Source organism: Quercus robur, chromosome 3, assembly GCF_932294415.1.
Source record: "Quercus robur chromosome 3, dhQueRobu3.1, whole genome shotgun sequence".
NCBI classification, from domain to species: domain Eukaryota; kingdom Viridiplantae; phylum Streptophyta; class Magnoliopsida; order Fagales; family Fagaceae; genus Quercus; species Quercus robur.
Window position 1 is genome coordinate 60,046,977 of NC_065536.1, and position 144,179 is coordinate 60,191,155.

The window sequence follows — 144,179 nt, forward strand, 5'->3', positions numbered from 1 at the left end:
ATTAGAACAACCTCTGTGCACGTGCGTGATCAGAGGCTAGTATGTGCTTAATCTACTTTTATGATCTCTTTCTATTTTTTTGGTGTAGCCATTGCATAACTAATCGATAATGCATATCGTGAGGTAGGTTCCTTTCTGTTATCATTTCAATGATTGTAGTTTTTCTTCAAATATGCATATCAACATTCCAGTTGAAGGAAAAAATGAAAGAAAGCAAATGATCATTCAATATAAAAGTCATCACACATTCTGAATATGGTCATATTATCATAAAATTAAAACCATGTTTGTGGACCTTGAATCATGTTATATAATAATATACAAATACTTGAGAATCACATCAAAAAACTTTCAAGGTCCACAAAGTATGGAAGCTACAAATTAACCCTAAAACTCCTACGCTACAATCCCTACTTCCCCTGTCTGTTATGTATTGCCAAAGGCAATCATCAAGAGTCAGACGGTGGTGGAGGTGGAAAAGCACCGCTGTACTCTGAAAAATCTGCTCTCAACGCAGCAACCTCAGCAATAAGGCCATCTAAAAGCTGTCCATGAGCTGCTTGAGTCGTCATAATGGTCTCCATCATAGCACGAAGAGATAGGGGAGGAGGAACGGTGGGGTCTGCAGCTGTGCTGTGAGCATGTACCCCATCGTCACTAATGTCAGCAACGGTACCTGTAGGATCAACAGGACTCTGCTCAGCATGATCGCCTCCAGTGGTGGACTGTACTCGTGGCCTTTTTGATGACCCAACACTCGGTCCAACACTCCTCTTTTGTGCAGTCCGCTGTTTGAGAAAGGTGGCTCCTATAGGGGCTGTGATGTGGATCAACTCTAGGGAAGGAAAATTCTGTACCCCTACATAGCATAGAACCCTATAGATGAAAACTGGGAAGAATAGACCATGCTTCTTGCTCTTACTCCTATGCGCCCGAACAAGCGTTTCATAAAAAAGGGAAGCAAAACACATGGACGCATCAGTGACGAGGGCATACAAAAAGAAACACCTCTCTCTAGGAATAGTATGGACATGGGAGATGGGGAAGATGTTGTGACAAGCTATCCTAAATAAGATATAATTAAGCTCGGTTAAGTCACTCGAGTTAATTCTTGGCTCAAATCCCAATGTCATTGATTTTCCGCAAAGAAGAGTCATAACATCAGAGATTTCAGGACGGTTCGAGTATGAGTATGGATAAGTAGGTGTTCTAACACGAGGTACATCAAGAGCAATGGATATATCATTCTTAGTTATGACAAAGTATTGACCTCGAATCCAAGTAGCGAAATCATTATCAGAACGAATTTCGAGATTGGCATAGAACTCTCTAATCAGTGCAACTGGAGGGGGTTGTAAACCTTTACATAGAGACAACCAGTTCCTACACTGTAAATTCCTATGGACAGCAAGTGGTAATTCATCTAGATTGATTTCTCGTTCCGGCCAAATTGTCCAATACTGAATTACATTTTCAAACCTTTGCGCCTTCGTAAGATTATGAAACGTTGTTTCATCAAACACAATTGCGGGCTTAGATGAGGAGGCAGACACTCTTTTGGCAGGCTTAGATGAGGAGGCAGACACTCTTTTGGCAGGCTTAGATGAGGAGGCAGACACTCTTTTGGCTTTGGTTTTAATGGTTTTAGACTTCTTAGGAGCCATAACTAGGATGTACAAGTGGGAATGAAAGCACAACAGAAAACCAATATTTAGAACTGCGTTAGAGACACATAAACACAATGTACATATGCATGAGAAAAAGACTGCATGATATTGATGCACAATAAGCGTCAATGAATGAATGCATTGAAATGAAATATTTTCTGTACGTACATGAACATTGACCCATACAGTCAAGTTATTTGAGAATCATGCAAACCCACAGTGTAGGCCATTGTGCAACGGGTGTAAAACCAGTCACTACCATCCATCAATGTCTTACCATGTCGTCAATTTCAGGCAATTATACCCAATTCAACAAAACCCCAAATTCCACGAAGAACAAGATTGGCGAATGAACCAACATGCATACCAAGATGTGAAAATTTTGAATATAAACGATAGAGAACTGAATTGCCAACATGCATACACAGCAACCCATGAACCAGTTCAGATCAAATGAAGCAATACATGTGAAAATCCCGAAATTCCCAATATGAAGACATGAACTCTAATTTGTCATTTCTCACAAATCATGCGTTCTTTGCAATTAAAGTGTATAAAACGTGTGTACAACATCCATACAAAAAAACCCATTACCTATTTCATGTCAAAACACCAACACCCATGAAAATCCCCAAATTCCATATTAACACATGAACCCTAAATTGAATGGGCTTGTAGAAATCAGCTATGTTTATGTAATTAAAGGCTACAAATCGTATGAACAACATGCATATGTAAAAACCCATGACCCATTTCAGACCACAACACCCAAAATCATGAAAATCCCCACACTTGCATAGTTCGAAATTTCAGCTTTGACAGGGAGATTAATGCAGGATTTGAAATTAATTTCAATGGGAAGCAAGGGTAAAAGAGTCATACTACAGTTGAGGATCGATGTTTGGAACCCGGGAAGTCGCTTACGAGCTTGAGGAATCGAGAGCAATCGACTGCTGCTACCGTGGGAGTCCAGTGCGTCCACACAACATCAGCTTTCCTTTTTTTTCTTTTTATGAAACAACTGTTAACACTGAACTGTGTAAATGAGGAACGACATAACTCGATACTGATAACAGCGAGTAATGTAGTACTCGCTTAACAAATTACCGAGTTACATAATTTGGACCGATCGTCCACCAATCAACTAAGAATCGATTCTTACAGACAACTTTGGCTGGAGTTGTGATGGAACGCAGATCTGCTCGCTTTCCTGGAAAGCGAGTAATACAAATAACTCGATTTCTCGGAGATCGAGTAACGTGAAAACTATTTCACAGTCACCACTCAGTACTCGATGACTAAATTACCGAGTTAAATTTAAAATACTCGCTTTCACGGAGATCGAGTACTAACTGGTTATATTTTGTTAGACACCAGTTAGTACTCGATTATAGTATAATCGAGTTATATAATTTGGACCGATCGTCCACCAATCAAGTAAGCGTCGATTCTTACAGACAACTTTCCCTGGAGTTGTGATGGAACGCAGGTCTACTCGCTTTCCTTGAAAACGAGTAATATCTGGAACTCGATATCTAGGAAATCGAGTACAGTGAAAGCTATTTTCAACGTAGTACTCGATGACTAAATTACCGAGTTACCTGGTTATATTTTTTGTTCGACACCAGTAATACTCGATTGTAGTATAGTCGAGTTACTTCATTTGGACCGATCGTCCACCAATCAAGTAAGCGTCGATTCTTACAGACAACTTTGGCTGGAGTTGTGATTGACTGCGAGTAATACAATGTCCTCGATGACTACGGTATCGAGTTACAACAAAGTACTCGATAATATTATAATCGATTTATGGTTGAACTCGCTTAATATAAGATCGAGTAAAATGTTTTCCACTTTGTTTTCTTAGACTAGTACGTGGTACTCGAGTAGTTTATTACCGAGTTATTACTGTTAGTCGTTTTTAGTGAAATCGAGTTTTGCAGAACAACCTTCCACTACATATTACAACTCGGCCTGCATGTTTTTTCCTGTTGCAACTGAGTCAGTTTTTTACACCAGGTATGTTGTGTTTATTACAATGTTCATGAAGCAACAAGTGCATGGCATGCAACACACTCCTATATTGTTGCTTTTGAGATTTCCACTGCTATATAAATATGAATGCAACAAAGTTGGAGAAGTTGGAAATCATACTAAAACACCTTAGTGAAACCCCATTGCAATAACTTCGTTTTAAACTGAATTGTTTGCTTGACCGGCTTAGTAAAACCCCCACCAGTACATAACATTAAAGGCACTAACAACGTGCATGACTACATAAGTACAAACTTTAATATCAACTTCTAAGCTGTTAACATGACCAATATCATTTGTCTTATCATCATGGGGCTGTGTTCAACTGGTGACGTTCGGTTGCTTCCAATTAAAGAGGTAGGGATCATCCTCGCTGCGCAACGTCCAGCTTTGTTAGCACCCATCCACCTTGGCTGCCGTACCTACTGTAAATAGTTAAAAAATGCTATGTACACTGGACTTATATAAGTTATTAACACGCAACATAGGCAAAACAGGAAAAATTTACAACACTTACGACGAATAGTGTAACAAAAACAACTGAACAACCTCATTTGCCTATACATGCATGAACACCAGTGTTTGTTTCATGACTAGTCCAAATACTTACTATGGCAATAGAGAACAATATTCCAAGTTCTTAATAGTGGCAATTTATATATGACAAAAGTTGTAGGAGATATATGACCTTTACCTATGATGCAGCTCCACCGCTAGTTGACTCCACATTTCGAGTAGGACATGTTCTACGGTTGTGCCCCTCTTGGCCACACAACCCACATCTTGACTTGGGTCCATTCTCGATCCATAGGGAGGTCGGCAACTCCCTATCATTCTCGTCCATCTCATTGCGGATTCGTGTGGACTTTGGCCGACCTTTGTTCCGGATCAGGTGCGGATTGGGCATCACTACTCTAGTTTCTTCCGGATCCGGCCATGCTAATCTGTCTTTCAACGGTTGGAATACTGGTTCATAGCTATGGAACCTATGACTCACGCTATAGCAAGGATCAATAAACTGCTGCGCATCGTGCTTATACTTAGCACAAATTGCTATTACGTGTGAACACGGCATCTTGTATGCTTCCCATTTTCCACATGTGCATGTCATACCCCGAAGATCAACCCTGTGCGTGTGTTGTCCGCCCCCATTACTTAGAGGATTACCCGGTGTGTCAACCTGATATAACTGTGCTTGTGTGCACATCCGTGTCACCATATGGTCCTTTGCCTTCGCTTGGTTTTTTTCGAACCTGTCCATGGCATACTTGCACCATTCTTGACCCGCTTCCAATTGCTCTAGAGCGAGATTACGACGAGCGTCAAAGTAGGAGTTCACTTTGAAGAAGGTGTACCTCACCATTGCCGTGATTGGCAAGCTGCGTGCACCTTTCAGTACTCCATTAAAACACTCCGATAGGTTGGTTGTCATTGCTCCGTATCGACGCCCTCCGTCGTGTGCAAGTGTCCACTTTTCTTTGTTTTCATTTTCCAAGTACCTGTGTGCAGCCGGTTTGACATTGCGAATTAAATCCAGTGTGGCCTGAAACTTTCTAACTTGATTCGCGCTTGCGGCCCTCCATACCATGTTCTTCAACTCCGGAATTTTCCATTTTGTGTTCACATTGCTAACTACATGGCGGAGGCAATATCGGTGATGGGCCTGGGGAGGCTGCAACCAAGTCATCCTTGTGTCATCAAAGCAAGCTTTTATACCCGAATGTCGGTCAGAGATGATGCAAAGATTTGTCCGGTCCGTAACATATCGTTTCAGGCATGCCAAGAACCATCCCCATGTCTCCTTGCTCTCACTCTCAACAACGGCAAACGCCAGTGGATAAACCTCGTTGTTAGCATCCGTTGCCATTGCTATCAACAACTTCCCCTTGTACTTGCCATAGAGGTGCGTTGCATCGATGCTTATCACCGGCCTACAATACTTGAACCCTTCTATACACGGACCAAAAGCCCAAAAGGCACAGTTAAATGTGCAAGTTCCCGGCACACGACGGTGGTCGCACTTCAACTGTGTCACTGTGGTTGGATCTGCATCTTTTAACGCTGCCAGGAACCGAGGCAATTCTGCGTATGACTCATCGAAACCACCGTAGATGGCTGCAACGGCTTTCTGTTTTGCATCCCAAACCTTATAGTGAGACGCCCAATGGCCATGCTTCGCATGAAGAACGCTACGCAGGGTTGCTACTGTTCTTGAAATGTCTTCCCGTACGTATGACTCAAGTGTGATGGCAATGAAGTTCGAATCCATCATCCTTCCATCATATTCCACTTGGAGTGTCGAGCAAGTGTGGGGACCCTTACATGTTGTGATCATCCACAGCTTGTGCATTTTGCTGTAGATAGCTCGAATTGACCACAGACATGCATCGTGTACACACGTTACAACCAGTCTCTCCGGGTCTGACTTCATGTACTTAAATTTTTTATTCAGCCCAACGGAGAACATGGTTAGCGCGTGCTGAACCGCAGCTTTATTCTTGAATAGCATCCCCTTGCTCGGTTCGTCCCCCGGTTTCCAACTCAGCAGACCTGTTTCCAGGGAAGGTGATGGGTCATTAATGTCATCCCATGTGTTTGACGTGAACCATTCGGGGTTAGGGTTCGGATTATTTTCCGGTTGTAGTTCATCTAACAATTCTGGATTCTCTACCGGTCCATTGTTATCAATGAACTCCTCATACACATCTCGAGTCTCATCCATTTCGGTTGCCTCGTCCAAGTAGGTTTGGATATCTTCATTTCGGTGAGTATATCCTTCATCCTCATGGGTATGGATAGACCCTAACACTTCGGCGTCTTCAGTATTGTCCATAGCAACCCCATTCCATGGTTGACAGTTGTGGGGCAAAGATGTCTCGGGTGTAACTGACGGGTGCACAACGGTTACAGGAATTGATTCTTGCTCTCCAACTCTACTGCCATATTGCGAACCCCCGTCGACATTGAACCCAACAGTGTGGACAGTTACATACAAGTCAGAACCTATGAATTGCCCTGCCCGCTTTATCACTCCCCACATTATATTTGCATCATTGTCGCATTGTAACGGAATTGAATTGTAGAACACTTGGGTACCTACTAGTTGCTGCGGAGCCCGAAATACAATGGAGATGTCGTGGGTATCCTTGTCTAACCCCATAGTTGACATTATCTTCCGTTTAAGTTTTCTCGTGGGTATCCCACGTTTCACTTCAATAAGCGTTTGCTTTTGGTTCGGACCTCGGTATGATAGCCCGTGCAAGTCATTAATATATGCCTCCCCGTCGTAGTAAACATAGAAGTAATGTGGACTCATAACGGACCTAAACCACAAATAGTAATAATTGTATCATGCTGCGTAATATTTCCAAAGCATAGGCTAACTATACATGCCCTATGTACCTAAGCAAATTGTGCTGAACATGCTAAAAATTACTATTGAATAATTATATCGTCTACTCCATCAGAGTTCATTTCGATAATGAAAATGTTTGCACAATGTGGTCGGGTTTCATGCTGGCTATTGTTCAACAAATGAGAAGTCAAAAGCATTGCAAATAAGCAAGATAATTCATACCATGCAATATGGACCACATTATTATGGTCATATACCTCCCATTGAAGACCACAACATGAAACTAATTTATGTTCTCAAAAATTGTACCACATTATTATGTTCAAATACCCCCTATTGAAGACCCACAACATTCATATTATTTGTGTTCTCAAAAATTGTCAAGAACAGTATTATGTTCAGATGTCCCCATTCAAAAAATTGTCAAGAACAACATTGAAAAAATTCGTGTTGGTCTAAGGGAGATAATTCATAAGCATTGAAATAATTCCTAGCATGCAAAAGCATTGCAAATATCAGTTATATAATTCCTAGCATGCAACATGTACCACATTATTATGTTCAGATACTTAGCATTGAAGACCCACAACATTGAAATAATTTCTGTTATCAAATTTTGTACTACATAAGTTTGTTCAGATACCCCAATTCAACACCCACAACAGCAATAAAAAAATTTCTGTTGCTGTAAAGTGTTATATGAATTACTGACCTATCAACTGAGATGTTGACAGAACAATTTCTTGAAGTGCACTGGCAATGAATTAGCGTGCTTTGTGTAGATAGTTAATTGATGTAAGATGACAGACACCTCTCACTAGTTGGTTTGTACAATGGTTGCAAGCGCAGACCGGTCCACCTCCAGAGTTCAGAACGACTGTATCAACTATAATTGGTAAGTGGTCCCAGAAAGTTGGGCGGGTGGGGGTGTGTTATGATTGGACAATACTCGGCATTCCTGATATCGAGTTACATATTACTCGATTATACTGTAGACGAGTATTATGGAAACCGTGTACGTCATGAATGTAACTCGTTTCTGAAAAAATCGAGTTACCTGTAACTCGATTCTTCAGAAACCGAGTATTATTAAAACCTACAACTACCAGCAGAACGCGCATTGATTCTGAAATAGAGTTAAATAAAACTCGTTCCTGAGGAGACCGAGTATTATTTACTTCACCAAATTGGTCGTTAGGACAGTTGTTTATACTCGCCATTTAGAGAGGCGAGTTGCATGGTGTACTCGAAACTTGTACATTCGAGTACAACTGTTATTCCACTTTATATAAGATGACAGGTTCCTCTCCTGGTGGATTGGAACCTTGGCAGAGGAAAACATTCAGACAGGGAGAGAAGCCTCCTTCGCTTCTAGAGGTAACATGCCCACCTTCTTTGTACTTCTCATTAAATAATTTACTACTGTACAAACCAAATGCTGATGATGCAACTGTTTGTCAGATCTTTTAACAAGAAATGTCAACGTTGCTGCAGTCCACTGGCACCTATTGGTAGAGCAACATGGTACATTTTTATCTAATACCTCAGTTTCGAAACTTCGTAAGTTCTAACCCCAGCACAACAGATATGGTTTTAACATACAGTGTTGTTGTACGAACTCTTTTAGGGTGGCAGATACTATGTTGTTTTCGTTGGTCGTGCTCCTGGCATATACGACAATTGGGCAGAAGCAAGTAAACAAGTTCATAGATTCGCGAACGCTGAACACAAGTCATACAAGGATCGACGGGAAGCAGAATCTGCATACATGGAGTTCATGCAACGTAATGGTAGGAACGTGCAGTATGGTGCTTCCCAATCGTGGACATCTCCTACCATGTCGCCATCAAGTTCTGGAATGGCATCTCAAAGCGAAGGAACTAGCTATTGCGATGGAGACGTTAGGAACAGATTGTTGAGGTATCAGTTAAACGTTGCTATTGAGGAGCGTGACCATGCAAGGAGGATTGCAACCTTGAGTACTAACATGCTAAGTGAAGTGGTAGCCCATGTTATGGGGGATGACGAAGTTCATGATTCGGCACGACAAGGAAGCACGAAATGAAGGTGAAACTATGGCTCTTGCTTGTGGCATTTATGAATCTAGTAATACTAAATATATAAATATATGTGTTTTTATGACCCCTATGGCTCACAATTGTGCTGAACATGCTAAAGTGTTGTTGAATATCTTTGTTGTTTCCCTTTTCAACGTTTATTATGTACTTTGTCTTAGCCTGTTGGCCTGTAATTGCTTGTATTGTTGTTAACATTGGGTATGTTGTTTTGGTAACTGTACTTGGCTTTGGATAGCCAATAAGTATTTTATCTATATATTTTTTTGCGAAGGAAAAACAAAAAAAAACTTGTATATAATTAAGTTGCGAATATAACGAGCAATAGGTTCGTTGTCGTAACGCTAATGTAATATACCCCGTGTCGGTTATGATTACGAATCATGACATTGAGCCATATTGGAACATAAAATCCAGATATGCACACCACCTAGCAATGAAACATGTATGGGCATTTGCCAAACTGTTTCATTACGTAATATGCAGTTATTCGACCTTAACATATACAAATGTACATTTCCAAATAAATTTAAACATACTTGGGAACAAAAAGACCATTTCATTCCTTACTTCGACAGAATTGATCATTTGACTCTGCGTCAAAGAATGTTGACCATTTTTTGTAAGGACCTTTTGCAGATGAGACATGAGGATAAGGATAGACAAAGTCAAATAATTTTGTAACTGATAGACTGTAACTGTTTGATGATCATGAAACTGAATTTTATTTTCTCTGTTTTATATGAGGAGAGTTTAAACTTGTACGTAGGTAAGAAAGAGTGGATGACCTTTTTGAAGGTTTTTTTATTTATTGTTTTTATTTCTTAAATTTATTTGGATTTTATTTTCTTTTATTTCTTTTTTTTGTAATTGTTCAAAACATCATTGTTGTGATAATTGGATTGAGATAAGAATTGTGCTACGATAATTACAAAATTTTATTTGTCTTTAAATAAAGGTAATTGATTTTTATTTTTGTGATAATTAGACATGTATTTTTACCTTTCATTCAATAGTCAGAACTTAAATATAGACGTTAAGGACATTCACTTAATTAATAAATGGGGACTCGAAATAAGAGAAACCCCTAAACTATTTTAATACATAATCTTAAAAAAACATCAGGTTCAGTACAAAATGATAAAAACTCGACTAAATACTAAATTGTATAATATTTTATTCTCTGAGATTGCCCCTGATGTTCAGGGAAAGCGCTAAACAACTAATGAAAATTATGAAATACCCTTAATGTAATAAACTTATCTTTATCTCTAATTCATAAGAAATGGTTTAAACTCTTAAATTGATAAAAATTGAAAGCAAACAATGTAATGAAAAAAGTGAACTTCTATAAAAAAAAAAAAAAAACATATGTACCACGGTTATATTTTGAAAAAACAAAAAATAAATAAAAACTATCTCGGCCTGTTCTTTGTTGTTTCAAATTCAAAACATAATAATTCCACTACATATTACACTTAACACGTTTGAATTCCACTCCCACATTGTCAAATAACCTGTTATGTTGCCCATGTATGTACATTCAGAATTCAACCATAAATCAAGTAAAAAAAAGTCAAAATAACGACAAATGCAAATACTTCGGCAACTCTTCCACTAAAACAATTAATATTTCCAAAATGTTCCACAGTCCATACTAAGTAAACAACAATACCATGTCAAAGTTCCATAATAAATAACCAAGTATTCTCCTATTAGATGCCATTTTCAGTTCCATATGAAAAACTAAAACACATAACAGATTAAGATAATAAAAACCCAAAATGATTACATCGCAAATAGTAATAATTGTTCATGGCAAAATCCAGTGCCATATCAAAAAGCCTTCAGACATCACTAAGAGACTCGATTAGAAGAGCTGTCTTCCTTGTGCTCATCGTTATTGATCTCCATGCTCTTTTTATCTTCACTGACCTCTTCCAATTGTGGCTGTACAAGGTCTACATCAAATGAATTGAATGAAACATTAAAAACGTATAAACGATATAAATCTGAAATTTAAAATGTGTGCGTAATGAAGCAATGTAAGCAATGAATCAATTAAACAAATAAGTCATTTGCATAGTAGTAAGAAAAAACAATGACTGGTAAATTTTTTGTACTGTCTACTGTCTGCCAACAAAATCCAAAAACGATTCTAAAAAATATGGATGAATATAATTTGTATTACGTTGGTATCAACCATACCATCATGCATAATTTTTCATCAGATTATTCCATTTAAATTCTCGCCAAGATTGTGCACACTCTGCGCAGCATGTTCTATTTTCATAACTCAAATTTGTACTACATATAGCAACTTCAATGCCATTTCAACTTTTCTCTACACCACCTCATCATTAATATTTAAAGTAAACATTTTCGTACTTTATGGGAAATCCAGAACCTTTTGGACATATATATTATAATTTTTTTTTAAATCATAAACTTATTACTTTGGATAGCCAACATATAAATAAAAAATGCATTACCTGTAGAAACAGGAATGCTCAATGGCACTTCCAATTTCTTTCGACATAACTCCGAATGGCGCTTCAAATTATACTGAACAAATGCTCCGTCAGCAATAAATTTCTTTCCACACTGCTTACATTTGCATGAAGGCCGTTCTTTACCTTTTGTCGGAAGCATCTCAAAGTCACGCCAAACACCTGAAGTCCTCCTCTTGTAGACTTTGAGCTCAGTCTTTGCCTTCTTTGGCTCGGGAAGGTCAGACACTTCATTAAATTGGGCATCTAAGTCAGGCTGTTTTCCTTTTTTCGTCATGTCACTGCGAATCATCTGATCACTTTCCATCTAGACCAATTTAAAGAAAAATTATTGATAACAAATTCAGTAATTGTAAGAAAAAGTAAGGACTGACAAATTAATTTAAAATCAACAAAAGGAACAAACAATCTACTATTACTACTTAACAATTAGACACTAGTGGGTTAATTGGTCAAATTTGGACTAAATTTAACCCACGTATACCTCACCCTGAACTATTGTGCAAGCATAGACAAAGGCCACAGGCCCGAGCCCAGAACACTGGGACTAATACAATAAGTATGTAGACATACTAAAATTCATAATAAATTTTAGAATTGTATGACGTGGCATATTGTTCAATATGGATAATATAAGTATGTCAATATTAAACAACATGAGACTCAATAATAACCTACCAATTTAACACGTGTCAAAATTTGTACCTCTTTGTAACATTACTTTTGTAAGTATTGATATAACTTTAGCACCCTCTAAAGACAAAAAGGGTGAAATTTAGGGCTGTGATGTGTCTCTAGACTTTTCTTTTGTTTTACATCATATAATTTAACTGTTATGATCTATTCTAAATCGATTTACTTATTAAAAATGACAAAGTCTACTATAAGTACTAAAAAATGGACATGATGATGATTCACACAGTAAACGAAATCTACAATTTAATGAAGCAATTTCATTACTAACTAAACAAAATTGTATGTACATTATGATGGACACAAACGAACGGATGTATTCTCAAAATATTTTGTTTGAAGATGACAGATACAAAGAAATTTGAAAAGAAATCAGACAACAAGACCCAATTATTTTAAAATCAACAACACAAATCTATGGACATTACGATAATAATGAGTAACACAGCAAACGACATCTACTACACTTTAATGAATCAATTTCACTTCTAACTAAACAAAACAAAAATTATAATGGACATTCATCATCTAAAAAGGACATACCTTGCTGGACTGGATTCGGTGGTTCAAAGCTGAAGAAAAATAACCGGTTGGAATACCGGTTGTGAGGAGAAGATAAATCAGAGGGGTCGCCTACGGATTTGAGGGGAATAGCGACTTTGAGAGACATTTTCAGACTAGGGTTTTGGTTTTATACTGAAGAATTTTATCTGTACTGTACTGTGTACATCAAAGAGGGGCGATTGGAGTTTTGAGGAGATTCAGCGAAAATTACAGAGAGTAATGGTTGACGACGAAAACGAAGAGGCAGTCTTCAGATTCAAAATTTCAGAGAGGCGTGAGGGTTCGTTCAGTTTCTGGGGGAAAGGTACCTAGACACATAGAAATCAAATAAACCAGTACGGTACTCGATAATTCCATAAGCGAGTCCTAAGTACTCGTCATCTACAAAACCGAGTTACATGGAACTGACCGATCACACACCAATCCAACAGCAATCGAGTTGTACAGACAGGATTGGGTGGAGTGATGGAATTTCTTGGTTTAAAATTAGTACTCGCTTCCCAGGAACTCGAGTACTAAATTGCATTGTACGCAGGAATTTTAGGACACAATTACTCGGCTACAGCTTATTCGAGTAATATTACTCGAGAATATCATCAGCGAGTTATATGAAAACTGACCGATCACACACCAATCCAACAGCAATCGAGTTGTGCAGACAAGATTGGATGGACTGATGGAATTTCTTGGTTTTAACTTGGAACTCGCTTCCGTGAAAATCGAGTACTTCTTAGTATGGTGCGCAGGAATGTGATTACGAATTACTCGGCTTCATATTATTCGAGTAATAATACTCGATAAGTGTATCAGCGAGTTATATGGAAACTGACCGATCACACACCAGTCCAACAGCAATCGAGTTGTGCAGACAAGATTGAATGGACTGATGGAATTTCTTGGTTTTAAATTAGTACTCGATTCCGTGGAAATCGAGTACTGGGTAGTGTACTTAGCAGGAATTTTATTACGCTTTACTCGGCTACGTAATATTCGAGTAATATTACTCGGCAAGTGTATCAGCGAGTAATTCTGTAAGTATTACTATCCTGATTATTAGTAACATTATGATTACGAATATGTAATAATATTGAATATTGGGATTAAATGAACAAAACAATATAAAGATAGTAGTTCATTAGGGGGGGATAAATAGACCGAACTGGAATTTTACGACAAATATCTTCTCGATCTCTTTCCTATTTTTTACTTCGCCTTTTGTTTGTTGCCGTGCCCCAGAACGTTAGCTAAAATCTGTAATTTCAATATTACTTCTATACTTTATATAGTTTATATTTATATGATTTATCTATTTAGTTTTTATATATTACGCTCACCCCTTACATTATCTCGATACGCACATTTTTTGCGTAAGGGTTAAACTTAAAAAATAAATCACGCAAACTAGTCAATGATGACCCTCCATGGATTCACCTATATAAGCCACAGTTACAGTTGCAAAAATAAGAGCGTGAAAATTGGTTGTAAATAATCCAAGTAACATGACGGGTATAGGAACAATCCTCATGGGTACTAGAGAAACAAGAACAAGAACTAGTAATTCATCAGCTAACGTTGCATTCATCTTGAACAAATCCCAACTGTCTAAATTTACACTAGAGTCTTTTGCTTATAAAAGAGACCCACATAAAAGGAAAATTTCAACAAATGTAATGTATAAATTAAACTTCTTCAGTTGTGGGATCTCCATCCATCATCACTATATTGCATTCGTCTAATGCTGCCCTTGTTCAAATATGCAGATACATAGATACAAAAATCTAGAAATGAACTTTTCCATCGCACATGAAAATATCCACCCTTTGCAAATATAATTGGTATAATTGGTACCTAACTCAAAGCTGACTCAAATATTCATGTACATCATAAACATGCTTAAGTAGGTTCATTTACAAAATATGTTCCAAACGCTGTGTCTAACATATCCAAAAAATCAGCTGTTAACATATATGCCCTCCAAAAATCTGCTGTCATGTATGCTCTCCAAAAATCTGTCAGTCTTTTATGTCCAAAAAATGTTCTCAAAGTTTTATCCGCTAGCTGTTACACCAACAATAACACGTCTACCAACTCCTGTGCAAAAAACAAAGAAAAAAACAAATTGTGGTCAGGTTTCTTTTAATATCAATAGTAGGAACCACTGAAGCCTGCAAAAACTTCAATGCCAAATATGAATCAATAAATAAAAAACAAAAACCAACAACTAAATGACAATATAAGTTTAAACTATACAAAAATCCTTAACGTTTACGCACACCTAAGTCATGCCATATATCCCAACCAACTAATAATGAGGACATTTATTTTCTCTTTTTTTTTTTTTTTTGGTTGTGAATTGTAATTATCGAAATTGAACCTCAAAAACTAAAATAAATTAAAAATGTATCAACTATATTGGGCAAGGTTTTACCCCCATAAGCTCCACATCATCAACGGCTCAACGATCTTTTCGTTTCCTCACAATTGCCTTCGCCGGTCTTGTCTTACCTGAAATTCAAAGGGATCACACATTACTTCAATGCACACATTCCCTATGCTTAATTTAATTATCAGAAAATGTTTGATCTGAGTACGATCATCACTTAAAGCACACAACATCATATGCAAGTCCTGTGACATTCTATTAAGGTAAATGATAAACAGTTTACATAGCATGGAGGTGCACTGCCTAAATAATAAAATATAATGCAAACTAAGCAGAAGATTGTTAATCTGAACAATCTGATGAACATGTAGCAGTTAAGAAAGATGCCTTCCTAGCTATGCAAATAATTACTTTATCATTATGAAAATAGAAGACTATGACATATAATGACATAGTAATAATTCCTTTATGAGTTTTATATGTCTTTTATAATTATGCGCAGTCTATGGATAGCTTCCATGTTTCCATAAATCATGTTATTTACCGTCGCCGGTCCCACAACCAGGGGGATGTATGTCAGTGCGAAGTGATCTTCGCAACCCATGTACCGGCACTATATTCTCACCCTGTATCTGTTCGATTTGTGCAGCCGGTTCGTCAGGGTTAGGAAGTGAAGGGTCCTGGGTGGGCTCAGCTTGAACTACAGGTGGTGTCGGTCGGCCAGGGGTGGGTACAAATATACAGCCACCGTCGTGGGCAGAGTCGGCAAACAATGGGGGAGACAGCCGAGTGGGTGGTGGGGACCGAGGGCCAGCTTGGGCACAGGATGTGTGTTCTGCACTATTCTCATGGCCAGGGGGGTGGGATGGCTGGGCAGCAGCGTCAGACGTGCATCGCGATGACCCGACACCATCCATGTACATGCCCCAGTCGCCCTCCAACGCCTCATCATCTGCAGAAAAACAGTTGCATTTATTAAGATAACCACATTGAGTCATAAAATGTCTTACTATTTGCAGCGCAGATATGATTCAATGGCATTTGACCCTTTAAACTCGCTTAATTTGGGTGCATGAGACCTCTCATATACACACTCACATGCACACAACCAATCATACAAAATGAAGTCTCATGGTTGCTTGAATTTCCGGTCCAATGTTCTTACTCTGAATTCTGATTGAATGCTTTTCCATTTGCAATGGCAGTATCATATTTTGCCCCAAGCTAAAGAAAATGGGCAAATGCCCATTCCAAAAAAACAATTTAGCATTTTGCCGTCTTTCCCAAATTAATTAGGGAAATACCCCTCTTTTTAAACTCGATTTTCTCTAAAACAAAGTTAAGCCCTATAGTGACATTTGTAAGGATCCTATAGTGAGTTTTTAAGGAACTATAGTGGCATTTTATAATCCAATCTCCATAAAGTCGAGTTACATGCAAATTTTTTCTCTTTTTGTTACCTATAATTCAACTTCATGGAAATCGGATTACAAAACGCCACTATAGGTCCTTAAAACGTCACTATAAAATCCTAAAAAACGTCACTATAGAGCTTAACTTGATTTTCAAAAAATCGAATTTAATCAGAGGGGCATTTCCTAATTAATTTGGAAAATACGGTAAAATGCTAGATTGTTTTTTTGAAAGGGGCAAAAGCCAATTTTTTCATACAATAATTATTTCAACTTCAACAATAACATTTAAGAAATGAAGTTGGCGTTTTAGGATGGAAAAATTTTATAACTGAGACTGGAGAAATATTACTTCCACTATCAATTATTACAAAATGTTCATAAATATCAGTTTTCACAAAGACACTGTTTTTTTGTTTTTTCTTTATTTCAACACTCTGTATTCATTCAACTGAGAATGGAAGACAACAAAGTCCAAAAACAAAGGTAGAGCAGACCTGAAAACACATAGCAGTTACAAAGCTGATACAATAACAATAAAACATTGTTTCTAACAGAAGATTCAAAATGTGAAGTGTAACCAAGGGCGAAGTGAATACGGTGTAAACCCTATTGTAAAGTGTAAAGCCAACATCAGACAAGGGCCAAATGCGTAAGTAATCGCTTGACCCGCACCTAGTGCATGTCGTTCATAGAATCCAATAACTATTGTCTAGTGTAAACCTTCCCAATAAAACTAATACTCACGCCACCTAGACGAGTTACGTATAAACCTTGTTTTGTTGGTGAAATCTAATAAAACTTTGTTTTTAATTCATCAATGCTAATATATTAAATTAACTATAATAATAAAATTTATAAAACAAAACCTTTGAAATACAAAGTCCAGCTTTGTTTAGTTGAGCATGTACTATCATTGTTATTACTATTTTTTAAACTCTAATTTTATGAACGTCATAGTGTGATCACAACTTTGAATTTCCTCATATAATGCTAATTTTATGTTCATGGTCGCGTAGCAATATTTTTAAAAGGAATTACATTGGCATCCATAGTGCTCTGTGCTTTATACGATGAAAAAATGATTTTGCTGGACTTTTGTTTTCATACATAAGCATAATATATTAGCATTGATGTGTATATGTTAAAAGTGGATAATAGTATTGTGATTGTAGTTGATAAGGAATGAATGAAACAAGTTTGCATGTCTTACATTTCAATACATATATATATCGCTTGGAAGAAAAAAGTGCTTATTCCCATTGGTTAATTTTTATGATAATTGCAGAACATTGTAACGCTACTAATTATACCATAATTATGAGAAGGAAGTGAAAATTAACACTAAAAACATGTTACCAAACAATATATACTTTGCTACTATAATATGTCCTCTAAATAAATTACAACTGAAAGTAGTAGAAGTTCAAGTCAGTAAGAATTGAAGGTATTAGAGTTGGAAGTTACCCAAGACATCGTCATCCTCGTGACCACGTCCACGACCTCCACTGTATGCACGACCTCCACTGTGTCCACGCCCTCTAGACCCACGACCTCCCCCACCACGGCCTGTGGCCTGTGTGCTCGCCTCAGTCACCGTGGCACGCGCATTCTCCAATGCCGCTCGGCTCATCTCTCCGACAAGATCCAACGTCCTCTTCAGGTGGTTGTACACTGCGGAGTTTGGTTCGCATTGCAATAGTAATTCCACAGTGGACTCAACCTGCGAAATAAAGGAGTCCCATTAAAACTTCTTTCTTTAGTTTTGTGTTGTGCAACACTAGGCCTTTAAGTCCAAAGCACTAAATCTGTTTTATCTTTAATTTTTTTTTTAACAAATAATTTATATATATATAATTTTTATTGTCCCCCAAATAGGTTGTGGTTGAAATTATATACTATTAATATTTAATGAGACTAACACGAACCAAATTTGGGGTTATGCATACCCGTGAAAAAAGCATTGCGATCTATAAGATATTGAAAGAGCTAATCCTACTTGCAATTATCATGAGTACTAATTTGGACTGCAACTTTGATTCACTGTTATTTGACCAAATATAAGTGTAGTAAATTAACATGACCAAGTAACTTACCACTACACACTCTTGGTGTGATGGTCACTCCACAAATTTACTACACTTAAAGGTGAAAGGCAACCTTAAGGTGCCAAAAGAAGGGGGAAAAAAGATTCGGTTACTTTCTTCCTCTTCTCTCAAGAACTTTTTTAGGAAGCCCATTATGAAAAAAAAAAATCCTACAATTCTGTGTAATTCAATCAACTTTTGCAAGATATGGACTGGGTTTTCCGAGGAAAACACCAAGCTAGCTAGGGACGGTACTTTAAAGTATCCATAACTAATTGGTACTCATTACCGCATGTTCAAAAACAATTTGGCAAACCTAAAAATAAATAAATATACCCTAATGAATATGAAAATGTTCTCTAAAATGAAATGTTCTCTAAAATGAATATCAAAATATTGATCCAATGACTCCACTCATCAAAAAATTCTCATAATGCATGCAGCAACACACATATATTGTCAATCCATAAAAGAAGCATCGAATTGTTGCCTTACCATTATTTCCCAATACGCCGAGTCGCGTGTAATGTACCGTCTCGTCGTCTTTCGGTACGACTCCATGTAAGCAGCAAGGTATGTCGTGTCCCCATCCAATGCCGGTGCATCAGCAATATGTTCCTCTCTATGGGCCCATCGGTCAATGTAGACAGCATGCTCTTGCACCCAATCCTTATCTAGTTTACCTTGGAGGGAGATTTTGTGGAGATGAACGGACGTATCTACAATATCCGGTGGCACTTGCTTCATCCCGAACTGACGAAAGACACGTTCCGGATGATGATCCTCTACTATCCAAAAATAGATCAATGGCACATCGGCCCTCCATATTTGTCGGCCGGCAGTGCAATATGGGGGCAACAACTCTAGGACATCGCTGTAGGGCTCCCAGACAACCTGCATAAATGGTCAACAATAAGATGCCTGCCAACAATAAGAGAAGCTCAGAGTGCTACCAGTGTGGCAGCCACATAATAAAAAGCTATGATGCTTGAATCAGAAAATATGATCAAGGAGAGAATTACTTATTAATTATGGCTGTCACCTTATACCTATGTATGATTTGAGTTCTTTCTTAGATAGAGTTGTTATTTCATGTCATCGAAAACATTTTCTTATCTGTATACGTATTCCTTTATTGGCTCGAGCTATAACTTGCCATCAGTAATCTGTCTACAATTATAGCATGCATGCTTACTTTTTATGTATCATTGAATTTCCAATAATTTTATATTTATGGTCATGAATCATGAACTGCATGAATGTGGTTCCCCACTAATTATCTCTAACTTTGGCAAAGATTTGTTTGTCGGAAAAAGGGAAGGTGACTTGAGAAAATCCTGATATATAATTTACACTCTCAGACATTGATTCACAATCAAAATTAAACGTAATTCTACCATCAGGAGAATTTCTTATAGTGCTGGATTTATGAGTTAACATATTATTCTTTGCACTTCAATTAGAACAAACAGTATCACTCGACGATCATATGTGGACAACGTGAAGCACGATAGAACAAACAGTATCAATTGTGACATGAAGCGGTAGAATACCTGGTGTGCCCGTATACTCGACAGTGACGCACGATACGCAACTAGCACATGTGTCGCATGCTCTGTCGTGCTCTTCGGCCCCTTCCATCTAGTAAACATATAATTTCAAACAATGCTCATTAGTTATCATCCAAATAATAGATTCCAAATAATTATCATGCAAATATTCATGCCACTGTAGTACATTTTCAGTGTACTTGGGTTGCCTATTCTTTAATAAAAAGTTCTAAAGTTATATATCAAAAAAATAAAAAATAAAAAATATCATGCTAAATTTGGAACTTTTCTTCTCTAGAATGAAAGACAGAAAAAGAGTGGCTCCTTTATTACTACAAGCATGGTGTAATATCTTTTTTTCTTTTCAATCTTGGATTCCCATTGGGTGCACCTATAACTTACCAGTTTAAAAAAATAAAAATAAAAACAAGTCAAAATCAAATGAGGGACTTATTGTTTTGTAAGAAAGACTTATTGAAAGTCCCAGATTGAAATGAAAGGGGATACTATACTTCCTCCTCAATAAATACCTCTCCATCAAGAATTTCAAACATGAATACATTGTTTAGTTTTTGCAAGGGCCTAACATTGTTTAGTTTTTAATGTTGGGCTAGCTTATGTGTAAACCTAACATATGCATGATATTTATATATATATATATATATATATATATATATATATATATTAGATTGTTACTTATCAAAAAAATAATATACAAGGTTTTCTTTTGTAAGAGAATAAAAATATTTAGTAATTAAAAAAGGGGCCAAAACTAATCAAACTGCTCAAAACCAGGAAGCGGTTTGACTGGTTTTGAGCCCTTCCAATTTTTTCCTGGTTTTTTAATGTGGACCATACCAGTCTAGGTCCCAGTTCACTGGTCTGTAGTCCACTGGCCGCTCTGGTCTGCTTTAAAAATTTAAGGTCCTTCAACTTTGCATTGTTGGATAAGTGAATATGGTGCTTTACTCAGGGAAATGACCAATTGTGGAGATGCCTTCTGAGAATTAAATACGAGCAAGATTCCCAGTGGACTATAGACGGAGTAGAATTTCCACACGGAGTGGGACTGTGGAAAGGAATAAGAGCAGGTTTTGGGAGTCCTATAAATTTATTAGATTTCAAATTGGGGATGGCATGATGGTGAGGGTATATGGCCTGATGCATGGTGCGGGAACAAGTCTTTTAATTGGTTAGTTTACGTTAGTTTATGATCCTTTCCAAATTGCAGCTAACAAACATGCTAGGGTTACTGATTATTTGGATGTTAGGGGTAAAGTAGTGCATTAGTACCCTATCTATGTTAGGCAATTGCAGGATTGGGAATTATTGTCTCCCTGCCCTGTTTGATTTACTGTATTCTCAATGGGTTCAGCTTTGGACAGAAGACAGCATATTGGAAACTAGATAGAAATGGTGACTAACTCCATGTGAATGTATCTTCAATTTCTTGAATTTTCTTTACCCTTTTCGTTTGTAACATTTTGATTCGACAATGGAACCCCACAATCACAAAACCAACTTGTGATTAGGGAATATGGGTCGTTCACGGTGGTGGATAAAGTTGGGATTTCGATAATTTGGTTGGGGTTGGTCTGGTATTTGTCCTTCACCGGGTAGTAGAGCAATCATAGAAATTGTGGATCATTATAGAGAAATTGGAGAAATTGTCACATTGAATACTATTTTATATTATTTATTGACAAAATATAAATTCTCCAATGACATAACCGTACATAATTTCATTTAGTATAATTACTTTCTAGTAAGAGTTTTAGCATGATACCAAAATTTATTTCTCAAAAGAATGTAGTCAAAAAAATTTCTTTCGGCTGAATTCATTCTACCAAAGTTTAAAATCTATTTGCAGTTGTCTCCTCAAATGCTGCATTAGAAGCTACAAAAGGCAGATTGAACCTATGGCATTAGTAAGCATCTCATGACCATGGACCCTTTTAGGACAAGAGGCCAGTCCCTAAGCTAATAGAGGCAATTTTGATTTGAAACAGGCCTATAGCTTCATTAACATATCACAGTTACCATCAACCCAAAAAAAAAAAAAAATCAAAGTTACCAGAACTTCCATTACCTTCATAACCATTTACTTGGCAATGTATGCAACTACCAATCCACATAAAATGTTTATGCTACACATCAAAAGTGATACCAAATAATTCATGAGGTCTTTAACCTTTAGACTAAACAACAATGACATACGGCAGAAAAATATTCTACCACCCAATCTAGAGACTGAGATAAAGGAATGCCAAGAATAACAATCATCGATGGAAATGCTAAGAGGATTTAAATTAATTTCTAAGCTCTTACTAACCCACCGTGATGCATATTGGTTAGCCAAGTCCTACAATTAGTGCCAAGGAGCTCTTCACTCATGTACATCTCATATATCAATTTATGTATATTCTATGATGAATGATTTTTGAAAACCAAAAAACCAATACTTCATTTCTAAACACAATTATCAAAAATACATTAGATTGAAATTTGAAGGAGGAATATTAAACCCAAACCATCTGAGAAGTGAAAACCCAAGGTTATCTATGATATCCAACCATCATTATGGGTTTCCACCACTTATTTTACTAAAAATTAGAAAGATCTAGACATAGAGAGATTCTTGACTTAGGGATTTGTTGAAAGTATATGATTTAATCTCTTCTATCTTCTTCTGTATTAGAGGTGTGATATACATGTAATATATACTTATTTGTCTTACCATATAAAAATAGTTAAGCATAGGGTAAAGTTAAGTTATGGCCCTGATTCTATTTTTTATTTTTTTATAATTTCATAGTTGGAGTGGGGGATTTGAACCCTGGATGTCTACGTCGGAAACACTAGGAGGTGCCAATTAAACTACAAGGCTCTTGCCTAGGTTATGGCCCTAATTATCTTGCAAATTCAGAACTACTACCAGGCAGAAAAGGACATTGGCCAAAACAACTATGCTTTAGCATTGCCAATACATTTTAGCATTTCTAATATTAACTAAATGTAGTAAGATATTGGAATTTAAATTGGAATCAGACTAACCAAAATAATAATAATGCAAATATAATGATTGACATAAGGTGAAGAAATTTGTCTTTCGCAAAGTAGCATGCTTTAATCATAGAAGCAACATAGTCTTACAAATATACGTAGGCACCACAAATCATACCAAACATTTATTGAAAAAAAATAAGAGTACTTGACAATTGTATCAAACTACTCAAATAACATACCGATTGGCAAGGGGACCTGCCTCCACTGGCGGTAGTGGCAACCTCATAACAGGGCATATCAATGGGAACCTCGAATACGCCCACAGCTGCACCAACATCACTGCTCCACCAATCTGCTTCGCCTTCGACTCCGATGCCTTGCATAAGTGCCTGTACAACCAGGCTAATGCCCCACTACCCCAACTGTACCTCTTCGCGTTGCTGATTGGGTTTAGGAACTGTAGAGGCAGCACCGACACCCGGTCTGCTGACTTATCCATAAACAAAATCGTCCCCAACCGATCGAGTATGTGATAGCGCGCATGTTGCTGCACCACCTCATCAGTAGCATCCGCAGCTAGGGGCCCACTAAATAGTGCATCCAGCCACGTGAATCTGAGCCTCGCCCCAGCAAGGATAGAGGTGTTCTCATGGGGATGCGGTATCGGGTCTGGTGGACGATGACCCAATAACTCAAGACACAACGTAGGCCAATCCATCTTCACAGCCCCAGTAATTGGCAACCCATCAACAGGAACCCCTAGCATCACCTCAATATCTTGTAAGGTGATGCTCATCTCTCCATGCGGTAGGTGGAATGTGTGCGTCTCCGGACGCCAACGCTCAACTAGTGCTGTGATCAACGCATGATCCACTTCCAAGTTTGGGACCTTGAATAACCCTTCAAAACCCGCCTCAGTTATGTACCGAGCAATCCGTGGGTCAAGCCCATGCTCGGGTAACTTGCAACTTCGGCGTCTGCAGTTTAGCACGCCTGGCACTACCTGCACACGAAAGAGCATTGTCTTAGGATAGTGCACACGAAATAACTATAACAATGCTACATAATAATAATATGCAAGAAACAGTAGGCTAACTAGTTAGTCCCGAACATTTTGCAAAACGTTAGTTACAATGTTAATTGCTTATTCGCTCTACCTCAATAGCAGATAGGATCAAATTCAACATCAATGACATTGTTTAAAATTAGCACTAAGGTGATGGGCATCATGTTTTGAAATGAATGAACAAAGTGCCTCACTATGTCAAATGGAGTAGGGAATTAGGAATCAAGGTCGTTAGTTGTCTTATGTGTAGCCACGCGTAATTGTGTGTGCATGTTTGGAAAAAAGAATAGTAGCGGATTCAATTATTTATTGATTACTATAGCTTCTAAATGACATGTACTGACTTTGGACATGTACTGACTTTGAACATTTCTGCTCCACACAATGTTCTTGATTATTTATGCTTCATGCCATTTTCTCTTTGGATTAAATACAATTCTGCGTAAACCAAAACATTCTACCATGTCCAACGTCTATTTGCTAAGAATCAAAGAACCCTACAAAAATAAAATTAAATGATTTCGACATGTCCAAAGTTCAGTACAACTACACACCTGACCGGCTGGCGTCTCCCAAAGCAGCGTGGATCGATGAACCGGCTGCCGCGTCAACTGTGTACCAACCGTCGGTCCAGGATCCACATTTCCCACTTGCTGCATATCTGACACACATGCAATCATGTTAGACACGTAAACACAGACAAGTAAACACAGGCAAGTAATAGTGAAGAAAAGCTTGGCTTTTGCAAGTAAACACAGGCAAGTAATTGAATGTTCTACAACAAACTCACAGAAACAAATACAGAGAGACAGAGTGAAAGAGAGATTTCACAGAAAATTGAAAACATATAATTGCTAAACTGAATTATACATCATGCATCTATATACACTGATTTTCAATCGATTTAATCATATCAAGGAAGAGTTAAAGTAAAACACTAAAATATAAACAACCTAACGTTCATGGCTGCAAGGCATAAACATAAAAGACACATAGTTGCAAATTGTATAAGCAACCTAACCAACCAACCAATTTGAGATTCAATGTCTAAATCAAACAAAGTAAACCAACAAATGAACAAAGCATAATGCAAACCAAACAATCAATTAAGCACCACAAAAAACACCATTCTAGAACACTAAAACATAGCTCTAAAATTAAAAGGTACCCAATTACCAATTACCCCTAAACAAGCCCTGCCACCCATGAGTACTAGAATTTCCCTTCTTTAATCGAAGTGTAAACTTCCTTCCTTTTGCTTTTGCTTGTTCCCATACTTGACATCACACTCTAAAAGAAATTTTATTTAATAAAGCAAGAACTGAAAAGGGTTCATTGTAACTTAGTGGCTACTGAGGTGTGTTTTCAACAAAAAAAGGGGGAGACAAACATGGAAATAGGTAAAGGTTCCATTAGAGACTCTACTGCAATGGACATCTCACTCACAAGCACAGCTTTCGAGGCAACTAATAATAGTCAAATTAATATTGAGCTTTATTAAATGGATTAAACAACTGTGAGACCTATACCATCAAATGATGGTGTGTGCGTAGTTATGTGTCAAATGAACACTGAATTGGTGACCATAACAGTCCAAGACCTTTGCTTTCTTCTCTTTTGGGTTTTGTTCCTTCATTTGTTTTTATGAAGTCGATTATTTTTTCTCTTAGAAGTCAATTATATTTTTATTGGTCAAGTCTTGGTCGTAAATTAGGTTATTAGTAATTCATTTCTTTTCTTCAAATCAAGCAGATTTTTTAAAATCAATAGTTGGCTTTCCTAAGTCAACTAGAAATAGGGTCAAGGTAGTTAAAGGCGAAAGGCAACCTTAAGGTGCCAAGGTGCCAAGGCCTTATATGGCCCGATGCCCTAAGGTGTGAGGCGACAAGGCCTTTGGTGCAGCCAAGGCCAGCCCATTCCAGAAGACCTAGAATTTACCAAATAGTCTTCATTCTGGGAGAACTTAATTAAAAGCATTCCAACAGTGAAAAACATAAAACAAACAATCAAATAAGTGTCAAGTCAATTCAACTTTAGATCGACCAACGAAGGTCCCAACATAACTCTTCATCATCTAAAATTCCCAAATTAAAAGGTCTGCAATCAAATAACAGTACATTCAAGTTTAGACTAAGGAAGGTCCCGATAGAACTCTTCATCATCTGAAACATCCCAATAGACTAAGCCAATTACATTCCCATCACTGACTCATACGTTTTTAATTTCTTATCATTTTTCATCTTTGACTGTTCTCATCTGATTCACCCATGGTAATGCCTTCTAATTGTTTAATCAATTGGCTTATTCAATTGGTTAAAATAGAGCTCTCAATCTTGTGCTGTTACAAAAGACTTAACAACTAACTAGTTAAAAAAAAGGAAATTCAGCAACCTGTTACAAAAACTACAAAGCAGCATTTCACATTTACAAGCTTAGATGCTCCTGCATCAAAAACTGCTATCGATAATCTTATTGCAAAATGTTTACAGTTTACAAACAGACATGGAAATTTGTGACTCAGCTGGTTAAGTGGGGTCACATGTCAAGTGTGATGCACGCACGTGCGCCACATTTTTTGTTAATATAACACCAACACATACAGCAGGACATTGTAGCAAGGTTATAAAATTGGGGAGTCATTAACGAATTTCGAAAGCATGGAGGACATTGTAATCAGAGTAAAAGTTTAGGATCGAACAGTGTAATTTATCCTAACAAAAATTTTTCTTTTCACAGCTACTCAATCCCTACACTAGCATGGTGGTATTATCAAAGATTTTCCAGGATGGAATCATCAAGGCATCTCATTCTGATAAGAAATACCAGGATAGTGAGCCTACCATTGTTGTTGCTAATCCTTTCAATTCCGATGATGGGTACAGATGGCGTAAATATGGGCAGAAGGTGGTTAAGCTACTACAAATGTACATGTGTGGGTTGTAATGTCAGAAAATGGGTTGAGCAATCTCCTGCCAGAGAAATGCCTAAAATTAAGTACGAAGGCAAACATAATCATGAAATGCCTAACAAGCTTGCAAAAGAAATTAGTGATTCGCAATATCTGGCCGGAAATATGAACATTCTAAGTCACAATTGGAAACAAAAAGTGACTGTGAGGAGGAAGGTGTTGCAGAAACAAGAAGTTAATTCCGACACACAGAAATCAATACCCTAGGGAAATAAGTATAGTAGGCCAAACCACCAAAAAAATAAATAAATAAACAAAGCCCTAGGTCCTTCAGAAGCACCCTAGAGGATGTACTATTTCCATTCCCAAAAGCCACCACAAATCTCAATGCTCCCTAACCTAACCCAACCTATTATGAAAGGATTGGGTGACCCTAAAAGGCCACTAAGGCCACTAACTTCCCTTTTCAACCCCAAATGTAATAGATGATAATAATAATAATTCGATGTACTTAGTCAACAAACATAACCCACAGAAGCTGCTAATCTGACACAAGACAGGAGCTTGAACGGGCTTTAATACCAAATTTGATGTAGCCTTTTTAGGAATTTCAACACTAAACTAGATTCTTCATAACATATTGATTGTGTTGATGACTGTTTGGTATTTAAACAATAAAAAGAACATCAAATAAACAAAGATAAAACATTGGGCAATCACACGTAGGCTTTCCTAAGCACTCACATTTAGGTACGAGATAGCAATTGCGATTGAAAAAAGTTGGAATGTTCATTATATAGGCTACTTCTAAATCCTTTCTTACAAAGGCTACGAATACTAATAACCAAAAAAATAAAAAATAAAAAAAAGTACTTAAACTTCTAAGACAATTCTAGTCTCTTAAGACAATCAATTATGCATCTGTACACAAAATGTAAGTGACTTTCAACTGATGTGGTAAGTAAGTTTATATGTTCCCATATGATATTACAAGGATAATGACATGAAAAAAAAAAAATTACAAACCAAAACTTAGATGTTGAATAAAAACAATATGGCACAGTTACAGCCGTAAGCAGAGTAAATGGCAGCAAAGGTTTTAGGATGTCCATGGTCTGTGTGTAGATATATGCGTGCATATCCATTATACACACATTATATCTATTATAATAATAACTAAACAGAGTGGAAGCTTGTAAAAGCCAGTAAGTTTGAAGCTTGTAAAACCAATAACTTCTCAATTCAACATCATTCAGCATTGAATTAAAAAGAAATTTTCCCTAATTCAAAATCATGACATAACTTGTGACATACTTTCTGGAAAAAATAGAGATTGATTTGATACACTTTCAAACTATATGAATTACAAACCAATTTCCCCTAACAATGAACACCGTTGTCATGCTAACTGTATTTTACAGGAATTTCTGCCCTAGATGTGCGTCATAAAACACTTCAAAACCAAACCCACTTCAAAACCAAACCCAACAAAGCTAAAACAGCAACAATAATTATGAATACAGATACACAACAATCTAACAGCGAAAAACTTAGGAAGCCACACTCAAATCAGATTACATGCAAAGGGAAAAAAATTACAAATTTGAACTCAGCATTTACAAATTACCTTAATACGTTTGTAATCCTTTAACTCCGAAGACAGATTGGGTTGAGCTTCGGCTGTGGTGAGATTGAATAAGTGTGGGTATGGGTATGGGTATGGGTATGGGTATGGGTATGGGTTTCGATTCAACTTCGGAAAGGGTCTACTGAACGGTTTGGTTTGGGTGCGGGTAGAAACAGGAGAATCTGACGGTGGCCACTGACGGTGGCTACTGAACAGACTGGCGGTGGCTTAGAATCGGACTGAGGAAGGGAGAGAGACTGTAGACTGCAGAGGAAGGAAGCCAAACAGTTTTAGAGACGTTACATTTAAAAACTGGTTCATATTACGCACATAACTCAATTTCCAAATTAACGAGTTCCAAACAGTAACGCGGGAATATTTTATTGCCCAAAAGCCAAGGTGGAACACCAGCGTGGCAAGAACCTGCCCTCAACTCGGTTTCTCAATAATCGAGTTACTTAAGTAACTCGCTGTTATGGATATCGAGTACCCAAACAGGGGCACGCCCCTATATAGTTTCGAAACAGGGGCATTATGCCAAATATGTTTCCCAGAAAGGGCAAAGGGCCAGAATCCTCCCGCTTTACACCCAGAAACTTTTCTATCCTTAGGCCTGTTAAGAGCCCAATCTATTTTGGTGTCATTCATTTGTAAACTCAAAGCGAAACATATAGCCCAACTTCTTCATAGGTGATTAAGATTAAGCCCATCCCACTTGTAAAATTGAATTATTAAAAAAAAAAAAAATTACAATAATTTTGAAATTATACTTAGGTTGATATTTATGTACTCCAATTTAATTTAGAACTAAAATGGAACTTTGACGATTTTATATAATTATCCTAAAAGATTTTAACCAAATATTGTCTTGAATGGGAGTTATTCTTTTCTTTTGGGTGTTTAATTTGATTTTTGAAAATTCTCTTAGAATTTCGTCATGTTCAAGAAAATTACTTAACACAGCAATTTTTTGTGCTTTGCCTTCTTCTGATATTTTCCATTGCTTTAGCAAATGCAAGGCATCTCCTTGAAGTGTAGTTGTAACATAATCAAGAAAATTTTCTTTTGTCCAGGTAGTTTTTTTTTTTTTTTTTTTTTTGAGAAAGGTCCAGGTAGTTTTATAGTTGGTCATCAATAGCTTTTATTCGATCTTTAAAAGATATATAACATACCGTATATTTGTTAGATCAAGGTAATAGAAGAAATGCCTTAAAAAAAAAAAAAAAAAAAAAGCATAAGTACCACTTAGCAAAATAAGATTGGAAAGAATCTTAAGGAATTTTTGGTGGCAAGAAGGCGAGATCTCCAATGAGTGGCCAAATGCGAAATTCCAATTAGTAGCATTCTCATTATTATTCGTGGATTTAAATGAGAACTTCCAACCAAAATTTTTTTTTTTTTTAATGAATAAAAAAATGCTCATATGATGCAATATCATTGTCCTGATCCACTTGAACCCGAATTCTATGACGTGGAACCACCAAAGTTGCTTGGAGGTATCTATGTGGGTATAGCATTTTAAACTGAAGCGTCACTACTTGAACCACAACCCTCGAACCAACATTTATTTTTGTCAATCACTTCATTAGTAGTTTTCATTTTTAACTGTGTTTCTTGAACGTGCGAACCAAGTCTTTTCATATTTTGTTTTTTTCCTTCTTCTTTATACTTTAAATTTATTTATTTACTGTCAAAATCTCTTATATAACTCAATTGGTTGATTACTCGTAATATTTTCAACAAAATATCGTGTGTTAAATTCTCATTTCCCCATTATAACTATCAAATTATCAAAAAAAATAAACATATATTTTTTTTATAAAAAAGTTTATTTATTTGCTAATACTGACATCTTTGGTGGTATTTGATATCTATAATTTAAATCTCACCTTCTCCATTCCCTACTATCTATATATTAAAAAAAATTATTTATTTACTTATATTTTTTATAATAGGATAGAATTTACTTGCTTAAATTGGAGATAGCAATTAAGCAAAGAGCCATTAAAACTTTAATTGTCAAGAGTCTTGTCATTCAATGGTAGAATATGATATTTTGAATGAAGACATGTAAGATTCAAATCCTCTCCACCCCCACATGAAAATATATATAAAAAATAAATAAAACTTTAATTACTTGAGTATTGATTTGATATAAATTATTTTCATGTGTAGAATGTAGTTACAGTTCCTTAGAAATACATTTACACTTTATTAGTGGTTTTCATTTTAAATACATTTCTTGAACGTGCCAATCAACTCTTTTAGAGTCTTGTTTTTTCCTTCTTTATACTTTTCAATTTATTTATTTTTTATAAAAAAATTATTTATTTATTAATAGTGACATCTTTTATAGTGAGCATATGTGGTTTGAATTAGGTCTTTCATGGCCAGGTTCAGGCAGGTCCAAGTGGGGCATGTGTTTAGAGAGGCGAATAAATGCACTGACTTTTTGGCTAAGAGGGGTTGTTCCATGATGGAGGATTTTGTTGAGTTTGATACCTCACCCTCTGATGACTTAAAACTTTTGCTTGATGCTGATATGAATGGCCTGTATTGTTATAGGCGTGTAGCCAATACTTTGGCCTCTGTGGCTAGTTTGTAGTTGTTGTTTGTTGTTTAATATATGCACCTGTTTAACCCCAAAAAAAAAAAAAAAATGTGGTTTGAATCCCTACCTTTCTCTTTCTTGAGTTTCCTTACCATCTATCTATAAAAAAATTATTTATTTAAATTGAAGAGAGCAATTCAGCAAAGGACCCATTAAAACTTTAATTGTCAAGAATCTTATCATTTAATGGTACAATATTATATTTTCAATGAAAACATGTAAGATTTAATCCCTATCCCCTTCACTTGAAAATGTATACAAAAAATTAAGACTTTAATTACTTGAGTATTAATCTATATATCTATATATATATATATATATATAATAATAGGTGAAACTGAGAGAAACTCAAATTAGAATTCCAAATTAAAGTTTCAATTTTGCGTCATGTGTCCTAAATTATTTATTCTTAAAGAGTTTTATTTCTTAATTTTAGAGTCAAATGTGATACCACATCATAAATATTCATTCAAGTGAGTTATCAAGTACAAAAACTAAAGAGTCTAGAATAAATGAATGGTTAAAAAAAAAGTGTTTCATAATAATAATAATAACATGGACAATTTACATTTTATACCTAATAATATCCTTACAAATTTTTTTTAAAGAGTTAACAAAATATAAAAATGACTATCAATAGTATCTATACTACTATTTAAGGGGCTTCCCCAGTTTGGACTGGATTTTTTTTTGTCCAAAATACCCCTATTTCCCTAAGTTTAAGTAGAGACAGAACTAAAGGACAGCAAAGTAAAAATATGTTGGAAAGTTTAGAACCCAGTTGATAGAATTAACAAGTTTTAAACCTAAGTTGTTAATTAGATTTATTGTGAATAAAACTTGTAAAAACAAACAAACATCAATATCATGTCAAAATTTTGCAGCGGAAAAATAAATAAGACAAGATATGATGACCTAGAAAAACCAATGAAACAAACTAGTTTCACAGTAAAAAACCTGGGAGGAAACCTTCCCAAAAAGCAATCCACTATAGAAAAGAGAAGTTTTAGATCTAGTACAAAACCTTTGTCTCTAGACTTTACAGTCCCCGTAGATGAACTTACAGCAGAAACCTTCTACTACTTCAGAACCTCTGAACTCTTCAATATATGAACGCCACCCTTTTTGCACATATCCTAGTACGTGACTGACCAATGATGCATGGCTCCTAGTACGTGACTCACTCACCAACTTGAAGAAGATTGTTGGCTGCAAAGTTCTTCACTTTCACAACAATGAAAATCAAGAAGCACTTGGTTACAAAACCCTAAGGCGCAAAGACACAGTAGCTTCTTTCAAAGAAAATAAGGCATCGGTCACTTTTTGCATATGTTCTTTTTGTATTCTCTTATGTAACGGCCTCTAAAACAAGCCTTATATATGTCTAGGGTTGTGAGAAAAGAAACCCTACATAAATACAAAAGCTTGGACCGAAAATCAAATCTGGAAATCTGAATTCCTGTAACTTCGATAGATACCTCGATAGCTATCTATCGAACCTCATTAAACCTCGATAGATACCTAGATAGCTATCTGTCGAGCTATTTGTCCAGTTTTAATGAACAACTTTTCTTTACTTGTTTCTTAGTCCAATCTTCATGACTTTAATACTAGATTTGAATAACATGTTTCTTGAAGTATTAAACACATCCTAGATCTATCCAAATACAAGTAAAGTGTGGTTTGTCAAAAGATTAGCCAATTACACAAAATATGTCCTTAACAATCTCCCCCTTTGGCAATCCGTGACAAAACCACAACAAACAAATGAATATATGAGAGAAGTTATAAATCACTCAACTCATATTCACTTGTTGAATACAACTCATATTTTGTTTAATGAACAACTTTTCTTCACCTGTTTCTTAGTCCAATCTTCATGGCTTTAATACTAGATTTGAATAACATGTTTCTTGAAGTATTAAACACATCCTAGATCTATCCAAATACAAGTAAAGTGTGTTTTGTCAAAGGATTAGCCAATTACACAAAATATGTCCTTAACAATCTCCCCCTTTGGCAATCCGTGACAAAACCACAACAAACAAATGAACATATGAGAGAAGTTATAAATCACTCAACTCATATTCACTTGTTGAATACAACTCATATTTTGTTTAATGAACAACTTTTCTTCACTTGTTTCTTGGTCCAATCTTCATGGCTTTAATACTAGATTTGAATAACATGTTTCTTGAAGTATTAAACACATCCTAGATCTATCCAAATACAAGTAAAGTGTGTTTTGTCAAAGGATTAGCCAATTACACAAAATATGTCCTTAACAATCTCCCCCTTTGGCAATCCGTGACAAAACCACAACAAACAAATGAACATATGAGAGAAGTTATAAATCACTCAACTCATATTCACTTGTTGAATACAATAAAATCTATTCTAATACAAACTCTTGAAAAATTTTGCAAGAAGAGAGTTTATGGCAAGTAGACTTTAATAACTTGTATTTCTGAAACACTTTAAACAAAACTCATCAAGGCATTTTTGTGTGAAACAGAAATAATAGATTGCATACAGGAATAAAAAACATGTGCATAAAGAGAGAAAAGAAATAACACATGTAAGGGTAGATGAAAAAGGCATACATCATCATAAATATATCAAAGATAAGCACAATGTATGTAAATATGGTCACAAGACCGGTGTATGCGAAGGAGGAGATAAGCACTCCCCCTAACAAGATGAAACACATCTCCTCCTTATAGAGGCATGTATTTCTCCGCCTATCACGTAGAATCTTAAAAAAAGAAACCACAAAGTCTCCACAATTTCTCCCCCTTTTTGTCATGATTGACAAGGGTACAAGAAGTTAGAAAGCTTCACCCGAAAGACATAAAGATGATCAAGGATGATCAAGGGGGCACAAAGAATCCATAAAAATGCATGAATGTAATGAAACAAGATGATATGGATGACAAGATAAAAGAAAGATGCAAAACATGTGAAAAACAATGCATACAAGAGGATCTCGATTGATCGAAAGGTGTCGAGAAGCTATCGAGCAGATAGGAGATTTCTCGATTGATCCACCTAATTGTCGAGAGGTGTCGAGATTGCAATAAAAATCAGCTTAAGAGCTCGACAGACAGCCAGGGGTCAAGGAGGTGTCAAGATTGCTTAAATACAGTTTTTCAAGAAGAGAAAAACACAGATAAGAATGCAATCAAGCATGCAACTCAACCAAGGATCCAATCAACATTTTAAGTTCTCAAAATCATCTCTTAACAACAATTTTAAGCACATAGATCCCAAAAACACACACACACACACACACACAACAAGTCTAACCAATTTTATATTTTAAAAACAAATTAAGATAGTTTAGTAAGCATATATTAATACATGTAAAACCTTGTGATGGCCAAATCACATTGTACCTGCACATGTATCAAGGGTAGCAAAGAATATTTTGTGTTGTTTGTAAAAAACATCACAAGATTGTATAAGTGTATACATGTTATGATGATTTGAGATATGAGAAAATCACTTTAACTCACACACAATCATAATTGTTTGATGGGGACTATCACCTTTAAGGTATCTCATATAACTCCCATATCTCTTAGAATACACAATTGCAATCATATTTAAAGCATTTTTGATCTTCTTGCTTTTCATTTTCTTTGCATATTTTTATTTAAGCAAATCATGCATAGGCATACAAAAGAGAAAAAAGAAATACTCAATGATGGTAAGCATTTTACATTCCAATTTTGCTATGTTGAAGCACACAAATGTCATTGACACTGCACATTTGTTATGCCGAAGCATATAGGTGTCATATTATGATTGACGGGCAGCAGTGATGAGGTGGTTATTTATACCTTTCTTTTAGGATTTTCTAGTCCTTCCCATTAAAAAGAGTGATACGAGTGTTAAGTACAAGAGATTATTTAATCTTACTTATCACAAACACGAGCTACAAAGCTCACTTGCTTAGTTATGCATAAAGATTCTCATCTAAACTACAAGAGATACAAAGTTTAGAAAACTTTATTTCAATAGCCATCCAAAGTACACAAGTACCAATGTACACAAACACACACTATTTTTGTATTTTATTTTATTTTATTTTATTTTTTTAAAAAACAAACAAAATAAAGACTAAACAATCAAACAAAAACAGACAAACAACATGAAAGCATGAAAGAAAGATGCATGTGCATGAAGGCATGATAGAAGGGTGCAAATGCATGAAAGCATGATTCCAAAAATAGATAAGAAATCAAGCAAAAAGAGTCCTACTTTAGATAGAAAGAATTAAAGCAGAGGACAAACAGAAAAGACAATTAAGTCTTAGGCTCATTTTTCACCCACACAGCATGAGTCTTTGGCCGTGAAGATAAAAAGGCACATGTCCTAGTATGTCTACTAAAGGACATAGAAGAATTAAAATTCTCCTGAAATTGAGTTAAAAAGCTCAAGACTTTTAATAACTCTCCAAACAAAGGTGTAGGTCCTTGAGAGGAAACCTGTGACTGTTTGAACAATTGCTTATAAGGATACAACTTAAAGCAATTAGGACGAATTGTGTCCAAAAACACCACAATGATGACAAACATTAGATCTAACAAAGGATTTAAAATTAGTAAAATCAGTTATGGATTTCATACCTTTATTACCTTTCTCAAATTGTGGCCCAAAAACAGTCCTTGATCCAGAAACCGTGGAAGAGGAGGGGCCGGAGGAAACAACATATCCTAAGCCAATTTGGTCAGAACTAGGCTTTTGAGCACTCAATAACTCATCAAGCTTTGCACTAGACATCCTTTCTATTTGAGTTCTAGCTTGACTAAGCTCAACCTCGAGATTCTTGACCTTCTCTTCTAATGAGGTGTTCTCCATAACAAGAACTCAATACCTCATTAAGCTTTGCACTAGACATCCTTTCTATTTGAGTTCTAGCTTGACTAAGCTCAACCTCGAGATTCTTGAGCTTCTCTTCTAATGAGGTGTTCTCCATAACAAGAGTCTCAACTAACCTTGTAGTCTCATCTTGTTTGATTAACAGATCAACTTTTTCAGTTTTTACCTCATTAAGCTCTTTTCTACAAAGATGAGAAGTCTTCTTAGATTTTATAAATTCAGTGCATAACTTATCATAGGCTTCCTAAAGGGTTAACTTCTGGGATACTTTATCATCAGAAGAATCCTCACTGTCACTAGCACTCTCCACAATCACCTTATTGGTTGTGGCAGCAAAGACCATAACGTGACTACATTCATCCATATACTCATCAGAAGAGTCATTCTCAGTATCACTCCAAGTAGTAACCAACCATTTATCTTTTGACTCCTTGGTCTTTTCCTTCATAAGGTAGTTTGAGCACTCTATCCTCATATAACCAAAACCTTTGCACTTATGGCATTGGATGAGGGGTTTCTCATTCTTGCCCTTCCTTGAGGATTTAGATTTCCTAGGAGGTTTACCCTTATCCTTTTTCCTAAATTGAAGAAGCTTGATAATCTCATCAATTATGAAGGTTAGATCCTCATCCTCATCATCATCTTCATCTTCATCTTTACTTTCATCTTCATCTTCAGAGTCCTCAATCTCTTCGTCTATACCCTTAAGAGCCAAGTTTTTACTCTTTCCACCTTTTCCCATTGAGCCTAATCCCATCTCATAGGTTTGAAGGTTCCCTACAAGCTTACTCAAAGGAATTTGATCAATATCCTTCACTTCTTCAATGGCAGTAATCTTGGCATGGAATCTTTCAGGAAGGGACCTAAGGATTTTCCTAACAATTTTTGATTCCACAATAGATTTTCCAAGATTGAAGGCAAAATTCACAATATCCATGAGTTTAGCATAGAACTCATCAAAGGTCTCATCCTCCTCCATCCTTATTTCTTCAAAATTACTAGTGAGTCTTTGAAACTTCACAGTCTTTACTGCCTTAGTACCTTCATAGGTGGTCTCAAGAATGGTCTATGCTTCCTTGGCAATTTCCGTGGATGATATTTTCTTGAATTCCTCATTGGTTACCCCACAAAACAAAGCATTCAAGGCCCTACTATTGAAATTTGCTGCTAAAATTGTTGCATCATCCCAATCCACTGGTGCTTCCTTTGGCTTAATCCAGCCAACTTCAACAACTTGCCATACTTGTTCACCTAAAGCCTGCAAAAAAACTTTCATACGAACTTTCCAGTACACATAATTAGTTCCATCAAATAAATGAGGAATCAAAAGAGATTGTCTACGATCCATGACAACAGGGGTCAAGGATCATACTCAGGAAATTAATCCAATTAGAGTGAACTTGCTCTGATACCACTTGTTGGAAAATTTAAACCCCAATTGATAAAATTAACAAGTTTTAAACCCAAGTTGTTAATTAGATTTATTATGAATAAAACTTGTAAAAACAAACAAACATTAATATCATGTCAAAACTCTGCAACGGAAAAATAAATAAGACAAGATATGATGACCTAGGAAAACCAATGAAATAAACTAGTTTCACGGTAAAAAACCTGGGGGGAAACCTTCCCAAAAAGCAATCCACTATAGAAAAGAGAAGTTTTAGATCTAGTACAAAACCTTTGTCCCTAGACTCTACAGTCCCCGTAGATGAACTTACATCAGAAACCTTCTACTGTTTCAAAACCTCTAAACTCTTCAATATATGAACGCCACCCTTTTTGCATGGATCCCAGTACGTAACTAACCAATGATGCATGGCTCCTAGTACGTGACTCACTCACCAACTTGAAGAAGATTGTTGGCTGCAAAGTTCTTCACTTTATCAACAATAAAGATCAAAAAGCACTTGGTTACAAAACCCTAAGGCGCAAAGACGCAGTAGCTTCTTTCAGAGAGAATAAGGCATCGGTCACTTTTTGCATATGTTCTCCTTATATTCTCTTATGTGATGGCCTCTAAAACAAGCCTTATATATGTCTAGGGTTATGAGAAAAGAAACCTTACACAAATACAAAAGCTTGGGCCGAAAATCAAATCTGGAAATCTGAATTCCCGTAACCTCGATAGATACCTCCATAGCTATCTGTCGAGCCTCATTAAACCTCAATAGATACCTAGATAGCTATCTGTCGAGTAGGTGTCAAGCTATCTGTCCGCAGGTGTCGAGCTATCTGTCTAGCTTTAATAAACAGTTTTTCTTCACTTGTTTCTTGGTCCAATCTTCATAGCTTTAATACTAGACTTGAACAACATGTTTCTTGAAGTATTAAACACATCCTAGATCTACCCAAATACAAGTAAAGTGCGTTTTGTCAAAGGACTAGCCAATTACACAAAATATGTCCTTAACAAAATACATCTTCAACTCCCACAAAAACATTGCCTACAAAATTGAATTACTCTCCCACTAACCTACTTATTCAGAAACAAACTTCACGTTTAAACTTTTCTCTTTCTTTATTTTTTTAATCGGCCAAAAATATTAAAATTATAATTGATGCAAATTATTAAATTTTATCCAAAAAAATAGAAGAGTCTCTGAGCACGCACGCGTGCTTAAAGGCTAGTTTAAATTATATATATAGGAATTATATTATGCATCTTATTATATATCTTTAAGTGTATTCATGCATATACATGAGGTTATAAGCTAGTTTGATATAACACATTCTCATGCGTAAAATGTAGTTACAATCACTTTGAAAACATAATATTGAACTTCTTTTTCCTTTTTTTTTTTCTTGAAAAAAAATATTGTTTGCACTGAATTAGTTAATCCAGTTGTAAGTTTGAATTTAATTAAGAATTTTATTAAGAAGTAAAAAGCCCGACTGAAAGCTGAGATTTTTGAAAAGATATCTAATATGCCTAGAAAGAAGTGATACTTTTTTAAAAGCTTATTCTTTAGATAATAAACTGATTTTAATTGCATTTTTAAGTCACACTAAAGCTGAATCACCTCATGAAATTTTGGAATTAGAGGCCAAAGTTAAAATTTTTAATAGGTTGCTGCGTAATTGTTGTTCATGAAGAAACTAGCGGTGCACAATTTTTTTTTTTTTTTTAAGCTACTCCAATTTTTAAATTTTCATTACAAAAATACAGGGAAAAAATAATCTTCAACAAATAAATAGTTAAATAATAAATACACCATTACTAAAACACCAACCTATGTAAGGTTGTAAACGAGCTGAGCTTTGTCGAGTAGTGAATGTTCAAATCTAACTGTCTTACAGTCAATTTTGTATGACATTGAATCTCACTTGACTTAGTTTCCTTTCGCAGCCCTTGAACCCTTTCGTTTGAACTTAAACTTCATTGACTTGGTGCAATTACAATTGAAATAAAATCGAATTACATTAAAAAAAATTACAATTACAATAGAAACATATGGCAAGAAATTTTGCCAACATTACGGATGTGCTTTAATAAATTAGCTTGACCTCGTTTCATGCTTCTGAATTGAGCTTATTGAAATTGCAGTTTCGCACTTTCAATTTACTACACTTTTTCTCCAATGGTTATCATCGCAAACGATAACATTAAACATGTACTTTCCTCTTTTGAAACTTACAGATATATATAATTTTTGTTTATTTTCATATACTTTATCAAACATATCACCATAATTTGAAGTTTTGAACCTTGATACAAAAATAACAATCATTTCTCTCTGGCAATTAATGAAAATTAGTTAATCCATCACTTTTGCAACTTTCTTCTACATTCTTTTTTATTTTATAGTTTATGTTGATATAATTTAGCAAACATATATTACCATGCATATATAATTTAGCATCCCATTACTTTGTTGGCCTTGAGCAAAGGTTTCTCAACCACAGTTCCATCTTTACCAGCAAGTGCCCTGTACTTATCTTTCCTAGTGAAGCTTGTGCACTCATAGGAAAGAGTTGCAGCAATAACTCTTTGCATATAATTTGCAACCTCATGGCTAGACTTCCCAGCACTGCACGTTAGCTCAAGTGGCAACTTGTTCAAAAAAGTTACTTCATAAGCTGGGCTAGGGTTCATGAAGAAATAAAACGGGTCCATTCCTTTCCAACCTCTAGCTGTGTTTCCATGAAACATACTCATCCGATTCACCATGGCTACCGGCACGAGTTGGTCTGTTAATTCAGCAAACAAAGCCGAAAACCTCAAAAGAAATGGTTCCCTACAAGTTGTACCTTCAGGGCATATTGCTAAGTCACCTTCTTCTAATAGTTTCTTGATCATGGATGCATCTTTGGCCCGGTCACGATTAAGGCGGATGGTCTTGATGGGTGAGATGATTTCAGAGAGGCGGGAGATAGAGTAGGTCACGGCAGGGATGGCACGACCAAGAGCGATGGAGAGGAAAATAGGGTCAAGTAGGGTTCTATGGGAGCAAACAAAGAGGACACCAGATTGGCCTATAGATTTTTTGGCCTGAGGAGGAGGGGTGCCTTTGATGGTGACACGAACGCCTAGTGCCATCATAGCATGGTAGACTAGAGGCATGGGGAGGAGAGCACCGGCAGCGATTCGAAGACAGGCTAAGAGGAAGCCTATAGGGATCCAGAGAATGGTGAGAAGTGCTATGAGAGGTGTTGGCTTCTGAACAAGGCGGCCATCGTGGAAGATAATTGGCTTGGGGAGTTTGTCCATTGTCACAGGTTTTACTTCTGGCTGTGGTGGCACAATAAAAGCCTCCTACACGTGTTTTGCATCCAGTTAATAATCGAATTTTAGTAAAATTATAGCACTACAAATTCTAATTGGTTCTTTTTCCAATACAAAATATGGGAGGATACCCATATACAGGGGTGTTGCTATGTGTAAATGATTTTTTTTAAATATATATATAAATAATTATTTTAATATTTTCAAAATTTAGTCTACAAAAATAAGAGTTGGCTCCTCCAAATATTTGATTTAGTCTAATGATACTCTTAAAAAAATTGGTCTAATAATTATAGAGACATAATATTATTTTTCGCAATTCTATTTTTTATTGTAAAATATGTTTTTATATCTGTTAAATATTTAATAAAATTTGGCACCAAACATGTTTGAATCTATATCTTTTTCAACCAATTATGTGGCAATTAACAAGTCATTGACTCATTAAAAAAATAATGTCACTAAACTACACATGAAATGTCTCTTTAGTTACCACGTAATGGGTTAGAGCAAGATAGTTTCAAACATGTTTGAAGCCTAACTTATTCTTCCAAGTTTTGTATCATTCATGTTTTTGAAAATTTCATTGATTCAATTAAAAGATTTTTTACGTACTTTAGTATAAAATTTGATAATTTGTATTGAAAATGAAATTTTTTAAGAATTTCTCTATAAAAATTAGTAAAAATGAATTTTATTTTATGAAAGATCCCCACCAAACATAATTTTGATTGAAATTACTAAGCTCTTTTTTTTTTTTCTTTTTTTTTTCTTTTTTTTTTTTTTTTTTTTTTTTTTTTTTTTTTTTTTATGTTGGGTGTGTGTATATATATATAACTTATCAAATAAAAGTGTGTATATAATAATAAAACGTGTGTATATGTGTTTATGGGGGTTGTCTTAATAAATATATTAGAGCTGCAACTTGGCCCCCCAAATAAAATTTTTTGGCTCCGCCCTTGCCCATATGGATAGTAAAAAATATGAGAGGATACCAAAACTTGCTTCATACTTCTTTTGTTTTCCACTTGTAAAAAAAGTGGTTGTCAATAAGTGCTTGATTTTGAAAATATAATTGCAAATAACAATTGATTGAATTTGGTTTTGAAGTGAGGAAAAAGATAACGGATACCTAGTTTAAGAGATACTTTTAGAAATTTTTTATGAAAAAAGAAAGAAACAGTTGATTTTTTTGAAACTTTTTTATATTTTCTATAAAAGTAATATCAAAACTTTTATAAAATTATCTATTATCAAATGTTCTAAACACATTCATTAACATGATCCTTGAAATAATTAGATTTGCGAATAAAAATTGATTGAGTTTGGTTTTGAAATAATTAGAAATGCAAACCTTGCACAGTGACATAAAGGGAGTATCAGTGTCTCTATCACCAAGACCAATATCTGGCTGAGTTTCCCCGAAGGCCTTTTCAAGAGCATCAGCCTTGTTCTTCCCAACAAGTATCCCTGGCTTACAAACCAACCCAGTTGCTCTGCCCTTATAATTTGCTATCTTAGTACCCAAAACCAAATCAGCTCCCAACACATCTTTCAAAAACGCTTCCACCATAATTGTTGGATTTGCAGTCAGCACACACCTTTTCCCACATGCAGAGAACACACGCCAAGTCTCTGGGTGAAGATCACTCGAATAAAACTTTGGGAGTACAGCTCGAGCCACCGACTCAATATCTGAGACTCTCATACCAGAAAATGTTGCAAAGACCAGAACTTGGATCCCTGCAGATTCTGAGACAAAGTAATAGAGAAGTCCAGCTAGTGGGGTTGCAAGGAGCAAGAAAAGGAGCCTCAGAATCCCACCAACCTCAAAGGCCACAAGTGCAAAGTAAGGGAAAGAGCTACGGCCTCTAAGTAAGGTTCCATCCATGTCAGCAACCACTGCGTGTTGTTCTCGGCCTATTGATGTGCATTTGTCCACAGTTGGGAAGGTTGTTTTGGCCATGGTTTGGTTTAGAAGCTATAGGAAATTAAGCCTATTAACTTCTAAAAGAGCTAGCTAATTGAAATTTCTTGTCTATGCTTTTTTTGGCTATATATAGAATTTAGAATAAGAAAGAGAAAACCAGTTTGTATCAACTGTTGAGTTTGTGTAAGCTTTTTTGGCTATATATAGAATTTAGAATGAGGAAGATAAAACCAGTTTGTATTAACTGTTGAGTTTGCGTAAAGGGACAAAATGTTTGGTCTATGAAGGGTTTTTTTTATTTTTTATTTTTTTATTTAATGTCTGTGAAGGGTTGATGCACAGCTTATCGTATATATCGTATGAAAACAATTGATGTGGCCCAATGAAGTACAAATCAAAATTTAATTAGGCGGACAACCACCATCTACTATTCATTTAACATACATATAGTGTGTGTTTGTATTCAGCTTCTACGTTTGGAGCTGCGTTTTGTATTCCGCAAATGTTGACTTTCTGCAGTGAACAGTGTAAATATACACTGTTCACGGACCCACAAATTTCATTTTTTATCAAATTTTTCATTAAAAATGGGTCCCACAGCACTATTCACACATTTAAAAATTATTTTGCTACAGTGTTTTCAGTTTTCAGTTTTCAGTTTCAGCAAAATAAGTTCTATCCAAACACACCCATAATTGATGTGGTGCACGTTTTTTTTTTTTTTTTTTTTTTTTTTTGAGAATCAGATGTGGTGCACATAGTTGAATAGTGTCGATTAAATTGGTATTGTTTAGGGTATGTTTGGATACTGCTTATTGTTGAAAACTAAAAACATTGTAGCAAAATAATTTTTAAATGTGTGAATAGTGTCGTGGGACCTAGTTTTAATTTAAAATTTCCTGAATTTCGTACTTGTGGATCTCATGAATAGTGCACGGGCAGAAAAAATGTCAAACACTCATCTTTTATCATTTTAGCAACATCCAAACTCACACTTAGTCCGATGCTTCTCGTTTAGTAGAGTTTTGAGAAAGTTCTCTTGAGTATGATCTCCCATGTGAAACAATGCCAGTTCTTCTACAATCACACATTTTGTCAAAATGGGATGAGAAGTACAACTGTGATCGGTGAATTATCTATTTCACATAAACTCATAACTTTTTTTTCTACTATTCATACAAGAGATGTAGCTCAACAATTATGTCCATAGACTCTCCTCCCTTTTTTTAGGAGAAGAAATTTCAAATTGTTTAATTTTAGCAACAATTTCTATGATGATACAATTTTCTACAACTTGATAAATCATCACTTTTACATAAATCTTTTTTTTCCCATCTTTCACAGCACACATGTTAGAGTTGTGGCAAAAGTTTTGCCCCACATACTTACTCTTTGAGCAATACTAAACACATTAACTTATTTTATACTTTATTAAGGTGATAAATTGTTATTAGTAATGAGAAGCCACTAACTTTCACATAAACTCACTATTTTTTCTATACCACTCATAGTCGCACATGTTAAGGTTGTGGCAAAATTTGTGTCAATAAACTTTCTCTTTGGGTAATGCTAGAGACAACTTATTCAATAACTTATTAAAGTGATAAAGTGTTAGAAAATTGGTGATTCCTAAAGAGGACGGATGAGAAGTGTATGGAAATAGATGAGAATTGTAAGTGAATTGACTTAATTCGAGTTAGTCACTATTCATAGAGAAATATTAAAAGAGAAAGGAAATGCACTAAATAAGGAATTAGTTTTTCTTCAAGATATCTTAAATGATGGTTACAAGTACTATTTATAGAATTCAATGGTCACACATGACTTGATCCTTTTGGCTTACTAATTAACACTCACCAATTAACCCATATGATTATATTGTTACATGTGCTAACTCTAACAAACTCTATCATATCCTATTACTTGTAACTATGGTTTTAAAAACCGGAACGGATAAAGAACCGGAAAAGAGACTAATTATCGGTTTTATGGTTCGACTAGGGTCGGACCAATGGTCGAACCAATGATGTCATAATTAATATAATTTAAATATTTAAATAATTTTTATATGAATTTTGAATTTCAATAAATTATTTTAAGAAAATATAAAATATAGATTTTTTTTTTCTTTTTTTGCATACTACCTTTTTTTTCTAGTCAGTAATTATTGACAAAAAAAGAATAATCTACTATTAAGGTTTCATATATTTATTTTTATAAATAATAGTCTAGCTTTAGCTATTTATCTATTTAAAAAAAAAAAAAAAAAAAAAAAAAACCCCAAAGTCAAGTGATTAGGCAACTCACTGACTTACCAATTATTATGACCAATCCACTTTCCCACCATCTCACTCCCAACCACACATGTATACCCTTTGTAGGGACACAATTTGCAGTCTAAGCCCAAAATGTATGGATCTTGGCTCAATATGCCCAATACAATAAATTTGTAGAGAATGGGTCAAAGAATTAGGACCTAATGAATTTAACAACGGCTAGTAAGGATTTGAAAGGTGATCTAGCAAGAACAAAGAAAATAAAGTTTAAACACTTCACTGTCCGAGGAGATCGCACTTATATAAATTTATCACAATGGGGTTCAAGAACAATTTAGATTGCTACAGTATTCTCTCTCTTTTTTCCTCTCCTTCACTCATGGAGGATCTCTAACATAGCTCCCTTCGGACTATCTTGATCCTACACTTGTTGATCATTTGAGCCCTTACTTGAGTACCTGTCCCATCAGACACCCTCTTTGGTTTTTTGTGAGTTGTGGTAACCAAGGCAGCACTGTTCAGAGGTCTTCTCTACATAAATGCGGCCAGAAAAGTAGCTGCAGTGCATTTAATGTGGTGGTAACAGCTTTTCCTTGGATATTTTTGGGTTTCCTTCCTTCTCGTATGTTCATGAGACACGTCCCTATCATTGGAGCTTCCTGAAGGGTCATTATAATTGCTGGAATAGATATTTAAGCTACATTCATCATATCCGAGGAGGAGTTCCTCCTTGGATCACCTTCCATTCATTCTTTACTCATGAGACTTCAAATTGGATCCCTTAATAATTATTTGTTCCTCTTCGGACCACTCAACGTTTTCGGAAAAAGTCCAAGGCCCAATATACGATCTTGGGCCCTTATCCCTATAATAGCCCCTCAAAATTCCGGTTTTTCCCTCTTATCCAAGGAGAAAAAGTGGGATTTTGATTTTTTAGAGATAAGACTAACTGATTCCTTGATTCACACGTGTGGGAGTGTGGTTTTACGCGCCTCATAATTGCTTCTGGCGCTTCGTAGCCCACGAGGTATCATTAATTGCTCCAGGCGGCGTTATGTTCCCCACATCCAAAGGTGAGGCGCCAATCCTACAGCTAATATTTTTCCAAGAATTTTGAGTGGGAGTATTCCCACTCATTTTCTCCCTCTATATAAAGCATACGGGGAAATCATTTCCCCATTTCACAAATCTTCAAGCTTTACAGAGACGTCTAATATTCAAATTCTCAAAACTTTCCAAGTCACCAGACTTTTCTCGCCTGTTCTTCAAGAAATCTTTTGAAAACCTTTCTAAAGGTATCAGGGATTAGCACATGCTTTAGTTCCCGTAAGTTTATATTCTTTTAAACATTTCTTTTTCTACTTGGCCAATCTCCTCAGCCTTCCAGTTCTTATTTCTTCACTTACAAATTCCAGTAGCTTTTTCTTAGGTTGTCTAAATGGGTAGATTCGTGAGCCTAGTAGACTCCCCTGCCAAAATAGAAGCCTTTAAAGATAAGTACCATATACCCCAGGAAGTTGGCCTACGATATTGTTCCCCAGAACAAATCGTGTCACATAGAAGGGAAGGGGAGGTCATCATCCCCATTATAGCTTTCATAGAGGGAGGGATGACTCTTCCCATGGGTAGGATAACACGGGACTACCTCCTCAACCATAGGTTATGCCCCCACCAATGTACACCTAATATGTTTAGGATCCTAGGCTGTGTCAATGCTCTTAACGAGCATCTCCAATTAGGACTTACCTGGCACAATGTGGTCCATCTATACGAATGCCATTCACAAGCCGACGGAGGGTTTTACCTCAAGTCCAGGTTGCCCATCGTCAGGCTCATCTCGTGTCTCCCCAAATCTAACAAGGGGATGAAAAATGATTACCTCATCGCTTCGAGGGCGTGGCATGATGGTCTTCATTGCCCAGTCCGAGAGGGAGTGCAGGTGGGATACCTTAGAGTTAGGTTTCTTGGTAAAAGACTTAGATTCTCTAACCCTAACGATCTCATTATCTCTCTGTTATTCTGCTGTCTTTTGATGAAAGAATTCGATTTTCTAATTGTGTTTTACTTCTCGGCTATGTTTGCAGATAAGAATCAAGTTGCTCCTCGGCTATGTTTGTAGATAAGAATCAAGTTACTCCTCGGCTCAACTTTACCAACGTTGCGGCTCTAAACTATCTGCTCAGATCGGAAATATTTGTAAGCGAGGACAGACAGCTGCGAGCCGTCCACTTGATTTTGGAATTTGAGCCTATATCGAGGATATTCCAAGAGATCGGACACGCCATTAGAGCAGGTGACCCACGATTGGTCAGGATAGATGTATCAAAACCGGATTTCCTTGCTCAGGACGACCTTCCCCCAGTCATACTATCGATCCAGCAGAATCCTCCACTGTTCGCAATACCACTCCAGTAGGTTCCGCCCCAAGCAGCTGTAGTAGAAGAAGAGATAGCATCCTCCTGTTTATCTCTTGAAGAAGAGATAGAAAAATTCCATTTCGAAAAGGAAGGAGCGTAAGAAAGGCCTGTGCAGCTCTCAAATTCTGAAACCGAGTCCGACAGATTTTCTACAGCTCATCCTCCGAAAATAGTCGTTGCCCAAGTCACCACTAGCTTAGAGGAAGAGGAAGAAGGCATGGACTTGAAGCAGAGGACTAGCTTAAGGGGTTTAATGGCAAATAGGAACAAGGGGTCAACTTTGAAAGAAGTCCCCAAGACCCAAGTTCCTCCCAACCTCCCTCCTCCCTCGCTTCCTACTGACCTCGAACTACATGCTAACTCGAATCTGAGGAAGAAGAGGTCAGTTGAGGACCTAGAGGAAGGTGAGGTTGCCCCTAAAAAGGGGGCTAAATAGCAAAAGAAAGCTAAAAACCCCCAGGACAAAAGAGCTAAGTCCGTGGAAAGCCGGGACGAGGTCGAAGTGCGCCGAGTGTCGCAAACCTAGGCCCCTCGATTGGAGATGGAAGGTGCTCCCATCCCTTGGGATGCCACTATGTAAGAGTCTTAGAGGAGGCATGCCACCTATCTTGCCGAGGCTTTGGAGGCTTTGGAGCAACCTTTCCTTCTCCCCCGAGACATGGAGGGTCTCAGGTGTACCAGGCAACCGGACCTGTTTATGTCATTGAAGAGGGACCTCGCAATGGTAAGCCAATCAACATCTCTTTTTGCTAAATACTAAGGTACATGTTCATTCATATATGTATTTATTTTTATAACCCTTTGCCACTTTTATGCAGGTTACCCAGCCAATTTATGTGGCCGAGGAGTGGGTTAGGAACACCCGTGACAAGGTTAAGGTTGAGGCCCACTCCCACCTTGAAGCTGAGAAGGCTTTTGGAGCCGTTAAACAAGAACAGAAGGAATTTTCTGAAAGGCTTAAAGAAGTTATCCAAGCTTGCCAGAGTGTCGAGGCGGCTCTAAAGACCACGGAAAGGCAGGCCGAGGACATGCGCCAAAAACTGCACATAACAGAGATAAACTTGGCCATCGAAAAACAATCTGTTTTGGATCTTAAGGAGGAGCTGCAGAAAGCCAAGGATGCAGCCCGGGTGGCCAAGGAAGCAGTTGAGGTCGCGGTGAAGGCATCCTACGAACGTGGTGTGCAGGACACAGAGACTCGGCTAGCAGAGGAGGTGGTCGTAGTATGCAGGGACTATTGCCCCGAGTCGTGGGGAATAGTGATGGACCGGGCAGGAGTCCCTGCAGACTCCGAGCTGAGGAGGGCCGAGAATATCTTCTTCCCAGAGGATATTCGAGAAATTCCAGAGTCGGTCTCTCCTCCCGAGCAGCTACTTACTAGCCAAGCTCCTATTCCTGATGCTGAAGTTTCTAAAGGAGCTAGAATGGGTAAGGGGGCTCAATCACCAATGAAGGCCAAGCCCTCTGAGGATGCCCTCACTATCAGGGATGTGGTCTCCTAGGCCAAGGATGCAAAGACTAAGTCTAAAACTGGTGATGTCCACTCCGAGGCTACTGATCCTAAGAAAGACCTTCCCCAAGCCAAGGCCTAGAATCCTAGATATAGGATTTTCTTTTGTAGTTTTTTTTTTTTTTTTTTTTTTGTAACTTTTTGTGATGGTGCTTTCTCTCAGACAGTGTACTCCCTCTTTTTTTTAATGAAATTTTTATTTCTTTTTATCTCTCGTACCTTTACTTTTATGCGCTTTGAAGCTTATGACTGTCATGAACTGTTGCTGCTCTAACTTTAATAAAAACTAGAAACAATTATGTATCAGTAACAAAGAGATTTACTCCATACTTGCATTGTGAAATGACCCTTCTGCAATGAAGGCTGAATCTAATAAGGATAAGTAACGGACTTTGAAAGAAAAATGGAAGGGAGAGATATTCTCGATTCTGTCCAACACTTGTATAAATAATTAAGGTCATTAACTTACTCAAAGCCACCAATTCGAGGAGTTGGTTACAATCTTGGATCAACTTAAACACTCAAATAGATGTCGTAGTGTGTTAATTTCCCCAAAGCATCTGGTCTGAGGACCCAGACATGACTAAGGTTCTGTTTATACACTTATAAAGATGTCATAGTGTGTTAATTTCCCCAAAGCATCTGGTCCGAGGACCTAGGCATGACTAAAGTTCTGTTTAAACACTTATAAAGATGTCATAGTATGTTAATTTCCCCAAAACATCTGGTCCGAAGATCCATGCATGACTAAGGTTCTGTTTAACATTTATAAAGATTGAATAATGGGAAGTATAATGCCCTTAATAAATGAACATATTGACAAAAGAGACTTTCATTAATAATAGTATCTTTTCAGGTTGTTTACATTCCACAGGCGTGGTATTACATGTTCATCCAAGTCTTCAAGAAAGTATGCTTCTACACCAGCCACTGAAGTGATGCGATATGGTCCTTCCCAATTGGGCCCTAGCTTTCCCCACGCTGGGTTCTTCGCAATACCCAGAACTTTTCTCAACACCAAGTCACCAAGCACCAATCGTCTTAGCTTTACGTTGACATCATACCCTTGCTTGAGTTTGTGTTGGTAGTATGCCAATTGAACCTTAGCACTTTCTCTTCTTTCTTCAATAAAGTTTAGGCTCTTTTCCAACAACTCGTTGTTACTGCTCAGATTGAATGAGCTGGTCCTTAATGTTGGGAAGCCAGTTTCTAAAGGAATTACAGCCTTAGCCACATAAGTCAATGAAAAGGGGGTCTCTCCTGTTAATCTGCGAGGTGTAGTTCTATACATCTAGAGGACTTGTGACAGCTCTTCTACCCATCTTCCTTTCGCGTCCTCCAACCTCTTTTTGAGTCTATTAACGATGACCTTGTTGACCGCCTCGGCCTGTCCATTTCCTTGGGGATAAGTTGGGGTAGAATATCTATTCATAATTCCCAATTCACAGCAGTATCTCTTGAAGGACTTACTATCAAACTGAAGGCCATTGTCCAAGATAAAGGTGTGAGGGACCCCAAACCGAGTGACCCTAAACTGAGTGACAATGTTTTTCCAAACAAACTTCTTGGCACCCACATTTCTGATGTTCGCTAAGGGCTCAGCTTCAACCCACTTTGTAAAATAGTCAATACCGACCAGTAGATACCTCTTGTTCCTAGCTGCCTTGGGAAAAGGGCCAACTATATCTAAGCCCCATTAAGTAAATGGCCAAGGGCTGGATAGGGGGTTAAGGACTCCTCCTGGCTGATGTATATTTGGTGCAAATCTTTGGCATTGATCACACTTCTTCACATATTCTTGCGCTTCTTTCTACATATTTGGCCACTAGCCTTGGGTGATAGCTCTGTGAGACAAAGATCTGCCTCCTTTGTGGCTTCCGTAAATCCTTTCATGTAGCTTCTCAAGGAGTAGCTCTGACGCCTCAGGGTGAATGCAAAGTAGATATGGCCCAAAATAAGAGTGCTTGTACAATTTTTGGTCCTCGGATAGCCAGAAACGAGGCGCCTTTCTCCTTACCTTATTAGCTTCTGATTTGTCTTCCGACAAGATGTCCTCTCTTAGGAATAGTACTATTGGATCCATCCAGCTAGGCCCTACTCTGACTTGGTGAACATGGACCACCTTTCCCTTTACCTCTGTGGGTTTGCACAAGTCTTCTATAAGGATAACCCGAGGTAAGTTCTGCCCCGAGGAGGTTGCAAGCGTGGCTAGGGAATCGGCGTGTGTGTTTCCACTCCTAGGGATGTGCAGTAGGTTGAATGATTCAAATCTTGATTGCAAATGCCTAACTTGACTTAAGTACCCTTGCATTCTCTCGTTTCTTGCCTCTAATTTGCCCTTCACCTGGCCGACGACCAGTCTTGAGTTCGAGAACATCTTTACTGCCTTTCCTCCCATTTTTTGAACCATGGACATTCCTTCCAGCAAAGCTTCATATTCAACTTCATTATTTGTGGCTGAGAAACCCAATCTTAATGATTTCTTGATGGTGAGCTTATCAGGTGAGATCAGAACTAGCCCCACTCCGGAGCCTCTTTGATTTGCAGCACCATTCACATATACCTTCCACAATAAAGGCTCTTGTAGGGAGATTGTGCCAACTGATTTTTCATCCATGCTCCGCGTTGCTGCCTCTTCTTCTAATAGGGGTTCAGCGAACTCGGCCACTAGGTCGGCGAGGACTTGGCCCTTGACAAAGGTACGAGGCATGTACTTGATGTCAAAAGCCCCTAAAATTATGCCTCATTTAGCAATCCTTCCCGTGTAGTCGACACTTCGAAGGATAGCCCTGAGTGGAAGCTGAGTCAGGACGACAACAGTATGTGCTCAAAAGTAATGGGGAAGCTTTTGTGTACCATGCACTACTGCCAAGACGGCTTTCTCCAGTGGTAGATAACAAATCTCTGCCTCATGTAGTGACTTGCTCACATAGTAGATTAACCGTTGTATGCCATTGTCAACTCATATCAACACCAAACTCACCACATAAGGGGCCACAGCAATATAAGCAAATAAAACCTTATCCATCTCAGGACTAGACATGACAGGTGGATGAAAGAGATATTCCTTAAGCTGCTGGAAAGCCAAAGCACACTCCTTGGTCCACTCAAATCCTTTCCATTTATTCATTAACAGGAAGAAGGGTTTGCATCTATTTGTTGACCGAGAGATAAACCGGTTCAAGGCAACAGTCATTCCAGTTAGCTTCTAAACTTCTTTGGGATTCCGAGGTGGTTGTAGATTTTTTATCGCCTTAACCTGGTCGAGATTAACCTCGATTCCCCGGTGAGTCACCATATAGCCTAGAAAATTGCATGATCCCACACTAAAAGAGCACTTGGAAGCGTTAAGGCGTAGTTTGTGTTTCCTCAGAATTTCAAAAATGTTTCCGAGGCCTCCTACATGCTCAGGCACCACTTTGCTCTTTACCACCATGTCGTCTATATAGACCTAAATATTCTTGCCCAACTGTGGTTCAAACATCTTAGTCATCATCCTTTGATAGGTGGATCCCGTATTTTTCAAGCCAAAGGGCATCACCTTGTAATGGTAATTTCCAGTGGGAGTGACAAAAACTGTTTTCTTTTGATCATCTAGGGCTAGTGGTATTTAATGGTATCCTTAAAAGGTATCTAAAAAGCTCATCCGAGAATGGCCTACAGTGGCATTTACCAATTGGTCTATTTGAGGCATGGGGAAGGGATCTTTTGGGTAAGCCTTATTTAAATACGTGAAATCCACACATACTCGCCATTTCCCATTCTTCTTCTTCACTACCATAGTGTTAGCCAGCCACTCAGGGAAAAAAACTTCCTTGATAGCCCCTACCTGTTTAAGCTTTGTCACCTCATCTTTGACAGCATCAGAATGGTCTCTAGATAAGGGTCGAGGAGGTTGTTTTTTGGGGGTAACAGTTTGATTGACATTCAAATGGTGGCAAATGAAGTTTGGGTCCACCCCCGGAGTTTCGTAAGCACTCCACGCAGATACATCAACGTTTTTTCTAAGGAACTCAATTAGCTCTTCCCTCTCCTGGGGAGGCAGCTAGGAACCGACCTGAAAGAACTTCTTTGGATCATCGCCAACAACAACCTTTTCTACATCTTCACACTATGCTTCCTCGGTTGATCCATTATCAGGCAATATCGGAGTTTTGATTGTTATATGCCCCTTTCAGCAGAGGCCGAGGACTCGACTTTAGGCGGATGTAGGATGGCAGCTACCATGCATTGCCTAGTCATAGACTGACTCCCCACAATCTCTTTAACATGGCCTTCCGACGGATATTTTACCTTCTGGTGTAGGGTAGAAGAGACGGCTCCTAAAGCATGAAGCCAAGGTCTAGCCACAATAGCTATGTAAGGTGAATAAGCATCCACCACAATGAAATCCACCTCCACCATGTCCGAATAGGTCTGTATGGGTAGTCTAATCTGACCTCTTGGAGTAACAGTCTTCCCCTCGAAACTTACTATAGGGGAATTATAGGCCGTTAGGTCCTCGAGTTTCAAATTCAGCCCATTGTACAGGTCGGGGTATATTATCTCAACAGCACTGCCCTAGTCTACCAGCATTCTCTTCACATCATACCCCCTATCCTGAGTGTGACCACCAAAACATCGTCATGGGGTTGGATGGTTCCGATCTTATCCTCGTTCGAGAAGCCCAGGACTAGTGGGATCTCTATTCTGGCTCTTTTTGGCTCCGAATTGTTGTCCTCGGTGGATAGCCGAGTCACAGACATCACTCTAAAGGGACAAGAATCGGTCCTACCAGGAGCAGCAAAGATGACATTGATCGTTCCTAGATGAGGCCTTGAAGAAGCATCTTTTCGGGGATCCGAACCTGTCTGCTCCACTTGGCCACTGGAATAGTGGAGCAGCCACTTCAACTTCCCTTCTCAGACTAACTGGTTCAGATGGTCCCATAAATTCTTGCAATCTTCCGTAGTGTGTCCCTGGTCCTAATGGTATTGGCAATAAAGGTTTTGGTTGCATCTCATGGTGTTTCCAGCCATCTTGTTCGGCCATTTGAAGAATGACTCGTTCTTAATCTTCTCCAAAACCTGATGCACTGGTTCTCGGAATACTACATTAACTGACTGAGTGTTGGCAAACCCTGACTGTCCAGCAAAATCTCTCCGAGGTTGGTTATTACTATATCGGTTCGATCTGAAATCCCTCATCTCCTGAGGGATAGCCTTAACCTTTCCTTTACTCAGTTGCTGGTCTTCCTCAACCCTTTTATACTTGTTAATCCGGTTTATGAGTTGGTGCAGGCTGGTGACAGGTTTTCCTATTAGGGACTTCCTTAAATCATGCTCGGTTAGGAGTCCACTCTTGAAAGTACTGATGGCGACGTCATCAAAGTTACAATCTATTTCATTGTACATCTCCCAGTATCTGTCCGAGTATATTTTCAAGGTCTCCCCTGATCGCATGGACAAAGACAGTAGGGAGTCTAAGGGCCGAGGGACCCTGGTAAATGTAATAAAATGAGAGCCAAATGCCCGAGTGAGCTCCTTGAAGAAATCTATGTAATCTGCCCTTAGGCCGTCGAACCATCTCATTGCCACAGGTCCTAAACTGGATAGGAACACCTTACATATCAAGGCCTCATCCTTAGAATGGATAGCCATTCTCTTACTGAAATGGCTCACATGCTCCACCAGGTCCGTTTGCCCATTGTAGATGGTGAATGTTGGCTGATGAAAATGCCGAGGAAGAGTTGCCCCTTCAATCCTATGCGTGAAGGGTGACTTGGAAATCTGGTTCAAAGCTTTGCACATAGCCTCGTTTCCCAGCCCTCTGTGAGTTGGGCTTTTGCATCTGCGTTCACGGTGGTGCTCTTCTTCATATGAGAAAGATTCACCAGGAGGAGTCCTTGACCTACGTCGATAACTACTATCCTTTTCATTGTCAGAAGAGGAATCAGATAGGGAGGGAGTTCATCTTCGATGTGCATGGTGTAACTTCCTCTTTAGATGGTCGATCTCCTTTTGCATGGCTTTATTATGTTGCTCTTGAGAGACGTGACTCCCAACTCGAGAGTGGCTTTTGCTTATGTGCATAGTACGCACGCTGCCCTCTTGATCTCTCCTACGCTTAAGGTTGGCGAACAGATTTTCATGTTGAGATGCTATGGATTCTGCCTGATGTGGACCTGAACCTACCATAGTTGACCGTTGTTTTCACCATCACACAAGTTTTTCCCCATAAATAGCGCCAATTGTAGGGACACAATTTGCAGCCCAAACCCAAAATGTATGGATCTTGGCCTAATGAGCCAAATACAATAAATTTGTAGAGAATGGGTCGAAGAACTAAGACCTAATGAATTTATCAACGGCTAATAGGAATTTGAAAGGTGATCGAGCAAGAACAAAGAAAATAAAGTTGAAACACTTCACTATCTAAGGAGGTCACATTTATATAAATTGATCATGATGGGGTTCAAGAAAAATTTAGATTGCTACAGCGTTCTCTCTCTCTTTATTCCTCTCCTTCACTCATGAAGGATCTCTAACATTATATAGCTCCCTTCAGACCATCTTGATCCTATACTTATTGATCATTTGAGCCCTTACTTGAGTACCTGTCCCATCAGACACCATTTTTGGCTTTCTGTGAGTTGTGGTAGCCAAGGCAGCATTGTTCAGAGGTCTTCTCCACATGCGGCTAGAAAAGTAGCTACAGTGCATTTAATGTGGTAGTAGCAGCTTTTCCTTGGATATTTTTGGGTTTCCTTCCTTCTCGTATGTTCATGAGGCAGGTCCCTATTAGGGATGGCAATTTTTACCCGACCCGCGGGTATCTGGCCCGGCCCGACTCTAATGGGCCGGGTTTTACCCAGTTCGATTAGGAATAGGGTCGGGTATGGGTTTTTAAAAAAAACCCGAAGCGGGTCCAGGTTTTATCAAAAAATTCGAGACCCAACCCGAAACCCGACCCAGATAAAAACCCGATACCCTGAAATTACAAAAATACCCTATATATATACCTATAATCTAACCCTAATCCCTCATTTCTTCAACAACAACTCAGAACTCACGCCGCCTCACACTCACAATCTCTTTAGCTTAGTCTCGCCATTCTCACTCACCTCTCTATCGCTGTAGCTCACCACCGGTCCCTCTCTTCGCCGTCCCAAGCTCACTCACTCACTCTCAATCTCACCGCCGGCCCAATTGTCCAACCTCTCACAGTCGCCGTAGCTCTCACCGCCGGTCCCTCTCATCGCCGTCCCAAGCTCTCACCGTTGGTCTCTATCTATTTTGTTCTTTACTTTTCTTCAAAAAATTTTTTTTTTTTTTTGATATTGATGTACTCGGTCTGTTCTATTCTGTAGCTAAATCAAACATTTTTGTGTATATATATAAATGATAAAAGAAGAGTTGAATGTGGTTGTAGTGGATTTGTGTTTTTGTGGTTGTTTTGAATGGTGGGTGTGATTTGTGTTTTTGTTCAAGTTTGTTCCTTTTTGGATTAGCTGGTTTAGCTTAGGAGCTGAAGAGCTCAGTGAAAGAAGCTCATGGTTTTCCCATTTTGTTTACTTTAGAGTTTCAATAAATGGATCTACTTTGTATGTGAGGTTCGCAGTTTTGAAATTTGGATTTCATTGTTCTTGTTACAGTCTCAAGCCAAAGTATCTGAGAGGGGTTTTGTGAGTTCTTTGCATTTCAAATTTTTTTTTTTTTTTGGTTGGATCATGATTTGGGCTGCGGTTTGGGCCCAAATCTAGTTGGGCTAAACGAGGCCTGCGAGGCCCAACGGGGTGAGTCTGGGCCTCGAGAAAAAACCCGTTTAATAAACGAGCCGGGTTCAGGCCGCGGGTCTTGTGCCGCGGGTCAGGTCCGGGTATGAAAAAACCCGACCCGAACCCGACCAGTTGCCATTCCTAGTCCCTATCATTGGAGCTTCTTGAAGGGTTATTCTAATTGCTGGAATAGATATCTGAGCTACATTCATCATATCCGAGGAGGAGTTCCTCCTCGGACCACCTTCCATTCGTTCTTTACTCATGAGACTTCAAATTAGAACCCCTAATAATTATTTGTTCCTCTTCGGACCACTCAACATCTTCGAAAAAAGCCCAAGACCCAATATACGATCCTAGGCCCTTATCCCTACACCCTTCCTTAATAATTTTTTTTTTTTTTAAATTTCCCCTCATAAATCTAGCACCCCACATGGTTTACTATCAAAAACTTTTATTTTTTTCAGTTCTTAGTGTTTTGTCCACCAGTACCTCCATCTTTCTCTCTCTCTCTCTCTCTCTCTCTCTCTCTCTCTATATGGAAGTTAGATCTTCATCAGATCCTCTCATTCCCTGTCTCATCGAAGAGCTGTGGATACCTCATACCAATCCAAGAGGTTGGTTTCAACACCAAACATGAGCATTTAGTAATTTTCTCACTCTCTCAAGCCTAGTAGATCTGAGAAAAAAGAAGATTTTTTTAGCAAAAAATCTGTCCTTACCCACTTAGACCAACAGATCTGAGAAAAAAATAAGATTTTTCTGCAAAATAAAGCTCCATTTCAAGTCTCTTTCATCAATTTTGCAAAACCAGTTCAACCATTCCGGTTTCTGGTTTTTCCAGTTGAACCGACGGTTACCGATTAAATACGATTTTTCTTACATTTTCAGTTTTTAAGCATAGCCAAACCGGATTACTGTCCGGTTCCCGATTGAACTGGTTGAACCGGCTGGTTCGGTCCGGTTTTTAAACCTATACTTGTAACTAATTAATTGAAAGGATAGGTTTATAAAAAGTATTAGGATATTAGGATATTACAATAAATATCACCACGCACCCTTGGCGTGATGGTCACTCCACAAATATAAGTGTTTGTAGGGGGTGGGAGGTAAAGGCCGAGGTTCAAGTATTTAGGAGGGAGTTTCACACACATATACATTTAGGCTAGAGTATAATTTCTATCTTATATCAAAAGGGAAAAAAATTATATATATATATATATTACAATAAACTAGTCACTAACCCGTCCTATTGGGTATGAAGGTTTAACATTCAATATTTAAAGAAAAAATTATTCAATATTTCTAATTAATCGTGATGAACCACAACAATAGTAAATATGTTAACCCATCCAACAACAAAAATACAACTCATAAGCTTAAATTATATCCAAACACAAAAAAAAAAAAAAGGGTCTCATATTAATACAAAGAGAGAAACAAAACAAAAGGCTAAACGTAAATTAAAATTATAAAACATTAATAGTGGTCGTTGTAAACCACAAAACATATGTCGGCCTGTTTGGTTAGTTAGTTTGAGTGTTTTTGATATACGTGTGGATAAAAAAGTGTGTTGAAATATGTGAAAAGTTGTTTAAAATGTGGAAATTGTTGTTTGAGTTAGCTAACCAAACGGCCCTTAAAATCACTACTATAAAAAGAACTGTCAAAAGAGATAGCACTATTAATAAAATAAACAATCAATACTTAATATAAAATAATATAAATAATAAAATAAACAATCAATACTAAATATAAAATAATATAAATGATAAAATATATAATGCAAGCGCACGAAGTTAACACTTGATGGATGTGGCAGAGGCATATAAACTTGAATTTGAAAGCTTCACAGGCTTGATCAAGCAGAGGCACACAAAACAAAATAAGGTTGAGAAGACAAAAGAACGAAAGGAAAAAGAAACAAAGCAAAAAGAAAGGAGTCTTGGCAAAGAAGATGAAGAAGATGGGGGTGACAGCAGCTATCTGGTATCGACTTCCGTTTTTCTCTATGGGTTTTTTTGTGTGGATAATATTTAAATAATCTGAGTTTTGGATTTTGGGGGAAGGAGATTGTAGCGTGAGAATGTCAAAAGAATAATTCAAATGTTAAAATATTGATGTTTGTATTGCTTTTATAGTGTTCTTGATGGGTGGTCTGAGGAAGGAGATTGATTCTGAGAAAGAAGATGTCTGTTGGTGGGTTTTCAAATGCGATACGATGCGATGATGCTTTGCTATTGGCTTGCCGTGGGTTTGATTTACGAGGAGCTAGGAGGAGCTGGAAGAGAAGGCATAATATCGTGAAAGGTAAAGGTAGAGTCGGGTTTTAAAAAATTCAATTATTATTTTTTTTTAATATTGTGCTAACGTGGAAAATTGTGGGAGTTTCAGAGGCTTCAGTTTTATATATATATTGATAAGGGATTCTAATTATACATTACTAGTAGTAGTGGGGAGCCACTAAGGCTCTGCTTAGGAGGAGGGAATAGAATGGAATGGAATGGAATGAAAAGAATATTTTTAGAATATTCTTCCCTCCCTCTTGCTTGGGAGTTTTAACGGAGGGAATAGACTTTCCATTCCCTTGTTTGCGAGTTTAGGTGGGAGGGAATGGAATGGTTAAGAGGGAATACTCATTCCCTCCTAAGCCCTCAAAATTTCAAATTTTTGTTCCCCCCAAATTGGGAGGAATAGGAGGGAATGGATTTAGGTTTAATGAAATTTTTTATTGAAATTCCTAAATTACCCCTTGAATCTTAGCCCTCTGTATTCTCAACCAAACTAGCTGTACCAATATTTTTGCTCTCTTTGTTGCTCCTTTCTCACACTGCTGCTAATCACAACCAGCCATACCAATATTTTTACTATCTCTTTACCGCTCCTTTCTCACGCTGCTACTAATCCCAACTGTGAGTTTTTCAATTGTTTTGATTTCATTGATTTATTTACTATTAAAAAGTTTTTCAATTGTTTTGCTTTCATTGTTTCAATTGTTTTGTTTTGTTTTTTTTTTTCCTTTCATTCCCCTGTATTCGGTATGCTGGAATAGGGTACATATTTTGTAAGTTACGTGAAACAACCATGTGATATGACTAGATTGTTATCATCTTCGTGAAAGCTTCAAACTGATCTCTAAGCAAATGAGTGGGTGAAACTATGTCCCTTACAAAATATTGGGAGAGGGGGGGGGGGGGGGGGTTAGAGATTTTACCAAGCTCTACTTTAGAGCACCCACAATATGAAGCTTTGTTTTATTTCATTATGGCTTTTGAATATGAAGCTTTTCGCATGTTAATCTGTTAATTAGTCAAGCATGACTTCTAGTTGTAGTGGTGGCTTGCCGAACACCTGTTTGAACATGTTTAAATTGCTTATTTGCTTATTGGCCTGAGAATTTAGTCATACCAGTTGTTTCTGAGCCCCTTGTTTGGTATCTTCATTGTTGGTCCCCAATGTGACCTTCAGGTATTTAAAACCTGATAAAAATAAATAAAAGCAAAATCCAAAGTCTTGTCATCCCCTTTTTGTCTTTTTATTTTGGTCTCTTGAGAAAGAAAGACATGTCTTGAACCAAAGGATTTAAGTGGCAGAATTCAAAGTGTTGAAATGGCTTGAATTTTAAATGCTATCTTGCATGAATTGTGAAAGAAAATGGCAAGGAACAACATCGACTTGAACTATATTCATGCATAGCCGAAATGTTTGACTGCATAGGCAATAAATGGAAGCATGACTATGTTAGAAAGTATGGCTTGATCAACAAAATCAAAGATATGCAATTCAGCATGTAAGCTTGCATGAAGAAACACAACACTCATGCATTAAATGTTACATGGATTGCTTGGCCACTATTGTTGACTTCCTTAACAATAGAAGTCTCTCATGTGCTGAAATTTCTAATATTTCGGCTGAACATCTAGCTATAAATAGACGTGAGGAAGAGATAGTTCCCGCATGAGACAGAAAGATAGAAAAGAACTTCTTCTATGTGTGCACCAAAGTTAGGAAGTTGATGTGTCTTGCAATTTGTCTAAATACAATAGGGTGTTCTCTATTTTTTTGCTCCATTACGTGTGCTTTAATTCCTATCATTGTCTTTTGTGTTAATGAATGCTAATGTTTATAGTTTAACAGTTTTATTTTTAAATTAGTTGTAACACATTCATAATTAGCTAGACTAATAACGTAAATATTTTTTTAGAACATGTGCCCATAATTTTTTAAGTTGGACTGACAACATAACTATTTTTTTACATAGATGGATTTGAATGATGAGGTACTTAAGACCATAATTTTTTCGGACTTTATGCGAAAACTAGCCTTGGTTCATGCTGCATGCCATTATTTGTGTTACATTATCCATCAAAGGCAACGACTAAAAAGAAGACGTGTTACCCACATTCCTACACAATCAACCATAGAAAAACAAAAAGTTCGTGATGAAATAATGTCTTGACTTAGGAATAGTGAAAAATGCTATGATGTAATACGCATGGGTCCACAAGCTTTTCAAGGTTTGTGAGACATTTTGCGGAGAGATGGTGATCTTCAAGACACATAGCATGCCACGGTTGAAGAGCAAGTCGGCAAGTTTCTTCACATGCTAGCACATAATCAAATGCATCGTACAATGTCCTTTTTTTGTCGTTCCCGTGAGATCATTAGTCGCCATTTTCATAACGTGTTAAGATCAATAATTATGTTAGAGGATCAATTCTTTCGACAACCTGATGGAACCCAAGTGCCACTTGAAATACTACAAAGTAGTAGGTTCAACCCATATTTTAAGATAAATATGTCATGCATATAATTTATATTTGATAGAAGTTTAGTACAAATATATTTTAAGGTAAATGTTTTTGAGAGATAATGTTAATCTTAGGATTGTATTGGGGCACTTGATGGAACACATGTTCGTGTCAAAGTGTCTAATGAGGATGCACCAAGATATCGGGGTAGGAAGGGTTACACAACACAAAATGTGTTGGCAACATGCCCATTTGATTTAAAATTCACATATGTATTACCAGGTTGGGAAGGAACTGCTTCAGATTCAAGAATAATAAAGAATGCTTTGACTAGAAACGATAACTTGAAAATCCCACAAGGTAAATTTAATTCAAATACATATTAGGGTGTATTCTTTATAATTAAAAAATTTGTAGTATATAATTAATGGTTGTTATTGTTTATTAGGTAAATATTATCTTGTTGATGCGGGATACATGAATAGAAGTCGTCTGATTGCACCTTATAGGGGAGTGCGTTATCATTTAAAAGAGTACTCTGTTTGTCCCTCTGAAAATGCTAAAGAATTGTTTTATTTGCAACATGCATCATTGCGCACTGCTATTGAAAGAGCATTTTGTGTACTTAAAAAGAGATTTCCTATCATAGCAAGTACTATGAAGCCTAATTATTGTGTTGACACATAAAATGAAATCATTTTATCATGTTGCATACTTCATAATTATTTAATGGGTGTCGATCCTGATGAAAGTCTTATTGCTGAAGTTGATGAAGAGGTTTTGTATTCTCATCGTGAACGTGTGGCTCCTACTTCAAGAGAAGATGATGAGGATGCTAGGCAAGGAGATATTATAAGAGATTCTATAGCATTAGCCATGTGGCAAAACTATATCCAAATGTGATAGTTTTTGGGTTTATTGTTGTCATGTCGTTTAAGACTATGCTATGTTTCAATTACTTAGACCTAAATGCTATGCAAATTTCTCTTTTCATTTTGATATTTCTCTCTATCTTTTGATAATTAATATTAATATTTACACAATATTTTATATGTGTTTTTTGTCCTATTAATTATAGCATGGGTAAGATATCAAAGAAGAATGGTGGAGATCCAAGCAAAGAAGTACAATGGAGTAGTGTTATGGATGATGCTTTAGTGGATACTTTTTTATATTAGGTGATCATAGGTGGTTGAGTTAATGAAACTTTTACCTCTAAAGCATATGATAACATAGTGAAAGAGTTGGTTGAAAAATTTGACATGGAGATTAACAAGGATAAGGTGAAAAATCGACAGAAGACACTGAAGAAGAATTTTCATGAATGCTATGACATATTTAAAGATGGATTGAGTGGTTTTGGATGAAATGATTCTTTAAATATGTGGACAACTGAACCAGAAGTTTGGGGGCCACTTATAGCGGTAAATTACCATTTTTTTTAGTTTAATTTTGTATTACATAATTATATCTGTTGTTTAACCATTTGTCTTGGTTTGTAATAGTCTAAACCTGCAGCCGAGAAGTGGATGACAACACCTATACCCAACTACTCTAAGATGGCACAACTTTGGGCTAAAGATAGAGCAAAAGGTGATCATGCTAAAACTGCAAAGGAGAAACGTGCTAGGTATGCGGCATTTACCACTGTTGATGAAATTGATAATTTGATATCTCAAAATGAAGTTTCTTTGGAGAACTTTGAAGTGGAAGATGATCAGAGGTCACCAGAAATTAATGTTGCACGTTCTCGAGTGTCATCACAAGATGCAATGTCTTCTAAAAGCAAGAAAAGACGACTGACAGAAGATGATAAACTCGGGAATGTAATTTCCCAGTCATTTGATAATGTATCAAAGGCAATTGATAGGGCGACTAAGGTTATGGCAAAGTGCTTTTCAAAGTCATATGGAGCAGAAGTTCACGCAGCTTTGGGCATATTGGACTTAGATCCAATATCAAAGACTGAGGCCTACATATTTTTGATGGAAAATCCAACATATAAGGAGATGTTCTTTGGTTGCCCAGATTATGAGTGCAAATGTGTCTTATTGACACTAATGTCTAGGTCTAAAAATTAAAAAAGTGTGGGATTTTTTGGCCAATCTTAGTTTTGGAATGGATTATGTTATTTTCTTTTGTTTTAGCAAGACTCATTACTGGAGGTTTTTTTTTTTTTTTTTTTTTTAAGATATTTGTTTGCATTGTTAGACAATATTTATTTTGTTAAGAATAAAAATGTGATGCGTGAATTGCTTTACAACATAGAAATATACATAACTTGTTTTTTAGCTACAATAAATTTTCTTTTTTCCTTAAACTAGAATTATTTTAGTTTTATATCAGGAAATTGATATGTTAATAGTTCTATCACCTTTGGTCTTAGCGTGATGCAATCTATTCACCTTGAAAAACTATATTGTAATTCAATAATCTAACACAGATCCAATTGTGGCTAACTAGTTTCACATCATCCACTAAATACTAAACATTTCAAAGTAATTATAAGTTCTCATTGATTATTTTTATGTTTTTTAAAATGAGGGGTATAATAGTAATGTTATTATAAACTGATTCCATTCCATTTCTTCCAATGTCACTTCCAAATGGGGTTACTTACTTTCCATTCCATTCCTTTCCATTCCTTTATTTTATAACATCCAAACACGAATTTTAAATTCCATTCCATTCCTTTTTACTTTCCATTCCATTCCATTCAATTCCATTCCATTCCTTTATAAACTCCCCAGCGGAAACTAAAGGGAGAGTGAGGACTAAAGCTAATGAATTTTTTATAAATATTATATTTACATGCTTAATTGTATTTATATATTAGATGGTCCTTTCAAAATTGATTTTTATATATTGATGTTTACGTAAAGATATATTTTAGTATTTGGAACTCACAGTCTTCCAAATTAACAATGTAAACTTTCTTTTATAATGGTTCATAACTCACAATCTTATTCCAATTCTTAACTTTTCAACCAATTAAAAAATTACAATAAAATAAGACTAAAATAGCCTAATTCCTTATGAGTTAACCAAAAAATCGAATATATCCACATTTATGCTTTGGTGATTAAGGCTGGATATTTCATTTTTTGTTTTACATTTTCTTTTGAACATATATTGGTAAATAGTGTAATATTTTTCTTAATCTTAGCACATATTTATTAACTTTGATAGACACTTTTTGTTTAATTTTTTAAATGCTAGCATGTTTAAAATGTTTAATTATAACTTATTTACACTACTATATATATATATATATTTTTGTCTATGGGTGTCCAAAGCTATTCTAGATCCATTATATGGTTATTCCTCCAATCACTTGTGTATAATCCTCCTGCACAAGACGTTGGTTAGAATTTTTTATTATTATTATTTATTTATATATAGAACTCAGCCAGTTATTATTAGAGTAACCTATCTTATTTTTTCTATAAGATCATCTCTAATACAATTTTTATTTTGAAACAACAGAACACATCATATATATATATATATATATATATATATATATGTTATGCCAAATGTTCTATGGATACAGACTAAAAGTCTATTATAAAAAATTATAAACTTAAATCTCAAATACCAACCAATGTTTCCTTTTTATAAAATAAATAAATAAATAAATAACTCACATTTTGACTTCTACTCCAACTAAAAATTTATTATCAATATTTTAAGAACAACTAATTAGTAACTTAATTTTATACATTTAAACTTGAACAAAATTAAATTATATTCAAACTAAAAGTCTATTATCAATATTTTAAGAACAACTAATTAGTAAATTAATTAATTAATTAATTATATATATAATTGATTGGAAGATGGTAGAGGTTACTAAATATATATATATATATATATTTGTACATTTATATATATATATAATGATTTTCAATAATACATTGAACTTTAAGGCTCTATCGATCACATATATTTAAATGGAAAACTCTTGAATTTAATAGTTAAAAACTATCCAAAATAATAATTGAAATCATGTTTAAGTAGAAACCTCAATTCAATAATTAAGAACAATCTAAATTATTAAACATTTAAAAATTTGAAGTAGAGAGACTTACATGAGAATTTAATTTTTGTCCTTAAAAGTATGGAAGAAGATACTAAAACTGAGTGAGTTTCACCTTACCAAGTTTAAATTTAAACTTAAAGTTTAAGTCATGTGCATTGCATGCTATATATGTGTGTGTATATACATGAAAAATTATCTGAATTAAACATTTATTATAGAAAAGAGGTGGTGTAGCCTTACCCATGTCTAGCTAATTCTTATTATAATTCATTTGTTTTGCGGGGAGAGAGAGAAATGCTTCTTTTGGAAAAAGAAAAAAAAGTCAGCGTATAATATATAATAGCTAAGATATTAATCTTTGGAAGTGATATCTCATACAGATTGGTATTTCAATTGTGAGTTTTGGTAGTTAGAAGTTAGCGCATAGTAGTTAATAATTAGATAATTACTTTGAAATTTTTTTAAACCAATCCCTTAAAAAAGTTTTAGTAGAGTTTAAATGACGTTAATAAGTTATCTCTCTATTCTTTTCTTTTTTTTTTTCTTTTTTAAATCATGTTAATAAAAAGTTACTGATAAAAATATTATTAGTAAAAATTTCTTAGACTTATCTATTTAGCTTTGTTGCCAAATTTATATAAACTCTTTTATTTTATTTTTTTTCTTTTTTTTTTTCTAAAGAATATAACACAACCAAAAACCTATAAACAACAATTTACATTCAATGTAAAGAATATAATTAAACTTATTCATAATTCAAAATTAAGAAATTAACACAAATTATAAATTAAGATATAAATTTAGAAAAAGAACAAATAATAAACCTGTTTGTTTTCTCTATCTCTTTGAGAAATGAAAGTGTGAGTATGTAACAAAAACCTAAACCAATTATTGTAGAAGAGAATAAATGAGTACAAAAGTTCAATATTATGAATTGGGTTAAAACGTATGTGAGAAGTTTTTATTAATTTTTTTGAAGTTAAAGAAAAATAGCTTAAACAAAATGAAAAAATGATAATGAAGAAAGAAAGCATACCTGTCATAAGATTTAGGCATTCACATATTGGAATAAACTTCACTTCAAAAATGATATATATATATATATATATATAGAGAGAGAGAGAGAGAGAGAGAGAGAGAGAGAGAGAGAGAGAGAGAGAGAGAGAGAGAGAGAGATTCATTTGATATAGAATTTAAATCCAATTGGAATTAAGATTTCTAATCAATTTGTTTGTTGCTATCTCATAAATCCCATAAAAAGTGGAATAAAAAAAAAGCTAAAAAAGGCTAAATCATTGCTCAAGAAAAACACAAATAAATCGTAATAAATTTTAACTAAATTGATAACAAACTTTTATATTAATTTTTTTTATTCAAACCGTAACATAAGCACTAGAAATTATCAAAAGCTTTAGAAACACATTTGACAACATGTTAAGAAACAATTAACTTGCAAAAATCCGACCCAGATGTCATAATATATGAAGTGTCGTGATATGGCAAAATATTCAACAGTTTCCATTCAATTTAGTCCATACTCCATATGCATTTTTACTAATTAAGAGAGAGAGAGAGAGAGAGAGAGAGAGAGAGAGAGAGAGAGAGAGAGAGAGAGAGAGAGAGAGAGAGAGAGAGAGAGAAGGCACCGCCGGAAGGAAGAGGAAGGTGTCGCCGTTCTCACGTTAGAGAATTTGGATTTTCGGGAGATGTGTTTTAGATTGGGTTTGCCTTGTTTAATGAGATAAGAGAACTTTATTATCAAACTAAAAAAATTTTGATTTGGGTTTTTTTCAAAAACATTGATAGGTGGTACAGCAGTTTTTTTTTTTTAAAAAAAAATTTGACGTTACAGTACATCTATTTGTTGACGTGGCAATAAATTTTTATTTTTTATTTTTTTTATATAAGCTGTTTGAAACGTCAGACTTTTCCATCTAATAGATAACGGTATGAACTAAATTGTATGATATTGAAAGGTTAAGGACCAACTTGACACAATTGAAAGGTTATGGACTAAATTAAAACATAGTGTAAAGAACAGAAACCATTTATCTAATTTACCCATTTTAATGATTCAGTTGATTAATGTAGGACGAAGATTAAGCATAAAATAGACAAGAAGAGATATTTCTTTGCATGATAATTGACACCTTGATTGGTACTTTCTATCTGCAATTTAGGCATCAAGCTTAAGTCCAAATTCATGGATTAGTACACGAAGAAAGATAAGAAAGTGAGAGTATTTTAATGATTCAGTTGATTAACGTAGGACGAAGATTAAGCATAAAATAGACAAGAAGAGATTTTTCTTTGCATGATAATTGACACCTTGATTGGTACTTTCTATCTGAAATTTAGGCATCAAGTTTAAGTCCAAATTCATGGATCAGTACACGAAGAAAGATAAGAAAATGAGAGTCCAGAACATGTGTTCTAAAATGATGCTCAAGATAGACTACTTTCTTTTTAGGACAATAAATTTTTTTTTTTTTTGATAAATTTTTAGTACAATAATTGTTTGCTCAAAAATGACTTACCTTCTCCTTTTGGATTGGTTCCTTTCAAATTCGTGCGACCATACCCTCTCTATTACTGTCACTTTGTGTGATTATGGGAGGTGTTATGGTGGTTTGTGTAAATCGATGGCGTATTTGATTTTGACCCCAAAAAAATTGAGTTGGCCCCAAAATCCTTGGCATCCTAAACCAAAAACAAAAAAAAAAAAAAAGCTCAAATAACCATAGCCCAACAACAAAATTTAAACAATCGGCATATATAAGCCCAAACATTTGCCAAAAAATTACCAAACCCATCAGATTCACTTAGTCAAAATCGTTCCCAAAAAATTCCAAAAAAAAAAACCCACTAAGTTAGAGCTGGTTTGGTCAATTTAGAAAGCAAATAAAGTAACTAAAGTAGAGTTAATTAGTCTAGAATATTTAAATAGAGTTAATTAGTTACTGGTTGCTAATGGTTGATTGAATATTCATTTTTTATTGCTTTTATGTTTTATCTAATGATTTCTAATTTGCTGAATTTTTAATAAAGTTAATTAGTTGAACATTTGTCTCTTTTTTTATAAAAAAATTGAGCATTTGTATTTAGTTTAGCATCTTTATATTAAATAGATTGTTAGATATAAATAATTAATTTAGTAATAATTTTCTTCTATTCCTTTTCACCTAGCAACCATAATTAATCTAAGTAACAATAAACGAATTGTAATGTATTAAGAAACAATCATTTTATGTCTTTTCATTTGTTCATAATTTTCTAATACTAAATAAAGAGTCTTTTGGATAAATATTGTCTAAATGCAAATTTATTTGTAATATATGTATTGTTCAAAATTATTGAGCTGGATGAGGAGAGAGGTGAATTTCGACAATAGAATTACTGAAATTGTGAGAAAAAGTAAAAGAGAGGAGAGAGAAATGATGTGACCAAAGAGAGGAGAGATAAAAAGTAATTTCGACAATACCATTGCTGAAATATCTGCTACCCAATTTTTGTGCCTATGCTCGACTACCAAGCTGACTGATATTGATCGAAATAGGAGGAGAGGGAAGAGGAAAAAAAAAAAAAAAAGTTGAATTGTGGCAATCTCATTGCCGAAATACGAGAGAGGAGAGAGAAATAAAAAGTTGAATTGTGGCAATACCATTGCCACAAATTACCAATTTGTTTTCTCTCTCCTCCAATTTCTACAACTCAATTGACACTATTGTAATTTTTCCTCTCTCCTATTCTGGCAACTTATTGCTACGGCCCACAATTACTATTTTTTTCTCACACTTATGCAATTTTTTTATTATTATTATAACTTTTAATATGCTCAGTGTTTATATTGACAGTAAGAAACACTTATTTAATAATAGAACACTCCTAATATACATAATTTTATTGTCGCCTACAAATCCTCCAAAATGTCTAATTCCTCCTCAACTTGTTCTTTTCCTTTAAATCCCATACTATCTATTTCTTAACAAAAAATATTATTAAAAAAAAAAATCTCATACTATCTATGCACTAATGTCAATTTTTTTTTTCCCTCTCTTTTAAATTGGCAAGACCAATGCCGATATTTTTATCTTCTAATCCATCATCTTTCACATAAGGAATAAGAATATTTGTAACTTTGCATTTTACCATTTTTTTTTTCATTTACCTCTATGTTAAAGTGATATCCATGTAATCTATGCATAGGTTCTATGATTTTTTTTTTTTTTTTAAGACAACCTATTCATAGAATGCTTTATAGGTTAACTGCAATTAAGTTGCCGAAATAGAAGGAAAGAGTAAACAAAATGGTAATTGTGGCAACGAGATTGCCACAATTCAAATTTTTTCTTCTCTCCTCTCCTTCTATTTCAACAATGAGATTGTCACAATTCAATCTCTCCTCTTATTTCGGCAATGGTATTGTCACAATTCAAATTTTTTTCTCTCTCTCTCTCCTCTTATTTCGGCAATGAGATTGCCACAATTTAACTTTTTTCTCTCTCCTCTCTCTTCCTATTTTGGTCAATTGAGCATAGGCACAAAAATTAGGCAGCAGATATTTCAGCAATGGTATTGCTGAAACTACCTTTTCTCTCTCCTCTCTTTTATTTTTAGAAACTTCTATCTCTTCTCTTTGGTCACATCATTTCTCTTTTCTCTCTCTTATTTTTTTCTCACAATTTCAATAATACCATTGTCGAAATTCACTTCTTTCCTCACTCAGCTAAATAACTTTGAACAGTTATATCACAAGTAAACTCACACTTAGAAAAAATCTAGCCAAAAGAATCACTAAATAAATGTTATTTTGGATTTTTATGAATTTCTTTTGTTCATACTCCCCCTCTCAATCGAAGGAAGTCAATAATGGGCCGAGCCTAATCCATCGTCTTGTTGAGAAGTTTCATTGTTTTTCGCTCATATCTCTACGCTGAGCAAAACCTCTTGTTCCCTACTAGGACCCATTTTACTTGGTTTGCTCAGTTTCTGTAATAATCGACGAGGCCAAGCATTCTATTTAGGTTGGATAAACTCTTTTGCCATGAAAGTTAGTCGCATGAGTTTATTATCTGCCTTCTGATTTTGATATATGGGGATTAACTCTACTTTGACTTCTACAAACACCTTCATCTGCCTTGAGAATTGAGATTGAGATGACCCTGAGATTTTTCTTCAAGTTCTCCCTTTTCCTCGTACTACTCTATTTTCCAACTTGACCATCTATAGCTTATGAATCACTAAAAATCAGTAGCTGCTTTACGGGCCAAAATGGCCCATTAGCATTAATTTTTGAAATATTTAGCAACAGAGCACTGTTTCGGAAATAATTAGAGAAATACCACTTTTTCTGGTACTCGAGCTTGGTGAGCTCGAGTACCATGTTTTTTTAATCCACTGTCGCCCCATATTCAAGGATCCCTATAGTGGCGTTTTTAAGCCCTATAGTGACGTTTTCGGGCCCTATAGCGGCGTTTTCCTGCAAATTTTTTTATAAGTCCCCATAACAGGTTCAAGGGGCCCTATAGTGGCGTTTTTAGGCCCTATAGTGACGTTTTTGGGCCCTATAGCGGCGTTTTCCTGCAAAATTTTTTTGTAAGTCCCCATAACAGGTTCATGGGGCCCTATAGTGGCGTTTTTAAGCCCTATAGTGACGTTTTCGGGCCCTATAGCGGCGTTTTTTTTTTTGAGAAGATGTTTGACCAATGAAAATATGGTACTCGAGCTCACCAAGCTCGAGTACCAGAAAAAGTGGTATTTCCCTAACTATTTCCGAAACAGTGCTCTGTTGCTAAATATTTCAAAAATTAATGCTAATGGGCCATTTTGGCCTGCTTTACGCCCAGAAACTTTTCTATCCTTAGGCCTGTTAAGAGCCCAATCTATTTTGGTGTCAATTCATTTGTAAACTCAAAGCGAAACACATAGCCCAACTTCTTCATAGGTGATTAAGATTAAGCCCATCCCACTTGTAAAATTGAACTATTAAAAAAAAAATTACAATAATTTTGAAATTATACTTAGGTTGATATTTATGCACTCCAATTTAATTTAGAACTAAAATGGAACTTTGAGGATGTTATATAATTATCCCAAAAGATTTTAACCAGATATTGTCTTTGAATGGGAGCTATCCTTTTCTTTTGGGTGTTTAATTTGATATTTGAAAATTCTCTTAGAATTTCGTCATGTTCAAGAAAATTACTTAACAAAGCAATTTTTTGTGCTTTGCCTTCTTCTGATATTTTCCATTGCTTTAGCAAATGCAAGGCATCTCCTTGAAGTGTAGTTGTAACATAATCAAGAAAATTTTCTTTTGTCCAGGTAGTTTTTTTTTTTTTTTTTTCTTCTTTTGGAGAAAGGTCCAGGTAGTTTTATAGTTGGTCATCAATAGCTTTTATTCGATCTTTATTTTTTTTTGAGAAACAAAACTGGAATTTCATTAAGAAAATCAACCAAGATCGGCTAATAATACATGATAGAGGTGTGGAGGAACATCCTCCATCCACACCTTTAAACCTGCAACATGTCGTGCATGTTTTGCAAGGTTGTGAGCAACAAAATTGCCAAGTCTACGAATATGGGAAAATGAAATACAACTGACATCTGTTGAGGTTTTGGCTGCAGCTAGGATGTGACCAAAGGGTGCAAGGAAGTTTTCCTCATTCTTTAGTGCCTTAATAATCAATTTTGAGTCACCTTCCAACACGTAACTAGAGAAGCCAAGTTCTGCAGCAAAATAGATGGCTTTTGTCGCTGCCATCGCTTCAACCAGGTCCGATGAGTAAGGGAGATGAATCTGCTCAGATAGGGAAGCCATTACCTGTCCAAAACCATCCCGAATAATGATTCCAAGACCAGCCTTATTGATGTCTTTGAAAGTTGCTCCGTCGAAGTTAATTTTCACGCATCCATCAGGTGGGGGATGCCAAGCAACTCTAGTTGGTGTTGGGGAGTTCATCTGAGTTCTTTGCACTCTGTTTTCCTTTGTGTAAGCCAGCAAACATTGTTGAGCAGTTTGAAGTACCTGGGATATGGGATAATCCTTGTTCAACCTTAGCTGGTTTCTGCGATACCATATGTTCCACATGATGGTCACCAGTAAATCCACCTTGCTGCCTGCATTGGAGACATAAAGAAGCAGGTCCTTTATATTTGCAAATGAGTGAGTTTGACGACATGCAGAGTCAGGTACAGCGTCCCAAATTGGAGATAGTTTTGAGCACTCCCAGACTGCGTGTAGCACTGATTCTTCAGCTTGTCCACATTGTTCGCAGATGTCATCATTCAAAATCTTTCTCTTTTTCAGGTTTTTCTTTACTGGGATTGCATCTTTGCTTAACCTCCACACAAAATTTTTAATTTTGTTTGGGACCTCAAGACTCCATATTAGCTTCCATAGTTCACTGTTATGGTCTGAAGGGGTAGTTAATTGATTGTGGAGCTCACCTTTGGCTAAGAATTTATATCCAGATTTCATAGTGTAAGAACCCGAAGCATTGAAAGGCCATGTGATTGTATCCGTAACAGGGGTAGTGCATAAGGGAATACTCTTTATCAAGTTTACCTCCTGGTTGTTGAACAAACCTTGAATGAGATTATCATCCCAACTGTGTGTCTCCGGCTCTATGAGATCTTTTACCTTGATATCTTCAAATCCTTCAACAATGTGTGATTGTATCCGTGGGTGCTCCAATGATGGCAGCCATGCATCAAGCCACACACTAATGGACTCCCCACTTCCTACTCTCCATCTAGCACCTTTCAACAAAACATCCCGCCCTTTTAGGATACTTTGCCAAGCATAAGATCCTGAATGAGAATTTGAGGCCTCCAAAATCGAGCAATCCGGGAAGAATTTGGATTTGAATACCCTATAAAATAAGGAATTCTGATTGTGCAAAAGCCTCCATGCTTGTTTTGCAAGTAGTGCATCATTGAATAGGGCCAAGTCTTTGAATCCCATACCCCCTTCAGATTTTGGGAGGCAAAGAGTTTCCCATTTGACCCAATGAATCTTCCTCCTGTCTCCTTTCTGACCCCACCAAAACTTTCTTATTAGGCTTTCAATTTCTGCACATAGACCCAAAGGGAGTTTAAAACAGTTCATGGTGTAGCTTGGAATTGCTTGAACCACGGCCTTAATTAGGATTTCCCTTCCTGCTTGTGATAAGAGCTTCTCTTTCCACCCTTGAATTTTCCTCCATACTCTTTCTTTAATGTAGTTAAAGCTGGCCTTTTTATTTTTCCCAACAAGAGATGGAAGACCAAGGTACTTCTCATATTGTCTTATTTCCTCCACTCCCAATGCAAGCTTAATGTGGTTCCTTGTGTCCTCATCAGTGGATTTGCTGAAGAATATAGTAGTCTTATTTCTATTAATCTGTTGACCCGAACACCTGCCATAAGTATCAAGAATTTCAAGGATTTTTTGACATTCTTGAATTGTGGACCTGCAAAACAGGAGGCTATCATCTGCAAAAAAGAGGTGGGTTAGGCGAGGACTATTTCTAGATAAAGAATAGCCTCTAATATCACCATGTGCAGCTACTTGACTGATTAGGCCATGAAAACCTTCCGTGCATAATAGGAATAGGAATGGGGAGATGGGATCTCCTTGTCTGATGCCTCTTGATGGATGGATTAAACCTTTGGGTTCCCCATTAACCAGAATGGAGTAGGATACAGTGGTAACACATAACATGAGAAGTTTAATCTATTTATCATTAAATCCCAATTTTTTCATGACCGCTTCAAGGTAAGGCCATTCCACCCTATCATAGGCCTTGCTCATGTCAAGTTTGATTGCCATGAAGCCATCTTTCCCTGTGTGTTTTTGCATGCTATGTAGGGATTCAAATGCTACCAAGATATTATCAGAAATAAGACGGCTTTTGGTGAAGGCACTTTGGTGTTCAGTGATAATTTTTGGTAGAATGCTTTTAAGCCTATTTGCTAAGACTTTTGAAAAAATCTTGTACAAGACATTACAAAGGCTAATAGGCCTAAAATCAGAAGCATGCTCGGGATTTTTTTTCTTTGGGATGAGAGTTATAAAAGTGTGGTTTAGGTGCTCAGGTAGAGATGTAGAATTAAGAAAAGTAAGAACAGAATCAATTACATCATCACCAATCAAAGTCCAGTAATGCTGAAAAAATAAAGGAGGCATACCATCTGGACCTGGTGCTTTTAGTGGGGCCATCTGCTTTATAGCTTGTTGTACTTCCCAAGCCTGGAATTCCCGAGAGAGTTGTTCATTCATCTCTCCAGTGATCACTTGATTGATTGAGTTTGTGGCTGCTGCACATGGTGTCAAGTTTGCCGAGGTATATAGCTCCTTGAAATAGGTGGTTAAGGCCTCAGTGACTTGTTCCATATCCGAACTCCACTCCCCATTAGCTTTACGGATCTTTAGGATTGAGTTCTTCCTCTTCCTTTGGGTGGCACGGCAGTGGAAGAATTTTGAGTTCTTGTCTCCATTGGCTGCCCACAACGTATAACACACCGTATATTTATTAGATCAAGGTAATGGAAGAAAGCATTCTCAAAAAAAAAAAAAAAAAAAGGTAATGTAAGAAATGCCTTTTTTTTTTTTTTTTTTTTTTTTTTAAGCAGCATAAGTACCACCTAGCAAAATAAGATTGGAAAGAATCTATTAAATTTTTGGTGGCAAGAAGGCGAGATCTCCAATGAGTGGCCAATGCTAAATTCCAATTAGTAGCATTCTGATTATTATTCGTGGATTTAAATAAGAACTTCCAACCAATATATATATATATATATATATATATATATACTTTATGAATAAAAAAAATGCTCATACAATGCAGTATTATTGTCTTGATCCACTTGAACCCGAATTCTATGACATGAAACCACCAAAGTTGCTTGGGGCTATCTATGTAGGCATAGCATTTTAAACTAAAGAGCCACTACTCGAACCACAACCCCTGAACCAATATTCATTTTTGTCAATCACTTTATTAGTGGTTTTCATTTTTAAATGTGTTTCTTGAACGTGCGAACCAGGTCTTTTCATATTTTGTTTTTTTCCTTCTTCTCTATACTTCAAATTTATTTATTTACTGACAAAATCTCTTATATAACTCAATTGGTTGATTGCTTGTAATATTTTCAACATATATAACTATCGTGTGTTAAATTCTCATTTCCCCATTATAACTATCAAATTATAAAAAAATAAACATATATTTTTTTATAAAAAATTTATATATTTGATAATAGTGACATCTTTGGTGGTATTTGATATCTATAATTTAAATCTCACCTTCTCCATTCCCTACTATCTATATATTAAAAAATTTATTTATTTACTTATATATATATTTTATAATAGGATAGAATTTACTTGCTTAAATTGGAGATAGCAACTAAGCAAAGAGCCATTAAAACTTTAATTGTCAAGAGTCTTGTCATTCAATGGTATAATATGATATTTTGAATGAAGACATGAAAGATTCAAATCCTCTCCATCCTCACATGAAAATATATATAAAAAAATAAATAAAACTTTAATTACTTGAGTATTGATTTGATATAAATTATTTTCATGTGTAGGATGTAGTTACAGTTCCTTAGAAATACATTTACACTTTATTAGTGGTTTTCATTTTAAATATGTCTCTTGAATGTGTCAATCAATTCTTTTAGGATCTATTTGAATACCACTTATTGCTGAAAATTGAAAACTAAAAACTGAAAACACTGTAGCAAAATAATTTTTAAATATGTGAATAGTGCCGTAGGACCCAATTTAAAAAAAAAAAATTACTGAAATCCGTATTTGCGGGTTCCATAAACAGTGCATGGGACCTACACAAAATGCCAAATGCCTGCTTCAACACAAACGCTGGCGTATCCAAACACTCACTTAGTGTTTTGTTTTTTCCTTCTTTATACTTTTAAATTTATTTATTTATTAATAGTGACATCTTTTATACTGAGCATATGTGGTTTGAATCTCCACCTTTCTCTTTCTTGAGTTTCCTTACTAACAATCTATAAAAAAATTATTTATTTAAATTGAAGAGAGCAATTCAGCAAAAGACCCATTAAAACTTTAATCGTCAAGAATCTTATCATTTAATGGTACAATATTATATTTTCAATGAAAACATGTAAGATTCAAATCCTTGTCCCCTTCACTTGAAAATGTATACAAAAAATTAAGACTTTAATTACTTTAGTATTAATTTCTTTTTTAGCTTTGCTTGAGTATTAATTTGGTATAATACATTCTCATGCGTAAAATGTAGTTACAATTCCTTTGAAAAGATAATATTGAACTTCTTTTTCTTTTTCTTTTCTTAGAAATTTTTTTCTTTTTTTTTTTTTTTGAGAAAGTAGAAAAAAATATTGTTTGTACTGTATTATTTCATCCAGTTATAAGTTTGAATTTCATTAAGAATTTTATTAAGAAGTAAAAAGCCCTACCGGAAGCTGAGACTTTTTTAAAGATATCTAATATGCCTAGAAAGAAGTGATACTTTTTAAAAAGCTTATTATTTTAGATAATAAACTGATTTTAATTGCATTTTTAAGTCACACTAAAGCTGAATCACCTCAAGAAATTTTGGAATTAGAGGCCAAAGTTAAAATTTTTAATTGGTTGCTACGTAATTGTTGTTCATGAAGAAACTAGTGGTGCACAATTTTTTTTTTTAAAGCTACTCCAATTATTAAATTTTCATTACAAAAATACAGGGAAAAATAATCTTCAACAAATAAATAGTTAAATAATAAATACACCATTACTAAAACACCAACCTAAGACCCCCATCTTCTTCAAAGTCCCCACACATATTCAAATCATGCGTCCAATATTTAAACCCAAAATCTTAACCAACCAAATTCATGGTGTAAAGCATCCCTATTTAATATATGTTTTTAAAAGCCTAAAACAAATTCTTTATCATAAACAAATCTTAAACATGATTCTCAAAAAAAAAATCTTAAACACATCTCTCTCAGAGGCAGAAAAAGAAAGAATGAAAAGTTGACTAAGAGCAAGAATGAGCTGTGCTGTGTGTGCGCTCCACGACCACCTGTCCCTCTTTTAGAGCATCTCTCCAAATTTTTGCCAGTTTGGAGAGTGTATATTGTATTTTACCTTTTGCTATTTATTTTTTTAAAATACACTTTTCATATCATTTAAATATTATTTTATCATTCATTCATTATTCTTTTTTTATCATATTTATTCTTCCTATATTCATTCCCAACAATTATATTTTTCAATGAAAAATGTTATATTCATAATATTTTTCGCAATACTTTCACAAGAATCACATCAAAATCTTATGTAGAAAGTTATTACTATTTCTAATTTGAACCTACCACTGAAATTATTTTTTTACTCATCAATATTAGCTAATAACAATCTATTACTTAAAATTTATTATGAAAATATTGTGGTAGCATTTCTTAATTGTCTTTTCTTATTTTTTATATTATTTTTCCAAACTTAATTACATCCATATGTTTCTTTCTTTTTTTTTTTTTTTTCTTTTTTCTCTTGGTTTTTTCTCCACCACACACTTATCCCACTCCCATCTCTATCTACCCTTCTTTTTCTTTTTCTAGTTCATTCCGGATCTCTCTTTCACTTTCTCCAACTCTCTCATTCTTTCTCTAGCTCTCTCTACACTCTCTACAGTGATAAGAAACAGAGATTTTTGAGTGAAAAGATCAAGAATAGTTCTATTGTTATCGTTGTGATTATTGAGTGAAAATTAAATATTTTAATTAGTTGTGATTATTAAGACTGAGGGTGCGTTTGTTTCGGTAGTAAGTTTTCGGAAAATATTTTACACCACTGGGCGTGTTTGGGTTGTCCCGGAAAATTCAGTCAAATGGAAAATGATTTCCGTTGACTATAAATCATGCCCCAAAACCCTGTAAAATATTTTACACTTGTATTTTACCTTCAATTGATTTCCACCCCAGGAAAATAGAAGAGAGAGAGAAACAACAAGAGCTCCGATCGCACATCCAAGCACCGGCGAGTCGTACCCCAGCACCGGCGAGATCGTTGAACCCCAGCTGTTAGGAACAGAGAGCTTGGATAGTTGAATTCGAGGACAACTTATGCCTCCAAGAACAGAGAAGAGAGAAGAATAGAGAATTAGAGAGAGAGAGAAAACATAGAATTGAAGAATTGGGAATTTGGAAATGATTTTTGATACATGCTTCCTCTTTTCCAAGATTCTAATACTCTCTCAAGCCTCACTCTCTAACTGCCTAACGGCCAAGCCAGCTGTTAACCAGCTGCCAATATGCCAACAACTAACTATTATTTAACTAACTCTTATTTGGTAACATCACTAGTGGCAGCACCATCATCAGCTGCTCCTGCATGCCTCATCAGCTGCTCCTGCATGCCTCATCAGCAACTTGTACACGCCCCACACCAGCACCCCATATGCAGCATCACACGCCCCCCCTCATGCAGCAGCCTACACATAGCTAATGCAGCAGCATACACATAGCTAACATCACCACACACCTCACCTACTCAGTAACATACTAACACATACTAACATATAGTAACATACTAACACATACTAACATATTCTAACAATACCCTCCCCTTCAAAGCACCTTGCCCACAAGGTGGGGAAACTTCTGTTGCAGCACAAAAAGATTCTCCCAAGTAGCATCATCCTTGCTTTCATCTTGCCACTGTACCAACACCTGGGTGATAGTTCTACTCCTCAACTGATGTGACCTGGTAGCTAAAATAGCCACTGGTTCAGGGTTAGGAATCTGATCCACATTCACAGCAGGTAAAGCAGACCTTGGAACTACCTGAGCACCCAACTTAGCCTTGAGGTTAGACACATGAAACACAGGATGAATTTGAGAACCTGCAGGCAGTTCCAGCTTGTAAGACACCTCTCCCACCTTCTGCACAACTTGGTAGGGTCCATAAAAACGAAGAGCCAGCTTGCCAAACTTCTTGGACTGAACTGAGGATTGCTTGTAAGGTTGCAGTCTAAGATACACCCAATCCCCCACCATAAAAGACCTATCCACCCGTTTCTTGTCAGCAAACCATTTCATCCTCTCTTGTGCAGCAGTCAAATTGTGTTTGAGTAATGAGAAGAGTTGTTGTCTATCCTGCAGAATTGAATCAACAACTGCCACTCTTGTAGTGCCTGGAACATAATCCACAAGCTTGGGAGGAGGATATCCATAGAGAGCTTCAAATGGAGTAAGCTTAAGAGAAGAATGGAAATTAGTGTTGAACCAAAACTCTGCCAAGGGAAGCCAGTTCACCCAGGCTTGAGGTCTGTCAGCAACAAAGGCCCTCAAATAATGTTCCAAACTTTTGTTCACAACTTCAGTCTGGCCATCAGTTTGTGGGTGATAAGAAGATGACATAGCCAAGCTTATCCCTTGTAGCTTCATCAATTCAGACCAGAATTTAGAGGTGAATACTGGGTCTCTATCACTCACAATGGTAGAAGGCAGCCTATGTAGCTTAAAAACAGACTGCATGAAGAGCTGAGCCACCTTAGCAGCAGTGTAGGGATGAGCCAAGGGAATGAAGTGAACATATTTAGTGAATCTGTCCACAACAACAAACACCACTGACTTCTGTTGAGATTTAGGCAGGCCCTCCACAAAGTCCATGCTAATGTCAAGCCAAGGCCTATTTGGAATGACCAAGGGCTGCAACAAGCCAGCAGGGAAGCAAGTCTCAGTCTTCAACCTTTGACATACATCACATTCCTTGACCAGAGTCTTCAAGTCCCTGCCCATACCAGACCAATAAAAGTCTTTCTTGAGTCTATGGAAGGACTTCAAATATCCAGAATGACCCCCTAAAGGGCTCTCATGGACTTGCTGCAAGGCAAGGGTCTTCAAGGTCTGATTGGAACTTCCCAAGTATAGTCTACCCTTATAAAACAACAATCCATTACAAAATGTAAACCCCACTGGAACATTCTGCCCTGATTCAATAGCCTGAATAGTCTGCTGGATAGCTGGATCAGCAGCATAGCTTGCTTTAAGATCATCAAGCCAATTAGGAGTAGGGAATGAGATAATGCATAGAGTACCCACTCCACTGCAGTTAGCATCATCATTCCCAGTCATTTCTCTTCTTGACAGTGCATCAGCAACTAGATTTTCCTTACCATGCTTATATTCAACTATAAAGGCATAGCCAAGTAATTTGGTGATCCATTTTTGCTGTGCAGGGGTACCAATCTTCTGCTCCAACAAATATTTCAGACTTTGATGGTCTGTCTTGATTACAAAGGGTCTTCCAAGGAGGTAAGGTCTCCACTTCTTCACAGCCACTACTAAAGCCAACAATTCTTTTTCATAAGTGGAAAGGGCAAGTGCCTTCCCCTTCAAAGCTTGGCTGTGGAAAGCAATGGGCCTTTGGTTTTGCATTAAGACAGCTCCAATTCCCAACCCTGAAGCATCACATTCCACAACAAATGGTTTAGTGGAATCGGGCAAAGCTAGCACAGGTGGGCTAGACATAGCATCCTTGAGCATTTGGAAGGCATGTGAAGCTGCAGGGGACCAGATGAAGGAGTCTTTCCTTAACAAAGTAGTTAAAGGAGCTGCAATCAAGCCATACCCTTTCACAAACTTCCTATAGTATCCAGTCAAGCCCAAAAAACCCCTCAAGGCCTTCACATTATGAGTAGGCCATTGCTGCATAGCAGCAGTTTTCCTTGGGTCTGTTTTCACCCCTTCACCAAAGATTAGATGTCCTAAATACTCTACCTCCTTACATGCAAACACACACTTTGATTGTTTTGCATACAATTGGTGATTCACCAATGTTTCCAACACCAATTTAAGGTGACTAACATGAGCAGCCAAATCCTTACTATACACAAGTATGTCATCAAAAAACACCAAGACAAATTTCCTTAAGTAAGGTTTAAAAACTGAATTCATAAGTGACTGGAAAGTTGAGGGTGCATTGGTTAAACCAAATGGCATCACTAAGAACTCATAGTGACCCTCATGAGTTCTAAAAGCAGTCTTAGGAATGTCTTCCTCCTTCATTCTAATATGATGATATCCAGATCTCAAATCCAATTTAGAAAAAACAGTAGCACCAAATAGTTCATCTAGCAGTTCATCAATAACAGGTATGGGATACTTATCTTTAATAGTTTCTTGATTCAAGGCTCTATAATCAATACACATCCTCCAAGAGCCATCAGCCTTCCTAACTAAAAGAACAGGTGAAGCAAATGGACTGCTACTATTTCTAATGAACCCCACAGACAACAACTCCTTAACAATGTTCTCAATTTCATTTTTTTGATAGTAAGGATACCTGTAAGGCCTCTGAGATACAGCTTGAGTCCCTTCCTTCAAAGTGATATGATGTTCATGATCCCTTAAAGGAGGCAGGCCTTCTGGAGTAGCAAAAACAGTCTTATAATCCAGCAACAAGGCTGCAATAGCTTCAAGAATTTGACCTTCTGCGGACATCAATTTAGGCTGCAACTGGACTGAAATCTGGAGAATCAGCCCCTTCTTCACAGATTGTTTCAAGAAGTCATCACCCTCTTGCAATTGAGAATCAGTGGCACTCTTCAATCCTTGTAATTGAATTTGCTTGTAGCCATAAGTAAAACTCATTATGAGCAACTTGAAATCCCACTGAATTACTCCCAAGGTTCCCAACCAGTGAGTGCCCAAAACTAAGTCACATCCCCCCATTGGTAGCACATGTAAGTGTACTACAAATTCCACCCCTTGCATCAAGATAGGCACTGCCTTACAAACACCCTGAGTTTTAATAACATCCCCATTAGCAACCTTTACTTCCAGAATTTGAGAAGTGTCTACATGGATATGTAATTGTGAAACCAGCACAGCATCAATAAAATTGTGGGTGCTCCCTGAATCAATTAGAATCACAAAAGACCTTTGATTAATCTTTCCCATGACTCTCATCGTACCTGAAGTAGGAGTGCCACTCAATGCATATAAAGTAATCTCTGCATCTTCTTGATCTTGCCAAGCCTGTCCACTCTGATCTGTACATCCATTTTCCTCCAATTTAGTCAGATGCACCACATAATTTGCATTCTCCTGAGTCAGTTCTACATGATCTAACAGAAATAACGTAGCACTCTTGCACTTGTGGCCAGGGGTCCATTTTTCATCACAATTATAACACAACCCCTTCTTCTTCCTTTCTTCCATTTGAGCAGGTGAAATCCTCTTAATAGGTAGCCTTGGCTTTGGCTCCAACAGAGTAGGAGCTTTTGGAGGAGCTCCCAAAATAGAAGGCTTCCCTTGATCTCCATGAAATCTGGAAAACTTCTTGCAACTCCAATTATATTCTTCCTGAATCTTTGCCAATCCAAAAGCCTCATTCAGAGATTTAGGACTAAGCATTCTTACTGGAAGCCTTATCTCATCTCTTAACCCACTTAAAAAACAGCTTAACTTGTGAGCAGCAGATAATCCCTTAATCCTGTTGGATAACACCTCAAATTGGGCTTTATATAATGACACTGAAGCAGTTTGTCTCAGCCTAGTAAGCGTTTCCATAGGATCATCATAAGTCGTAGTACCAAATCTGATATGCAATGCTTGAACCAATGACTCCTAATCAACAACGAGACCTACTTCTTCACTATCTTGAAACTAGACCAGAGCCTCAGCTTCCATATGAAACGAAGCTAGCATCACCTTCTCTGCAACTGGTGTATTGTAATACTTGAAATATTGGTTGGCCCTGTAGACCCAACCTGCAGGATCTTCTCCAAAAAACCTTGGAAATTCCAATCTCACAGAACGAGACATCACCATTGTTGATGAATTCACATTCCTAGGTTCACCATATGTTGGAGACTGAGGCAATCCTCCTTGATCAGAGCCATTACGCCTCTGCACCAGAATTGCGAGTTGTTGATTCATTTCGTTCATAGTGCGTGTATGCACTTCTTGGATAGTACGCATTTCTTGAATTTCTTTACCATGATGATCACTTGCAGTTCTTAATGAAGCCAGAGCCTCTTGAGTCGCAGCGGTAGTTGATCGTGTCTCAGCCATGACCGAGGAAAGTCTTGCTCTGATACCAAATGTTAGGAACAGAGAGCTTGGATAGTTGAATTCGAGGACAACTTATGCCTCCAAGAACAGAGAAGAGAGAAGAACAGAGAATTAGAGAGAGAGAGAAAACATAGAATTGAAGAATTGGGAATTTGGAAATGATTTCTGATACATGCTTCCTCTTTTCCAGGATTCTAATACTCTCTCAAGCCTCACTCTCTAACTGCCTAACGGCCAAGCCAGCTGTTAACCAGCTGCCAATATGCCAACAACTAACTATTATTTAACTAACTCTTATTTGGTAACATCACTAGTGGCAGCACCATCATCAGCTGCTCCTGCATGCCTCATCAGCAGCTCCTGCATGCCTCATCAGCAACTTGTACACGCCCCACACCAGCACCCCATATGCAGCATCACACGCCCCCCCTCATGCAGCAGCCTACACATAGCTAATGCAGCAGCATACACATAGCTAACATCACCACACACCTCACCTACTCAGTAACATACTAACACATACTAACATATAGTAACATACTAACACATACTAACATATTCTAACACCAGCACCACCTAGATCGTCACCACCTAAGACCGATCCACCCAAAACCGATCTCGTTCTCGACCCAAAGCTCATCGGCGCCACCGTTCTCGCCGTCGTTCTTGACTGCCAATCTATCTCTCTTTCCCTCGATCGCCGGATTTGATGAATTTTTTTTGTTGGGTTTTGTTTCTTTTGTGTTTATCTATTGATAAATGATATTATATATTTGTTTGGAAGCTGAGAAAATGTGAGCAACAAGTAAAAAATGTGTTTTCTATAGTATTTTCAAGAAGACAACTAAACACTAGAAAATATTTTTCAAATCATTTTTTGAAATGCAACCAAACACTTGAAAATATTTTCATTTCCCGAAAATATTTTCACTTGAAAATATTTTACACCCGGAAAATATTTTACACTGAAACAAACGCAGCCTGAATTAATTCTTTTGCTTATGAACAGGTCTCTCTCTTTTCTCTTTTTTTTTTTTTTTTTCCTGATTTCATTTGGTTTATGAGAAAAATTATTTTCATGTTTGGATTGTATTTTGCGTTTTGTAGCCGTTGAGATAAAGAAGAGAGAAAGAGAGTGAGGAAGAAAGAGAAAGGGAGGAAAGAGAAAAAAGTAATTTTTTATTCAACCAGGTAATATTTTAAGTGAGGATATTGTTTAGAGAAGCTACAGTGATTGCTACCGTGCTCTCCATGTCTGAGAGCTACTGTAGCAAATCTATAAAAGAATTTGGAGATGGAAAGGCTGTTGGAGGTGTTTTTTGGGGTGAACAGTGGCTTTTCTCTCCAAAATTTAGAGATAGCTAGCCTGCTGTGATGCTCTTATTTTCTTATGATATGAAATATTCAATTCCATTGAATCCAAAAAAAAAAAAAAAGATATATTCAATTCCATTTCTCGATGTGACTTGTGCAATCTGTGTGGGACTGTTTCTAGTTTTAGTTATGTAAATAAATTTTAGTTCGTTGTGATGTGCTCTTAATATAATGTACATTATAATAATGTGACATTAAGATTTTTAGTTTATTTTTTTTTAACATTATTATAATTTAAAATTATAAAATATATCACAACATCTAAATCTTATCACTCTCCTAAATAATGTAATGTTGTATTCTTATATTAAGATTACAATAACGTAATAGTATGACGTAATGTAACATCACGGCAAGCCAAACACCCCCATAAGAATTTTTTTTTTTTTTTTTTTTTTTGAGGGGGACCCTCATAAGGTTTTGTTCTAAAATGTTTTCTGCAAATATTTTTCAGAGAAGTTAATTATTTTTAGTATCTGATTATGTATTTTGAAAATATTTTCATGTATTAGATTAGGGGTGAAAATACTGTAAAAATGATGTTGGATTACATATGTTTTTAAGGTTCACAATTTTACACGTCAATATATATATATATATATATATATACACACTAGCCTCATCACACACACTTTACGCGTGCAATGAGACTCTAAGAATTGTAGGTTTTTTTTTTTTTTTTTAATAGGAACTTGGGGTAGTTTATTTTTTATTTTTAGAACATGGTGAAGTTTTTTTATAGGAACATGGGGGTATAGTTTTGGTTGTGTACATGGGGTAGTGGGAAGCTTTATAGAACATGGGGTAGTTTTATAAATATGGGTAGTTTTTTTTTATCAATTTACGATTTAACCTCATTTTTATGCTTTAGGAATAAGGATATGTTAATTAAATTAGAGGTATTTTTGAAGTAAAAAAGATAATAACTAACTTTCTAAATCCTCTTAATATATAGAAGATATATATTATATAAAAATAAAAAAACTATTAATAATTATCATAATTACATATTTAATAGTTTTATATAAAAATAAAATCATAATAATACCTATTAATAACTATTATAATTATTTAATTTCATATTTAATATTGGACATACAACACAATCAAAATAGATAAAATAAAATAAAAACCTATTAATAATTACCATAATTATATATTTAATATTTTTATTTAAAAATAAAATCATAATAAATACCTATTAATAACTATCATAATTATCAAATTTCATATTTAATATTGGACATACAACACAATCAAAATAGAGTAATGTTACAGGTACAAACTATTTTATAAATTATTTTACAAACAGTTGATGTGATGGATGGTTATTTGTAAGTAAAAATGTGATGTTAGCGGTAGGCTCAATTGAACACTAGTAAGAATTCTCCACATAAATATTTTGTAAAAATGTTGTAAAATAATTTGTGTATATAGCATTACTTATCAAAATAAATATCTCATAATACTATCTTAATTATCAAATTTTATATTTATATACAAAGTAAAAGAGAGAGAGAGACATTTTTTTTAAAGATGAAATTATATATCATTACTTTTGCTAGTAGGTTTGCTGACTAGTATATCTATATTTTTAAATTAAGTATCCATTCGGCATAGCTTACTTTTATTGATTTATTTCAATAATCGAACAAATAACAGCTGCAACTAAAAAGGAATTAAATTTAACCAAATAGACAAAAATGGTTGGAAAATAAACTAAACTAAACTAGTAAGTACCTAAGAAGTGGTGTTAGAAAAACAACCTTCTTCACAATTTAAATTAACATCATTTTGCCTAAATTCAATATCAATACAACTTTTATTATATACTAATCTAGGGAAAAATAATAATACTAATCTCATGAGATGATCTTACGAGACATCTCTCCATATGTTGTGAAAGAGATGTATTATGAGATATATTCTCCTAAAGTTTATTTGGGTATTTACAGCTTTCATTAGTTTATTTGCATAATATTTATTAAATATATAATTTTTGATAAGTTTTATGTTAGCATGTAATAAAAAAATCTAAAAATTAACTTATTTCTTAAAAAAAAAAAAAAAAAAAAAAACACCTACTCCATGTTTAAAAAATAAAATAAACAAATAGTTCAAAGATGACACAAAAATTGGACATAGCTTTGATCCGTAATCTCTGCACTGGACCCTGATACGATGTTGTCACATGTTAAACGCCTATCTTGAATTCTCTTAACACGCAGTCGTTCCACTGTATGGTCTTTGACCGTTTGCTTCTGCTTCAGAACCTCTGCTCTTTACTTCTTTTATTTCCCTTTATGATAAGTAATTTTAAAATTTGAGTTCAAAAAATAAAATAAAAAAAACAATTCCAATCAAAACTGTTTTGCAAAAACAAAACTCTCTTTCCCTTTCTTTTATTAAGTTACTTTCTTCATTTCGTTACAGCTAAACCCTGTCTTCCAATTCCTTCAAATCCAAACCAAAACCATTGATTCATTGTATGAACAAAAACTGGGACTTTGATACTTTTTTGGGTTTTGGGTTTTTTGTTTTTTGAGCGACAATGAAGCGAGCAAAGCTAGAGACTTTGGTATCGCCGAGTCGACTCAGATTGCTTCAACTTTTGATGGTACACTACTCCTTCAGCTTCACAGCTTATAAGGCAACAAGTGGGGGTAGTTGTCTTCGATGTGGGATACTGCTCCAAAAATTGCATAAGGCCAAAGGCCAAAAAGCATGTCATAGAGTACATACCCACAACAACTATTAATAATATATTATATTTAATTTTATTCATTTATGTATAAATTACTTGATTTTCTTGTTAAATATAATATATTAATAGTTTTATATATATAAATTTCAAATACACTACACTATTAAAAAATATATAAAAGGTATAATTGTGTATAATTATACAACTATATAAACGTGTTTGGTCAGTATAATTGTGTATTAAAATAAAATATTTGGTGATCAATGTAACTTAACTTTCTATTGATTTATGTTTACGAATATAGGGTGAGTTTGGTTCAGTTTTTTGAAACAGGACTTTTTTCAAAAAATGGAGTTTTTAAAAAGTGCATAATGAAAAAGTACTTTTTAAAAAAACAGAGTGTTTGGTAAAAGTTGTTAAAAAGTGCTTTTTGAAAAAGTTGAGTGTTTGGCTAGCACTTATAAAAGTGGCGATTTGAGTGGTAAATTACCAAAAAGGATAATGTATATGTAAAGTATTGTGAAAATACTTTCTAATTTTTTTTTTATAAAACTTTCTAAATTTTTTTTAAAAAGAACTTTCAAAGTTTCTAAAAAAATTATTTTTTTCTCACCAATATTAACTAATAATAACCTATCACTTAAGATTTATTATGAAAATATTGTGATTGCATTTCTAAAATTTAATTTCTCATTCTTTATTTTATTTTTCCCTTATTTCTTTACTTTTTTTTTTTCATCCATATTTCCTTCTTTTTTTTTTCTTTTTTTTTTTTCCCTCTTTTTTTCTCATCCACACACGTACCCTTCTAATTATTTTTATTTTTTCCCTTTCTTTCCCCTTTTTCCCTACCCGGATGCTCTAGAACATTCCACTTTTCTTTTTTTTTTCTTTTTTCCTTCTTTCCCTTTTTCCCTTACCACTTCTTCCTCCAAAACGTTCCCCTTTCTTCTTCTTTTTTTCTTTTTTTTTCCTTCTTTCCCCTTTTTCCCTACGACCTCCAGAACGTTCCCACTTTTCTTTTTCTTTCTTTCTTTTTTTTTCTTTTTTTGACAGTTCGAAAGCTACAAGGAAGAGAGAAGATCCCTTAAGTCTCTGCCACCACTGGGTTTGTATTTGATTTTGATTTTGGGTTTGGGTTATGGGTTTTAATTGATGGTTTAATTTTGAGTTGATTTTCTGTGGATTTTGGGTTTGATTTTGAGTTGATTTTGAGTTGGGTTTGGGATGGGTTTTCCAATGGGGTTTGAGTTGATTTTAAGTTATTTTGTGTTGATTTTGAGTTATTTTTGGTTTGGTTTTGTTGATTTTGTGTTTGGATTATCAAATGTTGAAATGAGTTTTGTTGATTTTATTGATTGTGGTGGTAGACCGGTGATAGTTGGGTGGTGCTATGTTTGTAGCAGCACGGTGAGGGCAGAGCAGAGAGAGGAGATGAGAGGAATGAGGAACAGGCGTGAGAACTGAAAACTGATGAAGGGTACTTTGGTAATTGCCCAAAGAGTCCAACGGATAGTTGAGCAACGCGCATGGACGTTTTCTAAAATGGACCTTTGAGCTCCTTTTCCACCCTGCGCGTTCTCTTCACAAACCCAAAATGCAACTTTTTCCAAAAAGTTGCGTTTTGGTCTCAGCCAAACGGGCTTTGGACACTAGTTTTTTTCAAAATGGGTTTTTTGGGCTAGGAAAGTGGAAACAAACGGGCACATACTGTTGTACATTGTTAATATAAAATTGTATGTGTGGCAAAAACAAAAGAACGTCTAATTCTTCCATCAAAAAAGAAAAGAAAAGAACGTCTAATTCGATGGTGAATACTTAAAATATTAATTTAATATAAAATTATTAAATAATGAAATATAATTTTATTCTAGAAAAGAAAATATGATTTTAAAAGAATATTTTAATAAATTACACCCATTTGGATTGTCAAAAACATGAGAGGATAAAAAATTTGGCTTCAAACTCTCTTTTTTTTCTTTGTTTGTTTTCCTCTTTGTGGGTAAAAAGTGTTTGATTTCAAACTATTAATGCAAAAACCAATTGTTTGATTTTACTGAACAAAAATTAATTGTTACTGAATAAAATCTATTGCACGTAATTTCACCTATACACGTTTAGACATATGGTTTTTATTGAAGCGAGTAGTAGCTATTCAGTATAATGTATCTCATAATTACAATCAATCATTTGTTTCAAGGAAGGGAAGATCCTTTGATTCCATAAATGAGTTTTTATTTTTATTTGTGGCTGTACCTAAATAATGCATTTAAGTTGCCTTCGTACTTTTAGTGGGGATCAAGCCAATTCATAGTTCTTAATTTAAGGTTTTGTTCATTTGGATTAAATTAAATTCCTTCATTAATTTTTTTTTGGTACACTACTAAGAACTTTTAATTAAATGATGAACATTGAAGTCAAGTACTTGGTATTTGACTAAGCTTTGACTTAATTTTATTTTTGAGTGAGATAATCTATTTAATCTCAAGGATGAGTTAAGGACCCATGTCTTTTTGCAGAAATCAAGCCTTTTTTTTTCCTTTTTTGTTGAGAAACTAGATGTCCAAAAAAAAAAATTATTTCCATTATTTGCTTCTTTGTAGAAACTATAACAAATAATGATATTTTGATTTTTAGGAATTGGAGTTCCCAAAATTAATTGAGGAATTGAAATTCCTTTGAAACAATTCTTTTTATGATCATTTTTTAAATTGGGGTATTGGAAATTTCTTTCAAAAAAATTCCATGATTTTTTATTTTTATTTTTTTTTAGAATTAGAAACTACAAATTTGATTGAGGAATTAGAAATTCCTTTGAAATAAATTTCATGATCATTTTTTTTTTTTTTTTGGAATCAAGGATTCCATTGAATTGTTTAATTGGTGGGATTAGGGACTATATTGAATTAAATTTTTTGAACGGTTGGATTCAATGACTACATTTAATTGATTTGAGAAATTGTTTGTCAGAAATTTAGTAGATTTTTTATTTGGTACTTTTGAATTAGGATCCATATATTTTTTGGGGTAGTTAGAGATTCCAAATTTCATGTAAGTAGTTAGGAACTCCTTGTGAAATCCGATCCTTTTTGTTTTAGGAAATAAAATTTCATTTTCAAAAAAAGAAGAGAAAGAACAAGAAGACTAATTACTTTGGTAACACCCATATCATATCATATCATATACTATATGATAAAAGTTGGGCTTAAAAGCCATGGTTGTGTCAAGTGACTACTCTCACTAATTAGTAAATTAAATTTATATTATTTGTTAGGATATATTTCCTCAAATTAAGAGATAATATTTAACAACTATTTAATTTAGGTAAAACTTTATGATTTAAATTTCAACAAATTTAAATTTTACTTAAACTAAAAATATATTATAAAAAATTCTAAACTTTAATCCCAAACAACAATCCGCATTTTCTTTCTTTAAAAAAAAAAAAAAAAAAAAAAAAAAAAAAAAAGAACTCACTAAAACTCACGCTTTGTTATCAATATTTTAAGAACAACTAATTCATAAATTAATTTTATACATTTTAACTTTAAAAAACTTAAATTCTATTCAAACTAAAAGTCTATTATCAAAACTTTCTAAACTTAAATATTTCAAGCTAAAAGTCTTTTATAAAAGTTCTAAACTTAAATCCCATACAACAACCCACAGTTTATTTCTTAAAAAAAAAAAAAAAAAAAAAAAAAAAAAAAAAAAAAAAAAAACACACACACACACACACACATTTTGACATATACTTCAACTAAAAGTCTATTATTAATATTTTAAGAACAACTAATTAATACATTAATTTTATATTATTTTTATAATATATTTCCTTAAATTAATGAATAACATATAACAACTGTTTAATTTAAATAAAACTAAAAATTTATCATCAAAATTTTCTAAACTTAAATCCCACACAACTCACGTTTTTGTTATTATTTTTTTCTTCAAGTTGTATCTTATTAAATTAATATTTTATTAGGATATTAAGCTACAAAACTCTGACTAAATGATAAGATATAACAATAATTTAATTTAAATTAAACTTTATCATCTAAGTTTTTGATATGATCTCTCTTAACCAATAAAGTCTCCCTATAATTAAATCCCATATAATACACTTCACATTGTTGTATAATTTTTTTTACTTTTTTTTTTCCCAAAATACAACTTATGCTTAAGTTTTAATCTAATAAATTCATTTTATTTATAGTTCTTTACTAATTTGTGTGTAAGATATTATGTCAAATGAAGTTAATTTATTATAAAGCAAAACAATGGACACTCATCTAAGTTCTTGGTTCTCTTATGTAAGTTTTAAAATTTTTTGTATATTCTCAATTTTTGATGTTGTCCAAGTCTGCTTTGTGATTGAAAGAACAGTGGAAACTATAGCAACAACCCACCTGCTATTTCCTTCAATTGAGCAACTAAATCTTTGCGATTTAGGCACCGCTATTTGTTGAAATATTTGTTAGGTAACCCAAAATTGTGATTTCAATAGAGATTTCACAGAGTCAGAAGAACCAAAAATCAAACCCAAAATAAAGATACCTATGTTTATGAGAGAGAGAGAGAGATTAGATCAAAGACATTCTTTGATATCTTATTACACATCAACAGTACCATTCACATGCAAGAAAAAGGAAAAAAGAAAAACAAAGATTGTTAAAATGGAGGAAGAGAAAATGTAGATTTAGTGAGAGAGATAAACAGAGAAGAAGAAAAGAGGGTGTAGGGGGTAGGTAGGGTATAAGAGATATTAATGGATTGTCACGTTTTGATTTCTCATTTGACCACCACTGTGTTTTTTTTTTTTTTTTTTTTTTTTTTTTTTTAATTTTATGAAGACTACGCGGGCATGTCGTGGCCTTAGCCACATGTCCATGCTGGGCTGCCATGGCCTAGGCAGCTTGCACACTGAGCTCTCATGGGCATACCAACATGCCCAAAAAAGGTTATTTAAACATGCCAGTGTGCCCACAAGCATGTTCACGAGTGCGCCACATTGCCTTACCAAGTTGCAACGCCCATGACCTATTCTCAAACTTTAAATAGGTATGATGGCGAAGCTGCTTTGTTGAGCCACACCAAGGAATAGAGAGCTCCAAATGAGCATTTACATCAATCAATGCAAAATAGAGAAATTTATCAATTTTACATATTCAACTCTCAAAATCACCCACATAATTAGTCAAGCTAAAAATGAGTAAATTTGCAAAGTTACTACAAATAATTGTGTAAATTTAATTCACACAGTTACACTGATACTATTTACTTTGCATATCGTTTTTTATTCTTTCTTTTTTTATGTATTTCGAAACTGAAGGAAGAGAATGGATGATAGTTATTATGTTTAAAGAAAGAGAAACAATTTTAAAAAATCGAGAAAATTTGATATTTTAATGTAATTTAGTGTAAAATAGATAATTTAATTTAAGGTGTTTGGAAAAGTATGTAAAATTGAAAAACTAGGCTTTAACGCTAAAATAGACAAAAAATTTTACATGAGCTAATGTGAATGCTCTAAACTTATATAAATGCATTAAAAAAAATGCATTGCCATCCAATTGAGTATATATGTATAGATCACAAAATTTAAAAATTTTCTTTTAATTAATAGTTTTTTTAGATAGTTTTAATTAATGGTTAAAGGTGTTGTATATATGTTTTTATTTTATTTTTAAATTATAGTATAGGAAAGCGCTACTCTCTCACAATTTTTGTGACTTGCTCTGTTGTTGATCGTTGCCGAAGCTCTTTGAAATTTTGCTGAAGCTTGCTTTAAACTGTTTTGTCTTCGACTTGCTGAGACCACTCTTAAACTTGCTAAAGCCCTTTTCTTTGTTCTGATCACTTTAATTTATAGACATTTGGGACAATCATTCACGTTTTCACTTTTGATATTTATTAATTATTTATTTTTTATTTTTATCATTTTGTGATGTGTTGCAGCCAACCAGTAGCCACATTGATGTCATCTTTTTTCTTCTTTAATTCGAGTAACTGATGTGTGTGGCAGGAGGCATTTTTTACTCAGCCACACGTCCCACTATTTTCCTTGATAAAACCTGGGAAGCACGGACGCAGCGCCAGAAGAGCTGCACCCGCGTTCGACACGACCCGACGCGGCGACGCGCGAGGGACGCTATTGCCCGTGCATCGGTGCCACGTCGGGCTGCATCCTGCCATGTGTTTTCTTTTCTTTTTTTCCACGACTCACGCCGACGCGGCTCAGACTCGCGCTGAATCGGGCTGATTCACGCCGAATCAGTCCGTATCGAATCGTATCGGCTGGCGACCGAAACGGTCGAAACTGGCCGAAAAAGGCCGAAATAGGTCTTGAATCTTGCCGGAATAGCCGATGATCATACAGGAATCTCATTTTTTATAGATGATCATGATTGACTTGCTCGGTTGCTCCTTATTTGGTTGCCAAGAAAACTAGGGAAACGATAAGGAAATAAGAGAAATGAATTTTATTTTAATTAATTCAATTAATTAGCAGTTTTTAGGTGCAGTTGAGTATAATTACATTTTTTACCATTTTGATTTATTTTGATTAAACATAATTAGATCCAAATATTAAAAAATTTAATATAATGGTGCTATGTAAACTATTTTTAAGAATATTTTAATAGTAAAAATATATAGAAAATATAAATAAAAATATTTTTAATAATTTTTAATCGTCGAGTCCCACTGCACCCGCACCCACCTTTTTCAAAAATTGCTGAGTCCCGCACCCGCACCCGAGTCCCGAAACGCACCCGTGCTTCATAGGATAAAACACACTTCCCACTTTTAGCATCTTTGTTCTTTGATATTTACCCCTTTCCATTATTTTATTTTTTAATGTAAGCATTTTTTTTTTTTTTTAGTTTGAAAATTTCATATTTCAACAACATTGGTATCTGCTTTATTATGATTTTTGTCCTCTATTGTTTATTTTTTCATGCCTTACTGTTTTCTTTACTTGATCTTTTTGTTCCAGTAGAAATATTTGAATTTTATTTTTTAGTATAATAATTGAATTTACCTAGCTCTTTCGAACTTCTACTCTTACTTCTCTTTCTATTCTCTGTGAAAAGAGCTTGTAAATTATCCTTTCCGGTGTCTAGGTTCTTGTTTCCTCATTGATCAAATTTTTAACAAACCATTCAAAGCAGAGTTACTGGGTCACATCAACAAAGTCTCTCAAATGTTAAGGAACTCAAGTAACTATTTGATTTACCAAGTCTTATAACTCACTCAGGTTCTTTGCAATTGATATTCTCTCACTAAGCTTAAAACTTACAAGCTTTTTAATTGCAAAAGTTTTATTTTGAGTCGTCTTTCTCTTGTAGAGACTATCCAATTTTTCTTATAATGTATTTGAACTAGTCTCTTGAGATACATGATAAAAAACACCGATGATGTATTTTCAGTGACGAAAAAATTCTTCACTAAAAGTGCAGTTTTTCGTCACTACAGACCTTTAGTGACGAAATTGGACTTTTAGTGACGAAACTCATTTCGTCACTGTAGCCCTGTCACTAAATGTCATAGTGACGAAAAATTTCGTCACTAAAAGTTCGATTTGATTTAAAAAAAAAAAAAAAAAAAAAAAAAAAAAAAAAAAAAAAAACTGTTAGTGACGGAAACGTTTCGTCACTAAATGTTTTCCTCACTAAAAATACTATTCAGTAACAAAAATATTCCGTTACTAAAAACACTTTAGTTTACTGTGGGGTCCAATAATGGACGGGCCCGGCCCATTTGCTGATGAAGGGTCCAAAGGCCTAAGCCGAAAAAGGTCATGGCCAGAGCTCAAGAATAGTATGGCCCAATTGGCCCGGAGAAGCAGCCGAGGACAGTGCAGTCCTCGGCTGACCCGAGAACAAGGGCAGAAAGGTAAAGGGACGTGCTTGAAGGGAAACCTAAAATATCTAAGAAGGTTTCCTTTGCCACCTTCCCCATACATATCTCTGCGCCTAACAGAGCCTTATCCATTAACTTTATCAACAACTCTCAACGACTTAGGTCTGGGACTGATGGGACAAGTATCAGTCTTGGAAAGGTCGACCCTACACGTGGACGAGGGAAATTGAACGCATGCTAGTATAAAAGAAAAATATGTAACCTAAAGAAGAGGTCCTCCAGTCCCAGGGAAAAAAGAGGAGAGGTTCCAGAGGTGGATACACCTGAACCATTTATGAGCTCCTTAACCAAACCACAGCCGGGTAAACATGACTTAGCCTTTCGATCCCACTCTCTACAAATGATATTGTATGGGCCCATTTACGTGCGAACCCAACTCAACTGCGGTTTAACGCAAATCGTGTCCCTACATTTACTAAATCATATTTAGTGACGAATAATTTCGTCACTAAAACTATGTTCGGGTACATATAGTGACGAAAAAATTCGTCACTAAAACTATTTTTAAGAAAATCCAGGCACATATAGTGACCAAAATTTTCGTCACTAAAACAATTTTTTGTTGCTACATTTGTGACGAAAAAATTCGTCACTAAAACTTATTTTCTGTTTTTATTTTTTTTCATGGCTTTGATATTAATTTGTAACCTGTCATTACATTATTAAAACCTCACATTTGAATAACACATTTATTTCAACAACACATTTATAAAAAAAAATCCATACATTCCACAAGTAAAAAATAAAACAAGTATCCAATTCAAACTCCTTCCATACAATAATTGTTTGCAATACATACAATAACTTTACCTAAACCCTATTTTAGAACTAACGGAAGATGTCCTCATATGTCTTCAAGTAATACCAAAAGTAAGTCCCCTAAAAGCCACCAATAAGAAATCTACACAAATATAAAAACAATACTTCGTTAAAATCGTAAAGTAAAAACATTAACTATGTTATAAGAAACATTTCTAACAATGCATTAAGAGTAACCACACCAATAAATTAAAATCACAACTCCTAATGTATAAGTTGTAAAAGCAAATAAAGTACTAACCAAAAAATGTTTTAACTTGAAATTGAACCACCCCCATAAGTAAGAGCATCATCATAACCCTTGCTCCTCAAAAGGTTAAGAATATTCTTTTGGACCTCATCTTACTTAGTTCTTGCATCTTGGTCCTTAGCTCGCTCCTCTTGATCTCTAGCTCTTGCCTCTTTGAGCTCAATTATCTCATTTTCTAACCGTTGGATATACTCCACCGATGAATTAGAGGAGGCGGTGGTTACTAGAGAAGAGGAAGGTCTTATGCCAAGTCCTTTTACAATACCAGACTTCTTCTTAAACACCAAGTTTGAGATCGCCTCTTGTGTAAGGGGAATTGCATTAGGATCTTGACAATGATCCGCTTGCACTTTGAGAATATTTTCCTATCATTTGAAAGAGAGAAAGAAACAAACAATTACAACATTAATACTACATATGTTATAGCTTTACAAACATGATAGGAATGGAATGATACACATACATATGTCGCTTCATCCTCAAGATGTATCCACATATTTGTATTTGGATTGAAATGAACATCTTTGAAGATTTTTGCCAATTCAGGAACTTGACCATCATTATTATTTGTCTGATTAATTAACATTCAAGTGTTAGATAGATATACTTAATTAATCACAACATGCAATATACTAAGGTTTAAGAAAATGAAAAAATACGCACCTCTTCATCAACCCTAACAGCAAGTGCCTTTGTCCCGCATCTATGTTTGCCTTTAGTTTTATTCCTATTTTCAGAGTTCTTTCTTGATTTTTTTCTAATAAACAACATTCAAGATATTTATTAGATCATGAATAAAACAGTATACATTTACTTCATCTAAAAATTAATCTAATCAGTTGACAACATAATATTGTAAACATTGGATAATAATAATATACGCATAAATAATTTACCAGCCAATCCTCATTGGTCCATCTCCCATCAATGAGTTCAGTCCACTGCTTCTCCGTGGCATTCATTTGCGGGTGGCTTCTTGCATAGTCAGCACCATGAGATTGTTTGAACTTTTTATAAGCCTAATGCAACTTGTGGAAGTTGGAACTCAATATTCTTCCACATTTTGTATTTAATGTTTTCGTTACCAAGTTGGAATCCCCTTCTAGCTCAAACTGATCCTGTAAAATGAAGTGTATATGTATTATAAAAATATTATTATATGAATTAGACGAGTTAGACGTTATCAATGTAAATTTACCATGATATTTTGAAGCACCACATCTCTAGTAGCAGCATCAACATTTTTCCAATTTTTCACATTGTAACTGGACAAATTACTTCGCACTTGTACGCCAACGTGATTGACAAGCTTGCACGCATTCTTCCCAACAGGAGTATCATATTCTGCAGCTATACGTACTGGTAGTTTACCACTTTTTTCAACAAGTGCCCGTACTGCTATACCACGTGTTGCTTCATGGGTAGTTCTGCTAGCAGGTCCTATTTAAACATTATTAATGTTAAAAAATTATACATTCCATGTACATTATAGCTAAAAAAACAGTGTGATAGAGTTGTACTCTAAATGCATGTAATGTGCAATCAATAAGCGAATTCACTCGTGATGGCACATGCCAGGCCAAAAGGATTGAGCACAGGAAACCTTATTTCATTTCAAGTTGTACACTAAAATCATAGATCATGACCCATCTTGGTATAAGTTACATATAACAAAAAAGCCTCTAAATTCAACTCCATTAACTCTAAATAGAGTTATATCTTCTATTAAATCTTTCTATTCTAGTCTATTCTCAAATTGATACATGTCATCATACTTTTCATGCCAGCATATGCATTGAAATAGGTCATAGATCAAAAAGTCATATTAGACCAATTACCCTCATCCATCCAAATAAATATTAGCAGGAACTTCTGGCTCAATCTCTCCCTCAGGAACAATCAATCTAAAATTAGATAAAAGACCTCTTTTAGGCATAAATTTTCACCACAGCCCAGTTCTACTCCTACTTTTACCAACATGAGGTGCCACTTACCTTTTCTCAACCAAGTTTCAGTAACAAAAACTATATCTGTAGCAAACAACATGCAGCCAGCCTGGGACATCTCCCCAAAAATTGACAAATGAGACAAGATAAAGTTTTGATGTTGGTTTGTGGCTTTGATGTCCACAATATCCGATTATACTCAAAAGTCTAAACCATGAAAAAAACCCTGCTACATAATAGTAGCCCTTGCATCCGGCCTCATTATAACAAGAATAGAAACCAACCATCTAATGGGGCATTCAAAGAAAGAAAAGTTACAAAAAAAGTAAAAATCAAATAAATGAACCATTTATGTATATCGTATATATTTGCTGCACATAATAATCAAAGCATGGTTTTACAGGCATTACTACAACAATTCACAAGAACTTAGTCTGAGACCAGCAACCATGGCAAAAACTAGTACATACACATGCAGTCTTTCAAGTATATCACATATATGTCATACGCTTATTACATCATTTCTATTCTGTACTATTACTACAAAGAAACACATTTTAACAATCAAATCCTAAAAGCCAATAACCTACAAGCAACTAAAGCAGCAGAAAATCAAGCACCGTAAAGGCGTAAACCTATTACTCAATTCATTGTCCCAAATCATCCAAACAAAACCCCAAACTTAAAATAAATAAATAAAATAAAAATAAAAAAGAGACAAACCGTCCCACCACAGAGAACAAATCTCAAACAGGAAAAAAAAAAACAAAAAGGAAAAGGAAAAAAAAATTAACATTAAGCAAAAAAATTAACATCAAGCATTTAGAAACAAAAATTAACAAAAAAAATTAACTCAAAAAAAAAAAAAAAACCTAGAAGCATCACGAACTGAAGCGTCGCTGAAAGCGTTGCCGGAAGCGTCGTGAAGGATGAAGCGTCGCCGGAAGCATCGCGATTGTGTCTGAATCGTCGCGAAGGATGAATCGGCGACGGCGAGCTGAGGCTACAGCTGCGATGGAAGGCGAAGCGTTGTCGGGGCTAAGGAAGGCGAAGCGTCACCGGAAGTGTTTGGGAGCTGAAGCATCATGATTGCGTCTGAATTGTCATGAAGGAAGGCGACGGCGATGGCAGCAATGGAAGGCGAAGTGTCGCTGGCGACTTGGAGTGAGGTAGGCTAAGTGTATCAGTGTGTGGGTGAGGGAAAAAATATAAGTTTCGTCGAATGAGTGTGGGTTTCATCGAATTGATATATAAAAGAACCTATAGTGACGACTTCAGTTTCGTCTCTAAAAGTTCTATTTTTTTGTGACGAAACAGTTTCGTCACTAATAGCATGACTAGCAGCACCTTTAGTGACGAAAGTGTTTCGTCACAAAAAAAAGAACTTTTAGCGACGAAAAAATTCGTCGCTATAGATCCATTTGTTTCCTGCCTACCCTTTCTGTTTGGCGCCCTGAATTTAGCATACCCTATAGTGACGAACTCTAAATTTTATCACTAAAGGTTAATGTTTTTTTATATTTAGTGACAAAATTTATATTTCGTCACTGTGGGGACCGGCCCAGAATAATAGGTTGGCTGGGCCTTGGGCCCGTCCGAGGACCATTCTGTCCGAGGAGACGTCGCGGCCCAGAATCCTTGCTCAGACCCACTGGAGCAAAGAGAACACGTCCGAGGAGTAATTCCTCCTTGGACGTTCCAAAATCCAGGTCAAAGGTGCGTCCCAACTACTGTAGTCCTCCCTCCAAGCACGTAAAAAGGAAGGAGACCCAAAATATCCCAGTAAAGGCTGCCACCACCACATTAAATGCACCACAGCTACTCTCCTGACCGCATTAATGAAGAGAAGACCCCTAAACAGTGCTACCTTGGCCACTGCAACTCACAAAGAACTGATAAGGGTGTCTGATGGGACAGGTGCTCAAGTAGGGGTTTGGATGATCAACAAGTGTAAGGCCCAGATGATAAAAGCGGGCCTATATAATATGTAAGAGTCCCCCAAGAGAGAGGACGAAGAAGAAAAAGGAGAGAAGGAACAGAGGAGCAAATTTTCACTGTACGAATGTATGCCCATGAATAAAATTCCCCCCTTCACATCCACTTTCTTCATTCTTGTTTCTATATCCCCTGAGCCCATGCAACGAACCGTTTAAGCTAACTGGAACCAAGTTCTTTAGCCCACACTCTACAAAAATTCATTGTGTGGGACTTTTTGGGCCAAGACTTGACCACCTAGGATCGGGTCAACTAAAATCGTGTCCCTACAGTCACTATATGGTACTTTTTTGTGATGAAAATATTTTCCTCACTAAAATTCGTCATTGTAGTTACATTTTGTTGTAGTGAGGAGTTTAACCATAGTGTTTGTCATAGTCATATTCTTCATTTAATTTAACACAAGACAACCACATCAAAAAATCCAGAGCTCTAATGACATTTGTTGGGATAAATCTTTGTCTATATGTGAATTAAATCAAAAAAAAAAACCCAAGAAATGGAGACAAACAGAATTGTCCATAAACTCCAAGCAAAAATCAATCACAGTAGTTATGGCTCAATCTAACATTCTCTAGCGGGAGGGTGCCCTTGTGGTCACACACAGGGGGTAAGTCACAATGGTCGCCCCTGCCTCCCCTTTCGTTTGTTAAAAAAAAAAAAAAAAAAAAAAAAAAAAATCAACCACGCAATACTACCAAATTTACATGGAAACCCCTCTAGTGTAGAATGAAAAACTACATTTCAAATTTGACAAATTCATTATAATAAAATAAATATTATAATTCTTAAGTTTATGCTCAATCTTGAGTTCACAATAAAATGAGTAAGTACAATAATATCTCACCACTTATAAATACAATCTCACAACTAAATATTTGAACTCTCCGTATTTGTAGCTCTCAAAAAATTTTCTTAGAAAAAACTTCAAAAAAATTTCCCTGTGCATGTAGCTTGAACAAAGAAAAGACCCATTTTTATTTTTCACTCTTCTTGAGCTTGCAGTCTCTCAATTTTTGGACTGCTCTCTCACCGATTGAAAATGCTCCTTTCCGTGATTGTAGCTTATTTCAAACACACACACCCACGCAACACTTCTTTTTATAAAATAAGTCTGACTTTTCAAAAACCTGTCCAACAAGCTCACAAAATGATCTTTATGTGTGGACTAGACCGAAAAGATTTTGCTAATAAGAAGATGAATAAGGAAGATTATTAGTGTGGCTTAGTGATGAGAATGTAATTCTCACTAGCATATGTGAAAAATGTTGTTTCTCACTACTTGATGTTTATAATGCAAGATCTGATCTGTCCAAAGATGTTTTGGAAATGAGAAAATGCAGCAGGCTTGATGCTAGTCTCCCCATTAACCATGTGTCCCGTTGTCATCTTTGATGAAACGCATGCAAAGTCTTTCGGGCTCTTCTTTCGGATAAGGCAGCTAGATACACCCATACGGTGTTAGATTTTATCAAATTCTTTAATTATTGTTGTGCGTGGCTTGACTTTGGATTGCCAGAGTCAGGTGGAAACCAAGTTCTACAGTTTTACTTGGTTCTAGAATCCTTGTACACTAAGGACTTGGGAGTTAAGTCTTTGTCGGTTTAGGACTTGTAGCTGTAGCCGGCCAAGGCTTATATAAATATACCACTTTAAGTATTATAGAGAAAGAAAGAAGTAACTACAGGGTCTAGTTCTTACCCACAAAAAAAAAAAAAAAAAAAAACTATTGGGTCTAGTGCAAATACAATAGAGTGCTCGTGATACTATTGTAATATCTTTATTTTATTTTATAGTGGAACTTTCTTTGTCATGTAAATTCTTTATGTTTATTTTTCTTCTCTCTTCTTTAATCTTGTTTAAGTGAATTTATTTTCACAACAATTATGGTTCAAGTAGTTAATTAATCAATATCATGAACAAGATCAATAGAGCAATAAACCAACAATCACCCACGGCACACACACACAAGCAATATGTTGATGAAAATAAAACTCAAATTAGAGAACTCTCCAAAGTTGCACGTCTAAAAAATTGAATCCACTGTGAAAATAGTTATAATACAATACTACTTATAAAACCTCCTGCAGTATAAGTAAGGAACTTGTATTTGAGCACCCCGGTATTGATACAACAGGTTGTACCAGTCACTTTTCTTCAATAGCTTCCCAATTACGCAAGTTGGTTGCCGACTGCAAATATGCTCTCTCAAATACTTCAAAGTCACTTTAGTTCTACTAAGATTAGGGTTTATTTACAAATTAAATTCGAGGGTTGGTTGGCTATAAGAATAATCAAGAAAATCAAAAATTGAAATTCATGGCAAACTTGCTCGACCGAGTTTCTGGTAAATTTCAGTCAAATTGTGTTGTGTAACTAATTTTCAAATCTAATTGTCTTACAGTCAATTTTGTATGACATATTGAATCTCACTTGACTTAGTTTCCTTTTGCAGCCCTTGAACCCTTTCATTTGAGCTTAAACTTCATTGACTTGATGCAATTACAATTGAAATAAAATTGAATTACATTAAAAAAAAAATTACAATTACAATAGAAACATATGGCAAGAAATATTGCCAACATTACGGATGTGCTTTAATAAATTAGCTTGACCTCATTTCATGCTTCTGAATTGAGCTTATTGAAATTGCAGTTTTGCACCTTCAATTTACTACACTTTTTCTCCAATGGTTATCACCGCAAACAATAACATTAAAAATGTACTTTCCTCTTTTGAAACTTACAAATATATATAATTTTTGTTTATTTTCATATACTTTATCAAACATATCACCATAATTTGAAGTTTTGAACCTTGATACAAAAATAACAATCATTTCTCTCTGGCAATTAATGAAAATCAGTTAATCCATCTCTTTTGCAACTTTCTTCTACATTCTTTTTTATTTTATAGTTTATGTTGATATAATTTAGCAAACATATATTACCATGCATATATAATTTAGGATCCCATTACTTTGTTGGCCTTGAGCAAAGGTTTCTCAACCACAGTTCCATCATTACCAGCAAGTGCCCGGTACTTATCTTTCCTAGTGAAGCTTGTGCACTCATAAGAAAGAGTTGCAGCAATAACCCTTTGTATATAATTCGCAACCTCATGGCTAGACTTCCCAGCACTGCACGTTAGCTCAAGTGGCAACTTGTTCAAAAAAGTTACTTCATAAGCTGGGCTAGGGTTCATGAAGAAATAAAACGGGTCCATTCCTTTCCAACCTCTAGCTGTGGTTCCATGAAACATACTCATCCGATTCACCATGGCGACCGGCACAAGTTGGTCTGTTAATTCAGCAAATAAAGCCGAAAACCTCAAAAGAAATGGTTCCCTACAAGTTGTACCTTCAGGGCATATTGCTAAGTCACCTTCTTCTAATAGTTTATTGATCATGGATGCATCCTTGGCCCGGTCACGATTAAGGCGGACGGTCTTGATGGGTGAGATTATTTCAGAGAGGCGGGAGATAGAGTAGGTCACGGCAGGGATGGCACGGCCAAGAGCGGTGGAGAGGAAAATAGGGTCAAGTAGGGTTCTATGGGAGCAAACAAAGAGGACACCAGATTGGCCTATGGATTTTTTGGCTTGAGGAGGAGGGGTGCCTTTGATGGTGACACGAACGCCTAGTGCCATGAAAGCATAGTAGACTAGAGGCATGGGGAGGAGAGCACCGGCAGCGATTCGAAGACAGGCTAATAGGAAGCCTATAGGGATCCAGAGAATGGTGAGAAGTGCTATGAGAGGTGTTGGCTTCTGAACAAGGCGGCCATCGTGGAAGATAATTGGCTTGGGGAGTTTGTCCATTGTCACAGGTTTTACTTCTGGCTGTGGTGGCACAATAAAAGCCTCCTGCATGTGTTTTGCATCCAGTTAATAATCGAATTTTAGTAAAATTATAGCACTACAAATTCTAATTGGTTCTTTTTTTAATATATATAATTATTTTAATATTTTCAAAATTTAGTCTACAAAAATAAGAGTTAGCTCCTCCAAATATTTGATTTAGTCAAATGATGCTCTTAAAAAAAATTAGTCTAATAATTATAGAGACATGATATTATTTTTCACAATTCTATTTTTTATTGTAAAATATGTTCTTATATCTGTTAAATATTTAATAAAATTTGGCACCAAACATGTTTGAATCTATATCTTTTTCAACCAGTTATGTGGCAATTAACAAGTCATTGACTCATTAAAAAAATAATGTCACTAAAATTACACATGAAATGTCTCTTTAGTTACCACATAATTGGTTAGAGAAAAATAGTTTCAAACATGTTTGAAGCCTAACTTATTCCTCCAAGTTTTGTATCATTCATGTTTTTGAAGATTTCATTAATTCAATTAAAAGATTTTTTACTTACTTTAGTATAAAATTTGATAATTTGTATCGAAAATGAAATTTTTTAAGAATTTCGCTGTAAAAATTAGTAAAAATAAATTTTATTTTATGAAAGATCGCCACCAAACATAATTTTGATTGAAATAACTAAGCTCTTTTTTTTTTTTTTTTGTTGGGTGTATGTATATATATAACTTATCAAATAAAAAAGTGTGTGTATATAATAAAAAAACGTGTGTATATGTGTTTATGGGGGGTTATCTTGATAAATATATTAGATCTGTAACTTGGCCCCCCAAATAAAGATTTCTGGCTCCGCCCTTGCCCATATGGATAGTAAAAAATATGAGAGGATACCAAAACTTGCTTCATACTTCTTTTGTTTTCCTCTTGTAAAAAAAGTGGTTGTGAATAAGTGCTTGATTTTGAAAATATAATTGCAAATAACAATTGATTGAGTTTGGTTTTGAAGTAAGGAAAAAGATAACGGATACCTAATTTAGGAGATACTTTTAGAAACTTTTTATGAAAAAAGAAAGAAACAGTTGATTTTTTTGAAACTTTTTTATATTTTCTATAAAAGTAATATCAAAGCTTTTATAAAATTATCTATTATCAAATGCTCTAAAGACACTCATTAACATGATCCTTGAAATGATTAGATTTGCGAATAAAAATTGATTGAGTTTGGAAAAAGATAATGGATACCTAGTTTTGGAGATACTTTTAGAAACTTTTTATGAAAAAAGAAAGAAACAATTGATTTTTTTGAAACTTTTTTATATTTTCTATAAAAGTAATATTAAAACTTTTATAAAATTATCTATTATCAAATGCCATAAAGACACTCATTAACATGGTCCTTGAAATAATTAGATTTGCGAATAAAAATTGATTGAGTTTGGTTTTGAAATAATTAGAAATGCAAACCTTGCACAGTGACATAAAGGGAGTATCAGTGTCTCTATCACCAAGACCAATATCTGGCTCAGTTTCTCCGAAGGCCTTTTCAAGAGCATCAGCCTTGTTCTTCCCAACAAGTATCCCTGGCTTACAAACCAACCCAGTTGCTCTGCCCTTATAATTTGCTATCTTAGTACCCAAAACCAAATCAGCTCCCAACACATCTTTCAAAAACGCTTCCACCATAATTGTTGGATTTGCAGTCAGCACACACCTTTTCCCACATGCAGAGAACACACGCCAAGTCTCTGGGTGAAGATCACTCGAATAAAACTTTGGCAGTACAGCTCGAGCCACTGACTCAATATCTGAGACTTTCATACCAGCAAATGTTGCAAAGACCAGAACTTGGATCCCTGCAGATTCTGTGACAAAGTAATAGAGAAGTCCAGCTAGTGGGGTTGCAAGGAGCAAGAAAAGGAGCCTCAGAATCCCACCAACCTCAAAGGCCACAAGTGCAAAGTAAGGGAAAGAGCTACGGCCTCTAAGCAAGGTTCCATCCATGTCAGCAACCACTGCGTGTTGTTCTCGGCCTATTGATGTGCATTTGTCCACAGTTGTGAAGGTTGTTTTAGCCATGGTTTGGTTTAGAAGCTATAGGAAATTAAGCCTATTAACTTCTATGAAGGGTTGATGCACAGCTTGTGTTATATATAGTATGAAAACAATTGATGTGGCCCAATGATGTACAAATCAAAATTTAATTGAGCGGACAACCACCATCTACTCTTCATTTAACATACATATAATTGATGTGGTGCACGTAATTGGATACTGTCAATTAAATTGGTATTATTTAGGGTCTGTTTGGATATCGTTTATTGCTAAAAACTGAAAACTAAAAATTGAAAACATTGTAGCAAAATAATTCTTAAATATTTAAATAGTGCAGTGAGACCCAGTTTTAACTTAAAATTTGTTGAATTCCGTACTTGTGGGTCCTGTGCATGGGACCCACAAAAAAAAACGCCAAAAGCTCATCTTTTATCATTTCAGCAACATCCAAACTCACACTTAGTCCGCCGCTTCTTGTTTAGTAGAGTTTTGAGAAAGTTCTCTCGAGTATGATCTCCCACGTGAAACAATGCCACTTCTTCTACAATCACACATTTTGCCAAAATGGGATGAGAAGTACAACTATGATCGGTGAATTATCTATTTCACATAAACTTATAACTTTTTTTCTACTATTTATACAAGAGATGTAGCTCAACAATTATGTCCATAGACTCTCCCCCCTTTTTTTAGGAGAAGAAATTTCAAATTTTTTTAATTTTAGCAACAATTTTTCTATGATGATGCAATTTTCTACAACTTGATAATATGGTAATTGGTGAATCATCACTTTTACATAAATCATTTTTTTCCCCATCTTTCACAGCACACATGTCAAAGTTGTGGCAACTCCACGTACTTACTCTTTGAGCAATACTAAACACATTAACTTATTTTATACTTTATTAAGGTGATAAATTGTTATTAGTAATGAGAAGCCACTAACTTTCACATAAACTCACTACCGGGTCTAGTGCAAATACAATAGAGTGCTCTTTCATGATACTATTGTAATATCCTTATTTTATTTTATTTTATAGTGGAACTTTCTCTGTCATCGTGGAAATTCTTTGTATTTATTTTTCTTCTCTCTTTCTTTAATCTTGTGTAAGTGGATTTATTTTCACAACAATTATGGTTCAAGTAGTTAATTAATCAATATCATGAACAAGATCAATAGAGCAATAAACCAACAATCACCCACAGCACACACACGCAAACAAGCAATATGTTGATGAAAATAAAACTCATATTAGAGAACTCTCCAAAGTTGCACGTCTAAAAAATTGAATCCACTGTGAAAATAGTTATAATACAATACTACTTGTAAAACCTCCTGCAGTTTAAGTAAGGAACTTGTATTCGAGCTCCCCCCTATTGATACAACAGGTTGTACCACTCACTTTTCTTCAATAGCTTCTTAGTTACGCAAGTTGATCACCAACTACAAATCTGCTCTCTCAAATACTTCAAGGTCACTTGGAGAGTTGAGGATTGCTTCAATGATTTCTAGCACTAATCCAATGCACTTAAGATCATCAAGGTGTTTGAATGGAATATTCTATCAAAGGTAAGTAATATAGAGAAGAATGGAGGTGACAAGAATTTCTCTCTAGGGTAAGAGATTGTCTCTCTTTAGTTCTACAAAGATTAGGGTTTATTTTCAAATTAAATTCGAGGGTTGGTTGGCTATAAGAATAATCAAGAAAATCAAAAATTGAAATTCATGGCAAACTTGCTCGACCGAGTTTTTGGCGAACTTCAGTCAAATTGTGTTGTGTAACTGATTTTCAAATCTAATTGTCTTACAATCAATTTCATATGACATACTGAATCTCACTTGACTTAGTTTCCTTTTGCAGCCCTTGAACTCTTTCATTTGAACTTAAACTCCATTGACTTGATGCAATTACAATTGAAATAAAATTGAATTATGTTAAAAAAAATTACAATTACAATAGAAACATATGGCAAGAAATTTTGCCAACATTATGGATGTGCTTTAATAAATTAGCTTGACCTCTTTCATGCTTCTGAATTGAGCTTTTTGAAATTGCAGCCATCAATGTTTCTTTGGTTATAAAAGAGTTTCCTTTCTATGAAGGTGGTGTACCCCACATTTCTGGAAATGGTACATTGTTGACCCGAGGCTTTATTTTGATCCAAGGTGTATCAATTGCTTTTCTTTCTCCTAGGCTTCTTTAGCTTTTTCCCTCATGGTAGTGGATCTGACTGACCATTTTCAACATTAGTAGATGTTGTGGCTGTAGCATTTGCAGTTGACTATGCATTTGCACCACCTTCTAAATGTGCTTGCACACTTACCGCTGAATGTGGTGGTATTATTGACTATAAAAGCTGATTTTCACATACACTTCCATGTGCATTTGTGCTTGCACCAGCACCAGTACTTCCACTTGCACCCTGGCCTCATCACCATCTTATCAAAAGCATCATCATGAACTTCCAAAGAAATTCATCCATTCTTGCGCGCGCAAAAAAAAAAAAAAAAAAAAAAAAAAAAAAAAAAAGAAGACACATAGACAATATTATATTTCATAATTTTATTAATGTGTGCTATTTTCAAAAAAACAGCATACCAAAATATAATAGTACCAGTTAGGCTATTATGCACTTCTTTTATTTCATTAAAGGGAAAAAAAAAAATAAAAGATAAACTTTTATTTGATTTGAAGAGGGAAAAATAAATAAATAAATAAATAAAGATACATGATTCAAAAACAAAAGTTAATGGATATATTAAATCAAATGGAATTTCCCAAAGTTCTTCCCATTTAATCCTTATCTGAGATCTTTCAACATATTTGAGACTGATATGTGAAGTTCCACTATAAAATAAAATAAAATAAGGATATTGCTTTTGGTCCCCAAGTGGAAAACAACCTCTCTCATGATACTATAGTGGAACTTTCTCTCTCAGTTAATTGCTTTTGGTCCCCAAGTGGAAAACAACCTCCATGCCATTTAAGACTCAGAGCATAGACTGATATGACCTCTGTTTGTAACAGTGATATAATCAGTACACATGTTATTATGCAGTCAGAGCGTAAACGTTGAAAATATGATATGTGCCAGAAATATTTATTCAGTAAACATTTATTTAGTAATACTTTATTCAATAGACTGATATGGTCATTTTAGGCATTGACGAAATTCATCTTCTAGTACCTTTTGGATTTCAATTAAGAGCAAAAAAAAAAGACTAAATCATTGCCCAAGAAAAACACAAAGAAATCGTAATAAATTTTAACTAAATTGATAACAAACTTTTATATTATTTTTTTTTATTCAAACCGTAAGCACTAGAAATTATCAAAAGCTTTAGAAACATATTTGACAACATGTTAAGAAACAATTAACTTGCAAAAATCCGACCCAGATGTCATAATATATGAAGTGTCGTGATATGGCAAAATATTCAACAGTTTCCATTCAATTCAGTCCATACTCCATATATATTTTTACTAATTAAGAGAGAAAGAGAGAGAGGCGCTGCCAGAATGAGAAAGAAGGCACCGCCAGAAGGAAGGCGTCGCCGTTCTCACGTTAGAGAATTTGGATTTTAGGGAGATGTGTTTTAGATTGGGTTTGCCTTGTTTAATGAGATAAGAGAACTTTATTATCAAACTAAAAAAAAAATTTTGATTTGGGTTTTTTTCAAAAACATTGATGGGCGGTACAGCAGTTTTTTTTTGTTTTTTTTAAATTGACGTTACAATACATCTATTTGTTGACATGGCAATAAAATTTTTTTTTTTAAGCTGTTTGACACGTCAGACTTTTCCATCTAATAGATAATGGCATAGACTAAATTGTACGATATTGAAAGATTAATGACTAACTTGACACAATTGAAAGGTTATGAACTAAATTGAAACATAGTGTAAAGAACAAGAACCATTTATCTAATTTACCCATTTTAATGATTCAGTTGATTAATGTAGGACGAAGATTAAGCATAAAATAGACAAGAAGAGATATTTCTTTGCATGATAATTGACACCTTGATTGGTACTTTCTATCTGAAATTTAGGTATCAAGCTTAAGTCCAAATTCATGGATCAGTACACGAAGAAAGATAAGAGAGTGAGCATTTTAATGATTCAGTTGATTAACGTAGGAGAAAGATTAAGCATAAAATAGACCAGAAGAGATTTTTCTTTGCATGATAATTGACACCTTGATTGGTACTTTCTATCTGAAATTTAGGCATCAAGTTTAAGTCCAAATTCATGGATCAGTACACGAAGAAAGATAAGAAAATGAGAGTCCAAAACATGTGTTCTAAAATGATGCTCAAGATAGACTACTTTCTTTTTAGGACAATAAATTTTTTTTTTTTTTTTGATAATTTTTTAGTACAATAATTGTTTGCTCAAAAATGACTTACCTTCTCCTTTTGGATTGGTTCCTTTCAAATTCATGTGACCATACCCTCTCTATTACTGTCACTTTGTGTGATTATGGGAGGTGTTATGGTGGTTTGTGTAAATCCATGGCGTATTTTGATTTTGACCCCAAAAAAATTGACTTGGCCCCAAAATCCTTGGCATCCTTAAACCAAAAACAAAAACAAAACAAAACAAAACAAAAAGCTCAAATAACCATAGCTCAACAACAAAATTTAAACAATCGGCATATGTATGCCCAAACATTTGCCAAAAAATTACCAAACCCATCAGATTCACTTAGTCAAAATCGTTCCCAAAAAATTCCAAAAAAAAACCCACCAAATTAGAGCTGGTTTGGTCAATTTAGAAAGCAAATAAAGTAACTAAAGTAGAGTTAATTAGTCTAGAATATTTAAATAGAGTTAATTAGTTACTGGTTGCTAATGGTTGATTGAATATTCATTTTTTATTGCTTTTATGTTTTATCTAATGATTTCTAATTTGCTGAATTTTTAATAAAGTTAATTAGTTGAACATTTGTCTCTTTTTTTATAAAAAAAATTGAGCATTTGTCTTTAGTTTAGCACCTTTATATTAAATAGATTGTTAGATATAAATAATTAATTTAGTAATAATTTTCTTCTATTCCTTTTCACCTAGCAACCATAATTAATCTAAGTAACAATAAACGTATTGTAATGTATTAAAGAAACAATCATTTTATGTCTTTTCATTTGTTCATAATTTTCCAATACTAAATAAAGAGTCTTTTGGATAAATATTGTCTAAATGCAAATTTATTTGTAATATATGTATTGTTCAAAATTATTGAGCTGGATGAGGAGAGAAGTGAATTTCGACAATAGAATTACTAAAATTGTGAGAAAAAATAAAAGAGAGGAGAGAGAAATGATATGACCAAAGAGAGGAGAGATAAAAAGTAATTTCGACAATACCATTGCCGAAATATCTACTACCCAATTTTTGTGCCCATGCTTGACTACCTAGCTGACTGATACTGATAAAAAAAAAAAAAAAAGAGTTAAATTGTGGCAATCTCATTGCCGAAATAGGAGGAGAGAGAGAAATAAAAAGTTGAATTGTGGTAATACCATTGCCACAATTACCAATTTGTTTTCTCTCTCCTCCTATTTCTACAACTCAATTGACACTATTGTAATTTTTCCTCTCTCCTATTCTGGCAACTAATTGCCACAATTACTATTTTTTTCTCATTCTTATTCTTTTTTTTTTATTATAACTTTTAATATGCTCAGTGTTTATATTGACAGTAGGAAACACTTATTTAATAATAGAACACTCCTAATATACATAATTTTATTGTCGCCTACAAATCCTCCAAAATGTCTAATTCCTCCTCAGCTTATTCTTTGCCTTTAAATCCCATACTATCTATTTCTCAACAAAAATTATTATTAAAAAAAAAAAAAAATCTCATACTATCTATGCACTAATGTCAATTTTTTTTTTCTCTCTTTTAAATCGGCAAGACCAATGCCGATATTTTTATCTTTCCTCCAACACTAATCCATCATCTTTCACATAAGGAATAAGAATATTTGCAACTTTGCATTTTACCATTTTACCTTTTTTTTTTTCATTTACCTCTATGTTAAAGTGATATCCATGTAATCTATGCATAGGTTCTATGATTTTTTTTTTTTTTTAAGACAACCTATTCATAGAATGCTTTATAGGTTAATTGCAATTGAGTTGCCGAAATAGAAGGAAAGAGTAAACAAAATGGTAATTGTGGCAAATTCAAATTTTTTCTTCTCTCCTCTCCTTCTATTTCAACAATGAAATTGCCACAATTCAATCTCTCCTCTTATTTCGGCAATGGTAATGCCACAATTCAACTTTTTTTTTCTCTCTCTCCCCTTATTTCGGCAATGAGATTGCCACAATTCAACTTTTTTCTCTCTCCTCTCTCTTCCTATTTTGGTCAGTTGAGCATAGGCACAAAAATTAGGCAGCAGCTATTCAGCAATGGCATTGCTGAAATTACTTTTTCTCTCTCCTCTATTTTATTTTTAGAAACTTCTATCTCCTCTCTTTGGTCACATCATTTCTCTTTTCTCTCTCTTCTTTTTTTCTCACAATTTCAATAATACCATTGCCGAAATTCACTTCTTTCCTCACTCAGCTAAATAACTTTGAACAGTTATATCACAAGTAAACTCACACTTAGACAAAATCTAGCCAAAAGAATCACTAAATAAATGTTATTTTGGATTTTTATGAATTTCTTTTGTTCATACTCCCCCTCTCAATCGAAGGAAGTCAATAATGGGCCGAGCCTAATCCATCGTCTTGTTGAGAAGTTTCATTGTTTTTCGCTCATATCTCTACGCTGAGCAAACCTCTTGTTTCCTACTAGGACCCATTTTACTTGGTTTGCTCGGTTTCTGTAATAATCGACGAGGCCAAGCATTCTATTTAGGTTGGATAAACTCTTTTGCCATGAAAGTTAGTCGCATGAGCTTATGATCTGCCTTCTGATTTTGATATATGGGGATTAACTCTACTTTGACTTCTACAAACACCTTCATCAGCCTTGAGAATTGAGATGACCCTGAGATTTTTCTTCAAGTTCTCCCTTTTCCTCGTACTATATTTTCCAACTTAACCATCTTTAGCTTATGAATCACTAAAAATCAGTAGCTGCTTTACGCCCAGAAACTTTTCTATCCTTAGGCCTGTTAAGAGCCCAATCTATTTTGGTGTCATTCATTTGTAAACTCAAGGCGAAACACATAGCCCAACTTCTTCATAGGTGATTAAGATTAAGCCCATCCCACTTGTAAAATTGAATTATTAAAAAAAAATTACAATAATTTTGAAATTATACTTAGGTTGATATTTATGCACTCCAATTTAATCTATATATATATATATATATATATAAAATCGAAGCCTTTGTCTTCTCCACAATTTTACACGACAGCATTATTAAAAAAATATATTTTTAACTAAAAATAAATAAATAAAATACTAAAACTTATTGGGTAACGCTTCTATCTCTCATTCATACCCGAAAATTTCAGCTAAAATTTCTCCCCAAACGTATTGGGTAACGCTTCTACCTCTCATTCATACCCGAAAATTTCAGCTAAAATTTCTCCCCAATTCTGAAAACCAAACCCTATAACTATTCTCCCCAACTCTGAAAATCGAAAACTCAAAACACATCTCTTCTCCACTTTTTTTCCTTCCCCCAAATCGCAAAATCTCCTCTCCCTATCCTCCCACTCCAAAACCATACAAGCTTATACGGTTACCGAACCTCAATGGAAAATTCTCCGTTGAATCTGCCTACCATCTTGCAACCCAACTCACTGATATGCCAACCATAAACTGATGTTCGCTGGAAAAAGCTTTGGATGTCAAATACCCTAAAAGGATTAAGAGAATTACCTCCTCAGCTGCTTCGCTCATATCGAAGAGGTATAACTCTGTAAATTTCTCTCTATGTGTGAGTTAAGGTTTGTTTGGTTTGGGTTTTTGAATTTTTTCACCATATTTGTTGAGGTAAGAATTCTGATTTGCTCTTCAATTGAAAATCTATCTACCCAGTTATTACTTCCTATATACCGTTCTCTCTCTGCTTCAATTGTTCATGGAATTTTTTTTTTGTGGTTCTTCTGCTTTGGTGTTTTGGGTTGCTGTGGTTGAATGGTTGGCCTTTGGTTTGCTGGCATTAAAAGGGTGTTTATTTATTTGTTTATTTTTTATTTTTTTTATAGGTTTTGGTGATTAGAGGTGGAAATTTATTTTTCCATCTCATTTTTGAACCAAAATTGGGGTTTGGATAGTTTGGGTTGTTGTCTTTGACTCAGTTAATGAAGTAGCTACTGTTGTGTGGGAAATTAGGTATTCAGGTTCCTTTCTATTTTGAAGGCCTTGATTTTGGGATTTTGAATTTGATCTTATTATTGATGATAAATTGATAATGTGTGGTCTGTGATAATATATATATATATATATACACACACACACATTAATACCGGATGAATGTCAACTTTAGTGTTAGTTTGCATCTTGGTTCTTTTACAAAAAGGCCATCAATTTTGGTTTGTTTACTTCTATTTACTTCCTACTACTTAGAATGGTCCTCAGCCACATGGTAAGGTTGTTTTTGCTCACTTGGTAGAGACTTAAACCTATTTGCTGCTTTACATATAGAAGGTGTTTGAGAAAAAGCCAAGCCCAAAGTAGTAGTAGAAGTAGTTTATTAGTTCCATGTTACAATTCAAATCCAAAATAACTTGAACATATTTAGAAGCCTATAATTGAACCTATTGAACTCAAATAATACCATATTCTCTCTAATTCATCAATTTAGAACCAAAAAAAAAAAAAAAAAACAGAGAAAAAAGAAAAGAAAAAAAAAAGGAGTTATAGAGTGGCTAAAAGTCCACATTGTGAACTTTTTTCTTTTCTGCCATTTTGAGCTTCTTTTAACAACGTGGTAAGGACCACAGAATTTGACTACTATTCATCAACATCCAACAATTTCTTTCAACACAGATCTACTAAATCATTAGCATAGAAAACAATACAAATATACAACACAGTAACACACACCATGCCAAAAAAATATCATTTGTACACCTTGCTTTTTTTTTTTAAAAAATAAAATAAATTTTAGAAGAATCTTCTTTAAGAGCAGCATCTAGATTTTTGAGGGGTTTTGTTTGATTCTTTGTTTGGTTGCAAACCCCAGCTTCTTTTCCAATGTCCTCCTTCTGCAACTTTGTCTTTGCTGTTTATGTAAAAAATTTATTTGTTAGTTATGGTAAGGTTTGTTTTTTAAATTTTGGTATAACCATGGAAGCTTAGATTCGTTCCTATTACTGACTTTTTCTTCGCATGGTTTTTCATTGCACCACATCAAGCAATGAGGGATCGCATTCCAGATGTGTGGGGTGAATTAGGACTGACCAGTTTTTTAATATATATATTTTTTTAAATTCAGTGGTGTGGGCATGGGAGGTTCATGGACAAGAGAATCGTCTAATACAGGTTTCTTTTGAATGTGCTGATGGTAGGAGCTTCTTTACTATTCTATTTTCTGTAGATTATTTACCGCTGCTGACAGTGATGATATCTCCACAGCTATATAGTTCATCAATAAGGCAAGGCCATGGATTACATTGATGGTCGTTGGCTGGGAATATGGTGCAAACATGTTGACGAAGTACTTGGCAGAAACTGGAGAGAATACACCGCTTACAGCTGCCACGTGCATAGACAATCCATTTGACTTTTAGAGGAGGCTACAAGGTCCTCTCCTTATCACATGGCCATTGATCAGAAGCTCATTGGTGGACTGATAGATATTCTAAGATCTAATAAGGTTGGTGATTGCTTTCAATCTTCTGTCTATTTTGCTTCAAATGTTTTATACCCCTCCATTCTAGCATTGTTTTAATGTTGAACAAACATAATCATTGATGTGGTATGCTTTGAATTGTGTTGGCCGCCATTTAAGTGTAATAACTTATACTTAATTTTTTAATTGGGAATAACTTATGTTTAATGTCTACTTAGTATCTTCAATCTTCAACTTTTTTTTAAAACATCATCAAAATCAAAGTCCTAGGTTAGAAAGATTTGGTGGGCATGAGCATAACTTTCAATCAAAGCTAAGCCCATTACACACTACTTGGAATCTTAGCAAAATAGCAATGGCAGCACTTGCACACACACACAAAAAGTTTTCACCTTTTATTAATTTTCATAAATGCACATGTATTTATATTCTCTTATCTCACTCTTTCCTCAAAAAGATACTTAACTATATCCACACACATAAAACTCGCTGAGAAGCTTATGTTAAAGGTAGAAATGATTTAATTCCTTAGCTAAATTTAGCTGAACTTTTTTACAAAACCGACAAATCTGATACCAACCCATTTCACCCAATATGGTTTTCTTGACAAACGTCAAGATAAGGAAGGCACATAGTTCATTCCTCACCTAAAAAAAGATCCACATTATTGAGAGATGTACCTTTTGTCTGAACGAAGTTGCTTGCTTTAGACTCCCAGTCCTGAGAGTTGAGTTTCACTGTTATCAATAATGATGATTTTGATACATTTGAGGTTAGTTTAAATCTGGGTAGTCTTATTTTTCTTGAAATCCCATTTGGGTTTCTTTATGTGTTTGATATAGTGATTTCTTGTGCATGTGTCTGTGAGGAAAGCTACTTTAAAAATTGAGCTATGGTGGTCTTTATTTCTTATTTAATTATTTTAAAGTTGATTCTCATATTGGTTGTCCTTAACCAACCTAAATTGTATTTTGGGTAGAGCTTTGGATTATGGTCCTTTTGCCTATGGTAGGTGAAAAGCAATTTTTTTTTCCCTTAAGAAAAGAGAGAAGAAGTTGACAGAATTGCCTGTTAATGATACTTTCTGAGTCTAAAGAACAGGTTTTGTTTAGTAATGGTGTTTCCACATTTCGTTATCTGTTATATATGAAAATAACACCAATATATTGTGGTTATTGCACTTTCTCAAATACTATAATTCTTCTTTTGTTCTCAAAGCCCCTAACTTGGGTAAAGTAGCTGTTTTCTAGGAACTATTTCAAGACAAAACAAAAGGGTTTGACATGGAGAAGGCTTTATTGGCAAAGTCTTTTCATGATTTTGAAAAAGCAATATCTATGGTATCTTAGCACAAGGGACGTGGTTGGGAATGTGAGCAAGCAAGGAAGATTTATAAAACTCAATGTTTTATGTTGAATAAATATATGATGTACTCTTCTATATAATGCAGATTTGTTGTATTATGTTCTTTCTCTACTCTTTTTGAGTCATAGTAAAAAAATTTGACATTGGTAACTGTATTCTATTTATTTATTATGAAAATAAGATTGTGATTATTATTGCAATTTGATTATTTGTTTATTAACAATATATATGTAACTATGAAAATAACTTCATTGCCAATGGACCTATGGTAGTGGTATTAATCTTTTTAGCATGTATGTATTTTTATGGAGATGATATACAGGATTTCTTTATCCCTTATTTGTCTTTATAATTTTTTATTGGGCACAAGCACATTGTTTACTAGGTTTGACAATGTTTATTATTTGAATTAGTGAAGATTTTATGTTATGCTTGGGTCTTCTCCATTTAGTTTTATTATTTGATTAGTCAGTCTTGAGACATTTTGATTTAGTGCAGCAAATGATAATTACAATATTGTTTTTTTTTTTTTTTTTTTTAAGAATCCCGTGCATCGCACGGGTTAGCGACTAGTTTAGAACTAAAATGGAACTTTGAGGATTTTATATAATTATCCTAAAAGATTTTAACCAGATATTGTCTTTGAATGGGAGCTATCCTTTTCTTTTGGGTGTTTAATTTGATATTTGAAAATTCTCTTAGAATTTCGTCATGTTCAAGAAAATTACTTAAGAAAGCAATTTTTTGTGCTTTGCCTTCTTCTGATATTTTCCATTGCTTTAGCAAATGCAAGGCATCTCCTTGAAGTGTAGTTCTAACATAATCAAGAAAAAAAAATTTTGTCCAGGTAGATTTTTTTTTTTTTTTTTTTTGGAGAAAGGTCCAGGTAGTTTTATAGTTGGTCATCAATAGCTTTTGTTCGATCTTTAAAAGGTATATAACATACCGTATATTTGTTAGATCAAGGTAATGGAAGAAAGCATTCTCAAAAAATAAATAAATAAATAAGGTAATGTAAGAAATGCCTTTTTTTTTTTTTTTTTAAGCAGCATAAGTACCACCTAGCAAAATAAGATTGGAAAGAATCTATTAAATTTTTGGTGGCAAGAAGGCGAGATCTCCAATGAGTGGCCAATGCTAAATTCCAATTAGTAGCATTCTGATTATTATTCGTGGATTTAAATGAGAACTTCCAACCAATATATATATATATATATATATATATATAAATATATATATATATTTTTTATGAATAAAAAAAAATGCTCATACAATGCAGTATTATTGTCCTATCCACTTGAACCCGAATTCTATGACTTGAAACCACCAAAGCTCTTGGGGCTATCTATGTAGGCATAGCATTTTAAACTAAAGAGCCACTACTCGAACCACAATCCTTGAACCAATATTCATTTTTGTCAATCACTTTATCAGTGGTTTTCATTTTTAAATGTGTTTCTTGAATGTGCGAACCAGGTCTTTACATATTTTGTTTTCTTCCTTCTTCTCTATACTTCAAATTTATTTATTTACTGACAAAATCTCTTATATAACTCAATTGGTTGATTACTTGTAATATTTTCAACATATATAACTATCGTGTGTTAAATTCTCATTTCCCCATTATAACTATCAAATTATTAAAAAAAAAAACATATATTTTTTTATAAAAAATTTATATATTTGCTAATAGTGACATCTTTGGTGGTATTGATATCTATAATTTAAATCTCACCTTCTCCATTCCCTACTATCTATATATTAAAAATTTTATTTATTTACTTATGTATATTTTATAATAGGATAGAATTTACTTGCTTAAATTGGAGATAGCAATTAAGCAAAGAGCCATTAAAACTTTAATTGTCAAGAGTCTTGTCATTCAATGGTATAATATGATATTTTGAATGAAGACATGAAAGATTCAAATCCTCTCCATCCTCACATGAAAATATATATAAAAAAATAATAAAACTTTAATTACTTGAGTATTGATTTGATATAAATTATTTTCATGTGTAGAATGTAGTTACAGTTCCTTAGAAATACATTTACACTTTATTAGTGGTTTTCATTTTAAATACGTCTCTTGAATGTGTCAATAAATTCTTTTAGGGTCTGTTTGGATACCACTTATTACTGAAAATTGAAAACTGAAAACACTGTAGGAAAATAATTTTTAAATGTGTGAATAGTGTCATGGGACCCAGTTTTTTTAAAAATTGCTGAAATCCGTATTTGCGGGTTTCATAAACAGTGCACGGGACCTACACAAAACACCAAATGCCAGCTTCAATGCAGACGCTGGTGTATCCAAACACTCACTTAGTGTTTTGTTTTTTCCTTCTTTATACTTTTAAATTTATTTATTTATTAATAGTGACATCTTTTATACATATGTGGTTTGAATCCCCACCTTTCTCTTTCTTGAGTTTCCTTACTATCAATCTATAAAAAAATTATTTATTTCAATTGAAGAGAGTAATTCAGCAAAAGACCCATTAAAACTTTAATCGTCAAGAATCTTATCATTTAATGGTACAATATTATATTTTCAATGAAAACATGTAAGATTCAAATCCTTGTCCCCTTCACTTGAAAATGTATACAAAAAATTAAGACTTTAATTACTTGAGTATTAATTTTTTTTTAGCTTTGCTTGAGTATTAATTTGGTATAATACATTCTCATGCGTAAAATGTAGTTACAATTCCTTTGAAAAGATAATATTTAACTTCTTTTTCTTTTTTTTTCTTAGAATTTTTTTTTTTTGAGAAAAAAATATTGTTTGTACTGTATTATTTCATCCAGTTATAAGTTTGAATTTGATTAAGAATCTTATTAAGAAGTAAAAAGCCCTACCGGAAGCTGAGACTTTTTTAAAGATATCTAATATGCCTAGAAAGAAGTGATACTTTTTAAAAAGCTTATTCTTTTAGATAATAAACTGATTTTAATTGCATTTTTAAGTCACACTAAAGCTGAATCACCTCATGAAATTTTGGAATTAGAGGCCAAAGTTAAAATTTTTAATTGGTTGCTACGTAATTGTTGTTCATGAAGAAACTGGAGGTACACAATTTTTTTTTAAAGCTACTCCAATTATTAAATTTTCATTACAAAAATACAGGGAAAAATAATCTTCAGCAAATAAATAGTTAAATAATAAATACGCCATTACTAAAACACCAACCTAAGGCCCCCATCTTCTTCAAAGTCCCCACACATATTCAAATCATGCCTCCAATATTTAAAATCTTAACCAACCAAATTCATGGTGTAAAGCATCCCTATTTAATATATGTTTTAAAAGCCTAAAACAAATTCTTTATCATAAACAAATCTTAAACACATCTCTCTCAGAGGCAGAAAAAGAAAGAATGAAAAGTTGACTAAGAGCAAGAATGAGCTGTGCTGTGTGTGCGCTCCACGACCACCTGTCCCTCTTTCAGAGCATCTCTCCAAATTTTTGCCCGTTTGGGGAGTGTACAGTACATTTTACCTTTTGTTATTTATTTTTTAAAATACACTTTTTATCTCATTTAAATATTATTTCATCATTCATTTTTTATTCTTTTTTATGATATTTATTCTTCCTATATTCATTCCCAACAATTATATTTTTCAATGAAAAATGTTATATCCACAATATTTTTCGCAATACTTTCACAAAAATCACATCAAAATCTTATGTAGAAAGTTATTATTAATTCTAATTTAAATCCACCACTAAAATTATTTTTTTACTCATCAATATTAGCTAATAACAATCTATTACTTAAAATTTATTGTGAAAATATTATGGTAGCATTTCTTAATTGCCTTTTCTTATTTTTTATATTATTTTTCCAAACTTAATTACATCCATATGTTTCTTTTCTTTTTTTTCTTTTTCTTTTTTCTCTTGGTTTTTTCTCCACCACACACTTATCCCATTCCCATCTCTATCTACCCTTCTTTTTCTTTTTCTAGTTCATTCCGGATCTCTCTTTCACTCTCTCCAACTCTCACATTCTTTCTCTAGCTCTCTCTACACTCTCTACAATGATAAGAAATAGAGATTTTTGAGTGAAAAGATCAAGAATAGTTCTGTTGTTACCGTTGTGATTATTGAGTGAAAATTAAATATTTTAATCAGTTGTGATTATTGAGACTGAGGGTGCGTTTGTTTCGGAAGTAGGTTTCCAGAAAATATTTTACACCAATCGGCGTGTTTGGGTTGCCCCGGAAAATAATTTCCGTTGACTATAAATCATGCCCCAAAACCCTGTAAAATATTTTACACTTGTATTTTACCTTCAATTGATTTCCACCCCAGGAAAATAGGAGAGAGAGAGAAGTAGCAAGAGCTCCAATTGCACATCCAAGCACCGGCGAGAGCTTCGATCGCACATCCAAGCACCGGCGAGTCATACCCCAACACCGGCGAGATCGTCGCACCCTAGCACCGCCTAGATCGTCACCACCCAAGACCGATCCATCCAAAACCGATCTCGTTCTTGACCCAAAGCTCATCGGTGCCGCCGTTCTTGACCGCCAATCTATCTCTTTTTCCCTCAACTGCCGGATTTGATGAATTTTTTTTTGTTGGGTTTTGTTTCTTTTGTGTTTATCTATTGAGAAATGATATTATATATTTGTTTGGAAGCTGAGAAAATGTGAGCAACAAGTAAAAAAAATGTGTTTTCTATAGTATTTTCAAGAATACAACCAAACACCAAAAAATATTTTTCAAAGCATTTTTTGAAATGCAACCAAACACTTGAAAATATTTTCATTTCCCGAAAATATTTTACACCCGGAAAATATTTTACACTAAAACAAACGCAGCCTGAATTAATTCTTTTGCTCATGAACAAGTCTCTCTCTTTTCTCTTTTTTCTTTTTTTTTTTTCTTTCTGATTTCATTTGGTTTATGAGAAAAATTGTTTTCGTGTTTGGATTGTATTTTGCGTTTTGTAGCCATTGAGATAAAGAAGAGAGAAAGAGAGTGAGGAAGAAAGAGAAAAAAGTAATTTTTTATTCAACCAGGTAATATTTTAAGTGAGGATATTGTTTAGAGGAGCTACAGTGATTGCTACAGTGCTCTCCATGTCTAAGAGCTACTGTAGCAAATCTAAAAAGGAATTTGGAGATGGAGAGGCTGTTGGAGGTGTTTTTTGGGGTGAACAGTGGCTTTTCTCTCCAAAATTTAGAGATAGCCAGCCTGCTGTGATGCTCTTATTTTCTTATGATATGATATATTCAATTCCATTGAATCCAAAAAAAAAAAAAAAAAGATATATTCAATTCCATTTCTCGATGTGACTTGTGCAATCCGTGTGGGACTGTTTCTAGTATTAGTTATGTAAATAAATTTTAGTTCGTTGTGATATGCTCTTAATGTGATGTGCATTATGATAATGTGACATTAAGATTTTTAGTTTATTTTATTTTTTTTAACATTATCATAATTTAAAATTATATAATCTCATCACCTTTCTAAATAATGTAATGTTGTATTCTTATATTAAGATTACAATAACGTAATAGTACAACGTAATGTAACATCACGGCAAGCCAAACGCCCCCATAAGAATTTTTTTTTTTTTTTTTTTTGAGGGGGACCCTCATAAGGTTTTGTTCTAAAATGTTTTCTGCAAAGATTTTTCAGAGAAGTTAATTATTTTTAGTATCTGATTATCAGTGCCGTCTCTATATATAAAGCAACTGATGCAGTCACCTAAGGCCCCAAGTAGAAAAAAGGCCCCCAAATTTTAATCAATAGGGTTTAAAAAAAATATTATAATAGTATTAATTAAGTCCAAGTATTAGCCAATGAATAAAATAATATTTTTTTATCAAATGAAAAAAAAAAAAAAGAAAAAAAAATGTTACGTCCACGTCATTTTTCACAACACTTTCAAAATAAATCCTAAGAGAAAGGTTGTTACAAGGCATTATTAATGATAAAAAATTAATTTCAGTGATGAGTTCAAATTAGAACTGTGGGGCCAGAGAATTTGTGGTCCCGGCCCACTTTCCATTAGGGCCCAAGGCCCGCGCGAGGAGAGTAGTTGCCGAGGATGACCAAATAGCCTAGAGATGCAGCCAAGGATGACCCTGTCCTCGGCATCCCAAGGCCTAAAAGGGAAAAACGACACGTTATCAAAGGCAACCTCCAAAGCGCTCCCAGAAGGAAAGGCGAGTAGAATGGGACTCGCACGGGGGTACAGTGTGGGAGTAGTTTAAGGAAAAGACGTCACCTCCGCATTGAATGCGCCAACAAACGTCCTAGCCACATTGATGGGAAAAGACCCCTGAATAGTGTGGCTTCAGTTATTGCAACTAACAGAAAGTGGGGGGGGGGGGAGACGATTGATGGGACAGGCACTCGAGTAGTTATCTGCCTGATCGACAGATGGAAGGTCAAGATCAACTGAGAAGGGCTATATAATGTAAGGATTCATGCGCCAAAAAGTGGGGGCGAAAATAATTGTATCCAGAAAGTGAAAGGAATAATAAAAACATTAAGTTCAATGGACAAGATCCATGGACAAACTTAGTTCACCTCAGTGCGTCCACCTTGAACACCATGACTAACCTTTGTCCGGTGACCAAGGTCTAGCCTTTCAGCCCACGCTCTACAAATTTTATTGTTTGGGCCTTTAACGTACGAACCTAATACCAGTTTGGGGTCGTTACAAATTGAGTCCTTACAAGAACCAATAACAAATTAACACCTAAGATTTGTTATGAAAATATTGTGAATATAACACTTCTAAAAACCAAAAAAAAAGAGCAATACAAAAAAAAAACAACATTTTTCACAAATTGAGTTGACAAACTTTTACTAGTTTTTATCTAAGTCCACCACTAACATTACTTTTTTACTTATCACTATTAAATTATCAATCTGTCACATTAATAGGTGTGAAAAGTTTTGTCAAATTTTTTGTCTCTAGACTTTCAAAAAAAAATCTACATGGTTCATGTTAATTAGTGGTAATTTTGCATCTAAAATAAGATAGTTGAATTTAAATTTTTTTAAAATCATATTTAAATATATAAAAGGCCTCAATTTCAGTTTTTGCCTTAGGCCCCCAAATACATTAAGCCACCCCTGCTGATTATGTATTTTGAAAATATTTTCATGTATTAGATTAAGGGTGAAAATACTGTAAAAATGATGTTGGATTACATATGTTTTTAAGGTTCACAATTTTACACGTCAATATATATATATACACTAGTCTTATCACACACGCTTTACACGTGCAATGAGACTCTAAGAATTGTAGGGTTTTTTTTTTTTTTTTTAATAGGAACTTTTTTTTTTTTTTGAGAGGAACTTGGGGTAGTTTATTTTTTATTTTTAGAACATGGTGAAGTTTTTTTATAGGAACATAGGGGTATAGTTTTGGTTGTGTACATGGGGTAGTGGGAAGCTTTATAGAACATGGGGTAGTTTTATAAATATGGGTAGTTTTTTTTTTTTATCAATTTACGATTTTAACCTCATTTTTATGTTTTAGGAATAAGGATATGTTAATTAAATTAGAGGTATTTTTGAAGTAAAAAAGATAATAACTAACTTTCTAAATCCTCTTAATAAATAGAAGATATATATTATATAAAAATAAAAAACTATTAATAATTATCATAATTATATATTTAATAGTTTTATATAAAAATAAAATCATAATAATACCTATTAATAACTATTATAATTATTAAATTTCATATTTAATATTGGACATACAATACAATCAAAATAGATAAAATAAAATAAAAAACTATTAATTGTAGGAGAACAATTTGGTAGCTCAATCCTTGTTGCTCAAGTCTTGGTCCAAAAGGTCCCACACAATGAATTTTTGTAGAGTATGGGTTGAAGAACTCGGTTTCAGTTGGTTTAAACAGTTTGATGCATGGGTTCAGGGAATACCTAAACAAGAACAAAAATGCCAACTTGATTAATAGATACTGATCAATGCAGTTTGGCTTCTCTACAGTATTCTCTCCCTCTCTTTTTTTTACCGTCCCCTTTCTTGGGGGACTTTTACATATTATATAGGCCCTTTCATATCATCTGGGCTTTACACTTGTTGATCATCCAAACCCCCACTTGAGCACCTGTCCCATCAGACACCCCTCTCAATTCTTTGTGAGTTGCGGTAGCCAAGGTAGCACTGTTCAGGGGTATTCTCCTCATTAATGCGGCCAGGATAGTAGTTGTAATGAATTTAATGTGGTGGTGACAGCCTTTGCTGAGATATTTTGGGTTTCCTTCCATTTTACGTATTGGGAAGATTAATTGTAGTGGCTAGGATGTACTTTTGCTTTGGAATTTGCAGTATCCGAGGAGAAATTACTCCTCGGACATATTCTCTTTCCCCCAGTGGGCCTGAATAAGGATTGCTTGGGCCACGCTGACTCCTTGGACGGGCCTAGGGCCCAGCCAGCCTGTTATTTTGGGCCGGTCCCCACAATAGCCCCTCAAAACTCTGGTTTTTGATCTCCTTCCGAGGAGAAAAACGGGGTTTTGATATTACAAAGAATAGAATTAATTAGCTCCTGATTCACACGTGTAGGGGCAGTTACTTTTGACGCGCTACAATTTACGAGGCGCAATTATTTACTCCAAGCGGCTTTATGTCTCCCTTATCCAACGGCTGACATTCTTTCCAGAATTTTTGAGCGGGAGTGATTTCCTTTTTTCCCCCTGGCTATATAAAGCCCTAAAGAGACTTGTTTTTCTTTTTTACTAGCACATAAGAAGTCCAGAGAACTCCAGTGCCCAGAGATTCAAGAACGTTTCCGACCTTCACATTTTTGTAGTTGTTTCTGCGAAACGTCCTTCCTCGAGAAGATTTCCAAGCGTCTTGGTGATTGTTTGTGAGGACACCCGTAAGTTCTGCTTGCTTTGTTGCTTCAAATTTCTCCTCGGCTCTCAATTTTCATCTCGGTTTTCTTTCTGTCCCTCCAGTTTAGCTTAGATGGGTAGATTCAAGGATCTAGTAGATACCCCGGCTGCCATGAAGGCCTTTAGGGCAAAATATCATATCCCACCGGGTGTGGTTCTGCAGTATTGTCCCCCAGAGGGAATATTAACAGATAGAGATGTGGGTTAAGTCGTCATTCCCATGATTGCTTTTATAGAAGGGGGAATGACACTTCCCATGCGTAGGATCACCCGGGACTACTTGTACCACCATAGGTTGACACCGCATCAGTGCGCTCCAAACATGTTCAGAATATTAGGCTGCGTAGATGTTCTGAACGAGCGGATGGGTCTAGGCCTTACCTGGCATGATGTGGTTCATCTGTACGAGTGCCATTACATCGAGAAGGGGAGGTATTATCTTAAATCTCGGTCCGAGGTCGTTAGGCTAATCTCCTGCCTCCCCATATCCAATAAGACTATGAAGGATGATTTCCTCATTGTCTCAGGAGAGTGGAGTGATGGTTTTCATTGTCCAACTCGGGCAGGAATTCCAGGTGCGGCGCCTTTAGGGCCAATCCTTTAGGGAGGGGGCTTAGCTCTTTGGAGTCATTCCCTTTTTTGCTTAAGAATAAAAAAAAAAAAAATTATAACTTAACTCTAATCTCCTTCTCGGCTATTTTACAGATAGAGCTCAAGTTGCTCCTAAGCTGAGCCACGTAAACGTTCAGGCCTTGAACTATCTTTTGAGGTTAGAAATCTATGTTACCGAGGACGGGCAGCTACGCGTGGCTCATTTGGTTTTGGGCTACCAACCCCTAACCCGCTCTTTCCAAGCCATTGGCCACGCCATAAGACCTGGTAGTCCAAGGTTAGATAGGATTGACGTATCCAAGCCCAAGTTTTTGGCCCGACAAGATCTCAAGCCTGTCGTGTTACCTGGCGTTCGGAATCCTCCACCAGTTGCACAATTGCCTCCACTAGACAATCTTGAGGTTACTGTGCCAACTGAAGGAGAGACTGAATCATCTCGTCTTTCTCTTGAGGAGGAGATAGACGAATTCTATTTCGAACAGGAGATTCCCAAAGCTCCTTTGATTGAGCTTTCAGACCCTAAGGGAGAGCATGATTGAAATTCTGTGGCCGGCGCCCCAATCATTATAAACTGCTCGGACTCGGACGAGAAAGTAGATAATATGGCCTTCGGCAAAGGAAAAAGCCTTCGAGAGTTGATGGCTACCCGAGGAAAGGGTCAATCATCAAAGGCGCCAGCTCAGTCGCAGACCCTTGTTCTTCCTCCAGTTGCCCCTTAACCCCCTTCTGATCTCGGCCTCAAGGTTAACCCGGACCTAAAGAAGAAAAGGCCGGTTGAAACCCCTAACGAAGGCGAGGTGGTCCCCCGCCCGGATAAGCAACAAAAAACCACCCGAGGGCAGAAGAATAAAAGAGCTTCTTCCTTAGAAAGCTGGGAGGAAGAGAACCGGGCCGAAGTGCGTGTTCATCCTTGCACTTGGAGCCCGAAGCTCGAGGTAGACGAGGTCACCATTCCCTACACTGCCTCAGTCCGAGAATACAACAGAGGCAGAGTAGGATACATAGCTGAGGCCCTAGAGCAGCCAGTGCTCCTTCCTCGAGACATGGAGGCCTACAGGCGATTCTCTCAGCCTGAGCTCTTTCTATCCCTCAAGAGGGATCTTGCAATGGTAAAGTGACTCTTCTAGCCCTTGATAAAATCATCAAACCTTGTCACATTCTGAGATATCGTTTTGTTGTTTTGTGGGCAGATTACTCAGCAAGTGTTTGTGGCCGAGGAGTACTGCCGCAACAACCGTAATTTGGCTGAAGCTGAGACTCAATCTCGTGCTGAGGTGGGGAAATCTGTAAGGTCCCTCAAGCAGGAGAATTTTGAACTCTCGGAGAAATTCAAAGAGTCGGAGAAAGCCTGCAAGAGCGCCCTGGCCGGACTAAAGAATGTTGAAACCCAAGCCAAGGACCAGCGCCAAAAATTGTTCGTGACCGAGACCAGCCTTGCCACTGAAAAGCAAACAGTGTTGGATCTCAAGGCCGCGCTACAGAAAGCTAAGGAGGAGGTTCGGCTGGCTAAAGAAGAGGCTCAGCTAGCTCGGGAAGCGGCCGAGGCTGAAAAGAAAGCTTCTTATCAGCTTGGGGCGGAGGAGACTGAAGCCAGGTTCTCTGAGGAGCTTCCAGAGGTATGCAGGGATTACTGCAGCATCTCATGGGCTCATGCCCTTGATGCTGTAGGGGTTTTCGCAGACTAGGCCTTGAGGTTGCCCGAGAAGGTCTCCTTCCCTCCTGAGATCCGAGAGATCCCTGACGGCGCCCCCGAAGCTTCTGAGCAGGCCCTGGTTATTCCTGATGCCATCCCTTTACTTGATAAGGCCAAGGGTCCTGCCAAGGAGTTCGTCTCCGAGGGTCTTGGGGCAGATTCCCAAGCCAAAGAGGTTCCTCCTCCTCAGCCAGAGCAGAAAGAGGATCCTCCTGCTGAGGCTTAGCTTCTAGGGTTTTTATTACTGTATTTTCTTTAAAACGGGAGTTGTCTTATTTTTGTTCTTTTGTAAAGACTTCCCCTTGTATTGATCTCGGCTTATTAATATAGAATGTTCTTTTTTCCATTCTCCTTTGGTACTTATGGCTGATGTTGATATAACTTTATTATTTTGTTCAAAGTTAATACTGTTCCTCTAGTTAATGTTCGCAACAATATGAACAAATATAAATGAATAAGAAAAGATAGTGCCATGCGGCGAACTTAGAACAATAGATGCCACTAAACTACGAACGTACCTTAAAATCGCACAGGAGTTCTAAGTTGTTAATTTCCACCAAGTCTGTGGTCCGAAGAGCCATGCAGGACTTAGAATCTGTTTAAAAACTTGTAGAGATGCCTCAAGTTGTTAATTTCCCCTAAGTCTGTGGTCCGAAGAGCCATGCAGGACTTAGGTTCTGTTTAAAAACTTGTAGAAATGCCTCAAGTTGTTAATTTCCCCTAAGTCTGTGTTCCGAAGAGCCATACAGGACTTAGGTTCTGTTTAAAACTTGTAGATACCGTAAGTTGTTAATTTCTCCTAAGTCTGTGGTCCGAAGAGCTATGCAGGACTTAAACTCTGTTTAAAACTTGTAGATGCCGTAAGTTGTTAATTTTCCCTAAGTCTGTGGTCCGAAGAGCCATGCAGGACTTAGGTTCTGTTTAAAACTTGTAGATGCCGTAAGTTGTTAATTTCCCCTAAGTCTGTGGTCCGAAGAGCCATGCAAGATTTAGGTTCTGTTTAAAACTTGTAGATGCCGTAAGTTGTTAATTTCCCCTAAGTCTGTGGTCCGAAGATCCATGCAGGACTTAGGTTCTGTTTAAAACTTGTAGAGATGGAAATGGACCAAGGGGTATATGATGATTATGAAACAAAACATAGGCATAGCCGTTTTCATTAATAAATATCTTCTTAAATTATTTACATTCCACGGGCGAGGTACAATTTTTTCATCTAAGTCTTCTCTAAGTAATAAGCACCTATTTCGACCACAGATGTGATGCGATACGGTCCTTCCTAGTTGGGTCCCAGTTTGCCCCAGGAAGGGTTCTTAGCGCTGCCGAGAATCTTCCTCATAACGAGGTTGCCTGGACTCAAAGGTCGCAGTTTTACATTAACATCATATCCCTGCTTTAGCTTTTGGTGATAACAGGCCATATGGATCATCGCTTTTTCCCTTTTTTCCTCAGCTAAGTCTAAACTTCTCCCCAGTAACTCGTCATTGTTTTTTGGGGTAAAGGTGCTAGACTTCAATGTAGGGAAGCTGTTCTCGATTGGGAGTACGGCTTCGGCCCCATTAGTCATTGAAAAAGGAGTTTCGCCCGGTGACCATCGCGGCGTCATTCGGTAGGTCCATAAAATGTGGGGGAGCTCTTCCACCCATCTCCCCTTTGCATCATCCAACCTCTTTTTCAGTCTGCTCACTATGACCTTGTTCACGGCCTTGGCTTGCCCGTTTCCTTGGGGGTATGCAGGAGTGGAATATCGATTTGTGATCCCAAAGTCGCGGCAGTATTCCCTGAAGTTTCTACTATCAAACTAAAGACCGTTGTTTGAGATGAGGGTGTGAAGAGTTCCGAAACGCTTAATTATGTTTTTCCAAATGAATTTCTTGGCATCCACGTCCCTGATGTTGGCCAAAGGTTCAGCCTCTACCCATTTGGTGAAATAATCGGTGCCGATTATTATGTACCACTTATTCCCTGGTACTTTAGGGAAAGGCCGACAATATCAAGACCCCACTGAGCAAATGACCAGGGGCTGGAGAGGGGGTTAAGGACTCCCCCCATTGGTGGATATTTAGGGCAAATCTCTGGCATTGATCACACTTCTTTGCATATTCTTGGGCCTCTCTCTGCATGTTCGGCCACCAGTACCCTTGGGTGAGTGCCCTATGCGCCAGCGATCTTCCTCCTATGTGACTTCCACAAATACCCTTATGTAGTTCTTCGAGCAAGGACTCGGATTCCTCTGGATGTATACATAATAGGTATGGGCCAGAATAGGAACGCCGGTATAGCTTGTGGTCCTCGAACAACCAGAACTGAGGAGCATTCCTCCGTATCTTTTCGGCTTCCAGTTTTCCTTCTAGCAACGTATCATCTTTGAGGAAGTTCATTATAGGATCCATCCAGCTGGGATTCTTTCTAATCTGATGGATCCGAGCTGTGTCTCTTCCGGTTGAACTTGTCTGGCATAAATCCTCAATAAGGATTATTCGTGGCAGATCATGTGCAGAGGACGTGGCAAGAGTGGCCAGCGAATCCGCATGTGTGTTCCCACTTCTAGAAACATGCGTCAGGTTAAAGGATTCAAAGTCTGACTGCAGGCGTTTGACTCGGCCGAGATATCCTTGCATTCTAGCATCTCTAACTTCTAACTCACCCATCACTTGGCCAACGACCAATTTGGAGTCCGAGAATGCTTCCATTGCCTTTCCGCCCAATTTTTGAACCATCATCATTCCTTGAAGTAAAGTTTCGTACTCGGCCTCGTTGTTCATAGCCGAGAACTCGAGTCTTAGCGATTTTTCAATGGCAATACCTTCGGGCGATATTAGAACTAGCCCAATTCCAGATCCTCTTTGGTTGGCCGCGCCGTCCATGTAGACTTTCCAGCGCAAGATCTCTGGTGTTGAGATTGTGTCAACCGATTTTCCATCCATGTCTTCCTTTGGTGTTACTGTTTCCACAGAAGGCTCAGCGAATTCTACAACTAGATCCGCGAGGACTTGACCCTTTACAGAGGACCTAGGCATGTATTTAATGTCAAAAGCGTCCAAGAGCGCGCTCCACATGGCGATTCTTCCCGTGTAATCTGCGCTTCGTAACACCGATCGAAGGGGAAGCTGGGTTAGAATAATGACCGTGTGTGCCTGAAAGTAGTGAGGGAGTTTTCGCGTGGCATGCACTACAGCCAAAATTGCTTTCTCCAATGGTAAGTAGCACACTTCAGCCTCATGCAATAATTTACTTACGTAATACACTGGTCGCTGTATTCCATTATCATCCCGTATTAGTACCAGGCTGACAGCGTGAGGGGCTACTGCTATGTATGCGAATAGTACCTCGTCCGCCTCTAGGCTAGACATGATGGGTGGTCGCGACAAGTATTCTTTGAGTTGCTGGAAAGTCAGGACACAATCCTCTGACCACTCAAACCCTTTCCACTTATTTATTAAGAGGTAGAAAGGTCGGCATCGGTCTGCAGATCGTGATATGAACCGGTTCAATGCTGCGATCATGCCAGTGAGTTTTTGCACTTCCTTTGGATTCCAAGGAGCCTGTAGGCTATTAATCGCCTTGATTTGATCTGGGCTTACCTCTATTCCTCTGTGGGTTACCATATAACCTAGAAATTTCCTAGACCCGACCCCAAATGAACACTTGGAAGCATTGAGCCGCAACTTATGCTCCCTTAAAGCGCCAAAGATGATCTCCAGGTCTTTCACGTGCTCGGACACCACCTTACTTTTTACCACCATATCGTCAATGTAGACTTCAATGACCTTGCCCAGTTGCGGTTCAAACATTCTGGTCATCATCCTTTGGTATGTTGACCCTGCGTTCTTTAGTCCGAAAGGCATCACCTTATAGTGGTAGTTTCCGATAGGTGTCATGAACGCCATTTTCTCCTGATCCTCTAATGCCAGAGGTATCTGATGATAGCCCTAGAAGGCATCCAGGAAGCTCATTCGTGGGTGGCCTACAGTCGCATCTACCAGTCGGTCTATTGGAGGTAACGGGAACGGGTCTTTCGGGCATGCCTTGTTCAAGTCTGTGAAGTCCATGCAGACTCGCCACTTCCTTGTTTTCTTTCTTACCACCATCGTATTTTCCAGCCATTCGGGGTAAAAGACTTCTTTGATAGCCCCTGCCTTTTTCAGTTTTGTCACTTCGTCTCTAACGGTACTGACATGTTCCTTTGAGGGACGTCGGGGTGGTTGCTTCTTTGGAATGGAAGATGGGTTAACATTCAAGTGGTGACAAATAAGGTTAGGGTCAACCCCCGGGGCATCGTAAGCGTCCCATGCAAACGCATCAACATTTCTTCTCAGAAACCCGACCAGTTCCTCTTTCTCCTGAGGAGGCAACTCGGAGCCGACCTGGAAAAACCTTTCCGGGTCATTGTCAATGACAAATTTTTCCAAACTTTCACACCTTATCTCCTCGGCTGGCTCACTGACTTGCCCTGCCGAGGTGGCTGGTTGCTATAAGTTCTCAGAGGTCGAGGACTCGGCATTGGACTGATGTGAGACGGCAGCCACCATACACTGCCTAGCCATGGCCTGATCTCCACGAATCTCTTCTACTTGGCCTCTGGACGGGTATTTTACCTTTTGGTGAAGTGTGGAAGATACGGCCTTTAGGGCATGGATCCATGGCCTGGCTACTATCACTGTGTAGGGCGAGTAGGCATCGACCACGATAAAGTTCACCTCCACCACCTCTGACCCAATCTGTATGGGTAGCCTGATCTGCCCTTTTGGTATAACAGTCTTCCCTTCGAAGCTGATAAGGGGAGTCGAAGCTGATAAGGGGAGAGTCATAAGTCGTCAAATCCTCCAGCCTTAGGTTCAGCCCCTTGTATAGATCAAGGTACATTACCTCTACTGTGCTACCCGAGTCTACCAGCACCTTTCTCACATCAAAACCTCTGATTCTCAGTGTAACCACTAAGGCATCGTCGTGAGATTGGATAGTTCCTCTCTTATCTTCGTCCGAGAATCCTAATATCAAAGAACTTCCCTTTTTAGACCTTTTAAATTCTCTTTCCCTGTCCTCGGCGGAGAGCCGAGCCACAGACAGCACCCTAGAAGGAAATGACCCGGTTCTTCCTGGAGCGGCGAGGATGACGTGTATCGTCCCTGTGGGAGGTCTTAATGATACATCTTTTCGAGGCTCTTGCATTGCTTGGCCCGGATGACCGCTTGAGGGGTGTAAAAGGTGACGTAACACGGTCCATGGTCCATGGTCCTGATGATAGTGGCAATACAGGTTCTGGTTGCATTTCGAAGGGTCCCCAGCCATTTTTCGCGGCCATCTGAAGAAGGGTTCGTTCTTGACTTTCTCTAAAACTTGTTGTACTGGCTCTTTGAACACGGCATTAACTGTTTGCATGTTACTTTGTCCAGCCTGTCTCGAAAAATTTCTCCTCGGCTAGTTATGGTTATATCGTTTCGACCTGAAATCATTCCCTTTGAGGGGAATGATCTTCTCCTTTCCCTTTCCTTGTAGCTGATCTTCTTCCACCATTTTGTACTTGTCAATCCTATCCATTAACTGATGAACGTTGGCAACGGGTTTACCAGTAAGAGATTTTCTTAAGCCATGCTCGGTGGGGAGACCACTTTTGAATGTGCTGATAGCGACGTTATTGTGGCTCTCATCCAACTCGTTATACATCTCCCAATACCTATCCGAATACGCTTTTAAGGTCTTTCCCTCGCGCATGGACAAGGACAGTAACGAACTTAGGGGTCAAGGGACTCTGCTATTTGTAATAAAGTGAGAACAAAAAGCCTAAGTGAGCTGCTTATAGGAGCCTATGGAATTTGTCTTTAAGCTGTTAAACCATCTCATCGCCATTGGCCCCAAGCTAGACGGGAAAACTTTGCACATCAGAGCCTCGTTTTGGGAGTAGATGGTCATTCTTTGATTAAACTGGCTCACGTGCTCCACTGGGTCTGCTCGGTCGTTGTAGATGGCAAACGTTGGTTGATTAAAACGTCGAGGTAATTTAGCCCCTTCGATTCTGTGCGCGAAAGGTGATCTGGAGATCTGATCTAATGCCTTGTTCATGGTGTCATTACCCAAACCCTTGCTGGATGGGCTCTCATACCTTCGCACAGGGCGAGACTCCTTTTCGTAAGAAAAGGTCTCACTTAGGGGTGTTCTCGACCTCCGTCGATAACTCACGTCCTCCTCATTAGAGGATGCATCTGAGCTGGAGGGAGATCGCTTTCACTGCGCACGTCACAACTTTCTTTTCAGGTCATCTATCTCTCGCTGCATGGCTTGATGGTTGTTTCGCCTTTGAGATACGTGACTACCTATTTGGGTATGACTTTGGCTCGTCTGAGTAGTATGTACGCTTCCCTCATGATTCCTTCTGTTGCCTGGGTTGGAAGGATCATTTTGCCGCTGAGACTCAATAGGTTCTGTCTGTTGAGGATTAGTTTGGTGGGGATTCTCCTGGTGTGGACCTAGTCCTGCCATGCTTAACCGTTGTGCTTACCGACACTCCAGTTCTCCCCACAGACGGCGCCAATTGTAGGAGAACAATTTGGTAGCCCAATCCTTGTTGCTCAAGTCTTGGTCCAAAAGGTCCCACACAATGAATTTTTGTAGAGTATGGGTTGAAGAACTCGGTTTCAGTTGGTTTAAACGGTTTGATGCATGAGTTCAGGGAATACCTAAACAAGAACAAAAATGCCAACTTGATTAATAGATACTGATCAATGCAGTTTGGCTTCTCTACAGTATTCTCTCCCTCTCTTTTTTTTACTGTCCCCTCCCTTGGGGGACTTTTACATATTATATAAGCCATTTCATATCATTTGGGTTTTACACTTGTTGATCATCCAAACCCCCATTTGAACACCTGTCCCATCAGACACCCCTCTCAATTCTTTGTGAGTTGCGGTAGCCAAGGTAGCATTGTTCAAGGGTCTTCTCCTCATTAATGCGGCCAGGATAATAGTTGTAATGCATTTAATGTGGTGGTGACAGTCTTTGCTGAAATATTTTGGGTTTCCTTCCATTTTACGTATTGGGAAGATTAACTGTAGTGGCTAGGATGTACTTTTGCTCCGGAATTTGCAGTATCCGAGGAGAAATTACTCCTCGGACATATTCTCTTTCCCCTAGTGGGCTTAAATAAGGATTGCTTGGGTAACGCTGACTCCTCGGACGGGCCTAGGGCCTAGCCAGCCTGTTATTTTGGGCCGGTCCCCACATTAATAATTACCATAATTATATATTTAATATTTTTATTTAAAAATAAAATCATAATAAATACCTATTAATAACTATCATAATTATCAAATTTCATATTTAATATTGGACATACAACACAATCAAAATAGAGTAATGTTATAGGAACAAATTATTTTATAAATCTTTTTACAAACAGTTGATGTGATGGATGGTTATTTGTAAGTAAAAATGTGATGTTAGTGGTGGGCTCAATTGAACACTAGTAAGAATTCTCCACATAAATATTTTGTAAAAATATTGTAAAATAGTTTGTGTATATAGCATTACTTATCAAAATAAATATCTCATAATACTATCTTAATTATCAAATTTTATATTTATATACAAAGTAAAAGAAAGAGAGAGACAATTTTTTAAAGATGAAATTATATTTTATTACTTTTGCACGTAGGTTTGCTGACTAGTATATCTATATTTTTAAATTAAGTATCCATTCGGCATAGTTTACTTTTATTGATTTATTTCAATAATTGAACAAATAACAGCTGCAACTAAAAAAGAATTAAATTTAACCAAATAGACAAAAATGGTTGGAAAATAAACTGAACTAAACTAGTAAGTACTTAAGAGGTGGTGTTAGAAAAACAACCTTCTTCAAAATTTAAATTATCATCATTTTGCCTAAAGTCAATATCAAAACAACTTTTATTAAATACTAATCTAGGGAAAAATAATAATACTAATCTTATGAGATGATCTTACGAGACATCTCTCCGCGTGTTGTGAGAGAGATGTCTTATGAGATACATTCTCCTAAAGTTCATTTGGGTATTTACAGTTTTCATTAGTTTATTTGGATAATATTTATTAAATATATAATTTTTTATAAGTTTTATGTTAGCATGTAATAAAAAAAAAATCTAAAAATTAACTTATTTCTTAAAAAAAAAAAAAAAAAAAACACCTACACCATATCAACCATGTTTAAAAAATAAAATAAACAAATAGTTCAAAGATGACACAAAAATTGGATATAGCTTGGATCCGTATAATAGTTCAAAGATGACACAAAAATTGGATATAGCTTTGATCCGTATTCTCTGCACTGGTCCTGATACGATGTTGTCACGTGTTAAGAGAATTATATTGAATTCTCTTAACACGCAGTCGTTTCACTGTATGGTCTTTGACCGTTTGTTTCTGCTTCAGAACCTCTGCTCTTTACTTCTTCTATTTCCCTTTATGGTAAGTAATTTTAAAATTTGTGTTCAAAAAATAAAATAAAATAAACAATTCCAACCAAAACTGTTTTGCAAAAACAAAACTCTCTTTCCCTTTCTTTTATTAAGTTACTTTATTTCATTTCGTTACAGCTAAACCCTGTCTTCCAATTCCTTCAAATCCAAACCAAACCCATTGATTCATTGTATGAACAAAAACTGGGACTTCGTTACTTTTTTGGGTTTTGGGTTTTTTGTTTTTTGAGCGACAATGAAGCGAGCAAAGCTAGAGACTTTGGTGTCGCCGAGTCGACTCAGATTGCTTCAGCTTTTGATGGGCATAGTGTTTCTTTGCATACTCGTTATGACCATCGAAATCCCACTGGTTTTCCGCACCGAGTCGGATTCAGACGACGGAGCTTTTGGGTTTTTATTGCCGGGAGACGAACCGGACGGTACGTATCTGTATCGGAAACCGAAACGGCAAATACAGGAGTTCAAGAGAATATCGGGTTTGATCTTTAACGAGAGCTTATTCGATGCTAAAAAGGACGAGTTTTCGGAGCTCTATAAGTCGGCAAAGCAAGCTTGGGTGATAGGGAAGAAGTTCTGGGACGAAATGGAGTCCAAGAAAACCGAGTTCAGCCCGAAAAAGGTGCCGGAAAACCGGTCCGAGACGTGCCCAAATTCGATTACGCTGTCGGTAGGCGAATTCCGGAACCGGGTTTTGGAGCTCCCTTGTGGGCTGACCTTGTGGTCCCACATAACGGTGGTGGGGACACCCAGGTGGGGCCACCCGGAGAATGATCCGAAAATATCGGTTTTGAACGAAGGAGATGAGTCGGTGATGGTGTCACAGTTTATGATGGAGTTGCAGGGTCTGAAAATTGTGGATGGTGAAGACCCACCAAGGATTTTGCATTTCAATCCGAGGTTGAAAGGGGATTGGAGTAGAAGGCCTGTGATTGAGCAGAACACTTGTTATAGGATGCAGTGGGGTACAGCTTTGAGGTGTGAAGGGTGGAAGTCAAGAGCTGATGAAGAAACTGGTAGGTGATATTAATTTTAAATGTGTTTTTGTTCATTTTTTTATTAAGAGACTTCATTGGTTTTGTCTTATTTTTATCAACTTTAGCTCAAATAGCAGTTCTTTTGAGTATGACTTCATATAGAACAAAATGGCGGAAAAAAATACATGATCATGACTTTGGAGATTTCAATGTGTTTTTGTTTAATTTTTGCATTGAGAATTCATGGGTTTCTTGTTATTGTTTTTTGCCTATCAGCTTTAGCTCATATTGTAGTTCTTTGTCCCATAAAGCGAGTTGATTTGAGAGGACGACTTGAAATAACATTAGTAGAAGTAGTAGAAACGGACATGTCAATTAAAGAGGAAATGTAATGTATGATTTTGGATAGAATAGAATGGTGGAAAAGAATATATGTGGCCGACTCTGATTAGTCTATTGAGAATCCATGGCCAGCCCCAAAATGTTGTTGCTGATAGAATAAGTGCATTGAAGTAAATGTAGTATAGGTAGATACAGGATAGTTTTCAGATTATTTGGGGTTGTGATACTTGTGATTGTGTTTTAGGTAGAAAGTTATTAGACTATTTTGTAGATTCAAATTGAAATGACCTGCAGCTCTGTTGCCTTCTAATGGGAGTCTAAGCTTCCAAAATCTGGAAACATGAGGTCTGAAAAGAAGGGATTACCTCCTATCTAGTTTTAAATTATTGCCTCCTTGTCTGTAGCTGGAGTGTAGGCTAGGTAATTAAAGATAAAACTTGTAACATGGGCATAAGAATACTCAAACATGTTCAATCAGAAATTTTCAACTTCTGAGGAACAACAATTTGCTTTCAGACCTGAGATTCTCTTTTTTATTCTCCAGTTAAGGAAGGCAATACATCTCTCTTCATTCTATATTTTCCTATGACTTACTCCCATATCAAATTCTTTATGTAGTTAACCACTTTGAACTTTTGCTTTATCATGCTTATTTCACCTCTTATTCTTAGTTAGTCATTTGGGCTTTGGTCGTTTTAGTTTGCACCTAAGAAATCTTTATACTAACATGGTCAAAGGTTTGAGCTTAAACTGACATAGGCCTATAGTGTCACAATCACCTTCAATCAGCTGCTGGTAGTCTTGCGAGCTGCTACTTTGTCTGGATTTCCAACGCCTCGGGAAACTGGTCGAGATAGATGACAGCACCTTTTTCCTCTCTTCCTTACCGGAGGGCAATCTTCTCTTATGGTCTTCACCTCCCGCCCGGCCCGGAAATAGAACCCAGCACCCTTCTGGTGGAACGTGCGGAACCACATATTGGATTACTCCAGTGCGGCACGAAGCCGCTGATGCCGAGTCGGCTCCTATGCCGCTAGCTATGCCCTGCTTGGTCCCATGAAGCCGCTGGTTGCTCTTCACTCTCTCTATATTAGCAACAAAACTTAACTTGGTAGTCAATCTTGAGAAAAATACCATATTAAATAACTTACAAGATATTACATGAAATAACCCAGAACAAAAGTTTAGAGATATTTATAAAAAAACATCAGCGTTAAATTTATTTAGTTGATTGAATGATTTTTTGTAGACTGTTGGAAGTTTCTCCATAATAAAACATTACAGCATCTGCAGTGAATACTTCCACCAAGTTTTCAAGCATCTTCGTCCACTATGAATATGCCAATTCCTTTGAATGGTTCTCAATTTATCATGCTCTCTGTTCCTAGTGAGATATTGACACCATGACAGAATAAACATGTCTGTATCTAAGTTTCAGAACTTCCTTCCAGATCTTCACTTCTAGCATCTGTACCTATTCAAGGTCTTAAACTTTCATTGTAAGTACAACCCTAGTCATTCATGAAGAACAATTAATTCTGTAGGGAAGGGTTAAGCAAAGAGATCAAAGATCAATACAACAACAACAACAAAATCCTTAGTCCCAAAATTTTGCGGTCAGCTATGCCTTAATCATTTACTTGAACAGAATTGAAGCCATTGTGTAAGTTCTGAATATGATATTAGGCATCTTACACTTTGGTGTGAGTTTTCTATAAACACGAAAGAAAAGAAAGCTCAGTTTCTTCTGTTGATGATTTGCTTTGTATGATTTTCAGACTGCTTTGGTGTAGAATTCTGTCTTTATATAATGACAGGTTTGCCTTGGTTGAATTAATCCTGTTTATTCCTGATTTTTTGGAATTTATGAAGTTGATGGACAGGTGAAATGTGAGAAGTGGATTCGTGATGATGACAATCACTCGGAAGAATCGAAGGCATCCTGGTGGTTGAACAGGCTTATAGGGCGGACAAAGCAGGTGTCTATAGACTGGCCATACCCTTTTGCAGAGGGAAAATTATTTGTTCTAACAATAAGTGCTGGCTTGGAAGGTTACCATATTAATGTAGATGGGAGGCATGTCACTTCTTTTCCTTATCGGACTGTGAGTATCCTATGGTATCTTCTCATATTGTATTTTGTAATGGACACTGGATATCTTAAGAAAATTTTCTAATGTTCACAGGGATTTGTTCTTGAAGATGCCACTGGACTTTCTGTCAATGGGGATATTGATGTACATTCTGTTTTTGCTGCTTCCTTACCCACATCACATCCAAGTTTCACAACGCAAATGCATCTTGAGATGTTTACAAAATGGAAAGCCCCACCTCTTCCATATGGGCATGTGGAGCTTTTCATTGGCATCCTATCTGCTGGCAACCATTTTGCTGAGCGAATGGCTGTAAGGAAGTCTTGGATGCAACATAAGTCAATTAAATCTTCTCATGTTGTGGCTCGGTTTTTTGTGGCAATGGTAAGGCTGGATGCTGGAGGCATGTGTTCTTTAATAAGAAACCATTTGATGAAAAGCTTTATGTTGGATATTTAGGGCTTTTAGATTTATGTTTTGACAGCATGGGAGAAAGGAAGTAAATCTGGAGCTAAAGAAAGAATCAGAGTATTTTGGTGATATAGTTATGGTTCCTTACATGGATAATTATGATCTTGTTGTGTTGAAGACTATAGCAATCTGCGAATATGGGGTGAGTTTTGGAAAATGACCCAAAGTTGTCTATTTTCTTTCTTTCTTACTAGAAAATATATATCACCAATGTATGTGGCTCTTCACAGGTTCACACAGTGGCTGCCAAGTATATCATGAAGTGTGATGATGACACATTTGTTAGGGTGGATGCTGTGATCAAGGAAGTAAGAAAAGTTGATGAAGATAGAAGCCTTTATGTTGGAAATATGAACTATCATCACAAGCCCCTTCGTCATGGTAAATGGGCAGTGACATATGAGGTATGCCCCCCAACTTCTCTAGTTCTTACTCCTTTGTAGGATCATTGGCTCTGTTTTCCTTGGGTTTCTTAATGTACCACTTTGATATTATTTCTTCAGACTCTAAATGAGCGCTGCTTATAGGTTTTTGCTACTTAGGCTGCGTTTGTTTTGGCTGAAAACAATAGAAAATTGGGTCAAACGGAAATCTAATTACGCGTTGACTGTTAAATAAGGCCTCTCACCCGTAAAACCATTTCAGCTCTTATTTTACCTTCAAATGAATTACACCTCTCACACACTCTCTTGAAGCTTCTCACACGCACACACTGGTACTCTCCAAGCTCAGTTGTGACCGAGCTCCACCATCTCCCTCACGCCAAACGCAGCTCATTCTCTCCCTCACGCCAGTCTGTGCTCCACCGCCCAGATCACGCGCCCACCCCTCCGTCATCACCGATCCACAAACACCCAAGACCCACTGCTCCAATCTCCAACGCACTGGCCGATCTGGCAGCCACCAACGATCACTGATCTGGCCGCCACGGATCACCAGCCCACCCTCCGTCATCACCGATCCACAAACACCCAAGACCCACTGCTCCGATCTCCAACGCACTGGCCAATTTGGCCGCCACCACCAATCGCCGATTTGGCCGCCACCGACCACCAACCCACTCCACTCCACCCCCAAACCCACCCGATTTGGCCGCTGCCGCCTCCATCCACTCCAATCCTCTCTTTCCCTCAATCTCTCACTCTTTCTTCCTCAACTCTTCTTCTCACCGAGTTTGTGAATAAAAGATGTTTTTATTTTGATTTTTGGTTGTGTTAAGTGTATATTTTGAATTTTTCTGTTATAAAATTTGTTTGGAAGTTGAGAAAATGTGAAAAATTTGTAGGAAAAGCATTTTCAAAATGTTACCAAACACTGGAAATCGTTTTCTGGACTATTTTTCATTGCAGAACCAAACACCCGGATTTTATTTTCCTTATGGGAATTTACTTTCCCCTGCATTCATTTTATACTCAGAATTCAATTTACATTGAATCAAACGCAGCCTTATTTTTGCTTTTAACAAAAAGTAAGAATTTGTAATCGGGTAATATAATGCAGATTTTGTGCCGCATCTAATTATGTCTGATTTGAAATTTCATTTGCTTTAACACATAGTTAGGTGTCAATGCTGTGTGATGGAATGATATAGTTATCTTCCAAATGTTGAAAGAAAGTTTATTTTGTTGCAATCATGAGGTTTAGGGACTATAGTTTATTTTGTTGCAATCATGAGGTGTAGGGACTATATTTACTTTGGAAAATAGTCCTACCTCTGATTGTCAGAGGTTTAAGACACCCAAATATTCCTCTCTTTAATGTTCAATGTTTGGGCATAACATGACTGTGACCACCTCGCATGATCACTTCTTTTTTTTTTTTTTTTTTTTTTTTGCCCTAGCTGAAAACCCAGACAGTGTAGAGTTCCTGACTAATTCAACTTTTAGTACTCTTTTGACTTTATTACTTTCCTTAATGAGGGTTTGATAATGCTGTTCGCATTTCTCACCATTATGTCCCTTTCTTGTGAGTTCCAGGAATGGCCAGAGGAAGAATATCCAACCTATGCAAATGGTCCGGGTTACATTGTGTCATCCAACATTGCACAGTTAATCGTATCTGATTTTGAAGAGCACAAATTAAGAGTATGTGGCTTTGTTCTGCTCTTCAATCTGTGTGTGTGTGTGTTTATTAGTGTGTTCACCTGCACACACATGTAATGTGCTTCAGCAGTTTTAGGTGGTGGTTATTGATGATTGATTAGCCAATGTTCACATGGTGCAGTTGTTCAAGATGGAAGATGTGAGCATGGGAATGTGGGTGGAGCAGTTCAACAGTTCAAGACCTGTGCAGTATGTGCACAGCTTGAAATTCTGCCAATTTGGGTGCATCGAGGATTATTACACTGCACATTATCAATCTCCAAGACAGATGATATGCATGTGGGACAAATTGCAATCTCAAGGAAAACCCCAGTGCTGCAACATGAGATGACAATGAAACAAGATAGTGTTCACCATACAAATTTTGTAGTCATAGTATACCTCTGTGAATACTCAAGTCAGGTTAAGTCTAATGGGGATATTCATGATCCTTTTCCAAATTCGTTCATTATTTCACCTTTTCCTCCTTTTGTTCCCCATTCATCCCTCTATACGCTAGGCGATGTGAGAGGAACAATGTTCCTATTTAGAGATAGGCAAAACATATATAAACAATTTATTTTGTAATCTAGAGTGTAACACCACAGAAGCAGAATGAAATGAATG

General features: G+C 35.9%; 6 protein-coding genes and 1 long non-coding RNA gene across 8 annotated transcripts in view; 2 read left to right on the top strand and 5 right to left on the bottom strand.

The window, feature by feature from the left end:
- Positions 1-4,395: 4,395 nt before the first annotated feature.
- Positions 4,396-6,861, bottom strand: LOC126719876 (uncharacterized). Its single transcript, XM_050422382.1, has one exon. It carries the CDS (start codon positions 6,859-6,861, stop codon positions 4,396-4,398), a length of 2,466 nt encoding a protein of 821 aa, XP_050278339.1.
- A 4,127-nt stretch (positions 6,862-10,988) lies between these two features.
- Positions 10,989-36,333, bottom strand: LOC126719877 (protein MAIN-LIKE 1-like). The gene is made up of 11 exons (XM_050422383.1): positions 36,189-36,333; positions 24,957-25,063; positions 23,576-24,339; positions 20,334-20,421; positions 19,276-19,674; positions 18,161-18,416; positions 15,826-16,233; positions 15,384-15,403; positions 12,126-12,188; positions 11,624-11,948; positions 10,989-11,092 (listed from the first exon to the last, which is right to left on the bottom strand). The coding sequence occupies exons 1-11, from the start codon at positions 36,331-36,333 to the stop codon at positions 10,989-10,991; spliced, it is 2,679 nt and encodes an 892-aa protein (XP_050278340.1).
- A 3,694-nt stretch (positions 36,334-40,027) lies between these two features.
- LOC126718656 (glycerol-3-phosphate acyltransferase RAM2-like) lies at positions 40,028-106,847 on the bottom strand. 2 transcript variants are annotated; one of them, XR_007653004.1, is made up of 3 exons: positions 106,208-106,847; positions 103,734-104,781; positions 40,028-40,140 (listed from the first exon to the last, which is right to left on the bottom strand). XR_007653004.1 is itself a non-coding variant. In XM_050420972.1 (2 exons), exons 1-2 carry the CDS (start codon positions 106,817-106,819, stop codon positions 103,882-103,884), a joined length of 1,512 nt encoding a protein of 503 aa, XP_050276929.1. In that variant the 5' UTR covers positions 106,820-106,847; the 3' UTR covers positions 103,667-103,881. The 2 variants fall into 2 exon arrangements, 1 of the variants encoding a protein (XP_050276929.1); XM_050420972.1 differs by lacking the exon at positions 40,028-40,140 and having other exon boundaries at positions 103,667-104,781.
- On the bottom strand, positions 40,196-43,269 carry LOC126718657 (glycerol-3-phosphate acyltransferase RAM2-like). The gene is made up of 2 exons (XM_050420973.1): positions 42,513-43,269; positions 40,196-41,188 (listed from the first exon to the last, which is right to left on the bottom strand). Exons 1-2 carry the CDS (start codon positions 43,122-43,124, stop codon positions 40,289-40,291), a joined length of 1,512 nt encoding a protein of 503 aa, XP_050276930.1. The 5' UTR covers positions 43,125-43,269; the 3' UTR covers positions 40,196-40,288.
- Positions 106,848-114,243: 7,396 nt separating the features above from the next.
- On the top strand, positions 114,244-118,128 carry LOC126718661 (uncharacterized). Its single transcript, XR_007653005.1, has 4 exons — positions 114,244-114,675; positions 116,207-116,275; positions 116,347-116,587; positions 117,814-118,128. It is a non-coding gene; the product is annotated as an uncharacterized LOC126718661 (long non-coding RNA).
- A 12,286-nt stretch (positions 118,129-130,414) lies between these two features.
- LOC126719878 (uncharacterized) lies at positions 130,415-132,743 on the bottom strand. The gene is made up of 2 exons (XM_050422385.1): positions 131,333-132,743; positions 130,415-130,485 (listed from the first exon to the last, which is right to left on the bottom strand). The coding sequence occupies exons 1-2, from the start codon at positions 132,741-132,743 to the stop codon at positions 130,415-130,417; spliced, it is 1,482 nt and encodes a 493-aa protein (XP_050278342.1).
- A 4,870-nt stretch (positions 132,744-137,613) lies between these two features.
- LOC126718662 (hydroxyproline O-galactosyltransferase GALT6-like) overlaps positions 137,614-144,179 on the top strand; it is a 6,589-nt gene continuing 23 nt past the window's right edge. The window contains exons 1-7 of the mRNA XM_050420979.1: positions 137,614-138,604; positions 140,780-141,012; positions 141,094-141,384; positions 141,485-141,613; positions 141,702-141,875; positions 143,448-143,555; positions 143,695-144,179. The exon at positions 143,695-144,179 is cut by the window's right edge and continues 23 nt beyond it. Of these exons, the coding sequence (XP_050276936.1) occupies positions 137,827-138,604; positions 140,780-141,012; positions 141,094-141,384; positions 141,485-141,613; positions 141,702-141,875; positions 143,448-143,555; positions 143,695-143,904 (1,923 nt within the window). The 5' untranslated portion in view covers positions 137,614-137,826 and the 3' untranslated portion in view covers positions 143,905-144,179. The remainder of the gene's footprint in view (positions 138,605-140,779; positions 141,013-141,093; positions 141,385-141,484; positions 141,614-141,701; positions 141,876-143,447; positions 143,556-143,694) is intronic.

Excerpts from the sequence above, each read along its gene's own strand:
- LOC126719877 (XM_050422383.1), bottom strand. The coding sequence starts at position 36,333 with ATGTCTAGTGCAAAGCTTGATGAGTTATTGAGTGCTCAAAAGCCTAGT. Across the intron at positions 16,234-18,160 it reads CGAGGATGACGATGTCTTGG|ATGATGAGGCGTTGGAGGGC; the intron begins GTAACTTCCAAC and ends GTTTTTCTGCAG. Across the intron at positions 15,404-15,825 it reads TGGTTGTGGGACCGGCGACG|GTAAGACAAGACCGGCGAAG; the intron begins GTAAATAACATG and ends TTTGAATTTCAG.
- LOC126718656 (XM_050420972.1), bottom strand. The coding sequence starts at position 106,819 with ATGGCTAAAACAACCTTCACAACTGTGGACAAATGCACATCAATAGGC. Across the intron at positions 104,782-106,207 it reads CCTTTATGTCACTGTGCAAG|GAGGCTTTTATTGTGCCACC; the intron begins GTTTGCATTTCT and ends AAACACATGCAG.
- LOC126718657 (XM_050420973.1), bottom strand. The coding sequence starts at position 43,124 with ATGGCCAAAACAACCTTCCCAACTGTGGACAAATGCACATCAATAGGC. Across the intron at positions 41,189-42,512 it reads CCTTTATGTCACTGTGCAAG|GAGGCTTTTATTGTGCCACC; the intron begins GTTTGCATTTCT and ends AAACACGTGTAG.
- LOC126719878 (XM_050422385.1), bottom strand. The coding sequence starts at position 132,743 with ATGGTAACCCACAGAGGAATAGAGGTAAGCCCAGATCAAATCAAGGCG. Across the intron at positions 130,486-131,332 it reads GCTCGAAGAACTACATAAGG|GCAACCTCGTTATGAGGAAG; the intron begins GTATTTGTGGAA and ends CTTTGAGTCCAG.
- LOC126719876 (XM_050422382.1), bottom strand. The coding sequence starts at position 6,861 with ATGGGGTTAGACAAGGATACCCACGACATCTCCATTGTATTTCGGGCT.